Here is a 144179-nt window from a genome sequence, read left to right on the forward strand (position 1 = left end):
TTTAGATTGGATATAAGGAAGAAGTTCTTTACAGTGAGGGTGGTGAGGCACTGGAATGGGTTGCCCAAGGAAGTTGTGACTGCTCCATCCCTGGCGGTGTTCAAGGCCAGGTTGGACAGAGCCTTGGGTGACATGGTTTAGCGCTAGGTGTCCCTGCCCATGGCAGGGGGGTTGGAACTAGATGATCTTAAGGTCCTTTCCAACCTTAACTATTCTATGATTCTATGATTCTAATACTCACCTGGTTAGCCGGAAAGTTCATAATCACCAGAGGTAATATTCACAGTTCAGGAGATGGGGTCAATCAAGAGCTGGATGTGCATGTGTTATTTTCTACCTTCATGATAAAAAGTGACAACATTCAAAATACTTGATATCAGTATTTCAAACAGGAATCCTCTTAGTCAGAAGTCTTTGGCTTCACCCCACTGAGACCACCCTGGGATTTTTGGTCATAAATGTAATTTGAGAAATAATTCAGCACTCGATAGCAGCAACATTTATGCTGAGACTTACTGTAAAATACTCAATAACCAGCTCCAACCTGCCACTCAGATAATAGTCAGGGCAGTGCCAAGTCCCACATTAACATGGAGTGTAGTGCTACACAAAGGACTGAAATCAAAGAGATGAAAAATGCCAACACAATGAAGACAAACAAAAGCCATGACCACAGCAAAGCCAGACCTCGCAGCATTCAGTGTGTCTCCCGGGCTCCGGGAGAATGGCTACCTCAGGTCAGCCATGAGGTGAGAACATGGGGTCTAAAAGCTGGTAACAACTACAGCAGGCTGGCTTCAAAGCTAAAGTGTGAAGAGCTGGTCAGAGCAAATCCTAACAGCACTCTTTCCTATCAAGAACAATAATATCGAGAGGACACTCAACACCTTACATGGAGAAACAAATCCTTCACAGCGTGAAGCCATGGGAACACAACTTGATACTCAGGCAGCCTCCCCAGAGCACAGCCATTTGCTTCACACTGGCTGGGGTGTCGTGCTAAGAGCCCTTTACTACACATCAGCAACTGCCTCCTCAAGACTCCATCATGCCTGGTGGAAATCGGGGCTTCCTCTCGCGATGAGCTAGTTCATCTTCACTCATGGCCAAGCTGATGTGAGAATACTTCCTCAACCTGGGAATCCCTGAGCAGGAGACGTTCAGCAGTGATGGTGTATAAAGACAGGCAGGAGGTCAACATGCTGCCCGGCTTGCTTGGTGCCATCTTCACACAGTTGCCCTCACTCAGGGAAGCCGCATGAGGATGCCAGCGGCCATGGGGCCACTCTTTCCCTCAGAGAAAAGGCTCAGAAGGCTCTAACGTGGCAATGGGTAAGGGCTTCGTGCTGCCCCACATCCACAGCCACCTCAGAACATAGGCCACCCAGTCCCTCCGTGTGAAGTCCGGGTGGCAGGATGTCGGTAGCTTTCATTTCCTGGAGAGGGTTGGCTAATTGTCAAAATGGCTGTGAAGGGTGTGGGAGGATGGGTGCCGGCTGAGGCGAGAGGTGGCCTCGCAGCCCACCGCGCTCCTCGGGGTGCTCAGAGGCTTCCCACTACTTCCATTTCCTCGGCGATGGCCACGGGGTGGGGCGGCCATGCGGCGTCGAGGGGGCAGGAAGGTGGCCGGCAGGGCCACTCGACGCCGGCGGCTGGGAACCGGCCCCTCGCCCGCCTCTCCCCGTGGTGACCTTAGGCGGGCTGCACGGCCCTCCCCGCCGCGCGGCCGCTCCTTCCCCCCCCATTATTATTATTAGTATTGGTATTAACATCATTGTTGTTGTTGTTATCAAGTTTTTATTTATGTATTTTGGCCGCAGAGTTTGAAGCGTTCCCGGCTCGGAGCGGGGCGAGGGGTGGAAGGAGGCCGCCCTCCAGCCCCGTGACTTTCCCTGACGGAGGGCGCGGGGGGACCCGTCCCGGTCGTGTGTCCCCCCCCCCGGGGCGGGGAGGGTGGCGGGGGGGGAGCACCGGCCCCGCCACCGCGGGGGAGACGCGGCTCCCGGCGCTGTGCGCTCGAGCTGCTGCTGGTTACGCCAGCCCCGCCGCCTGCCTCTGCCTCTGCTCGCCTCTGATTCTGCGCACAGACAACCCCAAAGCCTGTCATTCTGCAAAACACAGTTTACTCAACAGAGAGAGCGAGTGGGGGAGCGGGAGAGGTGGAGAGAGGGAGACGGCGCAAAGGAACTCAGTCCCGCAACCCAGCATGGCTTCAGGGGACCTTTACGAGGTAGCAGGGGGCCAACAGGGCGCCGCGGGGGGGCGGGCGGCGGGCGGCGCGGAGGGCAGCCGTGCCGCGGCTGGGAGCCGCTCCGCCAAGCCCTCCTAGTTGCCGAAGAGCGGAGGAAATCGCCGAGGGAAGGGGCCGGGGTGGGGGGAAAAGGGCTGGCGTGTGAGCCATGGTGGGGGGAGGGAAGGATGGAGCGGCTCCCCTCCCTTCCTTCTGCTTCTCTCTTTTTCTTTCCCTCTACTTTCTATCGGGCTTGATCTTAGCAGGCCTTGTAAGCGAGAAGGAGGAAGGAGTGAAGGAGAGCGAGAGTTAGCGGTAGGATGGGGAGGCGATCGCAGTGTGATGAGCCCGGAGAGTGGAGAAAGTCCAGATAAAGTCATAGGTGCTCTGGACGTGCTGAATGTGCAGATTAGTGCGAAAAAATGGGCCTTAGCGCTGCCGGGAGGCGCAGGGATGGAGGCGGTTCTGCGCCCGCTGTGCAAAGTGCAGGAGCCGGCGCCAGGTTGCTTCACCTCCAGCCCGGGGGGCGGCGGCCGGGCCCCCAGCACCGCGCCGGGCGGCAAAGTTTGGCGGGGGCCCGCTGCGGCGCGGCCGGGCGGCCCGGGATGCGAGGTGGGACGGTTGCCGTCGCCATGCCGGCACTCCGCATCCCGGCGTGCGGTGCCCCACGGGGAGAGCGGCGGGGCATCGGGCGACGGCCGTCCGGGGTCCAGTCGGAGGGAGGGAGAGAAGAAGGAGCTGGCAGGCAGTCGCAAAACCCAGCCAAATTTTGACCTCGGGCACCCAGTTCTAATGCCCAAACTGAGAACAAGTCAAGCCATTCTTGCCGTGCCAGAAAAGAGGAAGGAGAAAGTAGAAATTAAAAATAAGACAGACTGGACACAGGTGTTTAAATATCCAGCTCCAGTAAGTGGAACCGGGGTGGAAGTCTACCATCTAAAAAGCCCAAAATATGACTGGATGTCCAACAGCTCTTGGTGTGGAAGCACTTCCTCAGGCTCCACGTTTTCTGCTGAAACAGCTGTTTGTGGTGTGGTCATCTGGAGCACACAGTTTGAGGGCTAGGACAGAAATGATCCCCTTCCAGTTGGAACCGCGTGACCATGATTAGGCACAACTCAACCATCAGGGTGTGCTTGGGTGTGGAACTGCTGCTGCAGTTGGTTGGACATGTTTGGACTTAGTCTCCATTTGATGATCTTGACGATCAGCTGTAGGGTCTTAAGTGCAAGAAGTGGAGGATCTGGCAGATTTCACATAGTGTTTGCTTTGTCATGGTCTTTCAAAGTCTTTAACAAAGGTCATAGTTAAGCGATGACATTGCTCTATTAGAACTGTATTTTGCTGTGTGGGAAACAAAGTTCCTCTGAAGCGAACAGTGCTTACACTCTCCTGTGTGGTGCCAAATTATCAGAAGTACATGATGATTTGAATGTGTCATTGACCTTTTCCCCACCATTTTGCAATATCTGTCATATTACTTTGCAATTTTAAGGATATTGCATGTCAGCTTGTCCTGGGTTCAGCAGTAGCAGTCATTTTTCTCCTTCTTAGTAGCTGGTGCAGTGCTGTTTTCGACTTTAGTGTGGGAACAGTGTTGATAACACACCGATGTTTTTAGTTGTTGCTAAGTAATGTTTACTCTGACCAAGGACTTTCTCAGTCTCATGCTTTGCCAGGGAGGAAGGGAAGCCAGGAGGAAGCAGAGACAGGACACCTGACCCAAACTAGCCAAAGGGGTATTCCATACCACAGCACGTCATGCCCGGTATATAAACTGGGAGGAGTTACCCGGAACTCTGGGAAGGCCCAGATTGCTGCTCAGGTTGGGCTGGATATCGGTCGGCAGGTGGTGAGCAATTGTATCCTCTCCCCTTGTTATTTCCCTTATCATTATTATTATTGGTGGTAGCAGTAGTGGTTTTGTATTATACCTTAGTTACTGGACTATTCTTATCTCAACCTGGGGGATTTACATTCTTTTGATTCTCCTCCCCATCCCTCCGGGACCAGGGGGAGAAAGAAGGGGGGGAGTGAATGAGTGGCTGTGTGGTTCTGAGTTACCAGCTGGGCTTAAACCAGGACACAGCTGTATTGCTGTTGTGACTCTGGAATAGCCAGTGGGAGCTCTGCGAAGAACAAGTTTGACCCAAAAAAGTTAACGATGCAGTTCTGTATTATGTATAGAGGATATTCGCTTGGTGTTGTCCAAGTTTTCTTTAGATGTTGAGATTAGTTCTAGAAAGAAGTAAAACTAGTACCTCTCAGGCTAATGGTAGCCATGCTGGTTTAGCTCCTACTCATCATTTAAAAATTCTGCTTTTTTATGATCTTTGTGTTATTTTAAGACAATGGATGTTTGGCAGTTGGATGTGGGCTGTGCACTGAGCGCACTACTGCATGGCATACAAGTGATGTTACTCAAGTAGTAACCTGGCATGTAGGGTTTCTGTGGGAGAGCATTCTTACGACCCAATTTGCAGTGAATTTTAGGCCCAGCCACTCTGCAGGCATTTGCATGAATGAATGTGAAGTTAGTGCTGTAGTTCAAAGCCTTCCTTTCTTTGTTACTCCATTTGAACTACTTTTGCTTATCATTGTATAATACAGAAGGATTGTATCCACCAGGACAGGTAAGTGGAAGAGGTATGGCTATTCATTTCTTGTTATGTGAGGTGTTTGGAATATGACCTTCTTGGCTGGTCATGGTGTAAAATCTAATCTACATGTTGGACTTGTGGGAAGTGGTATGTGCAGGGCTTTGCTTATCAATCTATCCACAGTTTGCATCTACGCTGTGACATTCTCGATGACAGAGAGCAGAAGAAATGTCTAGAAAGCTGAAGAGTTTGTATGTCTAATAGGTAGCATGTGTGTAGATGGTAGTAGCTTCATTTAAAAAATGACTCAGCTTTGCCTCCCTGCTTCTTCCCATCCCAGAAAACCAACTGCATCAAAGGGACTTGGTAGAAAGAAGCTCTTCCAGGTGGGTGTGATGTCCTGTCCCACACCAGTTAGCACATGAAATGAAGTGCGTTGTACCTTCAGAGCTGACACCTCCGTGCTTGCTTGGATACATCCCTCTTTTCTCTCCTCCTGAAGAAGTAAAACATGATGTGTTCAAGGCCAGGTTGGACAGAGCCTTGGACGACATGGTCTAGTGTGAGGTGTCCCTGCCGATGGCAGGGGGGTTGGAACTAGATGATCTTAAGGTCTTTTCCAACCCTAACCATTCTATGATTCTATGTGGATGGCAGGATGACCATTAAACAGTTCCAGGATTTTAGCTTGAAATAATTTGAGGCTGTTGGTGTAAATAAATAATTTGGGACTTATGGTGACATTCCAAAGGTATACTATACTCCTGATTCCCCTTTGACTCCATTAGTAATATCCAAGTCCTTCAAGGATTCTTACTGAACTTCTGCAATTAAGACAATAATTACCTCTGCAGTTTGGAATATTTAATACTGCAAAATTATTTTGTTAAAGCCAATCATGATCTAGGAGCCATGGTAAAGCACATTAAAAAGTACAGTGTGTATCACCTACACTAACTTCTCATATTTTGGTGGCACTCAAGAAACTTAAGTATAACATTTTAAGTTTTGGAAATAGATGTGCATATTTATCCTGTCAGTTCATTTATTTTCTACTGCTGTGTTATTTTAAAAGGCCTTTCAGCCTTTTAAACTTAAATTCAATTAATATCTTTATGTTGAAGCAAAATAAGATTACAGACTATAACCTCAGTGTTTGGTTTACTAAGTGCCTTTTTCTAGTTAGAAATGGCTTCTAATAATCTGAAAAACCTCCTATTATATTTCTTTTAGGGCTATGAAACAGATACCAATTTATTCTAGAAGCAAAAGAATGCCCATTGGGAATTCTATGTTTACTGGTAGTCAGTTCTAGATTTGTGTATTAGAACCAAGAAACTTTACATCCAAAGAGAGTTGTTTCCATTATGGGATAGAAGGTAGGTGTTAGTTTTGAAGCTTTATTTTTAAGCAATGGGTTTTTTTTCCTTTAACGGTAAGGAATGCTGTATATATTTTAGTGTAATTTTCAGGCTATATAAAATACTAGTTTGTCTTTGCTTGACTTCCATGTTCTTATGACTTCAAGCTTTTCTGAGTGGGTGAGAGAGTCATGGAATATCCCAGGGGTTTTTTGCTTTTTCGTATAAGAGGTAACCTCTTAAATATTAAAGAACTATGGTGCACATTCCTTAGAAATAACAAACTGAAAATAAAGGAGCGACAAAAGGGTATTCTCAGTGATCTTCAGGAAGGCAGCCCTGGTTTGCTTTATAATTCAAATACTGTTGGATGCATTGATAGGAAATCCTTGTTCATTTTGGTAACAAACAGAAAGGGTCATGTATTTACTCATAAATACCAAGTTTGTTGATTCACATTAAAGTTGTTATCAGTAATTTGAAGTAATATTTTGTATTTTCCATGTACAATTTTAGTTCTCACATTACCTGAACCTAAGAAGTTCTCTCACAAAGGCTCTGGTATTAAAAGTTATGAAATGGCTTTGGAAGGGAAAAAAAATCAATATGAATAGTGCATCTAACTTTATTTTTCCTAGCACAGAGCATCCCATTTACTCCAATAAAATTCCACTTTATTGATGAATATATGAATCAGTTATCAGTAACACAGAGGTGCTCATGAAACCGATGCTTTTCTTATTTAATATTTTGGAGGATTATATACAATGAACACAATTAGACATTCAGGGACGATGATGTTGAAATCTAAAGTCTTATTTTAACATTGTGTCAGATTACATTACACCACCTTAGGTAAGTGATCTAAAGATTATAGCTAAATCTCTGAAGGGGAATGTCACATGTATGTTTCTGGATCATAGTAATAAAATCAGTCTTTAAAACTCAGCAGTTTTTGCACTGAAGTGTTGCTCTGAGGAAAAGTGATGTTTTAAAAAGTGGCATCTTCTCACTGAAATGATACAATCCCATGGATAGAAGGCTTGTCCACCATAGTGAAAGGTTTCAATTAAATCTTAGTGTGTTTATGCAGCTGTGTAAGATTGAGCTGCAGTTTATTTTAGCTCATGTGATCCACTAGAAAGACAATGTATTTCCAGATGAGTTCCAACATCTCCCATTTGTACCTGCACTCAGGTACCAGCAAAGTCAAAACTTGAAGATAATAATGGCACTTTTGGGCCTGCTGAATCCCTGTTACGTGTGGAGACATGCAGATGGGAGAGAACATGACTGAGCTTTTGGATGCTAGGTTTGGTTTGCAGATGCAGAGTTCAGAAAAGAATTCCTGTTTCACAAAGGGAGGAAATGCAAGTTGTTGAGCATTGTGGCTTTCCATCTTGCATGTCTGTCAATGGAGTCACTCTTTTAGGAAAGATACATATTTACACCTGCTTATTTAACTGGAAAGCAGAAATCTATTTCTGAAGTATTTCACCCATGTATCTTCTCTAAGACAGAGGTGACTTGCAAGATGGTAAATGATATTATTTCTCAAGTTAAGTCAACCTCTATTGCTATAACAGTTCCATGGTGAAGGAACAAGACTGATTTCACAAGCAGAAAACAGTGACTTGAAGTAGGATCCGGGGAATATAGAACAGAGCCAAGCACCTACTCCTGTAGAACAGTAAGCTATGGACCAGGCTTGTTCCCACCCACTAAGCACCTGGTTATCTGTAATTAACACCTTATTTTTCTTTTAGTGGAAAAGCTTTACAAACAACTATTTTGAAGAATCAGCTATTTATCTATACATTGTCATTGATCTGTTATCAAAATCCATATTTAGTAGACAACTGTCCTTAAAATGTAGTAACCTGTGAGCAGTGTTACTCTCGGTAGAAATCTAGAAATCTTGTTGCCTGATGAAAGTTTTCAGGACTCTATTCCAAATTAGGTGTGATTTGCAGTGCAGACAGTATTCTTCAATCCTAAACTGGGCAATTATCTGGACAATAGGTTAAACTGAGGTATAAAGCCAATAACAAAGAGTCCCTTCTGCCCGGGTCTTGTAGTTCTCTAAAGAACCTGAGTTTCAAAAGCGTAATTGAATAACTGTGGCAATATTCATTATCTTACTAAGAAATTCCAGTGTTGAGGTGCATATGGAACATTACAATGCACATAATGACTATTTTGTTTACCTACAACGTCATTCTGTTACCACAATTCCAACTTCTTCATTACATTGTAAGGTGCTTGGCATATTTTGGGATACTGAAAACCAATTGATTTCTTATGCATGTTATGCATGTTACAATTCTTCTTCTGATGAAGCATTTTATCTGAATCAAGTGTAATTTATCTCAAAATACATGTCATAAGCATACTCCTGCTTGGAAGGGCTACTGGAAACATGCTCTGTACCACTCTAGAAAGCCTAAACATTTGCAGTGAAGACTCCCACCACCAAAGACACTGAACTGAACTTGCTTCCCTTTGTTGTCCAGGTTCAGTGTTCATACCTGTCTGAAGATTAAAATGACAAGAATTTTTGTAATGCTTTCTGAATGACAAATACAGTGCTTTACTTTGGGCTAGTGTCGTGGTTTAAGCCCAGCCGGTAACTCAGAACCACGCAGATGCTTGCTCACTCCCCTCCTTCTTCCCTCCCCCCCACTCCTGGAGGGATGGGGAGGAGAATCAAAAGAATGTAAATCCCACAGGTTGAGATAAGAACAGTCCAATAACTAAGGTACCATGCAAAAGTACTATTACTGCCACTAAGAATAATAATGATAAGGGATATAGCAAGGGGAGAGAAAATGAAACTAAAAGGGGAAAAGGAAAAGAAAACAATAAACACAAGTGATGCACAATACAATGGCTCACCACCCACTGACCAATACCCAGCCTGACCTGAGCAGCAATCTGGCCTTCCGGGTAACTCCCCCCAGTTTATATACTGGGCATGACGTGCTGTGGTATGGAATACTCCTTTGGCTAGTTTGGGTCAGGTGTCCTGTCTCTGCTTCCTCCTGGCTTCTTGTGCCCTTCCTCACTGGCAGAGCATGAGACTGTAAAGTCCTTGATTGGGGTAAGCATTACTTAGCAACAACTAAAAGCATCAGTGTGTTATCAGCATTGTTCTCAAACTGAAGTTGAAAACATAGCACTACACCAGCTACTAGGAAGGAGAAAAATAACTGCTACAGCTGAACCCAGGACAGCTGGTCTTGGATTCAAAATTAAAATCCAGCAATAAACTCATTGTTTAGTAATTTGTTGTGGAAGTTAAAATATTTAGAGACAGTTCAAATAATGTCAAAATTTAAATGTGGTCTAATACTGAAAGAAATTGTCTAATTTTTTTTTTTTTTTAATCAAAGGAGTAATTGTGATGGCCAGCTATGCTGTAAATAGCATTCCTTTGTCCATTCATTTGACTTTTAGCAGTATTACAGTTTCTTGGCTCTGTACATTTTCATCAGTGCAATCCCTTTTTGTTGTTCCTCCCTACCCATATATTTTTCAAACAATATCTGCAGCACATTTTATGACAGTGGCATCCTGACACTGGCCAAAAAAGATTAATTAAATAGCTAACCGTTCCCTGTTAAAACTATTAGAACAATATAATATATCAAATAATTAAAGTGAAATATTTGCAATGTAGGGCAACTAGTAGTGGGGTGTGTTAATGCTGGCTTGCTTTACATTCATGCAAATAAGAAAATTCTGGTTTTGACAAGAGGAAAATCATCCTTTTTGCCTGTTGAATAACAATGTCACACTGTTTATTATCAAAACTTTACACTGGTAATATTGCAAAGCTGAAGGGAAATCCACTTCAATCTGATTTTTTCTATTGCACAGAGAAAATGTAGATCCTGAAACTATTTCAATACTATCTCATTATGAGTCATAATATAAAATATTGTTGAAAATCTATTAGATCTCTAAAAGCTTTCACAAGAAGTTGATATGATTGACCTGTGTAGGAAAAAATTATTCTTCTTGTGGCTCACCAAAGAAGGGGAAATAGGTTGACTCTTGCAAAATTGTAAAGGGTAGCAGAATGATCAGTAGACTACAACAAAACACTAAAGCAAAACCAGCATTGAAAACATCTGTCAGAAAGACACTTTTCCTTGAAAACAGCAGTTGTCCTACTTGGGCTTTGCTAGATTTCTCACAAACGACCCACAAAACTTGCAGCCCATTCATTCAGAGGGGCAAAACAGGAACAATGAGGATATTTTCTTCCATCAGGCACTTCACTGCATTTATTTAGATTTTGTGGGGTTTATGTCAAATCATCTTAGAATAATGTAAGCACTTAAGTGTGCTCAGCACCCAATGGATTAAGAAGGGATACAAGGGACTACATACCACTGAGTCTGAGCTCCATTGCACACAATTTAGTAGCACCTGTAAATAGAAATAGAATCAGTAGATATATGTGAACATGTCTTGGTTTGGAGAAGAGTTAACATGAATTTTTAGAGGAAAGGCACATCTCACAGAACTCTTAAGTCAATATCTGTATGAGAATGGCTCTGGATAGTGTAAATGGATTTTCAAAAACCCTTCTCATAAGATCCCACAGGAGCAGCTGCTAATGAACCAAAACTGTGGTCCAGAAGGATTGGTCATCTCTTAGACTACCTGGTTCACAGAGAGGAAGGAATGAAGGGAGGCTGTGATAGAGTTTCCAAACATCAGTGCTGGGACCTGTGCTGTACAACAGCATCATCAATTATTTGAAAATAATTACACTTACTGCTGATAACTTCTGGATTATTGTTAGCATTGTCAAGAGAAAGGTTGACAGTGAAGAGCTAGATGACAGCAGCTGAAATTCAGTGTTTATAAATGCAAGCTAATGATCAAAGGAAAAATAATCCTGACTATACATGCATAACAATGAGCCCTGAAGAAGCCATTACTATTCAGGAGAGATTTTGGAATCACTGTGGAAAGTTTTTGGGTGTGTCCACATTAGTATTTTAATTTGGATCAGGTGCATGCTTTTGAAGTGAATCTCCCTGTGATCCCCATTTACCACACCTCTGCATCACAGAACTGTCTTGGAGAGCAGTGATCACACTCCCTTCAGATGAAACTAAACCAGAAAACGTTCCAGCTCCTAATGGGTGTCTGGTCCATGGGGCCCAACTACTGCTTATTGGAGGTAAACCTCAGGCAAACAGAATTTCACGTGTTATTAAAGAAGCAATTGAGAATGAAACAGAAGATAATCATCATCATGTCACTGGGGAACACTGTTGTGGTTCCACATCTGCAGTACTGCACCCACCTCAAGGAGAACACAGAACTAGAAGTAATGCAGAGAAGGGCCAACGGGATGTTGCACAGTATGGAATGGCTGTCAGTGAAAAGACACCTTAGGACAACATTCTGGCTGGCAGAAGTGATCAAGAGAGATATGAATGGTATGGAAAAGACAAATGGGGGATGATTAGTTAATTCAGTGATGAATGCTATTTCTCATTGCACAAGAAAAGGCATGCAGCAAATGAAATGATTACGCAAATGACTGAGACAAAGGAAGTACTTCTTCACAATATTGAAATCTTGGAACTTACTGCCATGGGATGTTGTGGAAGCCAGAACTGTATATGGTTTCAAAGAATGGTAAAATAGCTTCTTGGAGGATAGATCCCTTTAAGCATAAAAAAAAAAATCTTTCAGGTGCTAATCCCCAGAAGCCAGGAGGGTAGAGCAAGGGCAGCACTTACTCTACAGATGCCATTTCCTAAGCATCCAGTACTAATTTCTATTAGAATATACATGTTGAACTAAATGGACCTTCAGTCTGACCTCATATGACAGTTTTTAGTTTTGTACTTACTACAGGCATTAAACAAACATAGGTATTGACTAAGATGTTGATACGGTCTGCAGAGATCACAAAAATACTTGCCTTACAAGTTGTATTCTGGTATTCTGATTGCTAATCATTGGCAATTAGTATCCTTGCAACTAAAGGACAAATTAGAATAGTGGGTTCTGTTTCTGCCACAGAAAATGTCAGTGTTTTTTAGAGACCTCCCAGGCTAGACTTCTAACAGGATGTAACAGGTGGTAGAAGCAAACAGGAGAGGGAGGAAGTGATGAAGTAACATTGAATCAAACATGCATAATAAAAATGAAGTTTTGGCTCATCACTGTAGCTCTGGTTAATACGTGGGGTAAAGGTGATAAAGATAAACTAGAAAACATTTGAGTTAATGTATGGAACGAGGCAAATGATTGAGTCAATGTTATTAGAAAGTTATATTTATGCAATGTTTCTAATGAACAAAACCAGCTTTCTCCTACTTCTATAAGAAAAGCATTTCAGCATCTAAAAGAGTTTATCCACAACTTATCTGTATTTACATTTTTGGATGGTCTTCATAGGCTTCCTTAATGCTGTACAGGGTTGTTGATACATGGTTATCAATCTTTAAAGGCCTTACCTGAATGTGAATTAAAAAGACACTAACTTTTAACAAACACCTCAAGTTGCTTTTGTGGTGTTTGTTTTTCGAGAACTGGTAATTACTAATATTCTGAAAAATAAAGAGTCTCATTTCTAACTCACCAGCTCAACTTGTCAAATTCTCTCACACAGACAAAATTAATAGGTTTTTTTTTTGACATCACAGTCACTGCACTGAGCAGTGGTATTGTAAACTGTTCTCTGATGTCTCTACAAAGAAAAGAGCTTTGCTTATGTATGAGTCTTACTAAGAAGAAAGAGATTAAAAAATAAAGGGTGACATCACATAGCTTTTTTAAAAGACTATCTAAGATTTCCTTGGTTGTGCTAATGGACTTCCCTTTAAATGTTAAGCAGTTGAAATTTCCTCTAATAATATTTTTTTAAACCATTAAATCATTTCCTATTTTGGAGAAGGGACTGTTTTTCAAAATATAAAATCCCATTATCACATTAATACACCTGATGAATTTGTCTTTACGAACTGTTTTTAAGATAGGTTTCAGGTGCGTAAGCACAGGAAATAATCTGACAGGAAAGATGCTGGGGAACTGCTGCTTAAACGTAGATTGCATGGTATGGAATACCCCTTTGGCTAGTTCGGGCCAGGTGTCCTGTCTCTGCTTACTCCCGGCTTCTTGTGCCCTTCCTCACTGGCAGAGCATGAGACTGTAAAGTCCTTGATCGGAGTAAACATTACTTAGCAACAACTAAAACAGTGGTGTGTTATCAGCATTGTTCTCAAACCGAAGTCGAAAACACAGCACTGCACCAGCTACTAGGAAGGAGAAAAATAACTGCTACAGCTGAACCCAGGACAGTATCCACCCCTTATTCCATACCATTCACATCATGCTCAGATCCCACATTTTTCAATATAGCCGCCGACTTTTCCCATGGCTTTATTCTCTGCTGATGATCATGACAGCACATACCTACTTTTCAAAGCCCAGAATGGCGGAGATGGGCATATAGCTGATGGGCTATAAAAGTGTTATAGAGCAGGCAACAGCATATAATTGAGTTCATTGGATGTTTTCCCCCAAAATCAAATCCCCTTGAGGTACACACCGGACTTCCCCATCTTCCCGCATTACACACCAAGTATATCCAGGTTCCTGAGCAAAAGCAATCCCACGAGTGGGTTTGCCTTTACCTGAAGCAGGAATAACCCAGACTGTCTTCCCCAACAAATTCTTTATGTGCACCACAGGAACTTTATCCCCCTCTACAGTACGTAAAAGTTCTGAGTGGGCTGGGCCAGCCCTGTTGGCAGATCCCCTACTGTTGACCAACCAGGTGGCTTTTGGTAAATGTGTATCCCAATGTTTGAAAGTCCCACTACGCATTGCTCTCAGTGTAGTTTTCAACAGCCCATTGTACTGTTCGATTTTCCCAGAGGATGGTGCATGATAGGGGATGTGATATACCCAATCGATGCCATGCCCTTTAGCACAAATGTCTATAAGGTTGTTCCGGAAATGAGTCCCATTGTCTGACTCAATTCTCTCTGGGGTGCCGTGTCGCCACAAGACTTGTTTCTCAAGGCCCAGGCAGTGATGTGGGACACAGCGTATGTTTCCAGCCATCCGGTGGTTGCTTCCACCAATGTAAGCACATGGCGCTTGCCTTGGTGGGTCGTTGGGAGTGTGATATAGTCAGTCTGCCAGGCCTCCCCATACTTGTACTTTAGCCATTGTCCTCCATACCAGAGAGGCTTTAACCCCTTGGCTTGCTTAGTTGCAGCACATTTCACATTCATGAATAACCTGGGCAATAGTGTCCATTGTTAAGTCCACCCCTCGATCACGAGCCCATCTATATGTTGTGTCTCTGCCTTGAGGGCCTGAGGTGTCATGGGCCCACTGGGCTAAAAATAATTCACCCTTATGTCGCCAATCTAAATCCATCTGAGCCACTTCAATCTTAGCAGCTTCATCCATCTGTTGGTTGTTCTGATGTTCCTCAGTAGCCTGACTATTGGGTACATGAGCATCTACGTGGCGTACCTTCACCACCAGGTTCTGCACCCGGGCAGCAATATCTTGCCACATTGAGGCTGCCCAGATGGGTTTACCTCTGTGTTGCCAGTTACTCTGCTTCCATTGCTGCAACCACCCCCACAGGGCATTTGCCACCATCCATGAGTCAGTATAAAGTACTAACCATTTTTCTTGTTCAGCAATGTTGCTCAGGGCCCCATTTTAAATCATTCTTCTTCTGTGTCACATGATAGAGAGGGCTTACAATCAGACTGTAATTTGGGATGTGCATTCTCCAGAACCCCACAACACCTAAGAAAGCTGGTGTTTTTTTCTTGTTAGTCGGTGGAGACATTGCTGTTATCTTGTTGATCACATCTGTGGGGATCTGGCGACGTCCATCTTGCCATTTTATTCCCAAAATTGAATCTCCTGTGCAGGTCCCTTGACTTTACTGTTTTATGGCAAAACCAGCTTTCAGAAGGATTTGGATTATTTTCCTCCCTTTCTGAAAATCTTCTTCCACTGTATCGCCCCACACGATGATGTCATCAATGTATTGCAGGTGTTCTGGAGCTTGCCCCTGTTCCAGTGCAGTCTGGATCAGTCCATGGCAGATGGTAGGGCTGTGTTTCCACCCCTGGAGCAGTTGATTCCATGTGTACTGGATGCCCCTCCAAGTGAAAGCAAATTGTGGCCTGCACTCTGCTGCCAAAGGAATTGAGAAAAACGCATTGGCACTATCACCTCTGGCATCCCACTTGGCTGCCTTTGACTCCAGTTCATATTGAAGTTCTTGCATGTCCGGTACAGCAGCACTCAATGGTGGTCTGACTTCATTCAGGTCACCATAGTCTATTGTTAGTCTCCACTCTCCATTAGACTTTTGCACTAGCCATATGGGGCTATTAAAGGGTGAGTGGGTCCTGCTGATCACTCCTTGGCTCTCCAGTCTATGGATCAGCTTATGGATGGGAATCAGGGAGTCTCAGCTGGTGCGATATTGCCGCCGGTGCACTGCTGTGGTCACGATTGGCACTTGTTCTTCAACCTTCAGCAGCCCCACAACGGAAGGATCCTCTGAGAGAACAGGCAAGGTGGACAGCTGCTTCGTTTCCTCCATCTCTGAGGCAGCTATACCAAAAGCCCATCGGTACCCTTTTGGGTCTTTGAAGTACCCTCTCCTGAGATAGTCTATGCCAAGGATGCATAGAGCCTCTGGACTAGTCATGAAGGGTTGCTTTTGCCACTCCTTCCCAGTTAGGATGATTTCAGCCTCCAGTACAGTCAGCTCTTGGGATCCTCCTGTCACTCCAGAAATACAAATAGGTTTTACCCCTTGATAGCATGATCAGACAAGATCAGGCATTCTCAGGGTGGTATAGTCATGGGTAAAGCACATGCGTTATATGCGGCAACATGCTGATTTCCAGCAAAAGAAGCTGGCTGGTTTCAAGGGTACTCAAAGGATATTCAAAACATTTGGAATTCTCAAATGCTGCTGTAAATAGCCTGGTGGGGGAGCAGAGGGTGTGTCTCCTTCATAGGTTGACCCTCTGAAGGGAAAAAAAAAAAGATGTGTAATTATTAAAAATTCCCAATATATACCTCTCAAAGTATAGAGGCGATGGCCACACTGAGAACGCATGTCAGACCAGTTTCATGATTAATGATTCTATTGTATTATAAGTCATTACCATAAAGTACAGCGAAATGAGAACATTATCCCAGGCCCCAAAGCTGATAAACACTAAAACAGCAAATACTGGCTGTAAGGAAGGTGTGATGTGCTGAAACTCTGAGACCAAACGCAACAACTCCTGAGAGCAAAGAAATCAACATTGCGACTAGTGACTATTAATCTGAAACAGTAAATGCTTATCACAAATACCTTTAGACACACTCTGGTCAGATCTGTCATTATCTCAACCCTTCCTGCCCCATGTTGGGCACCACAAAGGACTGTCATGGTTTAAGCCCAGCCAGTAACTCAGAACCACGCAGCTGCTCACTCACTCCCCACCTTCTTCCCCCCCACCCCCCGTTCCTGGAGGGATGGGGAGGAGAATCGAAAGAATGTAAATCCCACGCATTGAGATAAGAACAGTCCAGTAAGTAAAGTATAATACAAAACCGCTACTACTACTACTACTAATAATAAGGGAAATAACAAGGGGAGAGAATATAAAACTAAAAGGGGAAAGGGAAAAAACCAAGAAACCCAAGTGATGCACAATACAATTGCTCACCACCCGCCGACCACCCAGCCTGACCCGAGCATCGATCTGGGCCTTCCGGGTGACTCCCCCTGTTTATATACTGAGCATGACGTGATGTGGTACGGAATACCCCTTTGGATAGTTTGGGTCAGATGTCCTGTCTCTGCTTCCTCTCGGCTTCTTGTGCCCTCCTCCCTGGCTGAATGAGACTGAAAAGTCTTTGATCAGGGTAAGCATTACTTAGCAACAAGTAAAACATTGGTGTGTTATCAGCATTGTTCTTAAACTGAAGTTGAAAACACAGCACTGCACCAGCTACTAAGAAGGAGAAAAATAACTGTTACAGCTGAACCCAGGACAATGATCTACTACGAAACTGCTACAAGCAGCAGCTATCAAATACTAAATGCAGATATACAGCAAATGTTAATCTTTTCTTTTTTCCTATTTTTATATTGCTCACTAGGCTTCAAAACAGATTTGCTTCATCAACATTTTCTTTTTGTACACTGCTGTACATAAAAATTATTTCAATGCACCTTTCCCTTTTTCAGCACCAGGTCTGAAATCACTTTACAGTGGGTGTTCTTTTCAGATATGGCATATAAACATGAAGAGAACAGCTGAGGTAGTGAGAAGGACTAAAACCAGAAACTCAGACTTTCAAGCCCCATCTAAGCATCTAGTTCTGCAGAGCACCTGTTACTATCTTAGCACAAACCTCCAGGATAGGTACAAAAACTACAGGTGTATTTTTATCAGCATGCTTCCTCTTTGTGGTAAATGTATGGTAACTTATCCCTTTTATCCCTGTCTTTAATTCCTTTGTATTGGATGAAGAGCAAATATAGAGCCGTTATCATGGAATATGTTTTATGTTCACACCTCAACTTAGCACATTCCTTGTTTTGCTTGTACCATAAATACTGAATGTTCATACAAACACTGAAAATACACTGAATAATTACTTCGTAATGTATCTCAGCATTAAAAAATATCCATTTAATGACTAAGAAAATCTTTTTAACCTCGTGATTGGCTGACCTTGATCCTCCAACCCATCTCTCCCTTGTACAGCTCAAAGAGTAGATTGTTCTTGCCATATGACCTGCAAGTCAACAAACCCTGATGGTATCAGGTCAAGGAAAGTAGGAAGTTCAGAGCTGCTTGTGGTAAACTCTCTTCCAGCTGCCTGGTAAATCTAAACTCAGTTTAATTGAGGTAGTTCATACACCCACTTCCACAGATTGCATAGAACTCAGTTTTCCAAATGGAGCTGCTTTTCCAAGTGGAAAAGAATTAATAAAGAAGTAGTAAATTTTTGGTAAATATTGAAGACAAACTTTATGTATCATAGAATCATACAATAATGTCAGTTGGAAGGGACTTTCAGAGATATCTGATCCAACCACTTGCTTAAAGCAGCACCAACTTAATTAGGTTACTCAGGGTCTTGTTCAGTCAAGTTCTGAGCATCCCCAAGGGTCAATATTCCACAACCTCTCTGGACATCTGTTCCAGCATTTGACTACATGTATAGTTTGTGCTAGGGATGACAGCAAGGACATCAGAAGATTATCATGGACTCACTAGAATTAGAAGACTAATTAGGTGTGAGATTCATAAGAGTATCTACCAACTTATTAGACATTTGTTAAAACTCCTTTTTGTAGTTTCATAAACCCTTTGCAAGTGGGATCTCAGTACTAGTAAATCTGACTCAGCAGTTTCTTATACTAAAGCATGAATTTAAGCTCCATTAATAAAGTATCTGGAAAACAGTATGGGTGTTGGAGCACCAATGTATGTTGGTTTCTGCACTAACCCTCAACTAATAACAAGCAGACAGCTGCAGCCTTCTACAGCTTCAGTTTGTGACTGGCATAGTGCCATGGGGAGAACATACACTAGCCTAATCCCAGTGACACAAATGTAGGGAATGAATCTCAGAAACCCTACATTTATAAAAATATTGTGCCCCATTCTATGGAGGCACATGGAACAAAGCCCATTGCCACATCATTGCTGTAAATGCATCCAGAAGCAGCTGAGGTATTAACACAACCGCCAAGTTAGGAATCTGACTAACAAATACATGGAAAATTTCCTTAGTAATATATTCACTACTTACAAATTCAATACTGCTTTGAGCACAGACATTTCTAAATGGTTCCTCAGCTTCATCAGAGTTCCAGTCTCACCCTGATGCTTGATCTGTCTGCATCATCTATCAACAGAAAGAGAAGATAGCCATCAGCACAGACACATGGCACGTGCCTCCCCAGTAACCCTCCGAGTGATCTGGCAGGAGTTTTGAGCAGGATAGCAGGATCTGTAGCTCTCTACCAGAGAACCCCTGGTGTTGTTCCTAGGACCTTCCTGAAAGGAGTAATGGATTCCAGTCTATAGCAACCCCTATGGCTGGAAGTACTGCCAACACTTGGCTGAAACCCTATCAGCAGGAATAATAACGATCTAAAGGAACTCCAGACTCATCAATTAACACTTCCTTAGCTTGTGTGAATTACCAAGGCTGAAAAAGGACTCACTGAGGTCAAGGATTGGTGACCATCTGTTGCCAAAGCCAGCTTTCAAGAGGACCTAGGGCCTGAGGACAGCAGAAGGGTAACCTGGGATTGTCTTCTCCATAGCACACCACTCCAATAGCAGCTCCCGGGGAACTCTGCCATAGCCAGAGGAGTTACATGGTAGCACATGGCCAGAGCCTGCCATGCAGTGTGGTGTAGTCAGTCTGACTCACTGCAGACATTTGTACAAGCACAGATGTCTTAGTGCCTTTCATCCGCACTGTAAGCAAACGTCCTCCTCACAGAGTCCATCTAATTGCTCCAAAACACAACCTTATGTTAAATCAATGAATATGCTTTTTATGCCTTTGCCACGCTTAGAGCACTGTCCCCTCTTTTTAAATGCAGATTTCTAACTAGCCGCACTCTCAGATGATTTAAAATGTATCAATCTGATGAACACTGACAGATTTCATAACTGCATTTACTACTCCCTGTAAAAATAGTTTGTTCCTTCCAGGCACCAGTAGTAAAACCAGTTGGTTTTACACTGGACATAATTCAGATCTTGAACAGAAATTAAATCTGCAGTGAAAACCAATGCAATAATTAAGGCCAGAACTTGGCTTACTGACCCTTTTCATCTGAATGCTATTTCTGAGGGGATAATGATGTATTATTCTTCCTTTTTGACAATTACTCCTTCACAGATAATTTTTGAAATTTTATGTGCCATTTTTCGGTGATGTTGCACTGGTATCCTGGATACTTGTAAAATTCTGTGCTCCTATCATGCCATTATAGTTGCCTAAAGCATGTTTCTTTTATTCCTTTTTTCTGCTCTACCTTTCTTTTTGGCTCCTTCCTGTATTCTGCCATCACATTAACTTCATTTGTGTAACTAAGAAAATGAAGATTTCTACTGAATTCTGAAAGAAACTTTTGTGTTTCATGACTTCTCTTATTATCCCACTACTTTACAAACTGCTACTTCAGCTTTTCACTCAAAGGATTGCCCCTCAACCTTCTATATTGTACAAAGTTATCCATTTTTAGCCCTTTCCTTCTAAAACCTATCCCTGCATGGTATTATTCACGAATTTGACTGTTACTACCTTTGCTATATGGATGCTCCAAACCAGTTGCCTCCTATTCTAGTTTGGATAGAAAGCATGAAATGGATATATGATTTATCCTTCTGACGTCCTTATCCCTGTCCAGCCATTAATGCAACACAGACAGAGTTCTTCATTTTCTTCTCCCTCCTGTCTCAGTGATGGGGAGAGATGACCATCCTCCTTCATGTTCAGGCCTTTAAGCTGGGAATTCTTTTTGACTTGCTGCTCTGTCAAACACGTATTATAGAATCATAGAATCATAGAATAGTTGGGGTTGGAAAGGACCTTAAGATCATCTAGTTCCAACCCCCCCCGCCATGGGGAGGGATGCCTCACGCTAGACCATGTTGCCCAAGGCTTTGTCCAACCTGGCCTTGAACACTGCCAGGGATGGAGAATTTACCACTTCTTTGGGCAACCCATTCCAGTGCCTCACCACCCTCACTGTAAAGAACTTCTTCCTTATATCTAACCTGAACTTCCCCTGTTTAAGTTTGAACCCAGCCCCCATATCATCCTTGCGGCCCTCCTCTGGACTTGTTCCAGCAGTTCCATGTCCTTTTTATGTTGAGGACACCAGAACTGTACACAATACTCCAAGTGAGGTCTCACGAGAGCAGAGTAGAGGGGCAGGATCACCTCCTTCTACCTATTGATCATTTCAAAAATACTTGTGTCTCCCTGTGTACAGCAGCTGGAAAACACATACTGTCATGGGAGATACTTTATACACCATACCCAAAAATTCCTATTCCCCATCCCATATCTTGGAGTAACTACCTACTACATGCTCTAATTGTCAATTTGTCCTGTTTTTCAACATAGAGCCTTAATTGTTACCAAGCTATCATTTCAATACGAGGCATGTTCCTTGACAATATCTGCAAAGCTATTACATTGTCCGCTTTCAAAGATCAGTGTAAAATTCACTTCAACAATTTTGGCAAGGAGAGTGTGTTGTACAATGGCCACTTAGACTGACCAGTATCACCTTGTAGACCCCTCAATATGCTGTACCCTCCTAGTGTCTCTCATCTTCACCCTGGCTTTGCAAAGCCAGCGAGCTGTACTCCTCAGTTGTCACACTGCATTGGTAAAACGTCTCTGAAAGGCTGAAGCTCATGCTCCCATTGAAATCCTAAATCCTCAGCACCTATGGAAACCACAGTGTGATGAACAGCTCCCGAGAACCTAGGCTTTCACTCCTTTGTGCCCAAGTTTACCACTTTGCTGCAAAAGGGCTAAGGAAATAGTTTTCTACCTACCACACAAGAACATGTGGTTTATTTTATGACAGTCATACCAGTAGCACTTTGTTGTGGTTTGAGCCCAGCCGGTAACTCAGAACCACATAGCCGCTCGCTCACTCCCCCTCTTCTTCTTCCCCCCGCTCCCGGAGGGATGGGGAGGAGAATCAGAAGAATGTAACTCCCATGGGTTGAGATAAGAGCAGTCCCGCAACTAAGGTATAATACAAAACCACTACTGCTACCACCAGTGATAATAATGATTAGTGAAATAACAAGGGGAGAGGATACAATTGCTCACCACCCGCCGACCGATATCCAGCCCGACCCGAGCAGTGATCTGGCCTTCCGGGTAACTCCTCCTGGTTTATATACTGGGCATGACGTGCTGTGGTATGGAATACCCCTTTGGCCAATTTGGGTCAGGTGTCCTGTCTCTGCTTCCTCCTGGCTTCCCCTCCTCCCTGGCAAAGCATGAGACTGAGAAAGTCCTTGGTCGGAATAAACATTACTTAGCAACAACTAAAAACATCGGTGTTATCAGCGTTGTTCCCAGGCTGAAAGTTAAAAAACACAGCACTGCACCAGCTACTAAGAAGGAGAAAAATGACTGCTATAGCTGAACCCAGGACCGTATCCACCCCTTATTCCATACCATTCACGTCATGCTCAGATCCCACCTCTCTCAACACACCATCACCCCTGTCCCATATATACACATATATATACACCCACACCCACACACAGAGAAAGATATCATTCCTTAGTCCATGGACCAATCCCTGTAAAATTGCTGAATTCATCCAGTCCATGATGTCAGGCTCCATCTCTTGTAATAGTCTTTCAGGGCAGGAGGGACGGTGTGTAGTGTTGGGTTGTTGCCTGGTGATGATACCGCCAAACTCCTCTGGTTTCCTCAAAATTCATTCTTTGTTGAGGTGATGATCGGAGGGAAGTCAGGGTCAATTGCTGGCAACCTGAAGATATCTAGCTGGTGGGCTATAAAAGTGTTATAGAGCAGGCAACAGATACAATTGAGTTCATTGGCTGTTTTCCCCCAAGATTAAATCCCCTTGAGGTACACATCGGACTTCCCCATCTTCCCCCATTACCCACCAAGTATATCCAGGTCCCTGAGCAAAAGCAACCCCACAAGTGGGTTTGCCTTTACCTGAAGCAGGAATAACCCAGACTGTTTTCCCCAACAAATTCTTTATGTGCACCACAGGAACTTTATCCCCCTCTACAGTACGTAAAAGTTCTGAGTGGGCTGGGCCAGCCCTGCTGGCAGATCCCCTACTGTTGACCAACCAGGTGGCTTTTGGTAAATGTGTATCCCAGTGTTTGAAAGTCCCACCACCCATTGCTCTCAGTGTAGTTTTTAACAGCCCATTGTACCGTTCGATTTTCCCAGAAGCTGGTGCATGGTAGGGGATGTGATAAACCCACTCAATGCCATTCTCTTCGGCCAAAGTGTCCATAAGGTTGTTCCAGAAATGAGTCCCATAGTCTGACTCAATTCTCTCTGGGGTGCCGTGTCGCCACAAGACTTGTTTCTCAAGGCCCAGGATAGTGTTCCAGGCAGTGGCATGGGGCACAGCGTATGTTTCCAGCCAGCTGGTGGTTGCTTCCACCATGGTAAGCACATAGCGCTTGCCTTGGCAGGTTGGTGGGAGTGTGATATAGTCAATCTGCCAGGCCTCCCCATACTTGTGTTTCAGCCATTGTCCTCCATACCAGAGAGGCTTTAACTGTTTGGCTTGCATAATTGCAGCACATGTTTCACATTCATGAATAACCTGGGCAATAGTGTCCATCGTTAAGTCCACCCCTCGATCACGAGCCCATCTATATGTTGCATCTCTGCCTTGATGGCCTGAGGTGTCATGGGCCCACCGGGCTAAAAATAATTCACCCTTATGTTGCCAATCCAAGTCCATCTGAGCCACTTCAATCTTAGCAGCTTTATCCACTTGCTGGTTATTCTGGTGTTCCTTAGTGGCCCGACTCTTGGGTACATGAGCATCTACGTGGCGTACCTTCACCACCAGGTTCTGCACCCGAGCAGCGATATCTTGCCACAATGCAGCAGCCCAGATGGGTTTACTTCTGCGTTGCCAGTTGCTCTGCTTCCATTGCTGCAACCACCCCCACAGGGCATTTGCCACCATCCCTGAGTCAGTATAGAGATAAAGTACTGGCCATTTTTCTTGTTCAGCAATGTCCGAGGCCAGCTGGATGACTTTCACCTCTGCAAACTGACTTGATTCACCCTGTCCTTCAGCAGTTTCTGCAACTTGTCCCAGGGGACTCCACACAACTGCCTTCCATCTCCGATGCTTTCCCACAATATGGCAGGACCCATCAGTAAACAAGGCATATTGCTTTTCACTCTCTGATAGTTCATTATATGGTGGGGCCTCTTCAGCACGCGTCACCTCTTCTGGTGACATCCCAAAATCTTTGTCCTCTGGCCAGTCCATGATGACTTCTAGAATTCCTGGACAACTGGGATTTCCTATTCGAGCTCGTTGTGTAATTAGTGAGGCCCACTTACTCCATGTAGCATCCGTTGCATGATGTGTAGAGGAGACCCTGCCTTTGAACATCCAGCCCAGCACAGGCAACCGGGGTGCCAGGAGGAGCTGTGCTTCAGTTCCAATCACTTCTGAGGCAGCTCGAACCCCTTCATAGGCTGCCAGTATCTCTTTTTCAGTGGGAGTATAGCTGGCCTCGGATCCTTTATATCCCTGACTCCAAAAGCCAAGGGGTCGACCTTGAGTCTCCCCTGGAACTTTCTGCCAGAGGCTCCAGGTAGGACCATTCTCCCCGGATGCAGTATAGAGCACATTTTTCACATCTGGCCCAGCCCGGACTGGTCCAAGGGCTACTGCATGAACTATTTCTCGTTTAATTCGTTCAAAGGCTTGTTATTGCTCAGGGCCCCATTGGAAATCATTCTTCTTCCGGGTCACATGATAGAGAGGGCTTCCAATCAGACTGTAATTTGGGATGTGCATTCTCCAGAACCCCACAACACCTAAGAAAGCTTGTGTTTCTTTCTTGTTAGTTGGTGGAGACATTGCTGTTATCTTGTTGATCACGTCTGTGGGGATCTGGCGGCGTCCATCTTGCCATTTTATTCCCAAAAATTGAATCTCCTGTGCAGGTCCCTTGACCTTATTCCGTTTTATGGCAAAACCGGCCTTCAGCAGGATTTGGATTATCTTCCTCCCTTTCTCAAAAACTTCTTCCACTTTATCACCCCACACGATGATGCCATTAATGTATTGCAGGTGTTCTGGAGCTTGCCCCTGTTCCAGTACAGTCTGGATCAGCCCATGGCAGATGGTAGGGCTGTGATTCCACCCCTGGGGCAGTCGGTTCCAAGTGTACTGGACGCCCCTCCAAGTGAAAGCAAACTGTGGCCTGCATTCTGCTGCCAAAGGGATTGAGAAAAATGCATTGGCAATGTCAATTGTGGCATCCCACTTGGCTGCCTTTGACTCCAGTTCCTATTGAAGTTCTAGCATGTCCGGTACGGCAGCACTCAATGGTGGTGTGACTTCATTCAGGCCACGATAGTCTACTGTTAATCTCCACTCTCCATTAGACTTTTGCACTAGCCATATGGGGCTATTAAAGGGTGAGCGGGTCCTGCTGATCACTCCTTGGCCCTCCAGTCTGCGGATCAGCTTATGGATGGGAATCAAGGAGTCTCGGTTGGTGCGATATTGCCGCCGGTGCACTGTTGTGGTCGCAATTGGCACTTGTTGTTCTTCGACCTTCAGCAACCCCACAACAGAAGGATCCTCTGAGAGACCGGGTAAGGTGGACAGCTGCTTAATTTCCTCTGTCTCCAAGGCAGCAGTACCAAAAGCCCATCTATACCCTTTTGGGTCTTTGAAGTACCCTCTCCTGAGATGATAGTCTATGCCAAGGATGCATGGAGCCCCTGGACCAGTCACAATGGGGTGCTTTTGCCACTTCCTCCCAGTCAGGCTGATTTCAGCTTCCAGCATAGTTAACGCTTGGGATCCTCCTGTCACTCCAGAAATATAAATGGGTTTCACCCCTTGATACCTTGATGGCATCAGAGTACACTGTGCACCGGTATCTACTAGAGCCTTATACTTCTGTGGGACTGATGTGCCAGGCCATCTGATCCACACAGTCCAGTAAACGCGATTATCCCTCTCCTCCACCTGGCTGGAGGCAGGGTCCCTCTAATAGTGATCATAAAATTCTCCACTTCTGTCTTTTAGAAAGGGATTAGTATTCCTTATCACAGGAGCTGGAGTAAAATCAGCTCTTTCACTCCATCTGGGAAACTGCTCACCAGAGACTGGAGCAGCAGCTTTCCTGGGAGGATCATCCTTGACCATTGTTCTCCTCTTCAGTTCACGCACCCTTTGCTCCAGAACTGAGGTAGGTTTTCCATCCCACTTTCTCATGTCTTCTCTGTGATCCCGCAGGTAAAACCATAGGGTGGCCCATGGCGTGTACCTCCTATATTTTCTTTCTCGAGCAGTAGGGCACCTTCTGTTAATAGCTGAGACATGGGTTGGTACGTGTGGGGAGCTGGATAGATCGGATAAATAGTCTCTCAATTGTTTGAACTCCTGGGACAGTTTTTCCACAGCTGAAATGATGGAAGGGGTGAGATTGTCTTCGAACTCTCGGAGTTGACGAATCAGGCAATCCACTGTTGGTGATATTCCGTCATTCCAGGTCATTGATGCCAATGTGTGGGCATATGATGATGGCGCACTCCGTGTAAGTTTCCGCCACATGGGTCGTGTACATTCGACTTCATCTGGATCTACGGATGTGTTCCTGGCATCCGGCCTCCGATAGATCATCTCTAGAATGGCTGATTCCCTCAGGGACTGGATGCCTTTCTCTATCGTGGTCCAGTTGGCTGAGCGATTCATAATATCGTCTTTGTAGGGAAACCTTTCCTTCACAGCTGCCAGGAGCCGCCTCCAAAGACTGAGGGCTTGCTTCTCTCTTGCAATCGCTTTGTCAATTCCTCCTTCCTTAGCAAGTGATCCCAGCTGCTTGGCTTCCCTACCTTCTAGTTCGTGACCGTCGGCCCCATTGTCCCAGCATCGGAGCAACCAGGTGACAATGTGCTCCCCTGGAAGACGGGTGAAATCTTTTTGCATATTCCGCAGCTCGGTTGAGGTCTGGGGTCGAGAAGTGACCTCTTCTTCTTCTTCCTCTTCCTCTGATCCACGTAGTAGTAACTCTTGTTCAGATGCTGTTCCGTGTAGTAATGGCATTGGGTCTTCATCTTTCTTTGCTTCGCGGGTTGCTCTTTGTGCCTCTCATTTACTTTTGCTTACAGGGGCAACAGACATTGTCACAAACTGGCCATTTGGTTTAGCTGCAGTGTTTGTCACTGTGGTTGGAGTGGCTGCAATGTCTGCCACTAGGATTGGAGTGGTTGCAATGTCTGTTGCTGGGGTTGGTGCAGCTGTTGTGCTTGGGAGTTGAATAACACCAACAGCTGCATTGTTTATTGCTGTCGGGGTTTGAGTAGCTACTGTGCTTGTCACTGGGGTTGGTGTGGCTGCAGTGCTTGGAGTAGCTGCATTGTCTGTTGCTGTCGGGGTTTGAGTAGCTGTTGTGCTTGTCACTGGGGTTGGTGTAGCTGCGGTGCTTGGAGTAGCCACATTGTTGCTGTCGGAATTTCAGTAGCTGCTGTGCTTGTCACTGTGGTTGGTGTAGCTGCTGTATTTGAAGTTGGAGTAGTTGCGTTGTTTGTTGTGGTCAGGGTTTGAGTAGCTGTTGTGCTTGTCACTGGGGTTGATGTAGCTGCTGTACTTGGAGTAGCTGTGTTGTCTGTTGTGGTCAGGGTCTGAGCAGCTGCTGTGCTTGTAGTTGGCATAGCTGCGTTGTCTGTTGCTTTGCCATCAGATCCAGAGACCTTTTTTTCCCTTTGAAGGTGCTGGATAGTGTTGAGCAGGGCTCTGTAGGCGTAGGCAAAGCCCCAGCACGTTGCAGCGAGTTGTCCCTCTCTGGTATAACCAGGATGACAGCACACCTCGTTTAAGTGTTTTACTAGTTTTTCCGGATGTTGCACTTGTTCAGTGGTGAAGTTCCAAAGCACTGGAGGGGCCCACTGGCCTAGATACTTGCCCATACTATCCCACACACCCTGCCACTCATAACTGTCCAGCCTCAGGGAAAATCTCTTGGTGGTCCTCCTATATCGTCGTCTAATCCTAGACCAGATTCGAACCTGATACTGCTCAACTTTCGAGATTAAACGAAATAGGATGTTCCCAGGATGGGATGGCTATGGGTAAAACACACTCCGTATGTTTTCCAACGTGCTGATCCCCAGCACAATCAGCAGGCAGGTTTCAAGGGTATTCAAAGGCCATCTAAAACCTTCAGAACTCTCAACTGCTGTTGCAAATAGGCTGGTGGGGGAACGGGGGGTGAAAGAGAATGCTTCCTTCGTAAGTTGACCCCCCGAGGGGAAAAAAAAAGATATGCAATTGCTAAAATATTTCATTATATACCTCCCAATGTATAGAGGTGATGGCCACGCTGGAAGCACAAACCAGACCAGTTTCATGATCAATGAGTCTATTGTATTACAAGTCATTACCATGAAGTACAGTGAAACAAGAACCTTAGCCCAGGCCCCCCAGCCGATAAAAACTAAAACAGCAAATAGTGGCTGTAAGTAAGGTACAACATGCTGAAACTCTGAGATCAAGCACAAGAAGTCTGAGAGCCAAATAATCACCATTGTGATGAGTAGTAACAATGAATGCTTATCACAAATATGATTAGACACACTCTGGTCAGATCTGTCGTTATCTCAACCCTTTGTGCCCCACGTTGGGCACCAGAAAGAACTGTCGTGGTTTGAGCCCAGCCAGTAACTCAGAACCACACAGCCGCTCGCTCACTCCCCCCCCCTTCTTCCTCCCCCCGCTCCCGGAGGGATGGGGAGGAGAATCGGAGGAATGTAACTCCCACGAGTTGAGATAAGAGCAGTCCCGCAACTAAGGTATAATACAAAACCACTACTGCTACCACCAATGATAATAATGATTAGTGAAATAACAAGGGGAGAGGATACAATTGCTCACCACCTGCCGACCAATACCCATCCCGACCCGAGCAGTGATCTGGCCTTCCGGGTAACTCCCCCGGTTTACATACTGGGCATGACGTGCTGTGGTATGTAATACTCCTTTGGCTAGTTTGGGTCAGGTGTCCTGTCTCTGCTTCCTCCCGGCTTCCCCTCCTCCCTGGCAAAGCATGAGACTGAGAAAGTCCTTGGTCGGAATAAACATTACTTAGCAACAACTAAAAACATCAGTGTTATCAGCGTTGTTCCCAGGCTGAAAGTTAAAAAACACAGCACTGCCCCAGCTACTAAGAAGGAGAAAAATGACTGCTATAGCTGAACCCAGGACACGCTTGTAAAGCAGTGAGTCACTGAGCAGTAGTACAGCGGGGTAGTTCAAATATTTATTTATACTGTATTATAGCTGAACCTTTGTGTTTTTTTAATGTGGAATCTTCACTTCTGGCTAAGCTTTGGGATGGATGTAAAAGTGTTGAACTAAAGTCCTGGCCTTGAGTTGAATCTGAATGAAGCCCATATGGTGGAGAAAAAGACTGCATGAACTGTTCAACAGAACACTAAATTAGCTAGAACTGAGCAAGGTAAAGGAGAACAAACTGCAAAGCAACATAAAAGAAAACAGCATTAATTTTTTTTAATGATTTCAGGTGCAGCTTTTATGTAAATTGCTGATTGCTTCCTGCATTTCTGGACTTGCTTTAATGTTGGTGAAAGAACCTTTAGTGATAGTCATCTTTCTGGTTTTTAACTACTGCTTACACATTTCCACATCTGTTTGGAAACATGAGTATTTTTAACAAATTCCAGGCAGTTTTACTGAAGGAACTGTGATATGTTCACATAAACACTGGTTTGCTTAGAAGTCTCTTCAAGTCCTGCTCATGATCCTATAAACTGCTTTTAAAACCTCATGGTTTAAATCCCAGGGATTCCTACTTGGATTTTACTTGCATCTAAGTAAATTGGAAATAACTCTACTGACTTGTAGTACTGTAAAGGAAGAATAGGCAGAATCACGTCCTTACTAGGTTGTGCTGAACTCTTCTCATAAACACACATTTCCCATACACATGCCTTCAGATGGTATAAAGCTGGAGAATCCCATTGAATTCAGCAGAGAAACATTTGAGGAAGCAGTCCACAGTGTTAGAAAGCTGAAAGCCATACATGTGTCCAAAACAGCCAGGTCTTTGTAGAGCTTAGCAAAATATTTTGTCTCCTTGAATTTAGATTTCTCATTCATCTTTTAGTCATCTGTGCTTATCACAGAGACTGTAGAAGAACAGTTCTGCTTAAAGCAAACTTCATCCATTTCTCAATGCTCTTAGATTAGCAGCATACACTAACTGTGTGTTTAAATCTCTCTTCTGATAGTAAATAAGAACAGCATTTATTTTTTACTTTGTTCATCTACAAACCAGGAAAATATCTGTTGTTTCTTATTTTAAAGTGTGCACTATAATGTACAAAAATTTAGCAGTATAGTACAAATTGCCAGCTGCACTTTAGTACTGAAATAAAAGTAAGCATTTATCATCAAATTCGAGTGTTGTTCTAGATAGCATTCTAACAAACAGGTTCATGCTGAAATAAATTGTGCTGGCAAGTTTGTAGAGGGTGTGTTCAGAACTGACCACTTTTTAATGTAAAGGACACCAAGAATTTGGTATGCCCTGCTTCTTGCTTTCCTTTTCTTAAGAAATATCAACACTGAAATACAACAATGAACTGATTCATTGTACAAAAGAAAATGGAGATATGATAAATGAAATGCATCATTATGCTTTAAAATAAGTAGGAACCCCAGTGTTCTTTGGATTTCCACATATGTTGTATGTGGTGATTAATGTTTGTAAGTAAGTGAAAGGGTTTTAAACTATTTACAGAGGGACAGACCTAAAGAGGTGTTCCCCACATTCCATAACAGTTCTTTGAAGAAACGGGTGCACACTTGTTGGACTGAAAAGGAAAAAAACCTGCTCTTCCTCCATATAAAGAACATTGTCAAGATTACATTAACCTACTGCTAAATAATATAATTTTTTTTGTGCACTTTTCTTGCACCTTTTAAAACTGCCTTGCTTTCCAAATGAAAACCTAAAATATTTTTTACAAAATCATTACATTTAAGACTGAACAGCTGTTTTCTGTGCAATCTATCAACAATAAGCCCAGGCAGAAATATGTTCTGTATCGTGAACATATCCAATATGAAAGGGTTTATATGATGTAATTGCCTACAGTGACAGGGACTACACGTGTTAACCAAGAAGTCCCTTCCTGATCCCTGTGTCATCTGTCAATTTTCTTTTTCCAGTCCTTTCCCAAGGGACAGTCTATACAAAAAGGCCAGTGCAAGATTCTTGTGTATGTTATTATTCCTGTTTGCTCCAAAAAACACAATGATGTGGCACTTCTACCACAGGTATTATTTACACACATCCACTGAAATATCCTAATAAAAGAAAGTGATATACATTACACCCTTAAATTTATAGTGGGAGAAGGAAATGGCTTTAACAGACTGGGGGATGCGAGCACTGTAAGTTCTGACCAGGAGAAAGCTGCCATAAATAAAACGAGAGGAGACAAAGGACACGAAAATGGGATCTGTTAGTAGAGTCAGCAACAGGGACAGATGGCATCAAGGGGGGAACCATAGCCCTTGTGTGGAACTGGAGATGTGGCACCAGGGCAGTTTGCAAAAAAGCCAGAAAAGAACAACTGAGATACCAGACCAGAATTTCCATTTCAATGAGACTGAGTTTCAGAGAAAGGTGGGACTTCCAAGAAAAAGGGTGTAAGGTCACAAGAGATAGGAGTCTCCATGGAGGCTGTGGTTGACTGTTTTTCTGCAGGCTATCAGCCTTCATTTGATCTAAACTGGTAATAAGGCAAGCTTCTTCTGCCAGAAGACCCCTTACACAAAGAGGAAATCATGTTGCATAAGGACGGAGCATGGCTTATCTTTCATATTCTTCAAAATACCTGGATGCCAGGAAAGGTAACAAACACAGTGTACTTACACAGGTGAAACGCTGGGTCTAGAAGAGTCTTAGGAATGTGAAAACACCACTTCCAGCAGTAATTTCTAATCTAATTGCTGCATCACTAGCGTAAAATACAACTAACTTGCAGTGTGCTTCTGGTTTTCTATATAAACCTGGACTATTGAATCACATAGCAGAAAGCCTCTGCAGTGCTGCTGTCTGTCAGGAGAGGAGGATCAAAGATGCAGGCTTACATCCAGGGAGCAGCAGGAGTTTTTACAGCATTTATTTGTTATGTTGTAAGTCTTCATATGTGTATTGGAGGACACGTATGCCTAATGCAGTGGTTTGCAACCATGATAATATGAGGCTGATGGGCTTTTTCCAGTGGAAATGCAGAACTCTCAGGATTTCCCTAGCAAATTTAACACCTCCTCTGATTCTAAGAAGTTTGTAGAAAATTAAAAAATTATATGCTTAAAAAGAGAAAAGAGGAGTACTGTGTGCAGTTCTGGTGTCCTCAACATAAGAAGGACATGGAGCTGTTGGAGCAAGTCCAGAGGAGGGCCACAAAGATGATAAGGGGGCTAGAGCACTTCCCCTACAAAGACAGGCTAAGAAAGTTGGGGCTTTTCAGCCTGGAGAAGAGAAGCTGCGTGGAGACCTCATAGCAGCTTTCCAGTATCTGAAGGGGACCTATAAAGCTTTAAACTAGATGTGTTGGGGGAGGGGAGCATTGATCCATCCCAACATTCCTGGTCAGTTGCCAGCACCTGTAATAAGTGCTTGGAGCGATGTAGAGATGTTCCAGCTGCCCCAGCCATTGAATCGGCTTCATTTGGAGCTCGGCTAAGGTGCCTCTATACAAACGCCCGTAGTATGGGGAACAAACAAGAGGAATTAGAGATGTGTGCAAGGCTACAGGAATATGATGTCATTGGTATCACAGAAACATGGTGGGATGGCTCCTATGACTGGAATGTCGGAATGGAAGCTTATAGGCTGTTTAGAAAAGACAGGCCAGGCAGACGGGGAGGGGGTGTTGCTATCTATGTCAGCGATAGGCTAGAGAGTATGGAACTCTGTCTGGGGACGGGTGATGAGGTAACAGAGTGTTTGTGGGTCAGGATCAAAGGGAAAACAGCAACAGGGGACATTACGGTGGGGATCTGTTACAGGCCGCCTGATCAAGAGGACTCTGTGGATGAAGCGCTCTACAGACAGATAGGAGCAGCCTCACGCTCGCAGGCCCTTGTCCTCATGGGGGACTTCAACTATCCTGACATCTGTTGGAGGGACGGTACGGCCCGGCACAAGCAATCCAGGAGGTTCCTCAATTGTGTGGAAGACAACTTCCTCTTTCAAGCAGTAGAGGAGCCGACGAGGAGAGGTGCCATGCTGGACCTTGTGCTCACCAACAGGGAGGGACTGGTTGGAAATGTGACACTCCAGGGCAGCCTTGGCTCTAGTGATCATGAGATGGTTGAGTTTGAGATCCTCAGGACGGTGAGAAGAGCGTGCAGCAAGCTCACTGCCCTGGACTTCAAGAAAGCAGACTTTGGCCTCTTCAGGAACCTCCTTAGTAAGGTTTCATGGGATACAGTCCTAGAGGGCAGGGGAGCCCAAGACTGCTGGTCGATATTCAAGGATCACCTGCTACGTGCTCAAGAGTGTTGCATCCCGACTAGAAGAAGTGCAGCAGGAGGGCCAGGAGACCTCCATGGATGGACAAGGAGCTGCTGAGGAAACTTAGAGGGAAAAAAGAAGCTTATAGAAGGTGGAAGCGAGGACAGGCCACCTGCGAAGAATACAGGAGCATTGCCCGAGAAGCTAGGGACCAGGTTAGGAAAGCTAAGGCCCAGCTAGAATTAAGTTTGGCAAGGGATGTAAAAGATAACAGGAAAGGATTCTATAGATACGTAGCAAATAAAAGACAGGCTAGGGACAGTGTAGGCCCTCTCCAGAAGCTATCAGGAGAACTGGCTACCATGGATTTGGAGAAGGCTGAGGTTCTTAATGACTTCTTTGCCTCAGTCTTCACCAGCAAATGCTCTGACCACACAACCCAAGTCTTGGAAAGCAAATGCAGGGACTGTGAGAACGAAGACCTTAGGCCCACTGTAGGAGAGGATCAGGTTCGAGACCATCTTAAGAACCTGAACGTGCACAAGTCTATGGGACCTGGTGAAATCCATCCACGGGTCCTGAAGGAGCTGGCGAATGAAGTTGCTAAGCCACTGTCCATCATATTCGAAAAATCCTGGCAGTCAGGTGAAGTTCCCGATGACTGGAAGAAGGGTAATATAACCCCCATTTTCAAGAAGGGGAAGGTGGAAGACCCGGGGAACTACAGACCAGTCAGCCTCACCTCTGTGCCTGGCAAAATCTTGGAACAGTTTCTCCTGGAAAACATGCTAAGGCACATGAAAAACAACGAGGTGGTTGGTGACAGCCAACATGGCTTCACTAAGGGGAAATCCTGCCTGACCAATTTGGTGGCCTTCTATGATGGAGCCACGGAACTGATGGACAGCGGCAGAGCAGTTGATGTCATCTACCTGGACTTGTGCAAAGCGTTCGACACTGTCCCGCACGACATCCTTGTCTCTAAATTGGAGAGACATCAATTTGATAGATGGACCACTCGGTGGATAAAAAACTGGCTCGATGGCCGCATGCAAAGAGTTGTGGTAAATGGCTCGATGTCCATTTGGAAACCTGTAACGAGTGGTGTCCCTCAGGGATCGGTGTTGGGACCAGTCCTGTTCAACATCTTTGTCAGCGACATGGACAGTGGGATTGAGTGGGCCCTCAGCAAGTTTTCCGACGACACCAAGCTGTGTGGTTCGGTTGATACGCTGGAGGGAAGGGATGCCATCCAGAGGGACCTTGACATGCTTGTGAGGTGGGCCAATGCCAACCTTATGAAGTTTAACCAAGCCAAGTGTAAGGTCCTACACCTGGGTCAGGCAATCCCAGGCACTGCTACAGGCTGGGCAGAGAAGAGATTCAGAGCAGCCCTGAGGAGAAGGACTTGGGGGTGTTGGTTGATGAGAAACTGAACATGAGCTGGCAGTGTGTGCTTGCAGCCCAGAAAGCCAACCGTATCCTGGGCTGCATCAAAAGAAGCGTGACCAGCGGGTCAAAGGAGGTGATCCTGCCCCTCTACTCTGCTCTCGTGAGACCTCACTTGGAGTACTGTGTACAGTTCTGGTGTCCTCAACATAAAAAGGACATGGAGCTGTTGGAGCGAGTCCAGAGGAGGGCCATGAGGATGATAAGAGGGCTGGAGCACCTCCCATATGAAGACAGGCTGAGAGAGTTGGGGCTGTTCAGCCTGGAGAAGAGAAGGCTGTGTGGTGACCTCATAGCAGCCTTCCAGTATCTGAAGGGGGTCTACAAGGATGCTGGGGAGGGACTCTTCCTTAGGGACTGTAGTGGTAGGACAAGGGGTAATGGGTTCAAACTTAAACAGGGGAAGTTTAGACTAGATATAAGGAAGAAGTTCTTTACAGTGAGGGTGGCGAAGCACTGGAATGGGTTGCCCAGGGAGGTTGTGGATGCTCCATCCCTGGCGGTGTTCAAGGCCAGGTTGGACAGAGCCTTGGACCACATGGTTTAGGGCAAGGTGTCCCTGCCCATGGCAGGGGGGTTGGAACTAGATGATCTTAAGGTCCTTTCCAACCCTTACGATTCTATGATTCTATGATTCTATAAGGATGCTGGAGAGGGACTCTTCATCAGGGACTGTAGTGGTAGGACAAGGGGTAATGGGTTTAAACTTAAACAGGGGAAGTTTAGATTAGATATAAGGAAGAAGTTCTTTACAGTGAGGGTGGTGAGGCACTGGAACAGGTTGTCCAAAGAAGTGGTAAATGCTCCATCCCTGGCAGTGTTCAAGGCCAGGTTGGACAAGGCCCTGGGCGACATGGTCTAGTGTGAGGCATCCCTGCCCATGGCATGGGGGTTGGAACTAGATGATTTTAAGGTCCTTTCCAACCCTAACTATTCTATGATTCTATGATTCTATGAATAAAAAGCAGTGTCTTCTTGACATTAAGAGGTTGTTCACTGAACTTCCTGGGAAGATGGCATTTGATGTCTTGCCTGCGAATAATTTAGATGAGGAATGTCTTTCATTTTTCTGACTACCTATCCCTTTTGCTTTCATTTTGACCTACCAGGTAACTCCACAAATTTACTACTGGGGGGGTTTCAACACACACTGGCACATTGATTGGATCTATTGTTTTTAAACTGTGGGTCAGAGTCTGGAGAGAGACCCAGCATCCGTTCCACTATTATTTTTCTAAAGTGAATGCTGACTGCTTCAGAAGATACGGTGCCATATTTTGTGTACATGTAGAACAAATGCTTCAATTACCAGATTTTGAGAAAGTAAATACAAATACAAGAGAAACACAAATAAGTTACAAATGCAGGCAAGCAAGAGATTTACAACTAATGAAATACATTCTTAAAGCAAAGTTAACAAAAAGAAGGAAGTTAGGGCACTAATGAATTTTTTTAAGACAAACATGTTGAATCAGATGGCCTTTATCTCTCTCAGAAATCTTGCTGCCTCTCTTGCCGCCTCTCTTGCCTTGGCACTTTCTTCAAATACCCTTCCAACACCCCGAGGCACAACATGGACAAAGACCTCCAATGAAAAAAACCACATAAAACAGTACAAGTCCTGTAATTTATAGTAATGAAAAGCAATTTTTCTAGTGTATGTCATGAAATTGGTCTGCTGCTCTGTACAGTGCACTGAGACCATCTGAGCATCATAGATTACAGTTTAAATTGTTTACACAGATGCATGGCAAGAAGAGGAGATTGTGGAAATCGCTAAATAGATACAGTCTTCCAAACCTTTCTGGAAGTTCACTATCTCCTGGAAGGTGTTTTTTGAGCTTAAGGATTTTTATTTATGCTCTTTAGAGCTGTGAACTGTGAGATGAGTATACTCCGCTCCGACTTTACAGTTATATCTGTAGAAATAATTCAATAGGACTTACCCTTTTTTAACTTAGCCTAGATTTGTTTTTTTTATAAATGGACAATAACGCTGCAATGTTAAATGAGTGACTTTGACTCTGAATCTTCTGTGAAGGAAGATGTGTGTGTGTTGTGCTCTGCATATATAAGCACAACACTAAGTTTTTGATGCTCTACATATTTGTACTGTAATCAGAGGATTTTTTTTCACATTTTTAGAATACAATTAAAAGGCTTTTATTACAACTTTCATCCCAGTTTGTGCAACTGTGCATAGAGCTAGGTTTAAGGCTAGTTGGAAGCTAAAAAATGTGTTGCAAATGCATTTGCACAGATGCCATGGTCTCGTTCTATTTGTTCTCTTTAAACATATTTATATGGTAACTTATCAGCATCTTAATTCATCTAGAATTAGCCAGGAGGGGCAGGGAGAGAGAGAGAATCCAGGCAAGTAATGGTATCTGTCAATCCTAGCACTCTTTTAACAATGATCCCCCTGCAAACTTTGTTTGTGGTCATTTCACTTTTATGAAATGTAACTACTTAGTTTTCCAAACCAAATATGGTGAATTCAAGGATTTGGCAAGCTGTAACTACCGAGGTCACTTTTGGGAAGATGTTATTCAGTTCTCATTAAAGACAGAACTGAGGGGGGAAATGGAAAGTCAGACACTGAAGCCATAGATGTTTTCTGCATATTCTCAGAACCGTATATTGCTTATTCTAGGGAGGGAATAAAGTATTATTTCTATTAATCACTAGCTGTCACAGATTTTTTCTCATTAAGAAAACTCATATGAATTTGTGTAACTTTAAGTAAATGTAGAAAGATTATTACTTTATATATACTACCTGTTAAAACAAATACACTCTTTAAAAAACAAAGCAGTGATGTTTATTATTACTGTGGACTGTGAATAGAAGGAAAATGGGACAGACAGTACCAGGTGTGGGTAGAACCCTGATATTTATGCCTACACCGAAGCATTTCACTGCATGCAGTGAAGGAGCACAGTGGCACTCTGAAGGGGATAAATATCAGTGAAGAACTTTAACCCTCGAGAAAGAAAAGGGACCATGTTGAGAGGTCAAGTATGTTTGATGCTACCCTCAAATGCATTCACTAATGAACAATGAGGCAGTAATGAGGACAAGGCAAATATCTACTCAGACTCTTTCTGCATCATTAGTCAAGCCAGTGGGTATGATGGTTGAACCAAAAAACTCAAGGAAAACAACTAATTTTGGATCAACCCACATTTTTTTTCATTTTCTGCCCAGCAAAACAATAAACTGAAAAGAGGGTTGACCAGAAACAAAACATTTTGTCTTCAGTTTATTTAGTCCCTCTTTATTTTAGTTTTGTTAGTTAAATTTGAAGTGAAACATTGATAGTTTTGTTCTGAAAATGCTGTAATAAAATGCTTAGTCTTTCCCAAATATATTTGCTTTCTGAATGCATTTCTGAAACCATTTATTAAATTTTACCCAATTTCATAAATACTTTTATTCTCCCTTATGATGTGTTGAACTGTTTAGTCACATTCTCCATTGCCAGTATTTTGTTTCCCAGGAACAAAGACCATTCATGTTTTCTCCTTTTTTTCTCTTAATTGAAATGCATAATGCCTCAGCACCAAAATACTTGAATGTTTTCCATATTAAAAAATGCTCTCCACAAAACCTCTTGCCTTCACTTTTCCTCCTTGTATTACAGCAATAATGTGAAAATGATAAATCAGTATAGTTAAAGATACGTGCATGAGCAAAAAAAAAAGTGAGGTTGAAGAGATGTTTTTTGTATGTGATTCTGAAAATGGCAAGGTATTTGTCCATCCTTTCTGAGGTTCTTCCTTCAGTGAGCAAGTGGAGGAATGCAACTGGTGTAATCCCTCGAAAGAAAGACAAATTACTTCGAGGTGACATCAACCCGACACAGAGATGGTGTTCCATCTCCAAACTCCTGATTTAAAAAAGGAGGGCAATGCATGTATTGTTGAGCTAGTATAGACAGAATATCACTAACCCAAATTCTCTACAGTAATGATAGCTATGGTCTACTGAGTTTAGCAGCAATTTAATTTTTTCCCCAGGACAAACATGTGTTTTACTCCTTGGTATAGTGAGCTGCAGTAATTAAAGTAACAAATCCACAGACAACCCACAGGCCACTACAGAGTTCCACAGTTTGATGTACAGTCTTTCTGGTTAGTCCCACATAGGAGGATGAGAAGTATTTTAAAGCCGGGGTCATTTGGACAGCTGCTCTCTATAAAGTCAACAAGATCATAGTAAGTCTATTAGTTGACAATTGAAAGCCACACATCCCAAATGAGGACAAAAAGCCAGTTCATTATTTTTTTGGTGAGGACTTTTCCCTCTTTTCAGACAAATGATCTCAAGCTTGCTTGGACTGAGCTTCAGTTAATTGTTTTGCCACACTGAGCAATTCTGAAAGGGACTGTGCTAAATTCAGAGTAAAAAGGATGCCTTGCTTTGCTTCTGCAGTGGTTCTATGCAGATATTTGACAAGACAGAGCACAGGAACGAGCTGCTTGGGATGTTGCAGTTGAGTGCCCTTGGAGATGCAGGAAAGCTGTCCACTATGACTCAGACACAGATATCTTAGCACAGTTCCCATGTAAATGAATTTAGATAGAAGTATAATGTTTAGTTGCTAATTACATTTAGACTCCTTTGGGGAACCCACCAAGATTTCTATGAATGTACGGTTCCAGCCAGTGAACAGACAGAATTAATCCATTGGTTTGCTCTAACAGGGGACCTAAAAAGAACAATTACACTGCTGTGATTGCCCTTCTTCAAGGTTAAATTCTCCATACACACTGTTGTTCTTCATGTGAGATGATTTTTCTTTGAAGAGCATCAAAGGCTATTACATTTGCTATCCACTTATTTATTTTTCTAAATTAACAATAGTGCTTTTGGTTAATGTTAATGATTTATTTTTCATTAGTGGCATCTTTATCCCTTATAAGCCACATATTAAAAAAAAAAAAGAATTTGAAAATAAACCTCAAAAAGTTTTCTCATCATAACCTGATTTTCCAGCAATGACTTTTCATGGCAGATGTTTATCTAACAAAAACTGTTTGTTCTAAAACCCCTCCATACCTTCCCTGTGTTACCTGTTCTCATGCTTATTCTTACTACCGTTAAAACATTTTTCCTAATGTCTTGATATGTTTCACTCGATGCAATTTAAACCCATGACTTGCTGTCCACTGATTGTACTTGGGTTTTCATATGCACTCTCTCTCTAGTTGAGATTTTGCCAGTGCTGAGATGGCACAAAGATTTATTCAGTTGTACGGGCTGTTTTCCACAGCAGCATGATACTGTTAATTCACATTCAGCTTGCAGTCCCAATATAGTCCCTTATCCCTTGTTGCAGAAATGTTCCTTAAACTGACATTTCTCTAGCATAGGTTCATGAAATTCATTACTTCTATAAAGAATCCTGCCTTTATGCCTTTTATTTGCCCTTTTTTTTTTTTAAATAGGTGCACTCACAAAATTTGTGGATTTACTCAAATATTGCACTCATAAAAAATGGGTATGGGGATGTTTATAGGGACATAATGCATGTGTGGATTCGGGAGAATGATCAGTAACTGGCAATATAGCAAAAGATGCTTGTTTTAGTTCTTTCAAAGAAGAGGTAGCTTAATAGTCTCATTTTACAACCAGATTTACAAGGAAATCATGCTTTCATAAATGATTTTCAGGCTCTCTCTTGTTTCTTCACATTGTGGCTATTGCAGGTTCCCAGATCAGGTTTGATCAGGTGTTTTATGTTTCTTCTTAATGTTTTCAGAAGGGGAAATGGCTTTGCTCTCTGCATTCCTCTCCTGTATTGCCAGGTCTGTTCATGGGAATTTCTGTTGAACAGAAACATGTAACACTGATTCCTAAACGTTGCATCAAGCAGTTTATACACCAAGTAGGTTCTCATCAGCAGTCAGCATGGTCTATATAGGATCCAATGGGAATGTAGTGTTAGGGAGCATCTTATGACAATAAGGTGAATTTAAATCTCTGAAATAGGTTGCTACATTTTGGCTACCCTGGGTGAGCTTTCCATGTCAGAGCCAGTTCATATTTTCAGCACTATATTTTCAGACAATCTCATGAACACTACTGCACCTTTGCAGTGTCAGGGAGGCCTTCCTAGCTGTAAATGAAGAACATCATTTCCATGTCCAAACTATTATATTCTTTCTAATATAATATTATTTTTATTTTTCTTTTAGGTAGAGAGGATTGTAGACAAAAGGAAGAACAAGAAGGGCAAATGGGAGTATCTCATCAGGTGGAAAGGCTATGGAAGCAATGAAGACACCTGGGAACCTGAACATCATCTACTACATTGTGAGGAATTTATCGATGAGTTCAATGGACTACATGTTACTAGAGAAAAGCGATCAAGATATGGAAAACAGGGCAGCACTCAAAAATTTTTACGGGAAAGCCGAGGGTCATCTCTTGAGAAAATATCACATAGACCTTCTGAAACTGGGAAGTCTAAAGGGTCAACACACAAAAGAAAGAGAATTAATCCATCTCTTCAAAAACAGAAAAGAGGATACACAGCAAAGCCAGCATCTGCTAATGACAGAGCTGCTAAAACTGTGACTTACCGAACTACTCCCAGTGGTTTACAAATTATGCCACTGAAAAAGCCACATAATGGTCTGCAGAATGGAGATGGCAGTCATGAAAAGGATTCTAGACATTTTGGGAATGGCTCACAACAGCAAAACATGGATTTAAATGATCATGAAGGAGAACAAAATTTGCCCAGCTTGTTGGAAGTTAATAACGATTCACCTGTTGCGAATGGAATTGGTATGTGATTTAAGCAACTACAGTCTTGGGGGTGGGGGGTGTTAATTGCAGCAAATGCAAATAGCCCACTCATGGAAAAATCATTGTCATGCTACACAAGTGGTATGGTGAGAAGCACATAAACAAGTTTCACACTCTTTCCCCATATATTACACCGTTTTTTATCAGTTGGCTTCTCTCCTTCTGTTTCTCACGGAGTCACATGAAGCAGTGTGGGCTTTGTTACATGCCTTTGCAGTAGAAAGTCCTTGTGGGGAAATGATGACGAGGCACGGAGTAGAAATGATGACTGAGGTATGTATAATACTGCAACTTGGTTTTGTGTATCACCAAGTAACAAATCACTTCTCAGTTATGTGTGCTCAGACACAATGGTCTCCAAAGATCAGGATTATTTTAGAAACAGAATTAATACCACTCTTGCTAAAGTATCCGGGTAAGTGTGGATGAGTAACATTCAAGTTCCTCAATATTAATGCTTGTCATATTCAAGAGTACTCAGAACTGCCGGGAGGTCCTTGTCTCTTACAGTGACTGGATATATCAGAAGTCACAAGACATATTTTGTGGGAAGGTACAAAAAGCCCTGAAGCGAATGAGAAGAAATACAAGAAATTTCTTTCTAATCCTCATGGTTGCTGATTGTCCTAGTTCTCAAGGAATTAAAGGTTTATGTTCTCTATAAATACTATTCAGCTTAATGCAACTGAGTAACTTCTCATTATCCATATGTGTCCAATTTTTATTATTTTTTTTAATCCTACCAAATTTAAAGCCTCCAGAAGTTAACACAATGAAACGCACATTTTATTTGATCAGGTTTTTGGGTTTGGGGGTTTGTTTGGGTTTTTTTGACCTTTGCTTTCATTGCATAAGCTCTTGTCCTAGATAAAGGGACAAAGTGGAAGATGTCCTGTCAGTCAGTAGGCAGCTCCAGCCTTTTTAGCCTACCTACCACATGGAGGTCGTTCCAGGTTCCTGGTAGTTTTCAGTATCCTTTTGTGCCTTTGGTGTGTGGAGGTTTTTTTAATACCTTTTAAAAACAGCAAGAGCTGTTCCAAATTATTTCCTACTGCTTACCAATACAGTAGCGATTTGACCTTTTGAGAATTTTTATTTCTGCTGTTGCACACTGCATAAAGGTTTTCATTGAGTGATACACAGTTGCTCTGAAGTTTTTTCCCTTGCTGGTTACATTTAATTTAGAACACAGCTATATGTATGATTCTTTTCATCATGCATTTAATCTGCTTTACTGTTACCAATTCACCTTTTCCTTATGACTCATTGAAGCTCTTCAAAATCTTTCCTAGTTTTTACTCTGCTTATTTTGTATTCCCTTCAAATTTTCCTCTCATATATCTCTTCCCAATTCATTAATATGTACATTGAATAAACTAATCCTTCTGCAGGTCCTTGGGGCAGCCAACTACTAATCATTTGACATGATGAAAAGTAAGCATTTGTTCCAACTATTTATTTTTATTAGCCACTTTCTATAGCCCATGATAGCACTCATTTCCTTAACAGCTTCTTGTGAATTGCCCTGCCAAAAACTTTTCAAAAGTCAACATAAATTATATGACCCCACTTTCCATTTTCCACCCTACTGGCAACCTAGCAAATGCTACTTGATTTGGGAAGTAGAACTGGCCTTGCCTAGTCTTACTGGTTGCATCCTGTAACTACTGGGATCTTTCAATCCAGACATCAAATATCTTGTTAAAGACTCCCACACTAGCAAAATGTGTGGTCAGCTTTAAATGCATAAGTAGTCCTGATGATGTCTATGACAGTTAAATTTGAGAGTGCAGGCTTTTGTATTTTGATGAGTTTGAGCTCATACAAGACTGCTTAAATAGCTACCTGCTTCTTTAAAAAGACTTGCATATCTAATTACAGATGTGTATAAGGTTATTTTTCTTTGCTTTCTTACTGTTTCTAATGAAGATTTTTTTAATAATTTGTTTTGTGTTATTCATTGTGGAAGTTCTGATATGAAATGCATCTTTAAAATGCATTAACTGCCATATTTTAGAACCTTTTTTGTTGTTGTTGTTATTGTAATGAAGGACTAGAGGGCCACAAAGAACTGTAAGGTCAAATGAGCCTTTCATTTATCCCCAGAAGAGCTCATGAATGGCATCCACCAGCCCTTGTTTGAATAATCTCTGTAAGAGAGCTCTATTTCAGTAGAAAGCTGCTTTGCCTAAGCAGCCAGGTGTTCTGCCATGCACAGAAGGCTCCTGGCCTAACAGCTGATGTGTGCAACTCCTTTAAAACATTTCTTTATGATGTTTTTTTCATTCTCCAAATCCATCACATCTGTTCTGTATTTTGCTGTCCTTTCTCCCTTGCATTCTGACCTCCCTGTAGGCAAAAGCAAGAGATCTGTAAATCCCTACCTGGTTCTCATCTGAAAAACCTGTACTCAGCAGCACTCCCAAGGTCAGAAGTCCCTCTAGTCCTGCTTTGTGATACCCAGCACATGCATAGTGGGGAAAACTACAAAGAGGAAAGATGAGACTACCAAAGGAAGAGCAGACAGAAACTGGTGAAGAAGGGTCAAAATAAAAATAATAGCTTCTTTTCTAATATTGCCCTAAGAACTTAAGAGAAGTCACATTTCCTGATACAGGATTTTGCATCATTTGAAATGTCAAATCGAAGACGCTTGCACTACTCTTCAACAAGTCCAATAATTTACTGAACTCCCTGAGCACAGAAGATGCCACTGTGATTCTGCCACGTGTCCTGTTAGTATTGCAAACTCATTTTCATCAGGATAGATGGCACACTAGAACTGGTCTGAAATTTTATAAATGACGAGTGAAGAAAGTTTCAGAGGAAAATGCCAATTTGTTGAATAACAGAAGGTTTGTTGCAAACATCTTGAGTTTCAAAACTTTCTCCAAATCTCAGCCAAGGTCCCAAGGCTTTGTCCCTTGAGAGCGGGAGCAGTGTGGCAGTCTGCTTGGCAGGACTCCTACGTCTAGCTCTGAGGCAGCCAGCTATGCCACAGGTTTCAGACAGTCTGCACAGAGTCTGGAAGTCATAGAATCATAGAATAGTAAGGGTTGGAAAGGACCTTAAGATCATCTAGTTCCAACCCCCCTGCCATGGGCAGGGACACCTTGCACTAAACCATGTGGTCCAAGGCTCTGTCCAACCTGGCCTTGAACACCGCCAGGGATGGAGCATTCACAACCTCCCTGGGCAACCCATTCCAGTGCTTCACCACCCTCACTGTAAAGAACTTCTTCCTTATATCTAATCTAAACTTCCCCTGTTTAAGTTTGAACCCATTACCCCTTGTCCTACCACTACAGTCCCTAAGGAAGAGTCCCTCCCCAGCATCCTTATAGACCCCCTTCAGATACTGGAAGGCTGCTACGAGGTCTCCACGCAGCCTTCTCTTCTCCAGGCTGAACAGCCCCAACTCTCTCAGCCTGTCTTCATACGGGAGGTGCTCCAGCCCTCTTATCATCCTCATGGCCCTCCTATCATCCTCATGGCCCTCCTCTGGACTCGCTCCAACAGCTCCATGTCCTTTTGATGTTGAGGACACCAGAAATGTATGCAGTACTCCAAGTGAGGTCTCATGAGAGCAGAGTAGAGGGGCAGGATCACCTCCTTCGACCTGCTGGTCACACTTCTTTTGATGCAGCCCAGGATACGGTTGGCTTTCTGGGCTGCAAGCACACACTGCCGGCTCATGTTCAGTTTCTCATCAACCAACACCCCCAAGTCCTTCTCCTCAGGGCTGCTCTGAATCTCTTCTCTGCCCAACCTGTAGCAGTGCCTGGGATTGCCCCGACCCAGGTGTAGGACCTTACACTTGGCTTGGTTAAACTTCATAAGGTTGGCATCGGCCCACCTCACAAGTGTGCCAAGGTCCCTCTGGATGGCATCCCTTCCCTCCAGCGTATCAACCGAACCACACAGCTCGGTGTCGTCGGCAAACTTGCTGAGGGCGCACTCAATCCCACTGTCCATGTTGCCGACAAAGATGTTGAACAGGACCGGTCCCAACACCGATCCCTGAGGGACACCACTCATTACAGGTTTCCAAATGGACATCGAGCCATTTACCACAACTCTTTGCATGCGGCCATCAAGCCAGTTTTTTATCCACCGAGTGGTCCATCTATCAAATTGATGTCTCTCCAATTTAGAGACAAGGATGTCATGCAGGACAGTGTCGAACGCTTTGCACAAGTCCAGGTAGATGATGTCAACTGCTCTGCCGCTGTCCATCAGTTCCGTGGCTCCATCATAGAAGGCCACCAAATTGGTCAGGCAGGATTTCCCCTTAGTGAAGCCATGTTGGCTGTCACCAACCACCTCGTTGTCTTTCATGTGCCTTAGCATGTTTTCCAGGAGAAACTGCTCCAAGATTTTGCCAGGCACAGAGGTGAGGCTGACTGGTCTGTAGTTCCCTGCGTCTTCCGCCTTCCCCTTTTTGAAAATGGGGGTTATATTACCCTTCTTCCAGTCATCGGGAACTTCACCTGACTGCCATGATTTTTCAAATATGATGCACAGTGGATTAGCAACTTCATTCGCCAGCTCCTTCAGGACCTGTGGATGGATTTCATCAGGTCCCATGGACTTGTGCACATTCAGGTTCTTAAGATGGTCTCGAACCTGATCCTCTCCTACAGTGGGCCTAAGGTCTTCATTCTCACAGTCCCTGCATCTGCTTTCCAAGACTTTCGTGGTGTGGTCAGAGCATTTGCTAGTGAAGACTGAGGCAAAGATGTCATTAAGAACCTCAGCCTTCTCCAAATCCAGGGTAGCCAGTTCTCTCAATAGCTTCCGGAGAGGGCCCACGTTGTCCCTAGTCTGTCTTTTGTTTGTGACATACCTATAGAAGCCTTTCCTGTTATCTTTCGCATCCCTTGCCAGTTTTAATTCTAGCTGGGCCTTAGCTTTCCTAACCTGGTCCCTAGCTTCCCGGACAATGTTCCTGTATTCTTCTATAGCATCGGAGATGGAAGGCAGCTGTATTCTTTCTGATTATATTTGTTGTCTTCTGTTATCCCATTTCTGTTTCTCCAGATATTGTAATTGAGAGTGATTTTTTTGTCAAGTTTCTTGCAGCATCAAAGAACATCCCCTTTTAATTCTTTCCTTTTTCTACATTGCTATGTATCTGTACCATCTGCTGAAGAATTTTTGCTTGTCATGTATCGCTAACCACTCTTTTTCTCCATTACAAAATCTTTGTAGTCTCATGGTGCCTTTAATTTAAATATTCTCAGTGAACTTAGTCACTGCTTTCTCTTGTTTTTTTAGCTTGTTCTGTTTTATTTATTCTGGAGCAATACTGGCAGTAAAAGAGAACCAAATATGCTTGCTTTCTCAGTTTGGATCAAAACTTATTGCTTTTAGATATCTTACAGATGCTCCCTTAGCTGGAAAAGTCTGAAATTATTAGTAAATTATCAACAGAACACTGCTTTTAAGTATGTACCGTATCAACCATTGCCCACAAGACAGAAAGGAGACAGAGAAAGGCTATTGGGAAGACTGAGGAATGCCAAGCTGTTTTACCAGGGAGAGTAAGGGAGCATGGTTTATTTCACCTAGAAAAATTAAAGCCCTAGCTCCATGATGGTTTTCATTCAGCATGAATGCATGCTGCTAACAAAAGGAACAGTCCAGCTTTCCTTCCCATGATAACCCGATTGTTATTCCCATCCCTTCCTCTGCACCGGTTATAGCACTCTTGAGGCTACAAGGTGGACCTGATCTGTTTGAAAATTAGCTATGGTTTTGCAGGGTGAGTTTCCAGCCAGAACAGTTCATCAGGTCTGTTCACAGTATGGCTGCTTACCCACATTCTGGTACCAGCACAAGCATCACTGTGTAGGGGGTGGCACAGAGACTGCTCCATTAATCTGACTGCAATGAGCACTGAGAAAAGATATATCTGAAAATAGCAGTAGCTTGAGGTGTCCTTTTCTAGTGGGTAGAAGCGGTGGAATGAGACGGGGAGATCCAAGTCCGCAAAAGCATCAAGTGATCTGAGGCTCATTGCAATCATTTCACCCCTTCCTCTCCTACTCTTTGTCTGCCTCAGCTGTTTTGACTATAAATTTCTAATGTCTTTTCTGCAATGCCCAGTATAATGGAGCTCCAGTCTCAGACTCGATCTGGAGTCTTCAGGCTCTTTCTAGTACCAACAGCAGCATCAGTAATATTGTTCCATGTTGTCCCCTTTGACAGTAGTGGAGTACTAGCGAAGATGCAGGGACAGGGCATTTCTATTCCAAAAGAGAATTTTTAATTGGATAGTGGTCATTTAAACTATAAAATTTAAATCTATGTTCTAATATTCATGTCATCTGCCCTTTAAAAATTCCTGGCTATTTGATACCAGAAGCTGGAACAGGTCAGCTTTGTCAGGAGTAAAGAACAGAACAAACAAAGGTGTTTCTTAAATACGGCATATTGTGGGCTCATATCTATTTAAACAACAAACAGATTTGGAGAACATGCTGGGTTTGGCTGGGATAGAGTTAATTTTCTTCATTGAAACTATTTCAATGAACAGAGTGACTTTAAACTCTGTTCCTCAATGACCTGCCTCTGATTTATTTTTCATGGCAATAGCGTGAAACATCTGTAATTAGAAAAAGAGCATTGCATAAAAATCTTGTAAAGATATTTTCAACACTCCAGCTCAGCATTGTTACCAATCATTATATATTGCCTATTACCAAGGAACTGTAAACGTAAGCAAAGTAATAGTTTACAGCTCATACACAGTGTAATTCAGAATAAACTCTTTTAAAATTGACGTGCTATTATTCTCATTCGTTTTTAAGGAGGGACTGTATCTTCCTTGTCATAGTTCCCTTTTTTCCATACTGCTGGGTACCTTCCAAAAATGGCATCAGCACTAATATTTTCTATGTACAAAGTCCACTATTAATGTCATATCCATTAGTCAAAAGTCAGTAACTACATTTGACTGCAAATGTAATGAGCAGAAGCTTGGGGTGAGAGCAGAAGCTTGGGGTGAGAGCAGAAGCTTGGGGTGAGAGCAGAGGATGGCCAACTGCTGCTTCTAACACTACCCACAAGGGTAAGTGGAAGAGAATGCCAGTTGTGTCAGCTTAGTAAGAACTCCCCTAACTTACTGATATGTAGAGATGTGCCACAACTGTGTATTCAGGTTGTCAATTGAAACTGATAATGACTTTTTGGTCACCATAAAAGGAAGAAGATGTACCTTTGAAAGATGGGATTTGGACTAAACCTGTCAAGTTTGTCCAAAGCTGATCGCCCCAAATTCATATGAAAGTCTATGATACAATTGCTTTTCAAAGCGATTTTTCAAAGCAGAACTGAATCCCATTAACAGTACCAGTCCTACATGCTATGCAGTTCATTGGATCTAGAGGTTGTCTGATGAGAGAACAAAAAGTACTGCATATTGGAATATAGTAAGAATGGCTTGAGGCCACATTTGATTAGCCAGGCACATTTTTGATTTATGAAATTTATCATGTAGAGGCTACTGTAAATACTGAGCTGTGTTTAAGCCAATAGAAAGTATCACTCAATTTTTTTGAAGATTGAGACATAATTGTGCTTTGATTCTTTCCATCTGAAAGGTTCTTCTCTGGCCAATAGAAGCTTGAATCTACACAGCACTGTGAAAAGGAAACTAGACGGGGAGAAAGATTATGTCTTCGATAAGAGACTAAGATACAGCGTGCGTCAAAATGAAAGTAACTGCCGGTTCAGGGACATTGTAGTCCGGAAAGAAGATGGTTTCACACATATTTTGCTGTCGAGTCAGACTTCAGATAACAATGCACTGACCCCAGAGGTAAGTATGTAGCCATAACAGCCAAAGAAAGCCATCCTAATGTGTGGGTTATCTTGGAAACATTGCACTTGAACTGGATTTTATGTATTTTTTCCCTAATTAATTATCTTAGAAAAGAAATACGGAGTTCAGATATATCTAACTTTTTCACACTTGGGATTCCAATCCAAAAGAATGCAAAGGAAATTAATTTTTAATTTACCTGTCTGAAACCAAAATCAGAAGAAAGGAATGGCAGAATCAGTATTTTCAGCATGGAGTTGTGTGAAGCAGTTTTTCTCATGTTGAAGTTATATATTTATGATATTTACTATCCTTGGGAGAAATCTGGTCTCTTTCATTTTATTAATTTAAATAGTGCTCCAGTTGTTGCAAATGGAGAATTTCAGGCTATATGCTGAGACAGTAATTCTAAGAGTGTCTATCTTGATCCCCAATTGCTTTTTTTCTGAATCACTTTATGAGCCCTTATTTGTGAAATCTTAACCAATTAGGGGCTCTATTTTCAGCTGAATTCATACAGTTGTACAACATATAAATGATATTAATGAATCCCCTTGTTCCAAACATTATACACTTAAGGTCAGACTTGGGCTTGTAGCTTAGAATCATAGAATCATAGAATCGTAAGGGTTGGAAAGGACCTTAAGATCATCTAGTTCCAACCCCCCTGCCATGGGCAGGGACACCTTGCCCTAAACCATGTGGCTCAAGGCTCTGTCCAACCTGGCCTTGAACACCGCCAGGGATGGAGCATCCACAACCTCCCTGGGCAACCCATTCCAGTGCTTCACCACCCTCACTGTAAAGAACTTCTTCCTTATATCTAATCTAAACATCCTCTGTTTAAGTTTGAACCCATTACCCCTTGTCCTACCACTACAGTCCCTAAGGAAGAGTCCCTCCCCAGCATCCTTGTAGACCCCCTTCAGATACTGGAAGGCTGCTATGAGGTCTCCACACAGCCTTCTCTTCTCCAGGCTGAACAGCCCCAACTTTCTCAGCCTGTCTTCATACGGGAGGTGCTCCAGCCCTCTTATCATCCTCGTGGCCCTCCTCTGGACTCGCTCCAACAGCTCCATGTCCTTTTTATGTTGAGGACACCAGAACTGTACGCAGTACTCCAAGTGGGGTCTCACAAGAGCAGAGTAGAGGGGCAGGATCACCTCCTTCGACCTGCTGGTCACGATTCTTTTGATGCAGCCCAGGATACGGTTGGCTTTCTGGGCTGCAAGCGCACACTGCTGGCTCATGTTAAGCTTCTCGTCAACCAACACCCCCAAGACCTTTTCTGCAGGGCTGCTCTGAATCTCTTCTCTGCCCAGCCTGTAGCAGTGCCTGGGGTTGCCCCCACCCAGGTGTAGGACCTTGCACTTGGCTTGGTTAAACTTCATAAGGTTGGCATCGGCCCACCTCACAAGCGTGTCAAGGTCCCTCTGGATGGCATCCCTTCCCTCCAGCGTATCAACCGAACCACACAGCTTGGTGTCCTCGGCAAACTTGCTGAGGGCGCACTCAATCCCACTGTCCATGTCACCGACAAAGATGTTGAACAGGACCGGTCCCAACACCGATCCCTGAGGGACACCACTCGTTACAGGTTTCCAACTGGACATCGAGCCATTTACCACAACTCTTTGCGTGCGGCCATCGAGCCAGTTTTTTATCCACCGAGTGGTCCATCTATCAAATTGATGTCTCTCCAATTTAGAGACAAGGATGTCATGTGGGACAGTGTCGAATGCTTTGCACAAGTCCAGGTAGATGACATCAACTGCTCTGCCGCTGTCCATCAGTTCCGTGGCTCCATCATAGAAGGCCACCAAATTGGTCAGGCAGGATTTCCCCTTAGTGAAGCCATGTTGGCTGTCACCAACCACCTCGTTGTCTTTCATGTGCCTTAGCATGTTTTCCAGGAGAAACTGTTCCAAGATTTTGCCAGGCACAGAGGTGAGGCTGACTGGTCTGTAGTTCCCTGGGTCTTCCACCTTCACCTTCTTGAAAATGGGGGTTATATTACCCTTCTTCCAGTCATCGGGAACTTCACCTGACTGCCAGGATTTTTCGGATATGATGGACAGTGGCTTAGCAACTTCATTCGCCAGCTCCTTCAGGACCCGTGGATGGATTTCATCAGGTCCCATGGACTTGTGCACGTTCAGGTTCTTAAGATGGTCTCGAACCTGATCCTCTCCTACAGTGGGCCTAAGGTCTTCGTTCTCACAGTCCCTGCATTTGCTTTCCAAGACTTGGGTTGTGTGGTCAGAGCATTTGCTGGTGAAGACTGAGGCAAAGAAGTCATTAAGAACCTCAGCCTTCTCCAAATCCATGGTAGCCAGTTCTCCTGATAGCTTCCAGAGAGGGCCTACATTGTCCCTAGCCTGTCTTTTATTTGCTACGTATCTATAGAATCCTTTCCTGTTATCTTTTACATCCCTTGCCAAACTTAATTCTAGCTGGGCCTTAGCTTTCCTAACCTGGTCCCTAGCTTCTCGGGCAATGCTCCTGTATTCTTCCCAGGCCGCCTGTCCTCGCTTCCACCTTCTATAAGCTTCTTTTTTCCCTCTAAGTTTCCTCAGCAGCTCCTTGTCCATCCATGGAGGTCTCCTGGCCCTCCTGCTGCACTTTCTTCTAGTCGGGATGCAACACTCTTGAGCACGTAGCAGGTGATCCTTGAATACCGACCAGCAGTCTTGGGCCCCCCTGCCCTCTAGGACTGTATCCCATGAAACCTTACTAAGGAGGTTCCTGAAGAGGCCAAAGTCTGCTTTCTTGAAGTCCAGGGCAGTGAGCTTGCTGCACGCTCTTCTCACCGTCCTGAGGATCTCAAACTCAACCATCTCATGATCACTAGAGCCAAGGCTGCCCCGGAGCATTACATTTCCAACCAGTCCCTCCCTGTTGGTGAGCACAAGGTCCAGCATGGCACCTCTCCTCGTCGGCTCCTCTACTGCTTGAAAGAGGAAGTTGTCTTCCACACAATTGAGGAACCTCCTGGATTGCTTCTGCTGGGCCGTACCGTCCCTCCAACAGATGTCAGGATGGTTGAAGTCCCCCATGAGGACCAGGGCCTGCGAGCGTGAGGCTGCTCCTATCTGTCTGTAGAGCGCTTCATCCACAGAGTCCTCTTGATCAGGTGGCCTGTAACAGGTCCCCACCGTAATGTCCCCTGTTGCTGTTTTCCCTTTGATCCTGACCCACAAACACTCTGTTACCTCATCACCCATCCCCAGACAGAGTTCCATACTCTCTAGCCTATCACTGACATAGATAGCAATGCCCCCTCCCCGTCTGCCTGGCCTGTCTTTTCTAAACAGCCTGTAACCTTCCATTCCGACACTCCAGTCATAGGAGCCATCCCACCATGTTTCTGTGATACCAATGACATCATATTCCCGTAGCCTTGCACACATCTCTAATTCCTCTTGTTTGTTCCCCATACTACGGGCATTTGTATAGAGGCACCTTAGCTGAGCTCCAAATGAAGCCGACTCAATGGCTGGGGCAGCTGGAACATCTCTACATGGCTCCAAGCACTTATTACAGGTGCTGGCAACTGACCAGGAGTGTTGGGATGGATCAATGCTCCCCTCCCCCAACACATCTAGTTTAAAGCTTTCCTGACCAGCCTGGCAAGCCTCCTACCAAAACAGCTCTTCCCCTTCTTTGTCAGACCAGCTCCACCAGCCTCCAGTAGATCTGGCCTCCCAAATGGAGCCCCATGTTCTAAATAGCCAAACCCCTGACTATGGCACCAGCTTTCTAACCATTTATTAACCTGCCAGACACGCCTAGCTTTTTTAAGGTCCTCCCCTTTGCCCTGGAGAATCGATGAAAAAACTATCTGAGCTCCAGAGCCCCTAACCACCTCTCCCAGGGCTCTGTAGTCCTTCTTAATGTCCTCCAGGCAACTGCTGTCTATATCTCTAGCACCCACATGGACCACTAGAAGGGGGTAATAGTCAGCAGGACTTACTAGAGCAGGCAGCCTCTCAGCAACATCCCTGATCCGAGCCCCCGGCAGGCAACACACCTCCCTTGAGACTGGATCAGGCCGGCAGATGAGCGCCTCTGTGCCTTTCAAAATAGAGTCCCCTACTACTATGACCCTCCTCTTTTTCCTGGAGGCACCAGTAGCGATCCTCTTTACTGGTGCATCAGCAGGGTGCTCATTAGGTGTGGTGGGTGCTTTCTCATTAGCCTCCTGCAGAACTGTGAAGCGGTTCTGGGTGGGGACATCAGATTTAGGAGGAAGCCCCTTGTTGTTAATTGTCTTCTTCCTCCTTTTTTTGTTCGTTTTTCTCGTGACTAATTCCCAGCTTCCTGGGTTGCTGCCCTCCTTCTTTCCTATATGAGCAATGCTGGACGTTTGCAGCCCCTGCGCAGTTTGAGCCTGGAGCAAGCAGCCCAGCTTCCTCTCAGCTTCCCTGGCATCTTTTAGCTCTCCAACAGCCTCCCGCAGCTCAGCCACCTGCTGCAGGAGGACCTCCACCAGAGCGCACCGAGTGCAGCCCTGTCCATCGCGCACCCCCGCCTCACGAGACCAGTCGAGGAACTTTCTACACTCCGAGGTCTGCGCCGCAGCCTCCCCTCTCATCGGCTCTGTCTGGGTGCCTACGCTGGCCACCGCCGGGGCAGAGCTCCCAGAGCGGGCCCTGCTCCTGAGGCGCGTGCTCACCATCCCGCTCGCTGCCCGCTCGCCCTGCCTGCGCGAACTGCCGTGCCACACCCTGTTCGCCGCGCTCCTGGTCGCTCGCGCTCCCTGGGATGGGTTTTACCCACTGAGGGCTGGTGCCGTCACTCCTGGCGCCGCCCCCTGTGAGTCAGCTGCTCGCGTCAGCTGAGCTGCCGGCTCCTGGGCAAGTCCTGTCGAGGACTTGAGGCTCCCTCGGTGGCTCTTGCCGCTCCGAACTGAGGCTCCGGGACGCTGTGCTTCCCCCCGCTCCGGTGTTAAAGGCGTCCTCTCTGGAGATACTCACCTCGGCAATTGATCGTTAGTGGTCGATGATGGCCCTTTTGAATCTGCCACCGTCACTCCTGGCGCCGCCCCCTGTGAGTCAGCTGCTCGCGTCAGCTGAGCTGCCGGCTCCTGGGCAAGTCCTGTCGAGGACTTGAGGCTCCCTCGGTGGCTCTTGCCGCTCCGAACTGAGGCTCCGGGACGCTGTGCTTCCCCCCGCTCCGGTGTTAAAGGCGTCCTCTCTGGAGATACTCATCTCGGCAATTGATCGTTAGTGGTCGATGATGGCCCTTTTGAATCTGCCACCGTCACTCCTGGCGCCGCCCCCTGTGAGTCAGCTGCTCGCGTGAGCTGAGCTGCCGGCTCCTGGGCAAGTCCTGTCGAGGACTTGAGGCTCCCTCGGTCGCTCTTGCCGCTCCGAACTGAGGCTCCGGGACGCTGTGCTTCCCCCCGCTCCGGTGTTAAAGGCGTCCTCTCTGGAGATACTCACCTCGAGCTTGTACTGCTCCAGTAGATATATGGGTTACTGGAAGGGCTGAGAAGCTTTTCCTTCCATTCCCTGTGATCCCATCATAGTGGGCAGCAATGCCCAGGTGTACCTTTCCCATGTCAGAACTAAAAGGGTGTCAATAAATGTCCTGGAGAGCAGAGAACATGCTTGAGCCCTGTTGCACATGGGCAGTAATGGACTGATTGAAAGGGGTTACTATAGATCAGAGAGGAAACAACAGGAGCTGCCTCCCAGCACCAGTTTTGCTTCTCTGAGCATTCTGCAGGCAAAGTTCCTCCACAGGCTGCCTGCAGTGTGGCAGAACTCTGCCTCTTCTGCCCTCCATACACGCCAATGCAGCTCTTCTTATACAGTAACTTCAAGATAACAGGATATGAAATATCAGTTTGAGAACCATCTGAGGGAAAAGTAGATTGTAGCTTTGAGGAATTATTTTATCCAATAAGAAACTGAATAACTTTGAAATTAATTACTTATAATGAGCTTCAGATAAAACCACTGGCAGGTATGATGAGCCCTAAATTTTACTCCCCTTCCCAAACGCACATCTATACACGGACATCAATGCACAGAATGAAACTAAATAGTTTTTAAACTCCTAGTTTTTAAACTGTATCATATTTAAAAGAACTATCTTGGTAACTAACACAGAACACCAAACACCTGCTTTTAATACTAATTCCTTAAAACGCATTAGATTGCATCAAATCCATCATTCCATCCATTTATTAATTACCACTAATTGACACCACAGGTAATTTAAATGAAGAGCTCAAGGGCCTGAAAAAGTATGACATCGAGGACTTGGTATGTTCAAGCTGAACAGACATACCCTTACGGTGCTGGCTGTGCTGTTCCACATCAGCAGTGTTCAAATGCTCTAACCAGTGAATTAATTCAGGCTCTTCAGGTCTGCCTAACTAATCCACTTCATTCCTTGGAAATTTTCAATATGCTGGGAAGCCACCTCTGTAGAAGAATAGATGATAAGCATGTAATAGTCCTTCTCTTGCATCACTGGCGTAGACTATTTCTAGAACCTTTATTGAAGCTTACTTGAAAACTAGGAAATACCTTTTACAAAACTGCATTACTGACCAGGATCTGGATGGCCAGGAATTAATCAATGTAAATAAGTTCTCCACATTGATAATGTCTGTTTAAAACTCATCTAGGCTGAGAGCAATTGAAAGCTCTTGCCCTCTGAAGGCTGCTTCCTGGCAAACATGAAACGACTTCTTTGGTGTGGATCCAGGCTGCCGCCTATGATCATTCACACCACAAAATCCAGCACCTCCAATATTGGCAATTCTACATCCTTGCTGGCAATTACAGCAAAAATCCAAGGAACTGAAAGGAGGAATATGTTGAATTCCTTGTCCCTGCACTTTGTCACCCATAGCCATAGGTGAGACAAACTGTCAGAGTATTTCAGGGACGTTTACAACATTTTCAGTTTTGAGGCCTCTTATCACTAGTGAACAGAAAGTACAAACACAAAACTCCTACAAAGTGAAGAAAGGGAGTTTCATTTTGTCAAAAGAAACACTAACTTCACATTCAGTAAATTATATTTGCCAAGTAGTAAATTATTCATTTACTCAGAGTAGGTCTACTTGGTGTGGTTAAAATAGTGGTGTGGTTATTCTCAGCCATCTATGTTAGGAAAAAAAGGTGTGCACTGACCACAATCATTATAAAATTAAACTTATACAAAATCACTCTCACCCCTAAACAGCCCTACTTGCCTTTGTGCTTTATCTTGCTCACCAAAAGGGAGGGACTGGTTGGAAATGTGACGCTCCAGGGCAGCCTTGGCTCTAGTGATCACGAGATGGTTGAGTTTGAGATCCGCAGGACAGTGAGAAGAGCATGCAGCAAGCTCACTGCCCTGGACTTAAGAAAGCAGACTTTGGCCTCTTCAGGAACCTCCTTAGTAAGGTTCAAAGGGATATAGTCCTAGAGGGCAGGGGGGCCCAAGACTGCTGGTCGATATTCAAGGATCACCTGCTACGTGCTCAAGAGTGTTGCATCCCGACTAGAAGAAAGTGCAGCAGGAGGGCCAGGAGACCTCCATGGATGGACAAGGAACTGCTGAGGAAACTTAGAGGGGAAAAAAGAAGCTTATAGAAGGTGGAAGCAAGGACAGGTGGCCTGGGAAGAATATAGGAGCATTGCCCGGGAAGCAAAGGCCCAGCTAGAATTAAGTTTGGCAAGGGATGCGAAAGATAACAGGAAAGCATTCTAGAGATATGTAGCAAATAAAAGACAGACTAGGGACAACGTGGTCCCTCTCCGGAAGCTATCGAGAGAACTGGCTACCATGGATTTGGAGAAGGCTGAGGTTCTTAATGACTTCTTTGCCTCAGTCTTCACCAGCAAATGCTCTGACCACACCACGAAAGTCTTGGAAAGCAAATGCAGGGACTGTGAGAATGAAGACCTTAGGCCCACTGTAGGAGAGGATCAGGTTCGAGACCATCTTAAGAACCTGAACGTGCACAAGTCTATGGGACCTGATGAAATCCATCCACAGGTCCTGAAGGAGCTGGTGAATGAAGTTGCTAAACCACTGTGCATCATATTTGAAAAATCCTGGCAGTCAGGTGAAGTTCCCGATGACTGGAAGAAGGGTAATATAACCCCCATTTTCAAGAAGGGGAAGGCGGAAGACCCAGGGAACTACAGACCAGTCAGCCTCACCTCTGTGCCTGGCAAAATCTTGGAGCAGTTTCTCCTGGAAAACATGCTAAGGCACATGAAAGACAACGAGGTGGTTGGTGACAGCCAACATGGCTTCACTAAGGGGAAATCCTGCCTGACCAATTTGGTGGCCTTCTATGATGGAGCCACGGAACTGATGGACAGCGGCAGAGCAGTTGACATCATCTACCTGGATTTGTGCAAAGCGTTCGATACTGTCCCACATGACATCCTTGTCTCTAAATTGGAGAGACATCAATTTGATAGATGGACCACTCGGCGGATAAAAAACTGGCTCGATGGCCGCACGCAAAGAGTTGTGGTCAACGGCTCAATGTCCAGTTGGAAACCTGTAACGAGTGGTGTCTCTCAGGGATCGGTGTTGGGACCGGTCCTGTTCAACATCTTTGTCAGCGACATGGACAGTGGGATTGAGTGCGCCCTCAGCAAGTTTGCCGACGACACCGAGCTGTGTGGTTCGGTTGATACGCTGGAGGGAAGGGATGCCATCCAGAGGGACCTTGACACGCTTGTGAGGTGGGCCAATGCCAACCTTATGAAGTTTAACCAAGCCAAGTGTAAGGTCCTACACCTGGGTCGGGGCAATCCCAGGTACTGCTACAGGCTGGGCAGAGAAGAGATTCAGAGCAGCCCTGCAGAGAAGGACTTGGGGGTGTTGGTTGATGAGAAACTGAACATGAGCTGGCAGTGTGTGCTTGCAGCCCAGAAAGCCAACCGTATCCTGGGCTGCATCAAAAGAAGCGTGACCAGCAGGTCAAAGGAGGTGATCCTGCCCCTCTACTCTGCTCTCGTGAGACCTCACTTGGAGTACTGCATACATTTCTGTTGTCCTCAACGTAAGAAGGACATGGAGCTGTTGGAGCGAGTCCAGAGGAGGGCCACGAGGATGATAAGGGGGCTGGAGCACCTCCCATATGAAGACAGGCTGAGAGAGTTGGGGCTGTTCAGCCTGGAGCAGAGAAGGCTGCGTGGAGACCTCATAGCAGCCTTCCATTATCTGAAGGGGGTCTATAAGGATGCTGGGGAGGGACTCTTCCTTAGGGACTGTAGTGGTAGGACAAGGGGTAATGGGTTCAAACTTAAACAGGGGAAGTTTAGATTAGATATAAGGAAGAAGTTCTTTACAGTGAGGGTGGTGAAGCACTGGAATGGGTTGCCCAGGGAGGTTGTGAATGCTCCATCCCTGGCGGTGTTCAAGGCCAGGTTGGACAGAGCCTTGGACCACATGGTTTAGTGCAAGGTGTCCCTGCCCATGGCAGGGGGGTTGGAACTAGATGATCTTAAGGTCCTTTCCAACCCTTACGATTCTATGATTCTATGATCTTGATCTTCAGATTAAATGTAATAGTTTTCTTCAACCATTGGCCTCTGGTATTTATGCCCATTTAATAAAAATAACAAAGAACTTATGCAAAAAACCCCCTGAATCTTCATCCTGTGTTTTTGGTAACCACATCACACCTGTGGGTTTGTGCAGGTGATTTTAGCATGAAATGTGCCCATGCTCCTTCCAGCCCATTTTACGCTGATTGAAGTTGGCTCAGTGCCACTCTGGTAATTGAGCTTTTTTCTACAGAAATGTTCAGGCCACTATAGAAATTCTTTCTTATGTTTTACAAGACCTTATAATACTTCCAAGCCAGTGTCATGAAACAGCACAGCTTGTTTTTATTTCAGTGGCTTAGGCTTGCTACTTTTAAAATTAATTTTCTAAATAGATATGGGAAGTATTTCATCATTATAAATTCCATTAGGGCATTTTCTCTCATGGGTTCTTTGCTACTTCTGAAGTTCTTTCTCCAATGATGATGTTGCTGTTTTAACTCTGCACATTTCAAGGATCCAAATTCTGTTTCAAACTTAAGATTAAATGGATACAGCCACTCTTTTTACTTTACACTATTAATAGAGCTAGGAATTAATATTCCCCTGAATTAAAAGCAAAACATACTCCAAACAGCTAATGTTTCCAGTGAAGACTGATATAACAACCTCAAATACACTTGATACTCAAATACAAAAGAATCAGGTTTCAAATTCCTAGCCATGAGAATTACAGGGTTTGAAGTTCTACCAGGTGCATTTTGGAGCACTGGTTTGCCTTCACTTCTCCTTACTTACAACTTTTCTTAACTTTAAATAAAATAAAATGAATTAAAAAAAAAAAAAAAGAGGCAGGTACAAGTTTACTGTTCTCTGTATTTTTGCTCTCATACAAAGACAACTTGTGGGTTTCAGCCAGTACTTCTGCCTGAAGCCAGCATTATAGGTTCCTACATCCTTCATTGATCCAACAGAAAGGACTCACAATCTGCACAGAGTCAGCAAGTAACAAAAGGTGTATTTATGTAAAAATGTGCAGGTGAGGAAGAGGTTCTAAGAACAACTGAATGACTTTAAAATTCTGGTTTACTATAATATTTATGGAATATTTACCTTTAAGAATATCAACAGGGAATCCTTAGAGATTCAGAGAAATTAAATGTTTAAAGCAGTATTCCTGTTCATATGAATAAGAGGCTCGTGTTCAAGAGACTTTGTGTAATCATGGTAATAAATTCTCAGCTCTGTGATTTCCCCAGAATGCAAGATTGAAAGCAAAGGGCACCAATTGCCTTTTAAAATTTCCTACATCCAGTAAAAGGCATTAAAATAAGCTCTTAGAAGTTTAATGAAGTTTTTAAACATTTTATGCTTATTTTGCAATATAAGGTGTCCTGTTAAGGAAAGAACCAGTTTATTTTCTTGACAGGATTAAAAAACTAAGCAACTTTTGAGAAAGTGATAATTTTATTATATATTTGGGTTTCAATAAAACAGTAGGTGAAGCATTAGGCCTGGTCTATATTTAAAATTCGATCGATTATCACAAGCTAAATAACTGGCCCACACTGGTTTGTAAATACTTCCTCAGAAATGTTAGTCAAATGTATTCAAATAGAAATACTGTCCCCACAACTGAAAATTAACTAAAAGACCATAAAGAGCTAATGAAAAAAACCCCATGGAATAGGAGAATAATGCTATAGAGCCTTGCAAATTTTAGATATGGTCCACTAGGAAAAGTAAAATTTTATTGGACAAATGCCATAGTTATACCAAAATGTGGGAAGGTTTAAAGACTATGGAAGAGAAAAAAGGAACATGGAATCTGACACATCATCCTGGGTTCAGCTGTAACAGTTATTTTTCTCCTTCTTAGTAGCTGGTGCAGTGCTGTGTTTTCGACTTTGGCCTGAGAACAACACTGATAACACACCGATGTTTTTAGTTGTTGCCAAGTAATGCTTACTCCAATCAAGGACTTTTCAGTCTCATGCTCTGCCAGGGAGGAGGGGCACAGGAAGCTGGGAGGAAGCAGAGGCAGGACACCTGACCCAAACTAGCCAAAGGGGTATTCCATACCACAGCACGTCATGCCCAGTATATAAACTGGGGGGAGTTACCCAAAAGGCCCAAATTGCTGCTCGGGTCAGGCTGGATATCGGTCGGCAGGTGTATTGTGCATCACTTGTGTTTATTGTTTTTTTCCTTTACCCTTTTAGTTTCATATTCTCTCCCCTTGTTATTTCCTTTGTCATTATTATTATTGGTGGTGGTAGTAGTAGTTTTGTATTATACTTTAGTTATTGGACTGTTCTTATCTCAACCCGTGGGATTTACATTCTTTCAATTCTCTCCATCCCCCTGGGAGCAGGGGGGGTGGGGGGGAGTGAATGAGTGGCTGCGTGGTTCTGAGTTACTGTATGGGCTTAAACCATGACACACGTAGTATCTCTATATTTGTAAACTGAATTCGCTACAGCATTAAATGGAAATTTGTGCTTAAAACTAGACTGCAGTTACATTTACTTTACAGTACTGCAGTTTAATACACAGTTCTACAACCCTACAGACAAACCATCTTTTTTGTCTTTATTTTATTATTAGTAGCTTTCCTATAATCATAGAAACATCTGTGGAGAAATACCCATACCCAGATAATGAGTGAGGAAAGCCATGATGCCAAGGCATTGGGAAACAACAGTGGACATCAGGTTGGCTAGAACCAGGCTGAATGACAAGATGATCAGGTGGATTTTGGACTACACCAGCAAAGGACTGGGCATAGAACAAGGGAGCCAGGATTGACTTTGCTGGCATTGGTGTATTCCAATGAGTTTCTGAGCACCTTTTGATTATAAAGCTAATGACAAACTTACAGTTTTAAAAGAAATAATAATTTTTGGAGCCTGAAAACACTGACACATTATGGTTTCCTGGTTTTTGATATTGTTTTCTTTTGCTATAAACTAGTGGAGCAGTGGAACTAAATTTCCACTCCTGCTCAAATGTACTATCCAAAATACTGTTGAAGCCTACCCATTTTCCACCATATCTGATAAATCAATTCATAATAACAGGCTTTTAATATCACCCTCTCCAAAACATTTAACAGTGATAGCAGAATATTGGGTTTTCCTACAAGTAGTGTCAGCTCTGCTCAAAAGTTTGGTATACTTTCAGATGGCTTTAGCCATCCAAATCAATGAGGGGCAAGATAAAAAAGAGACAGGTTTGGAATGGTAACGATGTGTTTGAAGGATAGCAGTGGTAACATCAAAGAGATGGTACATGCACAAATATCACTGGAGGAAGGGGAATGGTAAAGAAACTTGCTGAATGATAAACAACACTCATATATAAAATGTTTGACTGGTATTCCCTGATATTATTTATACATCCTCCCTAAGAAAGAGCAGATTTTGAGAACATTTAAAATAAACTGAGGACAATCTTGCATTCACATGGAACTAGGAATATCAAAATACATGTTGTTTTGTATTCTAACATCTACCACCTTCTAAAGTTTGTTTTTTAACTTTGAACAGAGATTTTAGGGGGGTTTTCTCTGTTTCCCCTTTACAAAATGTGCAGTTTTGCTATGCTTTTACCAGGTGAGGGCTGATACAGCCTCTGAGATTCTGGGAATACACAGTACTTGTAAAATTGCTGATGACATTTTCATACCTGCACAAGAATTTCAAATACACTTCCAAATTCTGCTGCTTTTAATCACTTCCACCCACTGTCACATACTCAGTATTACAGGTGTTCTGAAGTTCAATTATAAAAGTGAAGCATCGGAAAGTTCACCACCTGCTTTCTCCTGTCCTGATTTCAGCAGCCAGTAGCAATCATTTTTATGCAAACACATATGGAAAGCAGGCATTACACTGCAGGGTTTGAACATACTGGTTCAAGCTTGGTCTCACAAGCTACAGGATTCCTAATAAAAGGCTACCTAGAACTGTATAAGCAGAACTTCTGTGTTTAGGGACATTTCTTAAATAAGGCACTTCAGCGATCTAAAGAATTTTTGGAAACAGAAAGTAGTGAAAAAAAGTACAAGCTCAAAATCTTGGGTTTCTCTCACATGGAAACCATATCTAATTTCCCAACCACATTCTGTTATCTTTTACCTAAATTTACACTAACAGCAAATCTTGCAGTACAAAGGAGAAAAATTTGACTCAACAGGACCCTGCCTATAGGAAATACTTTGACACATGAGTATGTTTAAGCACAGGAAGTGTCACACTTGATGAACTCATGGCCCTTGAATGAGGAGCAAATCACTAAAGGGAAGAGTGGAAGCTGAAATGGCTCAAATCAATGACAACTGACAAACCATGCTGAATGGTGACCAAACAGGAAGTTACCATCAGAAGTTCATGAAATAATATTTCCTTCTAAAAATCATTAGGAAAACAATTCTCTGCTCACATGAAAGGCCATTTTCTTACAATACCAGCAGCTCAGTTCTATATAGATTTTGATTAGGTTTGATTTATGGTGCAGTTAATAGCTTTGATCCAGTTGTAAATCAGTCAAAATGTCTCTTGAGTGGCTTTTTTTGCTCTAACTTTTGTAGACTTTAACAATATCATTGAACACAGAAAAATGAATAATATATTTGTCATGTTGATGTGTGTGATGTCCTCTTGTCCTGCTTTGCTCGGGTTGAAGTCATATAAACCAAAATAGTTGAGGAACTGAAAACTGGGGTTTATAGGTTTTGCTTACAGCCTGTTGAGGCTAATAGGCTATTGTTACTGAGGATACAGTGATGTACACTGAATACACCCGATGAAAATAAAAATGTGATATTTGAAATTATCAAATTGCAACCAGATAGCATAAGCTGGCTAGAATTTCCCATAGAAAAAGCTAAGAACAGCCAAGTCCTAAAAACTCTTTGAATTAGTAAGCATCAACAAAGCACTTCTAAATATAAAATATTTTGTAAACTCTCAGTGTTCTCATTCTAAGTCTATTAAAATTAGATAAATATATATATAATTGATGTATTAATAGTGCTCAAAAGTTAAGTCAAGTCTCTCAAAATCAATAAGGTTTGTAAAACTAGGGAAATGATATTACAATGGCATGCATGTTGAATTGTTTACTTTTCTTTATCCACAGATCATGAAGGAAGTTCGGAGAGCATTGTGCAATGCATCAGCTGATGACAGTAAACTCTTACTTCTCAGTGCAGTGGGAAGTGTGTTCTGTAGTGGCCTAGATTACTCATATTTAATTGGCAGGTTATCCAATGACAGAAGAAAGGAAAGCACTAGGATTGCAGAAGCTATAAGGTGACCTAAGCTTACCTATGATCTCTAAATTATGAAATGCAGTGTGTGATTATGAAGATATTTATCAGGTCCAAAAAATGTTGTATATTTAAGTGTTGGTTGCATTCTAATTATAGTCCTACAAATTTGTTTAGAAAGAAGAACCTTGGACCTTTCCTTTTTAGAAAACAATGCACATTCATTCCAGTGGTGATATCCACAGGGATTTCTTTTATTCAGTTTCTCTGTATTTATTATTTGAAATCATTCCTCCAAATTCAAATCCAACTTTGTTGTTTATCCAAATTAGTTATTGCTTCATGTTCTAAAGTGGTTCCTGAAAGGCAGATACTTTACTTGTTTTGATGTTCATCATTGTAATGAATTTCAGTATAAACAAGAATCCATGGCTTACTCATATCCTGTTGAAATAGCAGTCTGCCACTGTATTTCAGAACCTTAATTAGAAGGGTCTTCACTCTTTTTCTTAAACTTAAATAACTTAATATATATGTAAATGTAGTTTTATTTTCATAAGTAAAATGTGACTTTCCATATATATATATATCTCACATTACCTTAATAGAAATGCAGGGTTTATGACATGCAGGCTACAAATCAATTTGCACAATACATCACCAAATATTTCCATTATCCACAAGGTATTCTTTATACATATTTGGCAGATCTTCCAGTATAAATCAACATCACTCCACTAAAGCCAATGGTATTTCACCAGTCTGTACCAGGAGAGGGTTTGGTCCATATTTTTTCCCCCACTTCCTACAAATAAATATTACTCTTCTGAGAGCAACAATTTTATGCAACAGTTCTATGAAGGAATATTAAAGAATTTGTTTTACAACAGATCTATCTTTTGCATATGTTAATATAACATAAGATCGGATTTAGTTATTACATGACGTATTAACCACGAATTATCTTGGTTACAACTACTGCAGATCAGTTTGGATTTAGTTTAATACTTTTGAAATTCTCAAAGTAGTAATTATTTTGACAGAATTTAAAATGTACTTCTTAAATATAACAAATGTTGACATGTTTTTAAGACCCTAGCTATGCTTGAATATCATCTAGTGATACTTAAAAAAAATAAAAACCTCTTGAAGGGCACATCCTAAATTTTTATTTTTTTTGTGTGTGTGAGGGATTTTTATAATGTGAAACCAAAATAAGTGAGGAAAGAAAATCACTATTCTTGTTTGAAAACACAGACATACTTGCACTGCATTAGAAGACACAAATTTAATATTATTCATAGGTATTGTTATATATCTATACATTTATCCACGCACATTTAACATACAGGTATACTTATCAATTCAACTTATAAATGAGTATAGACCAGGCTGTGACACTCAGTTTTTCTATCCTTGGACTCACAAAACACTCTGGAAATACTGGTACAATGTACTGCTCCTTGTCAAGAACATCGAATTCAGGACCACTGAAAATAGATATTTATTGTACTTCTGGAAACAATACACTATGTTTTCCATTTAGCACTCTCTGTGCTTTGTGCAAAAAAAGGACTCAACTCATGGAAAATATACTGTAATAAGAGTAGAAAAAAAAATGTATGCTTTGCTTTTTCAGTGGTTAGGATGTCCTCAAACACATTAACAGATCTCTGCCTCCACTGCTGTACATCAAGTTAGACTTGCATCAAAATGAAATTAAAATCTTGGTTACTGTATGTTTCCACTTTCTGAAGTATGGATTTCATATAGTGATCACAGGTCAAAAATGAAGTTTAAATTACCCATCAAGTTTCATCTTATATGAATGATTTATTCACTTCGCCCCTGTCCTCATCCACTGCCTTTGGAGCTTGCGTGTGGCCCTGTAGCTCCTCTCCAGGTACTGAACATAGATCCATCAGCCTGAGCTGCCACCATCCAGACATGTGTCTGGCATTGCACTCTGGGAGCAGGGAAGAGGCAGGCAGACAGACTGCACTTCAGCTGTATGTATGTGACCTACAGAACCCAGCAGGAGAAAGCCCCACTGGAAGACGTTCCCAGCATCAGTCTCACATCATCAGTCAGGCATCGTTATGTGACCCAATACATAAAATTCTGGGTGTGCTCAAAAGAAAAAAAAGAAGGATGACTTCACTCGCTCAACTTCTTTATAGCCTTTGACATACTTATGAGCCCTGGCCTGCAGCATCCCAAAGTGTATTTGATGGTCAACTTCCCAGATATCCTCTAGCAAAACCAAAAGCCTTCCGCATGTGACACTTTTTCCTGTCTTTGAGCTTCTGGCTCTCCTGTGGAACAACAGTTACAATTTTAAGTCCTCTTCAAAGACTGCCTTCAAATGAAACAAGGGTCTTCTAGCCCAGAAACTACAGATGTGAACATACAGTTCGGAGATGTAGAAACATACCAGATTCTGGGTACAAAGACAATTCACTGAAACAGATAACGTACCAAACAGGGAACACAGATAAGTGGAGTGCTGGACACTGCAGCTTCTGTAGACCAAATGCAGGCATTTGTTCCCCTCATAAGCTCCCAATATCATAGCCTTCCACTCCATCCTACAGGTGGCATGTTCCACACCCATCCATGGTACCATCCTCTGCGCTCCCATCCTTCCCTCATGACAGAGGCTCATCGTATCTTCTCAATGTTCTGTTCCACTCCCCATCTCCAGATCCTCCCTTCCTTGCTCACTCATATGAAGATTTCACATTTCCTTCAACCCTTCCCCTCCACTAATGTGTTCTGCTTTGTTCTTCCTCCCCATCATCTGCTTCCTCTGCACATTCCTAATCGCTTTTCCATATTCACTTCCAGTCTCATATATCAACACATCCTTCCTGCTTTACTCCACAACACTGTTTTCCTTATTTTGCTCTCTTTGTCTTGCCACTTGATCTGTTTTACTACTCACAGTGTGAAGAAAGCTGCATCAAATCCCATGAGGATCTATTTTCCCATGGTCAAAAATCAACACCTTACTAGATAGCCTGAAAAACAGAACTCATTCATTGAATGTGTAATCCTGGCTCACCTCAGACTCTTTGTTTTCATTTAAAATATAGGCAATGCCCTTGCACTTCAGTTCCATAAAACACTTCTCTTTGGTATCTTTTCCATTTTTTACCAGATTGGCACTCTAATCTGCCGGGCACAGCCCCTGCTCTCAGATACAGAAGTCTGGGTCTTTTTGACCTCAGTGGCAGAGCCACAACCGATCTGTCATGGTTTAAGCCCAGCCAGTAACCCAGAACCATGCAGCCGCTCGATCACTCCCCCACCTTCTTCTCCCCCCGCTCCTGGAGGGATGGGGAGAAGAATTGAAAGAATGTAAATCCAGCGGGTTGAGATAAGAACAGTCCAATAACTAAAGTATAATACAAAACTGCTACTACTACCACCAATAATAATAATGACAAGGGAAATAACAAGGGGAGAGAATATGAAACTAAAAGGGTAAAGGAAAATAACAATAAACACAAGTGATGCACAATACAATGGCTCACCACCTGCCAACCAATACCCAGCCCAACCCGAGCAGCAATCTGGGCCTTCCGGGTAACTCCCCCCCAGTTTATATACTGGGCATGATGTGCTGTGGTATGGAATACCCCTTTGGCTAGTTTGGGTCAGGTGTCCTGCCTCTGCTTCCTCCCAGCTTCCTGTGCCCCTCCTCCCTGGCAGAGCATGAGACTGAAAAGTCCTTGATTGGAGTAAGCATTACTTGGCAACAACTAAAAACATCGGTGTGTTATTAGCGTTGTTCTCAGGCTAAAGTCAAAAACACAGCACTATACCAGCTACTAAGAAGGAGAAAAATAACCGTTACAGCTGAACCCAGGACACCATCAAAGGGCACGTTTGACAAAATGTTCTTTCCTCAAATCTGTCAGCAAAGATGCACTCTGGATCTAATAAATATCCAGTGCAGGAACAGACTCTCCTCTTTTGTTTTGAATTTGATTTATACATGTCTCTTTTCTAAAGTAATTGAGCATCTCGTTTCCCTCCATATACCTGCTGTGCACTGAGCTGCTGGAGCCCATAATTTGCCTACAATTACACTCATGCTTTTTCCTAATTGGGGTATAGGCTGTTACATTCAACAGATGTCTTTACACTGTTGCTTGTAGGTAGCTTATTTTAAATATCTCCTCATTGCACAGAATTTAGCATGTTCTAGTTCATTCATCCAGATGAATCCGATCACATTTACTTCCCCATTATTTCCCATCACTTCGCATGTGCTGTTGTGCAGTCAAGGGCATCTACTTTGTTATGTCTTTGCTGAAGACATTTGCAGTGAAGACCCAACAGATCACTTGGCTAATTCTTTCCCTGTTCAGACATTTCTCTCTCTCTCTGACTCCCCTTTGTGGGTCTTGTTCTTTCTGCTGGTGTGCCAGAAACATTTACTATCTCCTAATCCATGGATGGGACTTGCAGTAACCTCTGACATAGGGTCTTAAGAGAACTTAGAAAAAAATGAATATTCATCAATCCACCTATGAGGTTTCTGTCTTTCACACTATAATATGTTCATCAAGTTAGCAAAACCAGATCATCAGAATCCATACTAGCCATTGTGGAGCAAACCGAGAAGCACTATGTGTACAAACTCATGAATTACTATTCCGGAAGTAAAACTAAAACTGAGCAAACCATACTGCAAAAAGTCAGTGCATTCTAATTAATCAATTCACATACAGCATATACAGAACTATTTAATACCCCAGATACTCAAAAGATTAAATAACTAAATATAAGCAAACTTTTCCATGTGCAAACTAGAAAGTATCTTGCAATTCTGACCTCATAAAACCGGGCCATGGCATTTATTGTTTTCATCTGTGGTTCTAATTTGTTTTCAGATTAAGTACTTTAAGCTTGTGTATTTATCTGAGTGTTACTTCTGTATTCAAGGTCTTTCTTTTATTTTTTATTTTAGGGATTTTGTAAAAGCTTTTATTCAGTTTAAGAAGCCCATTGTGGTTGCTATCAATGGCCCTGCTCTTGGGTTAGGAGCTTCTATTTTACCACTATGTGATATCGTTTGGGCAAGTGAGAAGGCATGGTTTCAGACACCATATGCAACAATCCGACTCACTCCAGCTGGTTGCTCATCATATACATTCCCACAAATTCTGGGGGTTGCACTGGTAAGGTTTTCCACCTCAGTTTGCTGAAGAACCTTTCTTAAATCCGTGCTTTTCTCTCTCTCTTTAAAAGGTAAAACAGAAAACAACTGTTTCTCTTAATTGTCATGAATTGAAATGAAATCTCTAGAAAGTTCATTTAATCCCTACCAATTTCTTATCACAAATGACCTCAGAATTCAGTATATTACACATGCTGTACTCGAGAAGGATTGAACACAGGTTGAAAAAGCAAAGATTGTCAAGATCATGGTAGAAAAGGGAAGAAATGCATTAGCGGAGTAGTGTTACAGAGTCCTTGTCTGTACTGTGGTAGGATTGTGCAGTAACAGACCAAGATACTGCCCTCTGCTCTCTAAAGACAATCCATAGTAATTCCAGTAAGGTTGCTTAGTTTTTACCAGTATAACAAAGCAGAATTTGTCTCACAGAGTATTTTATACTAGGATCCATGACTCTTGGCACAGTAGCACTGACAGTTACTCTTGTAAAATCAGCAATACAGATTCATCATGCATGCCAGCACATTTCTCTTAAATGAAATCCATGCTGTGCTCTGGCCACCTGCACAATCCTTAAATAGCTACTGAAACTCCTTTTAAAGTATTTTGCAGTATGGAAAGATACAGGACACCATTTGTAAATTTAATCCTGAAAACAGCAGGCAAGTATGGAAAAAATTTTAAGAGAATGATAACACACAATCACAAGTAATCTTTTGATTTCACAGGCCAATGAAATGTTGTTCTGTGGGAGAAAGCTGACAGCACAGGAAGCCTGCAGCAGAGGACTAGTGTCCCAAGTATTTTGGCCAACAACATTTAGTCAAGAAGTGATGCTACGAGTGAAAGAAATGGCATCCTGCAGTGCAGTGGTAAGAAACCAAACTCCTTTGTGATTAAACTACATTTCACAGAGGTAAGGTGTGCTCCAAAGGCTCATCACATTGTGAGTCCTCAGTTTCCACAACCATACCTGTGAAAGAAAGCTAATAACAGACAATCTGGATAGGGATCAGTGAGCTTGTGGAGTTTCTCATTTTTCAGGGTCAGGAAGGGTTATTTCCTTTCCCCATCTTCACATTTATTCAATATGAGTGGAGCCTCCTTGCCCCAGATTTTGAAAGGGGATTGTAGCATAGGTTTTTTTCATGAAGGTGGAAGAGACTGAAACTATACAGCTGGACTGGGAAATCTCTGTAGGGCCAGTAAGAAAATATATTTGCCTTTCACATTGTCCTGGCCTACTACATTTCAATCGAATCTGCCTTCTTTTCTGCACCTGCATAGTTCCTGATTCTGCAAAATGTGCAAAAGAAGGCATCAGAAGGGTAGGATAGTGCCAGCTAAGCTCTGCTGTGAAGGAGAGGTGAGATCTAGACACAGAGGGATTTGAACACAGTCTGGTCACAGTGTATTATAACTTTCCTTTTGTTTACATAAAAGTTGAAAGAAAATCCTTTCCTATTTTTACTTCCTAAGGTTTTTTCCCTTCAGGCAAATATACTCCTATTCTGGGCACATCCTTGTTAAAAAAAAAAAAAAAATGCAGTGAAGAAAGTGATACCGGCTGCAATAAAACTGCACTAGCTGAAGCACACACTGTTGCCATTTCTTGCTATACTTCTTATGCCTGAAACTGTTAGCATCCCTCCATTTCATTTAAGAGATCTGTTGTAAAAGAGAAGGTAGAGACACAGGAGATTTTTAATTAAATGAAGTGTAGATTAGATCTTCTGAAAAGACATTCAGAATGAAACTCTCTGGAAATGTAGCATAAGCTTATTTGATCATGCTAGTATGATGTATTTTATATGAGTTGGGAAAACCTCTGGGCCTCACTGTGAATTATTCCTTCCTTCACTGTTCCTGGCTGTTAATGGAATTTTCTCGAGACCTGTTAGAAAGACTGGTGCTGACTTGTGGACAAAGATGAGAGTTAAAAGTGTCAGATACAAGGTTTACTCTCTAAATGCAAATCAGGCTGAAGTCACAAAAGCAACGAATATGATGAGATCATCCGAGTTCATAAACAGACCAAAAAGAACACACAGGCCCCAGGGATTTGCAATTAACACCGTCTACTTGAGTTAAAGAGAAATATTACTTTGGAATAGCAGTGTTGTAACCTAAACCAGATAAGAACTGGGCTTAGCATGTAGGTGTTGACAAAGCTGAGTGGAGAGTGTGCGTCTCTCTTACCACAGACATTAGTTTACATTAAATCTTCTACCCTCAAAAAAACAGCAATATATGGATTATTAATGGTTTTGTTTGACTAGTTGGGTTCCTTGTGAGGTACATACACGTTACGTATTTAAAAAAGAATTTTAAAGGCTGCAATCTGTGTTTAAAAATGGATCTAGGAAATAAAAGGTATTTGCAGTAAAGGCCCTTTCCTATTCATCTCTGTTTTGATAAGGAAATGATGCAGGAGGGAAAATTGTTAAAGATGATGGACATCCGCACTGGGGTTTCCAACCTCTGTAACCTTAAAGACTACCTTCCAGAAAGCAGGTAGTCAGTATATCATGCCTCACACATTTTCATTTCAAGGGGTAACATTTTCATCAGGAGGGAGTTCAGCTCCGTCTAGTGCTTCATGGCTTCAATAAATTAAGGTACTTCGGAATCCTTCATTCCTTTTAAAAATTTTGGCACTACCACATAAACTTCAGAAGCCCTTAATTCTTAAAGATGCTGACTATCAGCAAGTGGAATTATGGCTGTAAATCAAATCTAGTTTCTGTGCCCAAAGGAGTTATTTAAATTGTAAAACAGAGTCAGTAGTGTAAAAATTCTGTTCATGCCATTATCCGTAATATTTTTTTCAGATGCAAAATGAGATACTGTTATTTTGGCTTTAGGTACTGGAAGAGTCCAAATGTCTCATGCGGAGCTTCCTGAAATCTGGACTTGAAGATGTGAATGAGAAAGAGTGTCAGATGTTAAAACAGCTGTGGAGTTCTTCCAAAGGACTGGATTCATTATTCAGCTACTTGCAAGACAGAATATATGAAGTCTGATGTCTTGGCCTAAATTAAAGAGAAAATGTTCCACTTGTGAACAGAGTCAAACATTGCCTGTGTTTGAAAAGCAGAGGCAATGCATCAATGAGGAATTTCTGACAGTGTATCCTAATACATATGGTTGTGTCGATTTCCTTGTGAGCTATACAGCTGCTTGTATCTGGTCTGATTTTGTGTAACCGAGATGTAGGCAGGCTTGTTCAGTGCACATAATCTCTAGAGAGGGCTTCATCTTTCACATTGCTCATCCCGATAAAAGTATACATTCCATGTGCTGAGAAGCACCACTGAGGCCCAATAAGGCACACCATCTGAAGGGGGCCTACAAGGATGCTGGAGAGGAGCTCTTCATCAGGGACTGTAGTGATAGGACAAGGGGTAATGGCTTCAAACTAAAACAGGGGAAGTTTAGATTAGATATAAGGAAGAAGTTCTTTACTGTGAGGGTGGTGAGGCACTGGAACAGGTTGCCCAAAGAAGTGGTAAATGCTCCATCCCTGGCAGTGTCCAAGGCCAGGTTGGACAGAGCCTTGGGCAACATGATCTAGCGTGAGGCATCCCTGCCCATGGCATGGGGGTTGGAACTAGATGATCTTAAGATCCTTTCCAACCCTAACTATTCTATGATTCTATGATTCTATGATTTGTTTTGTCTGTCCTTCTTAACTTATTCTTGCTGTTGCCACACATCTGGGCTGACACAGAGGGCTCAATCTAAAAACTGGGTCAGCACAATATTTTGTAGACCAAAACACCATGCTTTTTAGAAATATTTTAATTTTTTTTCTAAGTTCTAACAGTGTAATGAAAAAATCTGATAATTGAAATGTATAATATGTAGCTAATTTTACAAAAACTGCTAGGATTTTTTTCTTTGTTGAATTTATTTAACTTATTTATTTTGTGTTCATGTTCATGTTCAGCTGTTTATTGATCACAGATCTTATTTTCATACTACCCTTGACTGAATTAATGGCATCATATGAGAATGCAAACACATTTTTAGCAGCAAATTGCGTAGTAAAATTAAGAATATATAGAAAACACACAGAATGCTGTGGGCAGTAAAAGAAACAGCCACGTGCATGCTCCTGTGTGTTATATTGAACAAAAAAATGTATGGAATAGATTCATTTGTCAGGGGTAAGGGGAAAAAAAGTAGATTCTGAAACAGTGAGTCCCCCTTAAGTCTCTCTTCACTTTCTGCCTTCTTGAGGAGCATTTACGGGCTTGCCAAGAAGATGCTTTATTTAAGTTTACTATATTCCTGTTAGCTGGATATCAGTAACAGGGTGAGTGGTGCCGTTATGTGGCATCATACTGTTTTTCAGGTTTAAACATCCCCTTTTGGTCTGAAGTCTAAAAGCAACTCCTTATGAACCTTAGTCTAGTTGCCTGATTCCTCAGGTGTGAGAGAATTTCTGCTCTGGAGGCCTTTGGGCGTAGGCCAACAGTTTATACAAGGTGCTAGGTATTGAACTAAGTGGAGGGAGCGGTTTTGTTTTGCTTTTCCCAGCTCTCCACATCTGGCCACCCCACCATCTGGTACAAGAACTTAAGGCTATCCATAAAAGCAATCCACAACAAATGACAAAAATCCAATCTGCTATTTTAGAATGTGATCCTAGTACTTTTCAGTGATACTGACTGACTCCTGAACACTGGATCTCTCCTTTCTTGCTAGTGAAGCAATTAATATGGAACTAACACAAGCATGCTCTGTGGCTTCCCCTGCAATTGCAGTGTGCCCCAACCAGCACCTCTTGAAACAGAAGCTTTGCACGTTTGTTTGCTTTGTGATTTGTGCACTTGCTCTCCATCCTTCAGCTCAGTGACTTGTTTATGGTTTAAACCTCTGCAAATGAAGCTGCTAGATTTTCTCCCTCCTGGTATTTCCATGAAGAGTTTCAACAAAGCCTTTGTAAAGTTAACAAACAGGTGATTACAATACACAGTAGCCTTCAACACATTAATATAATATTCTTTTTCCTCAAATAATTAGAAGTGCTGTTTCTATAGCCTAACTGTACCACTGAATTTTAAGGAAATCTGTACCTTAAAGGCAGAAGTTCTCATGGAAATTCTTTATTAAAAAGACAAAATCTGGCTTCTAATTGGCCTGTTTTAATGGTTTTCACAAAAAATTTATCAGAACAAGTAACTTATTTTTAAATGTCTGAAACAGAGCTCTTTCAATAACTATATGAAGTGATGGATGCACCACTTGTTTTATACTAATACTTGCTTATTTCCGCAACCTGCCAGCAAGGCCACATAGCGCAGAGACATGGCTGGATCAAGGCCATGGGACCCCCTGCTCTGCCACTGTGTGCATATGAGTCACCTGGATGGCATTAAATGAGAGGGGTTACTCAAATGAAAACCACTCATGAGGAGTAAGCGTTTGCATGGTCAGGCCTCCGGCATATGACTTCAGAAAAAGAAAAGGAAAAAAAAAGCAATGGAAAGTACCATGATTCCTCAATTTCCTTTATTTCATTTATTCCCGTCCAGAGAGCCATAACTCCTAGTCATGTGTTAATAAGATATTAGGAAGCTTATTTCAATACTATGCTTGGGGTTTGTAGATAAATATAGAGAAATTGCTCAGCAATGTGAAGGTATGCTTTCCAGGTGAGATTTTCAAAGAATCATAAGTTGTTAGAACTTTAAACTGCATCATTTCATCTGAATTTTCAGATATCTGTATCTTAGCATTTTTTATGACAAAGGAATGGTTGAAATACATTTGCTATAATTATTTTTCCATTAAAGCAAGTGCTAACCATAGTTATTTTTAATTATTCATATCTATACAGTTACAATCTAGTTTTCATGGAATCTATTTTCCCTTCCAAAAAGAGTAATAACAATGTCAAAAGCTTCTTTTCCAGTATTTAAAGATCAGAAATCAATTTTCTCTTGTGTTTCTGTCCTGACTAGGTATTCAGATATCTATATGTAATGTACATATTAGTCTGGGTACCTTTACTAATATTCACAGTATTTAAGATTATAAATGCAATTTGTTAAGTAGGTTATTTTATTCTTGTGTAAATTGTTTTGTACAATCTTTAAAAATCTACAGTTTTGCATTTGTAGATATTAAAGGTAAGCAATTTATTTTGTGTTGTCCCGCATGTATTTTTGCTGTAGGTAAGTGTTGCTTAGTTTACTATTTCAGTACATTTCTGTTTAAACGAATAAGCTTACAAACTGTAATACAGTATATATTTTCAGAATATAAACTTTTATATTTCTGTGGTAGGTTAGGGTATGCATTTTAGGCAATCTTTTTCACTACTATTAACTGTTCTTTTAATCTCTAATATAATGGGTTTGTGCCAATAGTTTTTCATTAGAATAAAATGCTCTTTTAACGGTAGGGATAAACAGAAAATTTTGGTTGGGATTTGTTTTATTTTGTTTTGTTTTGGCTTTTTTTATTATTTTGCCAGCCTTTACAGTTTTAAATGTAATTTATAAATGTATTGCATTTGTGAATAAGCCTTACCATTAGGTACAAGAAATCCTTAAAGCTACATAATTGCTTGTGTAGTGCTAAGGACTTCCCCACGTAATTGCTGTAAGAAAGTTAGCAAATCAGAGTACAGGGCCTTAATTTTTTCTTGTGAAAAGGGTAATACGGGTTGTTTCTTTTGAACAACATAGGTAGACTTGTCAGCATGGGCTTTGTTATATAAAAACTGTGCATTTGTGCTCCCAACCACAGTAGTTTATCTCAAGCTTTGTGTGGCTGGGTCTATAAAGTTAAATCTGGCTAAAGCCAGCACTCTTTAGGAGACACTAAAGAAGTTTACATAAGACACTTACAGACAATCTTATAGTACATTTGGGTACTCGGTATCCTAGATGTGTTAACTGTGTCTGCCCAATTAACCATATGTTTTAAGCCATATTAAATCTCTACTGCTACTTTAAATACTACACTGAAAGTCATTCACTAGCTTGCTTACTCACAGACAGGATTTCAATTTTTAGTGAATAAAAATATTATGCCTTCCATAAAAACAAAGGACCAAAGAATTGCATTATTCTAACAAAGTATTAGTTCCTTTGCCAGTGAATTAGTTTGACATTTGTACTGAAGATCAGTCTCTTTCTGCTACAAACACTGCATTCTCATCCATGTCAAGCATAAGAGGAAAAGATGTATCCACTGACTTACTGGGAAAGAAGTGACGTTCATCTAGGATGGCATGTCTATTGGTAAGGCTTATTACCAAACCTCTGAGATGATGAAGCAAAGAACCAAAAATTCACAAATTATGTCAAGTAAATTTATTTTCAGAACTTGCACAAAGAATTAATTGTAGAACTTTGCAAATTAGGCCCTTAAGTTATTTTGTCAAAATGCCATAGAACAGACTAAACCAGTTTCTAATATTTGTAATGATGAGTACATATTATAATATAATAAGGGTACAGGCACCCCTATGTCACAGTGTTGTAAATATTCTCTGAAACTGGTACAGTACTGAGGGACTTGTATCTTCTGATATATCAAATACTGACTGTCTAGATCAAATTGTACACAATTTATTTGTTGATGGTCCTGTAACTAGTGTATGGACACATTTCTGGGTGCCTTAGAAGTTGTATTTTTCATGTGTGTTAATATGCAGTATTTATACATTGTGAGAAGCTGCTTTGAATAAAAACAGTGAAACTTCATTTCAGTGCAGCGATCTTCAGTTTTACAGAGTCAGAATGAATGTGATAAGTAGTAGCCACAGACCCTTGTATTATATATGATAAAGCTATTCATGTACTCTAGCCTTTCCAAAGGAAGCAGGTGTACAGCAGGCTTTTTAAAAGAGAAATAAAACTTAAAGCCTTTTTTTTTTAATGGCAAAACCTGGGGCACTAAAAGACTGCATAAGAACTGTCCGAAATCATCCATCATGATCCATCTTCTTTATTATTTCATTATCAAATCCAAGAAAACCAACAAGAACTGTCTTATAAATACACTTCTAGGACACCTTCTCCACCATTATCACTTCAAATATTTGATATCTGCACATCACCAACTACTGCATACAGTATTTCGGCTACACATGAGGGAATTTGATATTGAAGTGGTATTTTCCAGGGAGGCCAAGATACAGCCCAGAACCCCCTTGGTGCGGTGTGAAGCTGAGTTACCCTGTGGTCCTCCTGCATGGTTATAGACAGCAGTCCTTCCATGGGGTCTTTTGTATACAAGGTGATAGTTTGGCTGTAGCAATCACGATGCTGTTTCAAGTCATGTATCTCCCATGATTAGAAGATTAACTATAAAGTACTTCGCTAGGGGTAGAAAAGGAAGGATATTTTTAAAGGGAGTCAGTGTTACCCAAACCACCGTCATGGTTTGAGCCCAACCGGTAAATTAGAACCACGCAGCCGCTCGCTCACTCCCCCCCTTCTTCCTCCCTCCGCTCCTGGAGGGATGGGGAAGAGAATCAAAAGAATGTAACTCCCACAGGTTGAGATAAGAACAGTCCAGTAACTAAAGGTATAATATAAAACCACTATTGCTACCACCAATGATAATAATGATAAGGGAAATAACAAGGGGAGAAGGTACAATTGCTCACCACCCGCCAATTGATACCCAGCATGACCTGAGCAGCGATCTGGCCTTCCGGGTAACTCCCTCCGGTTTATATACTGGGCATGACATGCCGTGGTATGGAATACCCCTTTGGCCAGTTTGGGTCAGGTGTCCTGTCTCTGCTTCCTCCTGGCTTCCCCTCCTCCCTGGCAGAGCATGAGGCTGAGAAAGTCCTTGGTCAGAGTAAACATTACTTAGCAACAACTAAAAACGTCGGTGTTATCAGCGTTGTTCCCAGGCTGAAAGTCAAAAACACAGCACTGCACCAGCTACTAAGAAGGAGAAAAATGACTGATATAGCTGAACCCAGGACAGTATCCACCCCCTATTCCATACCATTCATGTCATGCTCAGACCCCACATTTTTCAATATACCATCACTTTTGTCTTTTATATATATATATACCCCCACACCCACACACAAAGAGAAAGATATCATTCCCTAGTCCATGGACCAATCCCTATAAAGTTGCTAAATATCCTCCAGTCCATGATGTCAGGCTTCATCTCTTGTTACAGTCTTTCAGGGCAGGAGAGATGGTGTGTAGTGTTGGGTTGTTGCCTGCTGATGACAACGCTGAACTTGTATGGTCACTGCTGAGCTTGTCTGCTTTCGTCAAAATGCATTGTTTGTTGGGGTGATGATCAGAGGGAAGTCAGGGTCAGTTGCTGGTGACCTGAAGATACCTAGTTGGTGGGCTATAAAAGTGTTATAAAGCAGGCAAGAGCATACAATTGAGTTCATTGGCTGTTTTTCCCCAAAATCAAATCCCCTTGAGGTACACATTGGACTTCCCCATCTTCCCGCATTACCCACCAAGTATATCCAGGTCCCTGAGCAAAAGCAACCCCACAAGTGGGTTTGCCTTTACCTGAAGCAGGAATAACCCAGACTGTCTTCCCCAACAAATTCTTTATGTGCACCACAGGAACTTTATCCCCCTCTACAGGACGTAAAAGTTCTGATTGGGCTGGGCCAGCCCTGTTGGCAGATCCCCTAGTGTTGACCAACCAGGTGGCTTTTGGTAAATGTGTATCCCAGTGTTTGAAAGTCCCACCACCCATTGCTCTCAGTGTGGTTTTTAACAGCCCACTGTACCATTTGATTTTCCCAGAGGCTGGTAGGGGATGTGATATACTCACTCAATGCCATGCTCTTTGGCCCAAGTGTCTATGAGGTTGTTCCGGAAATGAGTCCCATTGTCTGACTCAATTCTCTCTGGGGTGCCATTTCGCCACAAGACTTGTTTCTCAAGGCCCAGGATAGTGTTCCGGGCAGTGGCGTGGGGCACAGCGTATGTTTCCAGCCAGCCAGTGGTTGCTTCCACCATGGTATGCACATAGCACTTGCCTTGGCGGGTTGGTGGGAGTGTGATATAGTGAATCTCCCAGGCCTCCCCATATTTGTACTTCAGCCATCGTCCTCTATACCAGAGAGGCTTTAACCACTTGGCTTGCTTAATTGCAGCATGTTTCACATTCGTGAATAACCTGGGCAACAGTGTCTATTGTTAAGTCCACCCCTCAATCACGAGCCCATCTATATGTTGCATCTCTGCCTTGATGGCCTGAGGTGTCATGGGCCCACTGGGCTAAAAATAATTCACCCTTATGTTGCCAATCTAAGTCCATCTGAGCCACTGCAATCTTAGCAGCTTTACCCACCTGTTGGTTGCTCTGGTGTTCCTCAGTGGCCTGACTCTTGGGTACATGAGCATCTACGTGGCATACCTTCACCACCAGGTTCTGCACCTGGGCAGAGATATCTTGCCACAATGCAGCAGCCCAGATGGGTTTACTTCTGCGTTGCCAGTTGCTCTGCTTCCATTGCTACAACCACCCCCACAGGGCATTTGCCACCATCCATGAGTCAGTATAAAGTACTGGCCATTTTTCTCATTCAGCAATGTCCAAGGCCAGCTGGATGGCTTTCACCTCTGCAAACTGACTCAATTCACCCTCTCCTTCAGCACTTTCTGCAACTTGTCACAGGGGACTCCACACAGCTGCCTTCCATCTCTGATGCTTTCCAACAATAGGGCAGGACCCATCAGTAAACAAGGCATATTGCTTTTCACTGTCTGACAGTTCATTATATGGTGGGGCCTCTTCAGCACGCATCACCTCCTCTTCTGATGACATCCCAAAATCTTTGTCCTCTGGCCAGTCCATGATGACTTCTAGAATTCCTGGATGACTCGGATTTCCTATTCGAGGTCGTTGCGTGATTACTGCGGCCCACTTACTTACTCCATGTAGCATCGGTTGCATGATATGTAGAGGAGAACCTGCCTTTGAACATCCAGCCCAGCATGGACTACCTGGGTGCCAGGAGGAGCTGTGCTTCACTGCCAATATCTTTTGAAGTAGCTCGAACCCCTTCATAGGCTGCCAGTATCTCTTTTTCAGTGGGAGTATAGCTGGCCTCGGATCCTTTATATCCCCAACTCCAAGAGCCAAGGGGTCAACCTCGAGTCTCCCCTGGAGCTTTCTGCCAGAGGCTCCAGGTAGGACCATTCTCCCCGGCTGCAGTATAGAGCACATTTTTCACATCTGGCCCTGTCCGGACTGGTCCAAGGGCTACTGCATGAACTCTCTCTCGTTTAATTCGTTCAATGGCTTCTTGTTGCTCAGGGCCCCATTTGAAATCATTCTTCTTCCGGGTCACGTGGTAGAGAGGGCTTACAATCAGACTGTAATTTGGGATGTGCATTCTCCAGAACCCCACAACACCTAAGAAAGCTTGTGTTTCTTTCTTGTTAGTTGGTGGAGACATTGCTGTTATCTTGTTGATCACGTCTGTGGGGATCTGGCGGCATCCATCTTGCCATTTTATTCCCCAAAATTGAATCTCCTGTGCAGGTCCCTTGACCTTGCTCCATTTTATGGCAAAACCGGCCTTCAGCAGGATTTGGATTGTCTTCCTCCCTTTCTCAAAAACATCTTCCACTTTATCACCCCACACGATGATGCCATTAATGTATTGCAGGTGTTCTGGAGCTTGCCCCTGTTCCAGTACAGTCAGGATCAGCCCATGGCAGATGGTAGGGCTGTGATTCCACCCCTGGGGCAGTCGGTTCCAAGTGTACTGGACGCCCCTCCAAGTGAAAGCAAACTGTGGCCTGCATTCTGCTGCCAAAGGGATTGAGAAAAATGCATTGGCAATATCAGTTGTGGCATCCCACTTGGCTGCCTTTGACTCCAGTTCATATTGAAGTTCTAGCATGTCCGGTACGGCAGCACTCAATGGTGGTGTGACTTCATTCAGGCCACGATAGTCTACTGTTAATCTCCACTCTCCATTAGACTTTTGCACTGGCCATATGGGGCTATTAAAGGGTGAGCGGGTCCTGCTGATCACCCCTTGGCTCTCCAGTCTATGGATCAGCTTATGGATGGGAATCAAGGAGTCTCGGCTGGTGCGATATTGCCACCAGTGCACTGTTGTGGTCGCAATTGGCACTTGTTGTTCTTCGACCTTCAGCAACCCCACAACAGAAGGATCCTCTGAGGGACCGGGCAAGGTGGACAGCTGCTTAATTTCCTCTGTCTCCAAGGCAGCGATATCAAAAGCCCATTGGTACCCTTTTGGGTCTTTGAAGTACCCTCTCCTGAGATAGTCTATGCCAAGGATGCATGGAGCCCCTGGACCAGTCATAATGGGGTGCTTTTGCCACTTCCTCCCAGTCAGGCTGATTTCAGCCTCCAGTACAGTCAACTCTTGGGATCCTCCTGTCACTCCAGAAATATAAATGGGTTCCACCCCTTGATACTTTGATGGCATCAGGGTATGCTGTGCAACAGTATCTACTAGAGCCTTGTACTCCTGTGGGACTGATGTGCCAGGCCATCTGATCCACACAGTCTGGTAAACCCGATTGTCCCTCTCTTCCACCTGGCTGGAGGCAGGGCCCTTCTAATAGTGATCATAAGATTGTCCACTTATGTCTTGTAGAAAGGGATTAGTATTCCTTATCACAGGAGCTGGAGTAAAATCAGCTCTTTCACTCCATCTGGGAAACTGCTCACCAGAGACTGGAGGAGCACCTCTCATGGGAGGATCATCCTTGACCGTTGTTCTCCTCTTCAGTTCACGCACCCATTGCTCCATAACTGAGGTAGGTTTTCCATCCCACTTTCTCATATCTTCTCTGTTATCCCGCAGGTAAAACCATAGGGTGGCCCGTGGTGTCTACCTCCTATATTTTCTCTCTTGAGCAGTAGGGTATCTTCTGTTACTTAGAGTTTCTATAACGAAAAATTATTTAAACACTAAGCAGCAATCTTGACTTGTTAGGTTTAAGTTATTTACTATCATCTAGAAGTAAGTTATTCACAGTCATCCAGAAATGTGTTTATGATGTGTCTGTAAATAAGTGCTACAATTTCTATTACTCCAAAAAGATCAGCGTTTTCATACTGCTGTCCTTCCAGCCTTCTGGTTAGAGATTACACATGCTGCCTACGAGGCTCTAGGGCATTCACATTCGACAAGAGGTTCATTAAATGGATAAATGCGTTCACAGAAAACTTTTCCCATGCCTAGTTATTCAAAATCTACATTACTTTATCCTCTCACTTGTTTATTTTGTATGCAGCTGCAGCAAATTTTTTTGTCAGAGACTCAGACTTTGGCAATCAATTCCCTCCAAGTCAACTTTTTGCCCATTATCATAAAATCATAGAATCATAGAATACTTAGGGTTGGAAAGGACCTTAAGATCATCTAGTTCCAACCCCCTTGCCATGGGCAGGGACACCTCACACTAGACCACGTCTAGTGAACATTGGACATTGCTGAACGAGAAAAATGGCCAGTACTTTATACTGACTCATGGATGGTGGCAAATGCCCTGTGGGGGTGGTTGCAGCAACGGAAGCAGAGCAACTGGCAACACAGAGGTAAACCCATCTGGGCTGCTGCACTATGGCAAGATATCTCTGCCCAGGTGCAGAACCTGGTGGTGAAGGTACGACACGTAGATGCTCATGTACCCAAGAGTCGGGCCACTGAGGAACACCAGAGCAACCAACAGGTGGGTAAAGGTGCTAAGATTGCAGTGGCTCAGATGGACTTAGATTGGCAACATAAGGGTGAATTATTTTTAGCCCAGTGGGCCCATGACACCTAAGGCCATCAAGGCAGAGATGCGGCATATAGATGGGCTATTAAAAACTACTCTGAGAGCAATGGGCAGTGGGCCTTTCAAACACTGGGATACACATTTACCGAAAGCCACCTGGTTGGTCAACACTGGGAGATCTGCCAACAGGGCTGGCCCAGCCCAATCAGAACTTTTACCTACTGTAGAGGGGAATAAAGTTCCTGTGGTGCACATAAAGAATTTGTTGGGGAAGACAGTCTGGGTTATTCCTGCTTCAGGTAAAGGCAAACCCACTTGTGGGGTTGCTTTTGCTCAGGGACCTGGATATACTTGGTGGGTAATGCGGGAAGATGGGGAAGTCCAATGTGTACCTCAAGGGGATTTGATTTTGGGGAAAAACAGCCAATGAACTCAATTGTATGCTCTTGCCTGCTTTATAACACTTTTATAGCCCACCAACTAGGTATCTTCAGGTCACCAGCAACTGACCCTGACTTCCCTCTGATCATCACCCCAACAAACAATGCATTTTGACGAAAGCAGACGAGCTCAGCAGTGACCAGACAAGTTCGGCAGTGTCATCAGCAGGCAACAATCCAGCACTACACACTGTCCCTCCTGCCCTGAAAGACTGTTACAAGAGATGGAGCCTGACATCATGGACTGGATGAATTCAGCAACTTTATAGGGATTGGTCTATGGACTAAGGAATGATATCTCTCTCTTTGTGTGTGGGTGTGGGTGTGTATACATATATATATGTATATATGAGACAAAAGCGATTGTATATTGAAAAATGTGGGATCTGAGCATGACGTGAATGGTATGGAATAAGGGGTGGATACTGTCCTGGGTTCAGCTATAGCAGTCATTTTTTCTCCTTCTTAGTAGCTGGTGCAGTGCTGTGTTTTTGACTTTCAGCCTGGGAACAACGCTGATAACACCGACGTTTTTAGTTGTTGCTAAGTAATGTTTACTCTGACCAAGGACTTTCTCAGTCTCATGCTCTGCCAGGGAGGAGGGGAAGCCAGGAGGAAGCAGAGACAGGACACCTGACCCAAACTAGCCAAAGGGGTATTCCATACCACGGCACGTCATGCCCAGTATATAAACTGGGGGGAGTTACCCGGAAGGCCCAGATTGCTGCTTGGGTCGGGCTGGGTATCAGTCAGCATGTGGTGAGCAATTGTATCCTCTCCCTTTGTTATTTCCCTTATCATTATTATTATTAGTGGCAGCAGTAATAGTTTTGTATTATAACTTAGTTGCTGGACTGTTCTTATCTCAACCTGTGGGAGTTACATTCTTTTGATTCTCCTCCCCATCCCTCCGGGAGCGGGGGGAGGAAGAAAGGGGGGAGTGAGCGAGCGGCTGCGTGATTCCGAGTTACTGGCTGGGCTTAAACTACGATAGACAGTCATATTCTTAACATGTGTAACCACCATGTTTAAAAACATTTCTTTAAAATAAGCCTTCATATCACCTTACAAACCAGATGTAGGATGAGATACTGGATTTGCAGAGGCTTGGATTTTTTTTGCCTGTGTATTACTTGCATATGCTCTACAAAAATCACAGTTTGGGGTTTTTTTAATTAAAGCAGCTGGCCATATTATAAGCATGAAAATAGCTTTTCAGAACAGGGGGAAGATCTTGTTCGTTTGACAAGAACAGTACATTTTTTAGAGATTCAAATCTTGGCACTAGAAAAATAGGTCATCTTCACCTGATATAAAAAGAATTATAACCAGCCAAGAGCAAAACACCAAATCCATATGCTTGGGGTGAGTTTTTCACCTTGTAAGTCAATTAATGCTCTAAAATGTTCTCATTTCTATTCTGCAAGACCTCCCAGTTTTCACTGTGTAAAACCTGTCCTTTGAACATGAAGGAAGATGACATTTATATTATGGGACTATGATATGCAGTGGGTTAATGTTCTACTTTGTGAACAGATTACCAAGAAAGAACCTTCCCTTGTTGTAAAAGCCACTTTTTACCTTTGGATTCAGAAAGCTGATTTCACCATGTCACTGAGTCATCAAGGAGACTGCTGAGCAGCAGCACCAGCCAAGAAATAAAGATTAGATTGCATCTGCTGCTCACTTCTGCACCTTGCTTTTGCTCAAACCCGTGTATACTTACTGACCACGCTCTCTTGAGAACTCCCCTTGTACAACATGCCCAGTGTTTTGTTTTCCAGATGTTGTGCTGATTCACAAAGCGACAATGCTGAAGCAGAACAGGAACCTCATTCCCACCCTCCCAGACAAGTGCCCTGACTAGTAAATCACAGGATATTCTTGCTCTCTCTCACTGGCCTACATTTAACTGCTCTTTGCAAAGCAGAACAGTTTCAATGGAAGGCACTGAGAAAGCTCTCCTTCACTTCTGACTATCTTGTTCATCATTTGGGATATACTTTTGGATGTTGCAGGAGGTGGATTCAAAACCATTAAGTAGATGAGAGCATTACAGCTACACCTCCCACATTCCATATTCTGGAAAAAAAGTAACTCTTCATTGGCTGCCTTATATTTTTCTAGAGTTTTCCTGCTTGGTTATGGATCTTCTGCTCTAAACAGACCTTAAGATTCAGGCTTTGCAGTGGTGACCAATACAAGATCTAAATCAACTATGTGTAGATTTACTCCACAGGCTCAGCTCTTCAAGTTTTACAGAAGGAACCTTTGATTTGAGAGATTCTTGCAAGACAGGCCCCTAGAATCCAGTTCATTTTCTGCAGAATTCTATGCTATATTTTTAGGAGAATTATGTCTTCCTTTGATAGGAGAGGACTCGTTTTACTGATTGCTAGCTGAAGCAAACCACCAAGTTGAACTTTAACTAAACAAAACCATACTGTCCTGGGTTCAGCTATAGCAGTCATTTTTCTCCTTCTTAGTAGCTGGTGCAGTGCTGTGTTTTTTAACTTTCAGCCTGGGAACAACACTGATAACACTGATGTTTTTAGTCGTTGCTAAGTAATGTTTATTCCAACCAAGGACTTTCTCAGTCTCATGCTTTGCCAGGGAGGAGGGGAAGCCGGGAGGAAGCAGAGACAGGACACCTGACCCAAACTAGCCAAAGGGGTATTCCATATCACAGCATGTCATGCCCAGTATATAAACCGGGGGGAGTTGCCTGGAAGGCCCAGATCACTGCTCGGGTTGGGCTGGGTATCGGTCGGCGGGTGGTGAGCAATTGTATCCTCTCCCCTTGTTATTTCACTAATCATTATTATCATTGGTGGTAGCAGTAGTGGTTTTGTATTATACCTTAGTTGCGGGACTGCTCTTATCTCAACCCGTGGGAGTTACATTCTTCTGATTCTCCTCCCCATCCCTCTGGGAGCGGGGAAAGGAAGAAGGGGGGGAGTGAGCGAGCGGCTGTGTGGTTCTGAGTTACCGGCTGGGCTCAAACCACGACAGTTCTTTTTGGCGCCCAACGTGGGGCTCGAAAGGTTGAGATAACAACAGATCTGACCAGAGTGTGTTTAATCATATTTGTGATAAGCATTCATTGTTACTACTCGTCACAATGGTGATTATTTGGCTCTCAGACTTGTTGCGCTTGATCTCAGAGTTTCAGCATGTTGTACCTTACTTACAGCCACTATTTGCTGTTTTAGTGTTTATCGGCTGGGGGGCCTGGGCTAAGGTTCTTGTTTCACTGTACTTCATGGTAATGACTTGTAATACAATAGACTCATTGATCATGAAACTGGTCTGGTTCGTGCTTCCAGCGTGGCCATCACCTCTATACACTGGGAGGTATATAATGAAATATTTTAGCAATTGCATATCTTTTTTTTTCTCCTCGGGGGGTAAACTTACGAAGGAAGCATTCTCTTTCACCCCCCGCTCCCCCACCAGCCTATTTGCAACAGCAGTTGAGAGTTCTGAAGGTTTTAGATGGCCTTTGAATACCCTTGAAACCTGCCTGCTGATTGTGCTGGGGATCAGCATGTTGGCAAACATACGGAGTGTGTTTTAAGCACGGCCATCCCGTCGTAGGAACATCCTATTTCATTTAATCTCAAAAATTCAGCAGTATCAGGTTCGAATCTGGTCTAGGATTAGACGACGATATAGGAGGACCACCAGGAGATTTTCCCTGAGGCTGGACAGTCATGAGTGGCAGGGTGTGTGGGATAGTATGGGCAAGTATCTAGGCCAGTGGGCCCCTCCAGTGCTTTGGAACTTCACCCTTGAACAAGTGCAACATCCAGAAAAACTAGTAAAACACTTAAACGAGGTGTGCTGTTGTCCTGGTTATACCAGAGAGGGACAAATCATGGCAACGTGCTGGGGCTTGGCCTACGCCTACAGAGCCCTGCTCAACACTATCCAGCACCTTCAAAGGGAAAAAAATGTCTCTGGATCTGATGGCAAAGCAACAGACAACGCAGCTATGCCAACTACAAGCACACCAGCTACTCAAACCCTGACCACAACAGACAACACAGCTACTCCAAGTACAGCAGCTACACCAACCCCAGTGACAAGCACAACAGCTACTCAAACCCTGACCACAACAGACAACGCAACTACTCCAACTTCAAATACAGCAGCTACACCAACCCCAGTGACAAGCACAACAGCTACTCAAATTCCGACAGCAACAGACAATGTGGCTACTCCAAGCACCGCAGCCACACCAACCTCAGAGACAAGCACAGTAGCTACTCAAACCCCGACAGCAACAGACAATATGGCTACTTCAAGCACCGCAGCTACACCAACCCCAGTGACAAGTACAGTACCTACTCAAACCCCAACAGCAACAGACAATGCAGCTGTTGGTGTTACTCAACTCCCAAGCACAACAGCTGCCCCAACCCCAGCAACAGACATTGCAACCACTCCAATCCTAGTGGCAGGCACTGCAGCCACTTCAACCACAGTGACAAACACTGCAGCTAAACCAAATGGCCAGTTTGTGACAATGTCTGTTGCCCCTGTAAGCAAAAGCAGACGAGAGGCACAAAGAGCAACCAGCGAAGTGAAGAAAGATGAAGACCCAATGCCATTACTACACAGAACAGCATCTGAACAAGAGTTACTACTACGTGGATCAGAGGAAGAGGAAGAAGAAGAAGAGGTCACTTCTCGACCCCGGACCTCAACTGAACTGCGGAATATGCGAAAAGATTTCACCCGTCTTCCAGGGGAGCATATTGTCACCTGGTTGCTCTGATGCTGGGACAATGGGGCCGACGGTCACGAACTAGAAGGTAGGGAAGCCAAGCAGCTGGGATCACTTGCTAAGGAAGGAGGAATTGAGAAAGCGATTGCAAGAGAGAAGCGAGCCCTCAGCCTTTGGAGGCGGCTCCTGGCAGCTGTGAAGGAAAGGTTTCCCTACAAAGACGATATTACGAGTCACTCAGCCAAATGGACCACGATAGAGAAAGGAATCCAATCCCTGAGGGAATCAGCCATTATAGAGATGATTTATCGTGGGCCGGATGCCAGGAACACATCCGTAGATCCAGATGAAGTCGAATGTACATGACCCATGTGGCGGAAACTTACACGGAGTGCACCATCATCATATGCCCACACATTGGCATCAATGACCTGGAATGACGGAATATCACCAACAGTGGATTGCCTGATTCGTCAACTCCGAGAGTTCGAAGACAATCTCACCCCTTCCATCATTTCAGCTGTGGAAAAACTGTCCCAGGAGTTCAAACAATTGAGAGACGATTTATCCGATCTATCCAGCTCCCCACGCATACCAACCCATGTCTCAGCTATTAACAGAAGGCGCCCTACTGCTCGAGAAAGAAAATATAGGAGGTACACGCCACGGGCCACCCTATGGTTTTACCTGCGGGATCACGGAGAAGACATGAGAAAGTGGGATGGAAAACCTACTTCAGCTCTGGAACAACGGGTGCGTGAATTGAAGAGGAGAACAATGGTCAAGGATGATCCTCCCAGGAAAGCTGCTGCTCCAGTCTCTGGAGAGCAGTTTCCCAGATGGAGTGAAAGAGCTGATTTTACTCCAGCTCCTGTGATAAGGAATACTAATCCCTTTCTACAAGACAGAAGTGGAGAATTTTATGATCACTATTAGAGGGGCCCTGCCTCCAGCCAGGTGGAGGAGAGGGATAATCGGGTTTACTGGACTGTGTGGATCAGATGGCCTGGCACATCAGTCCCACAGGAGTACAAGGCTCTAGTAGATACCGTTGCACAGCATACCCTGATGCCATCAAAGTATCAAGGGGTAGAACCCATTTATATTTCTGGAGTGACAGGAGGATCCCAAGAGTTGACTGTACTGGAGGCTGAAATCAGCCTGACTGGGAGGAAGTGGCAAAAGCACCCCATTGTGACTGGTCCAGGGGCTCCATGCATCCTTGGCATAGACTATCATCTCAGGAGAGGGTACTTCAAAGACCCAAAAGGGTATAGATGGGCTTTTGGTATCGCTGCCCTGGAGACAGAGGAAATTAAGCAGCTGTCCACTTTACCCGGTCTCTCAGAGGATCCTTCTGTTGTGGGGTTGCTGAAGGTCAAAGAACAACAAGTGCCAATTGCGACCACAACAGTGCACCGGCGGCAATATCGCACCAACCGAGACTCCTTGATTCCCATCCATAAGCTGATCCGCAGACTGGAGAGCCAAGGAGTGATCAGCAGGACCCGCTCACCCTTTAATAGCCCCATATGGCCAGTGCAAAAGTCTAATGGAGAGTGGAGACTAACAGTAGACTATCGTGGCCTGAACGAAGTCACACCACCATTGAGTGCTGCCGTACCGGACATGCTAGAACTTCAATATGAACTGGAGTCAAAGGCAGCCAAGTGGGATGCCACAACTGACATTGCCAATGCATTTTTCTCAATCCCTTTGGCAGCAGAATGCAGGCCACAGTTTGCTTTCACTTGGAGGGGCGTCCAGTACACTTGGAACCGACTGCCCCAGGGGTGGAAACACAGCCCTACCATCTGCCAGGGATTGATCCAGACTGCACTGGAACAGGGGCAAGCTCCAGAACGCCTGCAATACATTGATGACATCATCGCGTGGGATGATACAGCAGAAGAAGTTTTTGAGAAAGGGAGGAAGATAATCCAAATCCTGCTGAAGGCCGGTTTTGCCATAAAACGGAATAAGGTCAAGGGACCTGCACAGGAGATTCAATTTTGGGGAATAAAATGGCAAGATGGACGCCGCCAGATCCCCACAGACGTGATCAACAAGAAAACAGCAATGTCTCCACCAACTAACAAGAAAGAAACACAAGCTTTCTTAGGTGTTGTGGGGTTCTGGAGAATGCACATCCCAAATTACAGTCTGATTGTAAGCCCTCTCTACCACGTGACCCGGAAGAAGAATGATTTCAAATTGGGCCCTGAGCAACAACAAGCCTTTGAACAAATTAAACGAGAAATAGTTCATGCAGCAGCTCTTGGACGAGTCCGGGCCGGGCCGGATGTGAAAAATGTGCTCTATACCGCAGCTGGGGAGAATGGTCCTACCTGGAGCCTCTGGCAGAAAGCTCCAGGGGAGACTCGAGGTTGACCCCTTGGCTTTTGGAGACGGGGATATAAAGGATCCGAGGCCAGCTATACTCCCACTGAAAAAGAGATACTGGCAGCCTATGAAGGGGTTCGAGCTGCCTCAGAAGTGATCGGAACTGAAGCGCAGCTCCTCCTGGCACCCCGGTTGCCTGTGCTGGGCTGGATGTTCAAAGGCAGTGTCTCCTCTACACATCATGCGACTGATGCTACATGGAGTAAGTGGGCCGCACTAATCACACAATGAGCTCGAATAGGAAATCCCAGTCATCCAGGAATTCTAGAAGTCATCATGGACTGGCCAGAGGGCAAAGATTTTGGGATGTCACCAGAAGAGGAGGTGACGCGTGCTGAAGAGGCCCCACCATGTAATGAACTGTCAGACAGTGAAAAGCAATATGCCTTGTTTACTGATGGGTCCTGCTGTATTGTGGCAAAGCATCGGAGATGGAAGGCAGCTGTGTGGAGTCCCCTGTGACAAGTTGCAGAAACTGCTGAGGGAGAGGGTGAATGGAGTCAGTTTGCAGAGGTGAAAGCCATCCAGCTGGCCTTGGACATTGCTGAACGAGAAAAATGGCCAGTACTTTATCTCTAGACTGACTCATGGATGGTGGCAAATGCCCTGTGGGGGTGGTTGCAGCAATGGAAGCAGAGCAACTGGCAACGCAGAAGTAAACCCATCTGGGCTGCTGCACTGTGGCAAGATATCGCTGCTCGGGTGCAGAACCTGGTGGTGAAGGTAAGCCACGTAGATGCTCATGTACCCAAGAGTCGGGCCACTGAGGAACACCAGAGTAACCAGCAAGTGGATAAAGCTGCTAAGATTAAAGTGGCTCAGATGGACTTGGATTGGCAACAGAAGGGTGAATTATTTTTAGCCCAGCGGGCCCATGACACCTCAGGCCATCAAGGCAGAGATGCAACATGTAGATGGGCTCGTGATCGAGGGGTGGACTTAACGATGGACACTATTGCCCAAGTTATTCACGAATGTGAAACATGTGCTGCAATTAAGCAAGCCAAGTGGTTAAATCCTCTCTTATATGGAGGACGATGGCTGAAGTACAAGTATGGGGAGGCCTGGCAGATCGACTATATCACACTCCCACCAACCCACCAAGGCAAGCACCATGTGCTTACCATGGTGGAAGCAACCACCAGCTGGCTGGAAACATACGCTGTGTCCCACGCCACTGCCCGGAACACTATCCTGGGCCTTGAGAAACAAGTCTTGTGGCTACACGGCACCCCAGAGAGAATTGAGTCAGACAATGGGACTCATTTCCGGAACAACCTCATAGACACTTGGGCAAAGAGCATGGCATTGAGTGGGTATATCACATCCCCTACCATGCACCAGCCTCTGGGAAAATCGAATGGTACAATGGGCTGTTAAAAACTACACTGAGAGCAATGGGTGGTGGGACTTTCAAACACTGGGATACACATTTACCAAAAGCCACCTGGTTGGTCAACACTAGGGGATCTGCCAACAGGGCTGGCCCAGCCCAATCAGAACTTTTACGTACTGTAGAGGGGGATAAATTTCCTGTGGTGCACATAAAGGATTTGTTGGGGAAGACAGTCTTGTTATTCCTGCTTCAGGTAAAGGCAAACCCACTCGTGGGGTTGCTTTTGCTCAGGGACCTGGATATACTTGGTGGGTAATGCGGGAAGATGGGGAAGTCTGATGTGTACCTCAAGGGGATTTGATTTTGGGGGAAAATAGCCAATGAACTCAATTGTACGCTGTTGCCTGCCCTATAACACTATTATAGCCCACCAGCTAGATATCTTCAGGTCGCCAGCAATTGACCCTAACTTCCCTCCGATCATCACCTCAACAAAGAATGAATTTTGAGTAAACCAGACGAGCTCAGCAGTGACCAGACGAGTTTGGCGGTATCATCAGCGGGCAACAACCCAGCATTACATACCGTCCCTCCTGCCCTGAAAGACTATTACAAGAGATGGAGCCTGACATCATGGACTGGATGAGTTCAGCAATTTTACAGGGATTGGTCCATGAACTAGGGAATGATATCTTTCTCTGTGTGTGGGTGTGGGTGTATATATATGTGTATATATGGGACAGGGGTGATGGTGTGTTGAGAGATGTGGGATCTGAGCATGACATGAATGGTATGGAATAAGGGGTGGATACTGTCCTGGGTTCAGCTATAGCAGTCATTTTTCTCCTTCTTAGTAGCTGGTGCAGTGCTGTGTTTTTTAACTTTCAGCCTGGGAACAACGCTGATAACACCGATGTTTTTAGTTGTTGCTAAGTAATGTTTATTCCCACCAAGGACTTTCTCAGTCTCATGCTTTGCCAGGGAGGAGGGGAAGCCGGGAGGAAGCAGAGACAGGACACCTGACCCAAACTAGCCAAAGGGGTATTCCATACCACAGCACGTCATGCCCAGTATATAAACCGGGGGGAGTTACCTAGAAGGCCCAGATCACTGCTCGGGTCGGGCTGGGTATCGGTCGGCAGGTGGTGAGCAATTGTATCCTCTCCCCTTGTTATTTCACTAATCATTATTATCACTGGTGGTAGCAGTAGTGGTTTTGTATTATACCTTAGTTGCGGGACTGCTCTTATCTCAACCCGTGGGAGTTACATTCTTCCGATTCTCCTCCCCATCCCTCCGGGAGCGGGGGGAGGAAGGGAGGGAGTGAGCGAGCGGCTGTGTGGTTCTGAGTTACTGGCTGGGTTCAAACCACGACACATACATATGTCAAGAAGGAACAAGACAATGGGTAAAGAACATTCTTTGCCTATCCAGCTCATTGAACTGAGAACCATTCCTCACAAAGTCAGAAGAGAAGCCAACCTAAGACCATAAAAGGAAGAGGAGAGTTCAACCAAAGGTCAACAAAGATACGACCACCAAGGGTCCCAGAGACCCTTGGAACCCTCACTCAAAATAAACTGCACATCTTCTAGTGGGTAATAACCTGTCCTGGGTTCAGCGCGGGGGGAGGAAGAAGTGGGGGAGTGAGCAAGTGGCTGCGTGGTTCCGAGTTACCGTCTGGGCTAAAACCATGACATAACCTATGTTAATTTGTTCTGGGAAGAAATTATAATATGTATAAGATTTCATCTCATACATATACATTAAAATTCCCAGAATACTTATAAGCAAGAAACCTGTAAGAATCGGCATGCACATTAGGCAGAGCTATCCCCCGTGCACCAGGCGCCGTAATAAATAAAGCCTGCTTCTTAATGCTACATTAGTATTAGGAGTTTTATTCTCCCTACTTTCAGTGACACCTTTATTTCATGTGGTATTATATATCCCCTGCTTAGCTACAAAGCAGGATGTTACATGCTGTTAATTTAAATTCAGGGAACCTTCCTAGAGTGATTAGTAAATAACACTAAGTCATGTAATTAAAACAAAACCAAAACAGTAGGAGCATTATGATATTACAATGTCACTACAAACTGATGAAAGGATCATGATATTATGTATAGACACACAGTCAGCGTCAGACCTTTCCCCTTCTCTTATTCTGTCCCAGTCTTTGGTGTTGGTGGCACTCAGAGACATGTTTTAGTAGTGGACTTGGCAGTGCCAGGTTAATGGTTGGACTTGGTGACCTTAAAGGCTGCTGCCCCAACATTAGTATATTTTTCAGTAGTTTTCTATGTTTGTTTAGATCTTTTTTTTTTTTTTTTTTTTTTTAAATTAAGCAGCCCAAATCCTTCTGAAGGCCAGTTTTACCATAAAACAGAGCAAGGACAAGGGACCTGCACAGGTTAGCACAGGGCTGCAAGGCCCAGCTAGCTCAGTCAGTAGAACATGGGACTCTTAATCTCAGGGTTGTGGGTTCATGCCCCACGCTGGGCACCAAAAAGAGCTGTTGTGGTTTATGCCCAGCCAGTAACTCAGAACCACGCAGCCACTTGCTCACTCTCCCCTCCCCTTCTTCCCCCCCCAGCTCCTGGACAGATGGGGAGGAGAATCAAAAGAATGTAAATCCCCCAGGTTGAGATAAGAACAGTCCAGTAACTAAGGTATAATACAAAACCACTACTACCACCACCAACAATAATAATGTTAGGGGAAATAACAAGGGGAAAGAGTTTATATAAGGGGCATGATGTGCTGTGGTATGGAATACCCCTTTGGCTAGTTTAGGTCAGGTGTCCTGTCTCTGCTTCCTCCTGCCTTCCCATGCCCCTCCTCACTGGAAGAGCATGAGAGACTGAAAAGTCCTCGATCAGAGTAAGCATTACTTAGCAACAACCAAAAACTTCAGTGTGTTATCAGCATTGTTCTCAGACTGAAGTTGAAAACATAGCACTGCACCAGCTACTAAGAAGGAGAAAAATAACTGTTACAGCTGAACCCAGGACAATGAGGTTGAAAATGGGGCTTTACTACAAGAAAAGAGGATGGCTGAGTGCATTTCTTTATAAAGGTAATTGGGGGAAATAAAATGTTTCTCTAAAATTCAAGATGTGGGATGATTTGATGTATCTATGGATTTGTTGTCAGCCCGCATGGTGAAAGGTATTAGAGAAGAGAGCTTTTAGTGATTTGAAGGGAAGCAGGAACTAGCATATACATGAGGGACAGAGTAATGCACTGATTAATTTACATAGTATTTTGAAGTCTGTAAACAACAGTTGTTAAAATAACTGCAGACGTGAGGATACTGTGAATTGAGTGTTCTCAGAGTGCACAATGACATTAGCAAGCAAACAAGCAGTTAGTGAGTATCATATGATTGATTTTTTTAGTTCATTATGAACAACATTTGATTAAAAAAATATAAAGATACTTCCATTGTGTCTGATTGCAAGACAAATTAATTAGGGACTGCAAGCCAAAGAGTCTGTTTTATCTCAAGATAAGGGTTGCTTACTCATCTCTAGTCAACAGCCCCTTTTAAATATACTGGAAGTAATTTTAAAACCCCAAGGAAGAATAGAATTTAAATGTTTGTGATGGTGGAAGACTGAGAGGTTTTCATACATGACCAGTCATTTACCGGAAAGATAGCAGATGCTCTATTGCATTGTTTAATCATATTTATGAGAAATTTATTTTTTCCCCAAATTAAACTCCAGCCAATACAGCTGAACTCAGACACATCACAGCAGATGATAGAATTTGCTCTCTGGTCTTTGCAATGTAAATTTGTTGCAATCTACTATTTACTTTTCTTTTGGTCATACATGCATTTCTGCATGAATTGGTACATTCAAATCATTCAAATGAATCAGTTCGTACCTCAAATTAAGAATGAATTAAGATGAATCAGCCAGCTTATAGAGAGAAAACAAGTAGGTTAAGCTGGTAGGTTTAGCTATACAAATCAAGGTTCAATTCTCTGCTCCAGCAAAACATGTGGTGTGACATATGAACTGTGTTTGGTCTCAATCTGCTAAGATATTTAGTTACTTTTCACTGAAATCCCCTAAACCAGGTTGTGTCAATGAAGCACCTTACTCCACCATCAGTTTCCCCTATGTTCTATACACATGCACCACTCCACGCTTGTGTTGTGTCTTTTTCTGAGGTACTGAAAAATAAACATCACACAGACTAACCATTCATCCACATGAGATAAACTCAAATTTCCAGCTCCGCAGTTAAGTAAATGCAAAATAAAGTGACTAAAAAACTAGTCACTGAACAAGTATATTAGTAAATAAATAATACATATTGCACAAATGGTGTTGACAGATCTCTTTTTGGAAAGGGCATAACTCCATAGGGAGTGAGACCAGTGATAAAACATGGGCTAATTTTCATAGGTCAGGATTAGAGCCTTGGACTTCCTACTAAGAACCTAGACATTTTAACTGCACTGGACCAGACCCTCAGCAGATATCAGTCTTGTAATCTCTAAAGGAAATCTACCAAGGATACATAGAAAGAAAAATCAAAAACAAAAAGAAGTCCCAAAAGTTCTTTACTGTAAAGTTGGATACTATTTGTGGATGGTGGGTGAACCTCAGCATTTAGATCCAATATAAGGCAGATAAATAGCTGCAAGGGAGTACATATTTTCATCTGGGCACAACTCCAATCTTATATTAATAAACTATTTTATTATTTTTTTTGTAAACAGAATCAACATCCTGTTTAAAAGTGATTCTCAGAAGAGCAGGATATTAGAAAATATTAGTATTAAATTAATCAAACTTCTGTTCATTAAATATTGTTAATGGATAAATTTCTTTTTGTTTTTTCAATGTATACACACATGTACATTGAAAACATTACCCTAAACATATGAACTATGTGCTCATTTGAGATATACAAAAGCTACATGTTTCCTTCTTATTAATGATGATTCCAGGAACACTAAATGACTGCAATTTCTACTTTCAGGGATTATGAATTTAAGATATTATATAACTTCTCAGGTTGAATTGTACTGAATAAGTTTATTTTTCCTCTTTAGTATTTCTCAATGATATTGGATGTGCCTCTATAAGCAAGGAGGAAAAAAAGCATACGGGGAAGCAGAGATTTAGTAAAAGATTTTATTTTATTGTTGGCATACCAAGTCCCATTTCCCTGTCCTTGTCAAGAAAATTCAGAGAATCAAATAACATCAGTTTCATCTCTGAAGGCATTCTAGACCTTGGCTTGCATTTTTACATAGCTAATGAATTTCTAAGCTCTGTACAGTTTTTCTTTTGCAGAAGGATAAAAACAGTTCCCAGTTTAGAAGAAATGCATCCAAGATGGAGAAAGGCCTTCCTTGGGAAAGAGCAGCAAAAGCAGGGACAAGCAGGGAGGCCACAAGAGTGAAAGGGGGTGAAGTTTTGGGGAACAAAATGTCCAGAGATCAGTAGTGTGGTTTGGCTTGCGACCCTGATGAATATTAAAAACACTAAGAAATTATTATATGGTCTGAATGTAGATAAGAAATGTGGACAGAAGAGAGGAAAAGAAAGATTTTGCAGTCTTTCTCAAAATCTAAAATCATACAAAATCATCTTCTAAGATGAGAAAAAAAACTGCTGTAAAGAGTTTATAAAACAGCCTTACTGTGCAAGTCTAAATTTAACTATAGCATTCATTACCTAACACGCTTTAAAATACATCACACCTGGGGAAGGTTACTTTTAGAAGAAATTACTTACTCCATCTAGACTGTCATTCTAAACCTCCAAACTTTGCTTCCTTGCTGGATCAAGCTATTTTAACTTTTGAAATGAAGAGTTTCAGGTTTTTTGGTGTGACCTATAAGGGAAGTTACACTTGAGAAGAATACACCTGAAAATATCAACTGCATAAACCAAACACTGAGTATCTTGAGAATTACTTGCAAGACTGAAGCTCTGTTTTATTTACTGAGCCTTTTCCCTTTTGTGTTTGCAAATTCATGAACAGTAACTTTTTATGAGGTCTACTGGAATCCCAGTGTGAGAGTTCACAGTGATGCCTTTGAAGCAATAAGCAAACATTTTTAACCATCACTATGATAGATTAGCTGTGAACTTCCCAACTACTGCCCTACAGCTGAGATCACTGCTAACTGTCCCTAACTCTGGATTCCACAAGCTGGTGAGTGGGAGAAAGATACGACAGTTCATTCAATTACGCATTCATCCCAACATATGCTTGGTCTTTTATTACAACATACATAATTCACATGGGGAAAGAAAGTAAAGCTATTAACAGTCTGTCTTCAACATTTCTACCCTTCCAATAACATATTTCAACAACTTCAAATTATCCCTCTTCTCTCTGTTGCCTTTGAAAGGTTCAGGTGTTCATACCTTCAAAACCGCAGATATGTCTTAAAAACTGGGCACATGAATCTCCAAGTTTCAGTTTACAGCTCCCAGCTTATACAAATGTTATGGTTTAATGTGGCAGAAATGTCAGCAAATTAAAACACAAGGATTACAGATGCTGAACTGTACTTGCACATTTTGTAAGTGGACAAGTAAAGGCAATGTGTTCCAGAAAAGGGAAACACAAACTACAGACTGACTGTTGAATACACTGTGAATGAAACCACAGATCATGGACAAGGCTCTCTTCTATTGTGCTCTACCTTTCATAAGTGTTTAAAAATAAACACTAAATAGTTCTTGCTTAATGCACCTTAAATGTGCCTTTGGGATGCTCTGTTGAAATATTAACTTCCATTAAAATATCATTATTTTCTATCATTACATCTGTCAGCATAATTGCCAAAGGATATTTGTATAGAAAAATTCTCTGTGTTGCTAAGTAAGGCTTCAATACAGCTCTTCTGTATTTTTTTTTCTACAGTCACAACCTACAGTAAAACTCTGAATGGGTAGAGAATTTACCATTAAATAATAAAATTATAGGATGCCTGGTTATTCTTATGTACTGAAGAAAGTAGAGGGATATAAATGTAGTCAAGCTTAAACTAAACTGTCTTATTTTATACACATATGCAGAGTCAACATGGTAGCATGTTTTATGTACAAGATTATGTACAATCACTCTGACTTGGCAGTGAAGACTGGATCTTTCACATCTTGAAATAAAAATCAAACTGGTTTTCCACACTAAGGGAAGAGCACACTTATTTAGCACTTAACTGTTCTTGTTGCAGGGCCAGCCGCTAGAACGAGGTATGATCTCACAGAGCAAGCCTGTCTATTAAAGTTTTTATCACAAAAAGTGGTAAGAGGCTACACAGAGTTACTGATTCCATTTAGGAACAGTACTCAGCCTGATTATTTGCTTTATACTTTAAGTCAACAAATCATTACACACGAAGCCTAACAAAGCCTCTCTCACAAAACATGCTTGGGTATGGCACAGCGGCGGGTCAGCTATAGCTGTGCTACAGAAATACCCCTGGCCCTGCAGCCCCAGTGAGGTAAAGCCTAGCACAGAAATGCTGTTTTCAATTGATTATGTCTTTGACAGACTTGAAACTTTCATGCCAGTAGTCTGTCTAGAGAAGAACAGCAGATAAATAGGGAAGAGAACTAAAACACATTTTGCAGGATAAGACTTTGCAGGGGGAAGGGAAAGGAGAGAAGTCGGGAGCTGCTATGCAAGGTGCCAGCAGAACTAGTATTCAGGGAAACATCCCATTCATTATGTAGGATCACGTGGCCCTGGATTACGTATTTCCATATTATTCTTTTCCACACTCCCTATTGCTCAGGATGGGTACATGCTGGGCTTGTTTTGTTTAGAGAAAAAGGCTTCCATGTTATTGCTGAAGTTCACAAGCACATTTGAAACAAAATGGCAAGCAGTGGGAAGAGAAAGGCAAGCAAAAAGAAGACAGTCTCATGTTAGGACACCTGACTACTACATAGTGGAATGGGATTTCATCCCCATCTCTGCTTTACTTTCTCATAGTTGGAAAACATTTTGAATCAAACTTGTTCCACAGTTTCAGAGCTTCAGACTGGAGAACCTTGGCTATGATGTTTGAATACTGACTTGCTGCAATGGAAGCAGTTCCCTGATCAGTGTAAAGCACCACATGGTGGTTGGAAAAAGGTAACAACTCATGTGCTAGGTGTCTCAATTTAGGCAATCAGCATTAGCATAAACTGTCATTTTGTCATGGTTTAGGCCCAGCCAGTAACTCAGAACCACGCAGCCACTTGCTCACTCCCCCCTCCCCTTCTTCCCCCCCCAGCTCCTGGACAGATGGGGAGGAGAATCAAAAGAATGTAAATCCCCCAGGTTGAGATAAGAACAGTCCAGTAACTAAGGTATAATACAAAACCACTACTACCACCACCAATAATAATAATGTTAGGGGAAATAACAAGGGGAGAGAATATAAAACTAAAAGGGGAAAGGAAAAAAAACCCAATAAACACAAGTGATGCACAATACAATTGCTCACCACACGCCAACCGATACCCAGCCTGACCCGAGCAGCAATCTGGCCTTTCCGGGTAACTCCCCCCAGTTTATATACTGGGCATGACGTGCTGTGGTATGGAATACCCCTTTGGCTAGTTTGGGTCAGGTGTCCTGTCTCTGCTTCCTCCTGCCTTCCCATGCCCCTCCTCACTGGAAGAGCATGAGAGACTGAAAAGTCCTTGATCAGAGTAAGCATTACTTAGCAACAACCAAAAACTTCAGTGTGTTATCAGCATTGTTCTCAGGCTAAAGTCGAAACACAGCACTGCACCAGCTACTAAGAAGGAGAAAAATAACTGTTACAGCTGAACCCAGGACACATTTATTTTCTTTTGCTACAGTTTATCACCTTTAAAATGGGGATAGTGCTCACATCTCAGACTGTTTTGAAAAAAACTGATGATTACAGAACAAACATATTATACAAGAAAGTCTCTGAAGGAATGAATCTTGTCTACATGGTTGAGTGTGAATGTTGTGCATAAAATTAGAAAAGAGCAAAACATCAAGTTGCTGGCCATTTTAATGTACAGGAAATTTCACTCTTGAAATTACTACCTTTTTAGCAAATCTGACAATGTGCTTTCAGCAATTTGCATAAAGCATTTCCAGAAGGGATACCATGCTCAATATTAAACTCAGCTGACATATAAACCTACAATAAACTGGAAACCAGCAAAGTTTCAGCTTTTTGATGGAGGCATGCACATACTGATATTCAGTTATTTTCTGAGCACAGCAAAATGGGCTGCAGAATATTTTACATAGCAGATCTTCCTCAATGACACCACTTTTTTTAACAGAGCTTATTTCACTATTCCTCTCACTCCGCTACATGTGCAGTAAGAATTACAGATGAATTCTTGCTGTTACAGAGAAGAAATTAACCATGAAGTAACACTAAAACTCCAACTGTAACTTGCTCTTTTTGAACTCTGTCTAAAAATACTTTAGAAAACATACACTACCAGATAAGCATGTATTTATTACTGAAAGGCCCAGCTTCCTTACTACAGTCTTTGTACATGGGTATTACCAGCATCTGCAAGAACAGTTTTCACTACTGCTGAAAGGAGGAGGAGGGACAATGTAGAACAGAAAAAGTATGTGCACTGCTTCTTACATTAAAAAACAGCTGTGAATGCATGCATTCATGTGCAAGGATTACTGTTGCAAAACCCATAACCACAGATAAAATTAAACAGATTTTTTTTTTTTTAGCCTCTGTAGTCCTCATGTAATGTAAGATTTTTACTTTCTCTTTCTAACATGCCCTAAAGCTTCCTGTATTCTGATCTCATGGTCTTTTTGGCAGTACTTAGAATGAACCCAAAGCCTCTTGTTACAGTCAGTTGCACTTCATCAGATCTAGTAGGAGGCTCAGATGATATACTGAGAAAAATCTAAGCTGTTTGTAGCATTTACAAGATCAGAAATGCAACTCAGTTTACATATTTCACTTATTTCATTCTATACTTCTTACTTCAGACTTTGAGAGGTGGGGTAGATGACTGACATTACAGAAGATTGTGGATTTGAGAGTAACCGCAGTACTTTATCATAACATTTTTATATAACAAAAGCCAAAGCACATCATATTAAAAAAAAAAGTTAACCCAATTTCTTGTTTCTTACTGATCTGTAAGAAACAATACTAGATTTTTACCAGTCTGTATCATCTGCCAAAACCAGCACTAATCTATCCAAGCACAGTGACACTCAATATCCTCAAACAGGTGTGAGTGAACACAGCGGGAAGCTGAGATCACATCAATTTCTCAAAGTAGGTTTCTCCATTTTAAAACCAATACATGATCCCAGCTAAGACTTCTGTCATTTTCACAGCACAAACAGAGCATGAAGCTCCAATGCAGTACTTAGATTGGATATTTCTCCTCTTACAAAGTGCTCAAATCAAATTCTTCTGGTTGGATTTTTTTTTTTTTATGTAGATGTTTTCAAGTTGTTTAGTTTATCATGGCTGCAAGAAAGACATAAATATTCATGGCATCAAATATTGTAAAGAATATTATCCAGAACATGATCAAGTTGGACATTATATACCATATACCACATACCATGACCTACTAACATCACTGGAGCTGCAATAGTTTACATCCATGGAGAATCTTGCTCATTATATACTTGTACTGAAATATTTTTTCCCTTGGTCATGATACGAATATCAATTCTAGGATGCTTTCATTTTGAAGGTCTTCTAGTGTGCACTACACTGCAGAAGGTACCGAACCCTATGAAAAACAAAGCAGCCAGATGAAATGGCATCACTAATTTCATAACATGCAGCTGATTTTCATCACAATTCAATAATGATTCTAATCTCCCATCATAAAATATACCAGCTCTCCGAAAGGCTAAATAACCAACATCAGCTGCTATGATCTGCACAAAAGACTCTGCTTTATTAAAGATACTTGCTTCCATAATTTTTAATACATCAGTTTCTGCTGTACTAGATAATAATTTATCCAAGTTTTAATTTCCAAGCTTTGTGCTGTTGACATTTTACAGTATTTTCTGAAAAAGAAAAACAAGATCAAAACAATGACAACAAAGAGGATGATGAAGATGACCCAAGAAAATGTTTCTGTCAATTTTTCACCTGCCTTAAGTGTGTTTTACGTTGTGTGTACTGAATGCTTGTAATGACAGTTTTCAAAGTAAGAATTTTCACCACAGATTTGCTACTGGTTTGCCTTCTAACAGGATCAAGAATTCGAAGTTTAAGTAGTACATGCTATATACCCACAGGCCATGCCACATATAGGAACATGCTTCAATTATCACTCTTTAAGGACATTACTCCCAATGTTTAAAAATGGAACAGGATTGCTATGCATGGAAGTGTCACAGGGCTGACAGTGTACCCAGACAGCTGTCCAACAACTGCCACTCTGGTGTGGAGGCAAGCGGCAGCTTCACTTCTGCTTGAATGGTTCAGCTCTGTGGAGAGACTTAGCACTCATTCATACCCAGGTTTCCTCCAAACCTCAGGTGGCAGAACTGGAGAAAAGCTTTCTTATAATTTGAATTCATCTTTTCTGTTAAAACAATGCCATGGATTCAATGCCTGATTAAGAATTAAGGACACTGGATTGGCAAAACAAAACACAGCTTCTGCCACCAGCTCTTCTCTGCTTTATCTTGCTGCAGATTCTCAGTGGCCTTGATCAAGAGATAGGAACAGAAGGAAGATGGGCCTATTAATTCCTGAAGAAATCAGTCATTCAAATAATAGGAAAAAAGAAGATAAAGAGCAATACATTCTCAAAATTTTCTTGCAACTATGAAGATCTCTGCCAATCTTTTAGCTGACAGTGTGTTCCTGTCTATTTTCCTAAGACATAGCAAAACTTCCTTGTGCTCTGTATTCCAATAAACTAAAATACTGTATCAGCAAAATAGGAAAGGATAAGAAATAATAAGAGATAATAAGAAATTAACATGTAGAGCTTTCAGCACCAAATGGATATCTAAGGGGTTTGTGTGTAGCCATCTATTTTACTAGATTCTTAGTTCAGCTCTGCAGAGAGAAGAAATTAAGAGTGTAGGTAAACACCCACCTGGCAAATAGCTGTGTTGGTGGAAAAGGTTTATCCCCAGATGTTCATCATCAGCTCAGCTGCAGAGGTTACTGCTCCCAGTTGCTCACTTTAACTGACACCAGACAGATTGCTAAAAGTTTAGACATATAAAAACAGCAGCAGCAATTTTGAGGCAATGTATATTTCAGCAGACAGCACATCAGTCGGTTTGGTTTATAGAACCTAAGAAATGATGTTTTAGCTTTTACTTTTGCTTCTGTCAGTGTAGAAAAGATGTAGTTTCTCTGCTTTGGAGTATAATAGATAGATAATACTGTAATGTTCAAAATTGTACTTACTGCATATGCATATAATAACTACAGCAAAAAAAAACAAACAGTGTGAGAGTACATGTAACAGCATTTTTTAATGTGCAATGTCTAATTTATGGAAACAAAACAACAAAAAAAAAGGTAGAACTGACATGTATTTCAGAGAAGGTAATTCAAAAACACTATAATATTAACCTAAAAGCTAATTACACCTTAGCGATAGCAACTGCGTTTCTTCAACACAATGGCAACAAGCTCAGACCAAGACTTTCAGAGCTCTTCAATCTCCTCCTGCCCACTGCGTGGATCACAATCTCACCAAGTGGCATTGGTCTTTTTCACAGAACTAACAATTTTTGATGCACTCTGGGTAAATCTTGCAGTGACGAATTTAACCTGTTCACTAAAACTGCTCTGCACAGAACACTCCAAGATTATCTTTTTCTACACAAGATAAAGCCTGAGCAATCATCTTTGTAAGAGTCCACAATAGCAAAAACATCAGGTGTAACATAAGCTGTACTGATGTGAACTAAGAAGGGATGGCTGATCACCCACACTGAGACAGCATGTGGAGGTGAATCCTCAGTATAGCCCATCCCTGTCAGCCCCTCGTATAGCATGGTGATTTAGACTAGCAAATAAAGCACTATATGAGGTCTGGCATGCAGTGTGGTCTATGCACTGCAAGACAGTCCTTTCCCTCCCTCCACCTGGAGTCCAAGCTTTTCTCATTCCAGCGTGAAAATTAATCTTTTCCTTTGGGACTGCATACCCAAAATAGATTAACTCTGTGTCCTAACTCCTGGTATACCATTCCAGAAACATTATTTCATTCCCACTCTGAAAGTTGGCTAGCTAGTAAGATGCTGTAAGTACCAAAATATTACTATTAAGCCAGAAATACATTATTCAGCCAGTCCAACAATACCTTGAAAGAACATGTACAAGTAGCAGTACAGCAGGATCAATAACATCCAGAAGACAAAAGGGGAACAGATCCCTGCTTGAGCTAACTGACAATCAACAAAGACGAGATACAACACGTATCCCTGGCAGCCAAGGCACTTCATAAATACAGTGCCCTGGAAGACCATATTCTTTGACCTTGATGGAAGTAACCCCTTTAAACAACACTCACTACCCCCAAAAATCCCTACTGTAGACAGTCTCACAAATTATTGACCTTATTCCATCTGATTGAAAAATGATAATACTCATTGTTTTACATGCTTCCTTTTTCCTCTGCCTTCTCTACTTTATTGTAAGCTCATCAGGGAAAAGCTTGGGGTTTTTAATGCTGCAATGATAAGTACTAAACCAAATATGGCTTTGAGCACTATTTTACTTTCAAAACAATAAAGGTCTACTTCACCCAAACATTATTTGCTTGGTCAAGAAAAAAGTGCTGTCTAGAATCTCCTCCTTTTCTGCTGCTTTGCTGTAAGATTACTAAACCTTTCACTGAGTTTATCACTAAAACATGTATTTGATGAAAAGAGGACCCCTAATAAGGCTTCCTTAAGATGCTACTCTTTCCTGCACTTTCTCTTACTTTGCTGACTCCTAATATCCTTCTCTGTATGTGCATGCTTATGTGTGCATGTGTGCATTTCCTCCTGTAATGGATGGGAACCTAGCTGAGAGTTGATTCCTTCTCATGACTGAGAGACATAATGAAATATGTTTTTCATCAAAGTGTATTCGGTATATATGTTTATGTTCATTGTGACTGTTTGTGGGAAAGAGACGGGAAAACATAGGTGTGAAGCTGTTCTATGACCTTCATACTTGGCTGCACTGGGGCACCTGGCCAACACTCTCGACACAGACAACAGTGAGATCATGAGAAACTGCACAGGCCCACAAGTAAACAATTAGAGACCTGGCATAAAGCCGGTTGTTTTTCTAAGGGTATAAAAGTGGGACCCTCTTGTGGCCAAATCCAAAGCCTCACCTAAGGGTGGACGCGCTGTGTAGAAATTTTCCCAATTACCTGAGACTCCTGGTATCGGCTGCAATGGGGCTTCCCAGCTGGAGGTGTGGGCCTGGATGATGATTCAGTGGTAATTGGTGATGTATGTATTCTTAATCTCTGTTCTCTCTATGCAGTAATGATTTGATGCATTGCTAATTTTCCTCTGTACCTTACTCTCTCTACATAGATCTCCAATTTGCTTCATTCTACTTATTTACCTGATTTGCATTAGTGCATTTATTTGCTTTAGTGTGCTTGTTTAATAAACTGTGTATATTATACAGCTAGTGCATGGTCATTTTGTGGCATACCCTGCCTGTCAGCAGAACAATTTGGTGTAGTCCGCAGGACACAAAACAAAATGGCATTTTTTTAAGATAAAGAAAAAGGTTCCTAAGATGGTGGACCTGGATATCCCCGGCTGGGAACAATTACCTTATCGTAACATAGCTGCTGAACGGTCATGTTATGGTTTATGTGAGAATTGGGACTCCTGTTTGAATGAGGCAGAACGTCCTGATACAGTTAAATGTTTGGAAAAAGTTTCAGTAGAAAAAGGGGAGGAATTGATTGCTCTGGGGAGACAAGGGTGGATTCTGCTGGCTGCATACCAAAAGCAGCGTCAGCAGAGAGCAAATGCAGAAGGAGAAGATTGATTTGGAGAAACAAGTTCGTGAATTGCAGGGAAAAATAGTTATGGTTAACTGATAAATTGGACACATCAAACAGTAGCAGAAAAAGTGTCTGTTCAGGTCACCCGATATAAATATCAAAAGCAAAGGGGTTGAGTAAACCAGAAAAAAGTGCACGCAGTGATCACGGAGGCAGGAAGGAATTGGGACCCTGAGAAATGGGATGGAGAGGTGTGGGATTCAACAGATTTGGATAGTAGTTCAGAGGGTGAGGTGTTCATTGAAGCAAAGACAATATTATGAAGGAAATTGGAACACAACCCTCTAGGTCATCCGGTTAGGCGGGACGTGATAGAAGATTTCACTCAGCACAAAATTAATGACATTATGGACAGGTTGAAACAAAAGCCTGGAGAATCTTTGCTTTCTTGGGCCATCAGGTTGCATGATTTAAGGGCTTCGGGAGTTAAATTGGATCCAGACGATGTTAAGAAATTTGTAATGTTAAGCTCTGACTCATTTGTTCAGGACACTTTCCGAGGCACCGAGGATGAGACTAATTTGTTAGCAGTGGTAGTGGAAGGCTGTAACAGGAAATACCCCACTGAAGGGGAATGGCCCGGTGCAGATTAACTTTGGTATACTTTACAGGATTGTGTTCAGTGTGTTAAGGAGGAGGGAATGAAGACTGCTGTTTTTGTCAGAGATGCAGAAGCTATGCTGCAGGTTCCACTATCACTTTCAATTCAGAACAGGATTATTAGGACTGCACCACATGTGTATAAAGGTATCATGATGACTTTATTGATAAATTAAACAGGACACCACACAGGAGAAGTCATAGAAAAAATCCAGCAGTTAGGAGATTTGGGGGAATGGGGCCCCATCCAAAACACGAGAGGCAATAACAGGAGGGGCGAGGTGAAAGAGAATCGACTCTCGGAAAGATATGTTTGCTGCCTTGCTGGAAGATGGGATGGCCCGAGATAAGATTGACAGGATTTCCACCAATGAAATGTGGAGACTGTACAAGCAACGTGTTGCATAAATCTGTGAAAAGGTTAAACAAATCAAGCTCAAAGTTGACGACATGATGGAGCAATTTGACCTGCTCCCCACTTCGAGCCTCAATGGGATGGTACACTTACCAATTGAGGGCCCCCCATTGGTGAGTTGACAGTTCTGGGGGATGAAAAGAGATGGGATCAATATGCCGATCTTTATCTGTGGCCAGATGTTAAAATGTTAAAACAATTGAGAGAATTAAAAACAGACTGAGATGAGGGCCATGCTCCAGCACAAGGATGGGCAAGGACAGATCATCGTCCTCACACAGAGCTGCAATTTATTGGAAAAATAGATCTTGTCAAACAGTTAAGGCCCTCATTGATAGTGGAGTGGAGGCCTCTTTAATTTATGGTAATCCTAAAAAATTTAAAGGGCAAAAGGTTTTGATTAGCTTTCCTGACCTGGTCCCTAGCTTCCCAGACAACTACCCAGGCCACCTGTCCTCACTTCCACCTTTTATAAGCTGCTTTTTTTCCCTCTACGTTTCCTCAGCAGCTCCTTATCCACCCATGGAGGCCTCCTGCCTCTCCTGCCACATTTCCTTCTAGTCAGGATGCAACACTCCTGAGCTTGTAGCAGGTGATCCTTGAATATCAACCAGCAGTCTTGGGCCCCCTGCCCTTTAGGGCTTTATCCCATGGAAACTTACTAAGCAGGTTCCTGAGGAGGCCAAAGTCTGCTCTCTTGAAGTCCAGGGCAGTGAGCTTGCTTTGTGCCCTTCTCACTGTCCTGAGGATCTCAAACTCGACCATCTCATGATCCCTTCAGCCAAGGCTGCCCTGGAGCATCACATTTCCAACCAGTCCGTCCCTGTTGGTGAGCACAAGGTCCAGCATGGCACCTCTCCTTGTCATCTCCTCTATTACTTGCAAGAGGAAGTTGTCTTCTACACAATCAAGGAACCTCCTGGATTGCTTGTGCTGGGCTGTACTGTCCCCTCAACAGATATCAGGATGGTTGAAATCCCCCATGAGGACAAGGGCCTGTGAGCATGAGGCTGCTCCTATCTGTCTGTAGAGCGCTTCATCCACAGAGTCCTCCTGATTGGGTGGTCTGTAACAGATCCCCACAGTAATGTCCCCCATTGCCATTCTCCCTTTGACTCTGACCCACAAGCTCTCTGTTGACTCATCACCTGTCCCCAGACAGAGTTCCATACTTTCCAGCCTATCACTGACATAAATAGCAACTCCCCCTCCCCGTCTGCCTGGCCTGTCTTTCCTAAAGAGCCTATAAGCTTCCATTCCAACACTCCAGTCATAGGAGCCATCCCACCATGTTTCTGTGATGCCAATGATATCATAACCCCATAGCCATGTACACATCTCTAATTCCTCTTGTTTCTTCCCCATACTACGGGCATTTGTATAGAGGCATCTGAGCCAAGCTCCAAATGAAGCCAACTCATTGGCTGGAGTGGCTGGAGTAGCTCTACATCACTCCAAGCATTTATTACAGGTGCTGGCAACTGACCAGGAGTGTTAGGATGGATCGATGCCTCCTCCCCCAACACATCTAGTTTAAAGCTGCCTTGACCAGCCTGACAAGTCTCCTACCAAAGGAGCTCTTCCCCTTCTTTGTCAGACCAGCTCCACCAGCCTCCAGTAGACCTGGCCTCCCAAATTGAGTCCCATGTTCTAAGTAACCAAACCTCTGACTATGGCACCACTGTTCTAACCATTTATTAACCTGCCAGATCTGCTTGGCCTTTACAAGGTCCTCCCTTTTGACCTGGAGGATCGATGAAAAAACTATCTGAGCTCCAGAGCCCCTAACCACCTCTCCCAGGGCTCTGTAGGCCTTCCTAATGTTCTCTAGGCTACTGCTATCTATATTGCTAGCACCCACATGGACCACTAGAAGGGGGTAATAGTCAGCAGGACTTAATAGACCAGGAAGCCTCTCAGCAACATCCCTGATCCGAGCCCGTGGTAGGCAACACACCTCCCTCAAGACTGGGACAGGCCAACAGAAGGGTGCCTCTGTGCCTTTTAAAGTAGAGTCACCTACTACTGACCTGCTGCTTTTTCCTGGAGGCACTAGCAGTGTCGTGGTTTGAGCACAGCCGGTAACTCAGAACCACACAGCCGCTCGCTCACTCCCCCCCTTCTTCCTCCCCCTGTTCCCAGAGGGATGGGGAGGAGAATTGGAAGAATGTAACTCCCACGGGTTGAGATAAGAGCAGTCCCGCAACTAAGGTGTAATACAAAACCACTACTGCTACCACCAGTGATAATAATGATTAGTGAAATAACAAGGGGAGAGGATACAATTGCTCACCACCAGCCGACCGATACCAAGCCCAACCCGAGCAGTAATCTGGGCCTTCCAGGTAACTCCCCCCGGTTTATATACTGGGCATGACGTGCTGTGGTATGGAATACCCCTTTGGCTAGTTTGGGTCAGGTGTCCTGTCTCTGCTTCCTCCCGGCTTCCCCTCCTCCTTGGCAAAGCATGAGACTGAGAAAGTCCTTGGTTGGAATAAACATTACTTAGCAACAACTAAAAACATCGGTGTGTTATCAGCATTGTTCCCAGGCTGAAAGTTAAAAAACACAGCACTGCACCAGCTACTAAGAAGGAGAAAAATGACTGCTATAGCTGAACCCAGGACAGTATCCACCCCTTATTCCATACCATTCATGTCATGCTCAGATCCCACATCTCTCAACACACCATCGCCCCTGTCCCATATATACACATATATATACACCCACACCCACACACAGAGAAAGATATCATTCCCTAGTCCATGGACCAATCCCTGTAAAATTGCTGAACTCATCCAGTCCATGATGTCAGGCTCCATCGCTTGTAATAGGCTTTCAGGGCAGGAGGGACAGTATGTAGTGTTGGGTTGTTCCCTGCTGACGTTACTGCCAACCTCGTCTGGTCACTGCTGAGCTCGTCTGGTTTCCTCAAAATTCATTCTTTGTTGAGGTGATGATCGGAGGGAAGTCAGGGTCAGTTGCTGGTGACCTGAAGATATCTAGCTGGTGGGCTATAAAAGTGTTATAGAGCAGGCAACAATGTACAATTGAGTTCATTGGCTGTTTTCCCCCAAAATCAAATCCCCTTGAGGTACACATCAGACTTCCCCATCTTCCCGCATTACCCACCAAGTATATCCAGGTCCCTGAGCAAAAGCAACCCCACGAGTGAGTGTGCCTTTACCTGAAGCAGGAATAACCCAGACTGTCTTCCCCAACAAATTCTTTATGTGCACCACAGGAACTTTATCCCCCTCTACAGGACGTAAAAGTTCTGATTGGGCTGGGCCAGCCCTGTTGGCAGATCCCCTAGTGTTGACCAACCAGGTGGCTTTTGGTAAATGTGTATCCCAGGGTTTGAAAGTCCCACCACCCATTGCTCTCAGTGTGGTTCTTAACAGCCCATTGTACCGTTCAATTTTCCCAGAGGCTGGTGCATGGTAGGTGATGTGATATATCCACTCAATGCCATGCTCTTTGGCCCAAGTGTCTATGAGGTTGTTCCGGAAATGAGTCCCATTGTCTGACTCAATTCTCTCTGGGGTGCCGTGTCGCCACAAAACTTCTTTCTCAAGGCCCAGGATAGTGTTCTGGGCAGTGGCGTGGGACACAGTGTATGTTTCCAGCCAGCCGGTGGTTGCTTCCACCATGGTAAGCACATAGCGCTTGCCTTGGCAGGTCGGTGGGAGTGTGATATAGTCAATCTGCCAGGACTTCCCATACTTGTACTTCAGCCATTGTCCTCCATACCAGAGAGGCTTTAACCACTTGGCTTGCTTAATTGCAGCACATGTTTCACATTCGTGAATAACCTGGGCAATAGTGTCCATTGTTAAGTCCACCCCTCAGTCAGGAGCCCATCTATATGTTGCCTCTCTGCCTTGATGGCCTGAGGTGTCATGGGCCCACTGGGCTAAAATAATTCACCCTTATGTTGCCAATCTAGGTCCATCTGAGCCACTTCAATCTTAGCAGCTTGATCCACTTGCTGGTTGTTCTGGTGTTCCTCAGTGGCCTGACTCTTGGGTACATGAGCATCTACGTGGCGTACCTTCACCACCAGGTTCTGCACCCGAGCAGCGATATCTCTCCACAATGCAGCAGCCCAGATGGGTTTACTTCTGCATTGCCAGTTGCTCTGCTTCCATTGCTGCAACCACCCCCACAGGGCATTTGCCACCATCCATGAGTCAGTATAAAGTACTGGCCATTTTTCTCGTTCAGCAATGTCCAAGGCCAGCTGGATGGCTTTCACCTCTGCAAACTGACTCCATTCACCCTCTCCCTCAGCAGTTTCAGCAACTTGTCACAGGGGTCTCCACACAGCTGCCTTCCATCTCCGATGCTTTCCCACAATACAGCAGGACCCATCAGTAAAAAAGGCATATTGCTTTTCACTGTCTGACAGTTCATTATATGGTGGGGCCTCTTCAGCACGCGTCACCTCCTCTTCTGGTGACATCCCAAAATCTTTGCCCTCTGGCCAGTCCATGATGATTTCTAGAATTCCTGGACGACTGGGATTTCCTATTCGAGCTCGTTGTGTAATTAGTGCAGCCCACTTACTCCATGTAGCATCAGTTGCATGATGTGTAGAGGAGACCCTGCCTTTGAACATCCAGCCCAGCACAGGCAACCGGGGTGCCAGGAGGAGCTGCGCATCAGTTCCGATCACTTCTGAGGCAGCTCGAACCCCTTCATAGGCTGCCAGTATCTCTTTTTCAGTGGGAGTATAGCTGGCCTCGGATCCTTTATATCCCCGACTCTAAAAGCCAAGGGGTCGACCTCGAGTCTCCCCTGGAGCTTTCTGCCAGAGGCTCCAGGTAGGACCATTCTCCCCAGCTGCGGTATAGAGCACATTTTTAACATCTGGCCCGGCCCGGACTCGTCCAAGAGCTACTGCATGAACTATTTCTCGTTTAATTTGTTCAAAGGCTTGTTGTTGCTCAGGGCCCCATTTGAAATCATTCTTCTTCCGGGTCACGTGGTAGAGAGGGCTTACAATCAGACTGTAATTTGGGATGTGCATTCTCCAGAACCCCACAACACCTAAGAAAGCTTGTGTTTCTTTCTTGTTAGTTGGTGGAGACATTGCTGTTATCTTGTTGATCACGTCTGTGGGGATCTGGCTATGTCCATCTTGCCATTTTATTCCCCAAAATTGAATCTCCGGTGCAGGTCCCTTGACCTTATTCCCTTTTATGGCAAAACTGGCCTTCAGCAGGATTTGGATTATCTTCCTCCCTTTCTCAAAAACTTCTTCTGCTGTATCACCCCACGCGATGATGTCATCAATGTATTGCAGGTGTTCTGGAGCTTGCCCCTGTTCCAATGCAGTCTGGATCAATCCATGGCAGATGGTAGGGCTGTGTTTCCACCCCTGGGGCAGTCGGTTCCAAGTGTACTGGACGCCCCTCCAAGTGAAAGCAAACTGTGGCCTGCATTCTGCTGACAAAGGAATTGAGAAAAATGCATTGGCAATATCAATTGTGGCATCCCACTTGGCTGCCTTTGACTCCAGTTCATATTGAAGTTCTAGCATGTCCGGTACGGCAGCACTCAATGGTGGTGTGACTTCGTTCAGGCCACGATAGTCTACTGTTAGTCTCCACTCTCCATTAGACTTTTCGCTGGCCATATGGGGCTATTAAAGGGTGAGCGGGTCCTGCTGATCACTCCTTGGCTCTCCAGTCTACGGATCAGCTTATGGATGGGAATCAAGGAGTCTCGGTTGGTGCGATATTGCCGCCGGTGCACTGTTGTGGTCGCAATTGGCACTTGTTGTTCTTCGACCTTCAGCAACCCCACAACAGAAGGATCCTCTGAGAGAACAGGCAAGGTGGACAGCTGCTTAATTTTCTCTGTTTCCAGGGCAGCGATACCAAAAGCCCATCTATACCCTTTTGGGTCTTTGAAGTACCCTCTCCTGAGATGATAGTCTATGCCAAGGATGCATGGAGCCCCTGGACCAGTCACAATGGGGTGCTTTTGCCACTTCCTCCCAGTCAGGCTGATTTCAGCTTCCAGCATAGTTAACGCTTGGGATCCTCCTGTCACTCCATAAATATAAATGGGTTCCACCCCTTGATACCTTGATGGCATCAGGGTGCACTGTGCACCGTTATCTACTAGAGCCTTATACTTCTGTGGGACTGATGTGCCAGGCCATCTGATCCACACAGTCCAGTAAACCCGATTATCCCTCTCCTCCACCTGGCTGGAGGCAGGGCCCCTCTATTAACGATCATAAGATTCTCCATTTATGTCTTGTAGATAGGGATCAGTATTCCTTATCACAGGAGCTGGAGTAAAATCAGCTCTTCCACTCCATCTGGGAAACTGCTTACCAGGGACTGGAGCAGCAGCTTTCCTGGGAGGATCATCCTTGACCATTGTTCTCCTCTTCAGTTCATGCACCCGTTGCTCCAGAACTGAGGTAGATTTTCCATCCCACTTTCTCATGTCTTCTCCGTGATCCCGCAGGTAAAACCATAGGGTGGCCCGTGGCATGTACCTCCTATATTTTCTTTCTCGAGCAGTAGGGCGCCTTCTGTTAATAGCTGAGACATGGGTTGGTACACTTGGGGAGCTGGATAGATCGGATAAATTGTCTCTCAATTGTTTGAACTCCTGGGACAGTTTTTCCATAGCTGAAATGATGGAAGGGGTGAGATTGTCTTCGAACTCTCGGAGTTGACGAATCAGGCAATCCACTGTTGGTGATATTCCGTCATTCCAGGTCATTGATGCCAATGTGTGGGCATATGATGATGGTGCACTCCGTGTAAGTTTCCGCCACATGGGTTGTGTACATTCGACTTCATCTGGATCTACGGATGTGTTCCTGGCATCCGGCCTACGATAGATCATCTCTAGAATGGCTGATTCCCTCAGGGACTGGATGCCTTTCTCTATCGTGGTCCAGTTGGCTGAGCGATTCGTAATATAGTCTTTGTAGGGAAACCTTTCCTTCACAGCTGCCAGGAGCCGCCTCCAAAGACTGAGGGCTCGCTTCTCTCTTGCAATGGCTTTGTCAATTCCTCCTTCCCTAGCAAGTGAACCCAGCTGCTTGGCTTCCCTACCTTCTAGTTCGTGACCGTTGGCCCCATTGTCCCAGCACCGGAGCAACCAGTTGACAATGTGCTCCCCTGGAAGATGGGTGAAATCTTTTCGCATATTCCGCAGCTCGGTTGAGGTCCGGGGTCGAGAAGTGACTTCTTCTTCTTCTTCCTCTTCCTCTGATCCACGTAGTAGTAACTCTTGTTCAGGTGCTGTTCCATGTAGTAATGGCATTGGGTCTTCATCTTTCTTCGCTTCGCGGGTTGCTCTTTGTGCCTCTCGTTTGCTTTTGCTTACATGGGCAACAGACATTGTCACAAACTGGCCATTTGGTTTAGCTGCAGTGTTTGTCACTGTGGTTGGAGTGGCTGCAGTGTCTGCCACTAGGATTGGAGTGATTGCAATGTCTGTTGCTGGGGTTGGGGCAGCTGTTGTGCTTGGGAGTTGAGTAACACCAACAGCTGCATTGTCTGTTGCTGTTGGGGTTTGAGTAGCTACTGTGCTTGTCACTGGGGTTGGTGTGGCTGCGGTGCTTGGAGTAGCTGTGTTGTCTGTTGTGGTCAGGGTCTGAGTAGCTGCTGTGCTTGTAGTTGGCAGAGCTGCGTTGTCTGTTGCTTTGCCATCAGATCCAGAGACATTTTTTTTCCCTTTGAAGGTGCTGGATAGTGTTGAGCAGGGCTCTGTAGGCGTAGGACAAGCCCCAGCACGTTGCCATCATTTGTCCCTCTCTGGTATAAACAGAACGACAGCACACCTCGTTTAAGTGTTTTACTAGTTTTTCTGGATGTTGCACTTGTTCAGGGGTGAAGTTCCAAAGCACTGGAGGGGCCCACTGGCCTAGTTACTTGCCCATACTATCCCACACACCCTGCCACTCATGACTGTCCAGCCTCAGGGAAAACCTCTTGGTGGTCCTCCTATATCGTCGTCTAACCCTAGACCAGATTTGAACCCAATACTGCTTAACCTTCGAGATCAGACGAAATAGGATGTTCCTAGGACGGGATGGCCGTGGGTAAAACACACTCCATATGTGTGCCAACATGCTGATCCCCAGCACAATCAGCAGGCAGGTCTCAAGGGTATTCAAGGGCCATCCAAAACCTTCAGAACTCTCAACTGCTGTTGCACAAAGGCTGGTGGGGGAACGGGGGGTGAAAGAGAATGCCTCCTTCGTAGGTTGACCCCCCCCGAGGAGAAAAAGAAAGATATGCCATTGCTAAAATATTTCCTTATATACCTCCCAATGTACAGAGGTGATGGCCACGCTGGAAGCACAAACCAGACCAGTTTCAAGATCAATGAGTCTATTGTATCACAAGTCATTACCATGAAGTACAGTGAAACAAGAACCTTAGCCCAGGCCCCCCAGCCGTTAAACACTAAAACAGGAAATAATGGCTTTAAGTAAGGTACAACATGCTGAAACTCTGAGATCAAGCGCAACAACTCTGAGAGCCAAATAATCACCATTGTGACGAGTAGTAACAATGAATGCTTATCACAAATATGATTAGACACACTCTGGTCAGATCTGTCGTTATCTCAACCCTTCGTGCCCCACGTTGGGCGCCACAAAGAACTGTCGTGGTTTGAGCCCAGCCGGTAACTCAGAACCACACAGCCGCTTGCTCACTCCCACCTTCTTCCTCCCCGCGCTTCTGGAGGGATGGGGAGGAGAATCGGAAGAATGTAACTCCCACGGGTTGAGATAAGAGCAGTCCCACAACTAAGGTATAATACAAAACCACTACTGCTACCACCAGTGATAATAATGATTAGTGAAATAACAAGGGGAGAGGATACAATTGCTCACCACCTGCCGACCGATACCCAGCCCGACCCGAGCAGTAATCTGGGCCTTCCAGGTAACTCCCCCCGGTTTATATACTGGGCATGACGTGCTGTGATATGGAATACCCCTTTGGCTAGTTTGGGTCAGGTGTCCTGTCTCTGCTTCCTCCCGGCTTCCCCTCCTCCTTGGCAAAGCATGAGACTGAGAAAGTCCTTGGTCGGAATAAACATTACTTAGCAACAACTAAAAACATCGGTGTTATCAGCATTGTTCCCAGGCTGAAAGTTAAAAAACACAGCACTGCACCAGCTACTAAGAAGGAGAAAAATGACTGCTATAGCTGAACCCAGCTGAACCCTCTTTACCGGTAGATTATCTGGTTGTTCATTTGGTGCAATGGGCATTTTTTTGTTAGCGCCCTGCAGAATTGTGAAGCGGTTCTGGGCAGGGACATCAGATTTTGGAGGAAGCCTCTTGCGTTTAATTGTCCTCTTCCTCCTTTTTTTGTTGGTTTTTTTGTTTTTTGTTTTTTGTTTTTTTTTTGTTACTTGCTCCCAGCTTCCGGGATTAATGCCCCCCTTCTTTACTGTATGTGCTAGGGTGGACGCTTGTGGCCCCTGCACAGTTTGGGCCTGGAGCAAGCAGTCCAGCTCCCTCTCAGTTTCCCTGATACCTCTTAGCCTACTGTCAGTCTCCCGTAGCTCAGCCACCTGCTGCAGGAGACCTCCACCAGGTAGCACCGAGTGTAGCCCTGCCCATTTTGTACCCTCGCCTCAAGAGGCCAGCCAAGGCACTGTCTATACTCCAAGGTCTGCGCTGCAGCCTCCCCTCTCATCAGTTCTGTCTGGGTGCCGACGCTGGCCACCGCCAGGGCAGCCAGAGCAGAGCTCCCAGACTGGTCCCTGGCCCTGAAGTGAGTGCTCACCGTCCTTCTCGCCCTGTCTGTGCGAACTGCCGTGCAAACTGCTGTGCCACGCCCTGACTGCCTGCCCTGTTCTCCACGCTCCTGCTCACTCACGCTCCCTGGGGCGTGTTTTAACCACTTAGGGATGGTGCCGTCCTTCCTGGCGCTTCCCCCTATGAGTCAGCTGCTCGCATCAGCTGAGCTGCCAGCTCCTGGGCAAGTCCTGTCAAGGACTTGACATGCTTGAGAGGTGGGCCAATGCCAACCTCATGAAGTTCAACCAAGCCAAGTGCAAGGTCCTATATCTGGGTTGGGGGAATCCCAGGCACAGCTACAGGTTGGGCAGAGCAGCCCTGCAGAGGAGGACTTGGGGGTGTTGGTTGATGAGAAACTTAACATGAACCGGCAATATATGCTCACAGCCCAGAAAGCCAACCATATCCTGGGCTGCATCAAAAGAAGTGTGATGAGCAGGTCAAAGGAGGTGATCCTGCCCCTCTATTCTGCTCTCCTGAGACTTCACTTGGAGTACTGTGTGCAGTTCTGGTGTCCTCAAGTTGGGGCTGTTCAGCCTGGAGAAGAGAAGGATGTGTGGAGACCTCATAGCAGCCTTCCAGTATCTGAAGGGGGCCTATAAGGATGCTGGGGAGGGACTCTTCATTAGGGACTGTCGTGGTAGGACAAGGGGTAATGGCTTCAAACTTAAGCAGGGGAAGTTTAGATTAGATATAAGGAAGCAGTTCTTTACTGTGAGGGTGGTGAGGCACTGGAACAGGTTGCCCAAGGAAGTTGTGAATGCTCCATCCCTGGCAGTGTTCAAGGCCAGGTTGGATGGAATCTTTGGTGAAATGGTTTAGTGTGTGGTGTCCCTGCCTATGGCAGGGGGGTTGGAACTAGATGATCTTAAGGTCCTTTCCAACCCTAACTGTTCTATGATTCTATGATAACAGGACTAGGTGGCAAACAAATTGAAGTGGTACGGACAAAAATTGAGATGAAAATTGGCACTCTGCCTAAACCAACTTATTCAGTGATGATTGTTCCTGTCACTGAATATATAATTGGAATTGACATTTTAAAAGGATTGACTTTATGCTTACCTGATGGTAAGTATCAATTCAGAACCAGGACATATGTATCAGCTCAGCCAGTTTTAGTTGGGAAAGTTAAAATGCCTCTGATACAAATCCTATCTGCCACCAAGGTAATCACAATGAAACAATATTGTATACCATGAGGACACGAAGAGACTTCACAGGCTATTAAAGATTTATTAGATATGGGTGTATTAAAACCAACAACTACTGCCTTTACAATCCTATATGGCCTGTTAAGAAGAGTGATGGGACATGGCAAATGACAGTGGACTATAGGGAGCTTAACAAGTACACCCCACCACTAACAGCTGCAGTACCAGACACAGTTACTTTAATTAAAAAATACAATGGCACCCTGGAACTTGGTATGCAGGGATTGATACAGCTAATGCTTTCTTTACAATACCCATTGCTGAGGAACATTGGGATCAGTTCGCTTTTACTTGGCCAGGTAGGCAATATACGTTTACCTGCTTACCTCAAGGGTAGCTCCATAGTCCCACCCTCTGCCACCGAATTGTGGCGGAACACTTGGATGAGTTGTCATTGCCAAAGATGGTACAAATGATACATTATATTGATGACATAATGATTCAGGGAGAAACTGAGCAAGAAGTACAAGAACAATTAGAATTCATATTGCAGCATATGAAAATTAAAGGATGGGAAACTAATCCAGACAAAATTCAAGAACCTGCCCAAACTGTGAATTTTTTAGGAATTCAATGGCACTGTGGTCATTGGGAAATATTGCCCAGAGCTAAGCAGAAGATTTTAGATTTTGTTACCCCACAAAGCAAAGTGGAAGCTCAGCGATTTATTGGTTGGTTTGGCTTTTGGCGACAACGCATCCCTCATTTGGGGCAAATACTTGCTCCATTATATAAAGTAACATGAAAGAAATATGAATTTGAGTGGGGAAATGAGCAGCTAAACAAGCAATTCAACAGGCTCTGGACCTCTGGCCAATACAGGCCGGAGAGGTGGAATTGAATGTCTCTGTAAATGATAATTATGCCAACTGGAGTCTTTGGCAGAAGCAGGGTAGGAAGAAAGTGCCCTTAGGATTTTGGAACCAAAAATTACCTGAAGCTGGACAAAGATATACACCATTCGAGAAGCAGTTATTGGCATGTTACTGGGCCTTAGTGGAAATGGAACAAATGACAATCGGACATGATGTGGCACTAAGGCCTGAAATTCTGATAATGCAGTGGGTAAACAGTTCACCCAAGATGCACAGGATAGGTCATGCTCAGGAAGCTAGCATAATTAAATGGAAATGGTATATCCAAGACAGAGCTAAAGTAGGGATTGGGGGAGTGGCAGCGCTTCATGAGAAAGTTGCCAGAGCCCCTGCAAGTGAACCAGCAAATGTAGATCACCTGGATAGAAAAGAAGAATCACAGGTAAAATGGGGAAAACCCCTAGACCAATTGACAGGAGGAGAGAGGAAGCATGCCTGGTTTACTGATGGGTCAGCTAAATATATTAATGGGAAACATTTTTGGAAAGCCGTAGCCTATAACCCATCCCAGAATAAGTTCCAAGTCACTATGGGTGAAGGTAAAAGTAGCCAGTATGCCGAATTATATGCCATATATGTGGCAATTAAACAAGAAGAACTAGGACAATGTTGTATTTTTATGGATTCATGGTCAGGTGCCAATGGTTTAGCTACCTGGCTCCCAACTTGGGCCAAACATGACTGGAAAATTCATTCCAAAGAAGTATGGAGGAAGGAATTGTGGCAAGATATTTGGGCATTTGTCCAACAAACTCGAGTCATAGTGTTCCATGTAGATGCCCACTGTGGAGCTGACACCCTAGAACGATGGTATAATTCTGTTGCAGATGGACAAGCAAAAATCTCCCAAATCATGGTGGAAGACCCTCATCACAAACAACAGATGGGTTTGGCCAAATGGGCACACCAGAAATGCGGTTATCTTGGAGAGAAAGCCACTTACAGGTGGGCCCAGGACTGTGGAATTGTTATAATTTTTGATATCATTAAAACGGTGATAGCCCAGTGCCCCATCTGCCAACATACACAGCAAAGGACCATACTGCATATAGTACGAGGGCAACTGAATCGGGGAAAATTACCAAGGCAAATCTGGCAAATGGATTGTATAGGTCCTCTGCCGGCCCAATTACCTGAGACTCCTGGCATTGGCTGCAACAGGGCTTCCCAGCTGGAAGTGTGGGCCTGGATGATGATTCGGTGGTATTTGGTGATGTATTTCTTAATCTCTGTTCTCTCCATGCAGTAATGATTTGATGTATTGCTAATTTTCCTCTGTAATTTACTTATATATATCTCTCTCTGATTTGTTTTATTGTACTTATTTACTATATAGAGATATATACCCAATACACATTAGTGTGCTTGCTTGCTTTAGTGTGCTTATTCGCTTTAGTGTGCTTGTTTAATAAACTGTGCATGTTATACAGCTAGCATGTCATCGTTTTGTTGCATACCCTGCCTGTCAGCAGAACACCTCCTCTTCTCTTGAGTTCTTCAAAGCTGCTGGTGTTTACATGAGAGCAAGTACAGTGCTCATGATCAACACACAAAAGCAACTAAGGGAAACAAGAAAGACAATCTGACTTAGGCTCACTGTGAAATTGCATCGGTTCAGTGGTTCAGCTCAGCATCAGCCATTCTCAGTTGCTGGCCCTGTAATGGATGGGAACCTAGCTGAGAGTTGATTCCCTCTCATGACTGAGAGACATAACAAAGGATGCCACAGTGTATTTGGCAGAATATATATGTTTATGTTCATCATGATTGCTTGTCGGAAAGAGACGGGAAAACATAAGTGTGAAGCTGTTCTATGACCTTCATACTTGGCTGCACTGGGGCACCTGGCCAATGCTCTCAGAGTGGACAACGGTGAGATCATGAGAAACTGCATGGTCCCACGAGTAAACAATTAGAGACCTGGCATAAAGCCGGTTGTTTTTCTAAGGGTATAAAAGTGGGACCCTCTTGTGGCCAAATTCAAAGCCTCACCTATGGGTGGACGCGCTGTGTAGGAATTTTCCCAATTACCTGAGACTCCTGGCATCGGCTGCAACGGGGCTTCCCAGCTGGAAGTGTGGGCCTGGATGATGATTCGGTGGTATTTGGTGATGTATTTCTTCTTAATCTCTGTTCTTTCTATACAGTAATGGTTTAATGCATTGCTAACTTTCTTCGGTACTTATATACCTATATCTCTGATATGCTTTATTGTACTTATTCACTATATAGAGACATTTAATTCATATTAGTGTGTTTGCTTTAGTGTGCTTATTGGCTTTAGTGTGCTTGTTTATTAAACTCTGCATATTATACAGCTAGTGTGTGGTCACTTTGTGGCATACCCTGTCTGTCAGCAGAACAGGCCCCTGCCCGCAGCGAGAGTTGTGCTGTAGTTCTACAGAATGAATCGGTCCCTTCCCCCTCTGCAAGAAATCCCTCCCTGGCCTCCAGCTGCCAGATGGAAGTGACAGACAAGGGTCAGATCTTCCTTTGTTACCAACATGCATGTATTGATCTCTGTCCCCCCAAAGCACAGAACTCCAGCTCATCCTCCGCTCTCAGACCACAAGCTGGTTTAGGTCCTGGGGCAAACAAAACATTGAAGCCTCATAACTGAGACCACAGTGTACAATATTCCTTTTCTCTTTACTTCCCTAGCTGGTTTCTTACATTTACCAATGGATAACTGCACAGGAATCTTTATACCATGGCTGCGAGAGTCAGAGCAAGCTAAGAGGAGGGAAGATGTGAGATGATAAGGTGGCAATGCATTTCTTCATTTCTTTAGCTCTCTCAGGCCCTTTATTATTGCTGGGACATGACAACATTATCTTTCTTCATATCCTGGCTGGTCCTGACCTTATATTTTAACACCAAACCTCTCAAATTCTGCACTACTGTCCCAAAGAACAGACAACTATAGAGAATAGGAGAGAAGAGTGAGCTAAATGGTAGATAGGAGAAAAAAATATATCCTCATTCTGACCTGCTTTTCCTGCTTCTCCATGTTTATGGGCTACATTTTTGTTGGTGTGAATCAATACAGGCTACATCTGCTTACAGAGGGGTAGCATCACAAGCCTTGTAAACACCTGTGTCCCTAGATGTAATTTGCATCCTCCAACACGATGCCATTGCCACCATCTCCTCAGCCATGCTGCATGAGCACTGCCCCAAATGTTTTGGCCAAATCTGACAGGCTACAAGAAACAGCTGTAGAAGAGTTGTCTAATTTCACAGAAATAGGTGGCAGAGCAGCTCCACTGGCTGGACTGGAAGATGGCCACCTGTCCACAAACTACTGGAAACCACAGACAGACATCTTTGCCAGATACAGCTGAAGTCTGCACCCATCTCTACCTTCTAATCCTTATCTGCCAGGTCAGTAGCCTCCAGCAAAGGTGGATTATCACCATTAGGTAGAATGGCTTAGGGAGCATTTACACAGCTTCTGCTGCAATACAGAAACTTCTGGCAGAGATAAGTTTCTGGAGGCAGCAGACTCTCCCACTAGCTCAGCAAAATGAGCTTCAGTTTATGGACCAAGAACCTCTGAAGTACGTGAGATGATGCAAAAGCAGAAACACTGTAGTGTAGATGGAAGAATTCTACAGCTGCTCCTACCTATGTGACCAGGATGTGGGCAATGCAAAGTACAGGCAGAGGCAAGAAGCAACCCTCTTGGCCCTTCATCCCATCTCAATAAACATGTCCCAGTGAAAGCAACCTTTTTGATTTAGTGACATTCTACCTGTACTTTGCACAGGTACACACTGCTGGCCAACAAATTAACAAAGGCCTTTAACTGCAGCCTGAGAAAACACTGCTGGTGCCATTGAAACTGCCTCGTCACAAAAGCAGTCCCTGTGTCCCAAAACCTGTCTGAAGTACCTGAATCAGAAGCTATTTTTCTGATTGGATGAATTATAATGAGAAAGGGTATTTTCAGAACAGTTTTAGGTACAGATATGTGCTAACCACTGGTAGTAAGAAAAATCATAAAAACTTGGAAGAATGGGTACAGACTTTCCAGGCATGTAATATCCAGTTGTCTCTAAGAGGCAACAACAGCTACAGCCAGCAGTGAATGCTGGGAAGCCTCTGCTGTTGTTTCAAATATTGTCTTATTTTAATACAATCTTGCTTTTATTTTCACACAGAATCCAGCCTCTTTCCTGCACCGGTAATTTTATGCCTTCTAGAATGCAATACTGTAAGAAACACTCAACACTGTGATGAGCACAAGCCCTATTCCAAAGAACTGGTGATGACATGATATTGTCAGCACCAGTTTTAATACCCATTCAGCTAGGATGCTGATCAGAGCAGGGGACCTCCCCCACAGATGTACAGCAATAGAAGGTCTCTGTTGGCTCCAGTAACAGTACCGACATACGTATTAAAGGAGATTCAAAGAAAAAGTAAGCTATATTTCAGAAAAGTCTATGCAAATGGAAAATCAGGTACATTGTTATGAGTATCAGGCAGCCTTTTATATGTATGACAGAAGATGCTGGTGTGTCCAAGTTCCTCTCACTCCCAAGTTTTGTGTGTGTTCCATACAAGCAAGCCGCCTCCTTCTGGTCCCACTGTCTGCCACATGAATTCCCAGGAATCTGATGACACAGAGAAGTCTGTAGCTGGTTTTGGTGGTAAACTCCTTCCCTGAACATCCATATACAACACTCCATGCACATGCTCCTCAGCGCTGTGCACAGTGACACACCCCCCAAGGAGCATTCAATCTGAAAGCTGCATGGCAGAACAGTAGTGTAGCATGAGGTGAGACAGTGAATGTGGTTCCTGCCAGCATTCAGTAATGCACCAAGTTGAACCATTTGCTTCAGCAGCTTATAGACTCACCCTAGTTAAATTTATAATACTTAAGTGCACAAGGTTCTCTCCTTTTTAAGACTAGAAAATGAGGTTATTGTGGACAGCTCAGATATCTTGGTTCTGCAGATGAAGTGGATGCTTCTGTGGGGTTTGTGCTACCAATTAACTTTCCCAAGTAATGAGGTATGATCCCCCCAAGAAAGCCTGCTTCATCTGTGATGTACTCCCTGCAGAAATGTAGAAATCTAGCAGCTCAAGTTCAGATTCATTAGATTATTTTTAATTTTTTTTTTAATATTCTTTGAGAAGCTACAGGAATAAAAATTTGCCATGGGAGCCCTTCTATTGTTTTTCTCTCTGGGATGAATACTATATAATCAGTGAAGAGTGTTTTAGCACTAAGAAAGGTAACACTATTTTATAATCAGTGCCCAATAAAGCTATGTCTACTAAAAATGTTCATCCAATCTCAGTAGAAAACAATGAAGATAAATGACTGTTGTGAATTAGTTTAGGGCTGCTACTGTAAGATGTCTCAGTTTCTCACATATTATAGGTAATGAAATTTATTATTTACTCCAGCTTTTATTCACTGCCACTGTAATAAACAACTCCAACAATTTGGCAGCAATATAAATGGTTTCCTATCAACATGAATAGTGTCAGTCTGTGGATCTGTATGTTTTCACTTGAACTCAAGTAAATCAGAACAACTTAAACATGAATTATACTGATATAAGTTCAAGAATGAAGGAATCAGACCTAGACATTGATTCTGCATGCCCTTTGCTAATGAAACCAGCTCTGCTATTGTTTATACCCTAACTGAATGCTATCACAATCATTTGGATACAATAAACAGCTCTTGCAGATGGCTGACTGCTAAAGAGAGAAAAAAAAAGAGGTGTATAATGGCCACACTGAAAGGCTTTGATAACAACACATCAACTTTATAAACTTGTGTCCTGCAGCAATACAGGTGAACATTCAGCAGACCACAAGCAACAAAGGAAAATGTGGATGACTTCATTGGCCATTGTCTGCTGTGCCCTGATCTAACAGCATGATTCAAAATTAAAATCAAGGAAATTTGTCAACAAGCATTTCCTCAGCTCAGAAGAATCCGCAATTGTTGTGGCTTTTACTCTGCACCTATTTGGGAGTGTCAAACAGACCATGAATAAGGAGGATCCTGAGCAGACTGTCGCTGTATTATAGCAGCCAATTCCAAATCAATAAAACCAGTCCTTTGTGGCAGAGGCTTAGTCTGTATCAGTTTTATTTTATGCTAGGGACTGGAGCTGATATGTGCCATCAGACCCTAGGGTAGAAAGGAAAATAAGCAGTTTCATCTCCTCCTGCACCCAGACCTTCCAGGCTTGTTCAAAACACAGCAGAGCAGGCCCCTGTGAATCTAGCGGTCCTGAGAAGTGAAATTCAGAGTGCCTTTCTGTGGCTGTGTAAAGATGTTCTTCAGCAATGGGAGTTACATGGAGAACCAGGAACAGATTAGATGAATATTCATCATTCAAAAGTAGGATTAAGAAGTAAATGACGGTTTGAGGATGTAATTTATAAGACAGAATGACAGTCCCATACCATTTAAAGAGCGCCTTCTCAAACTGCTCCCGTACTTCACACCCACTTTTCCCCTTCCCTTAAATGTTAAAGAACTGAGGAATAGAATCATAGAATCATAAATACAGACCTAGTTTCCATTACCAATAAGGGCACTTCATACACATCTTTACCAGATTCACATTTTGCTTTATCAATGAATTCAATCATTTTTCAGTAATTAATGTATTGAAATGTTCTTTTTAAAAACTTCTCATTTTAATCTTATGAACTGCAACATACCCTAAGATCTTTATTCTAGTTCCATCCTTAAAAAAATCTGCTTTTTGGCATGTGTTCAAAGCATCAAGTGTTCCCATAAACTGCAAGTGCAAATATGTCTCATAAAATGCGTTGCGCACAGAGAATTGAGGAGCTATTTAAGAAAACACCACTGCACAGAGCAGTGACATGGATTACAGGGGAGATTTGTTTTATACATCAGTATTTAAAAACAGTTTCTTTCTGCCCAAACCACTATTTTTTCAGACGACTCTGCTGAGTTGTGTAACAGGAAAGTCTCTTTGTACTCCAATTTTTCTGGCTTTTAAGGGTCTCAGTTTAACAGAAAATTTAAGGATTAAAAAAAATAATAATAACAGAAGCAAAGATAGAAACCAAATTAAAGCATATGAAGTAACTCGAAGCACTCTACCCATGGCTGGTAATCCCCATTTTATAGACATGGGAAAAGATGGAAAGAAATTGAGTTAACCTGCCTAAATTCACATCCAAAGTCAACAGGACAGTCAAGCACAGAACCCTATTTCTACCTCCCAGCCCAAGCTACAGTTCTTAGAAATGGGGGAAAAAAATAGTCACAAAAAGCATAATCCTATAAAAGAGAGGGTAGGAGAGAACAGTCTCACTGAGGTAAATATTTGTTTGCGGAGATTACTGCCTGTCTCACCAATACCCTAGTGACCACCCTGTCTGCACCCATAATTAGGGCAAGCCCCTCTGTAACTGCATGAGGTCATGTTTTGTTTCAAGCAGCAGTAAATTACTATGCTTGTTATCACTCCTCTACAGAGATTCCCTCAAAAATTAGATTATCTCTAGGGCATCATTTCCTATTTTGTCATTTTCAGTATCACTCTCAGTATAGCAGGAAAGAAAGCCAAAAAAAAAAAAAACCAAACCAAAAAAAAACACCAACCTAAAACAAAAAACCAGCATTTAGGGTTTGTGAAACAATGATATTCATGTATTAGCAGGGGAAAAAGAGTGAAAGAAGCAGATCATCCTGAAACTGCCAATTTTCTATATCCTTTAAGGATTGGATCCAAGCTTATAATTTCAGTGAGCAATTATCTAAATAGAAACACTCTAATTGCACTAGGATTGTGTTTTCTCTGGAGTGTTATTTCTTTCAAGTATTCTGCTGTTTATTTATACTCAGCTAAATAAAAGGTACACTGAGCTACCCGGCGTTTTACGCTGCAGTAGGGATGTTACCATTGGTACACAGGAGATTGCTGGTATAGCACAGAAAACCCTCTAGGCTGTTCTAACTTACTAGAACATTCCAGTCTCTGTTTTATAAACTCACAGTTTAATAAAGAAAACAAAGCCATTCTTCCAGATGATTGTCAATGAACTGCTATGTTGCCTCTGGAATCACTGCCAGCTCAGGGAGAAGCTGGGAAAAAATTAGGCATGATGCACAACTACCCAAGGAAAGCAGCTTACCTGGCTTGGTACCCCGCATGTCTGGAAGCAGCAAATGTGTTAGGGGAAAGACTGTCATGGAAGCAAAACACAGCCACACACATTGTTCCTTCAGCAGGGATAGTAGTTTACACTGATCATTTCAACACACCTTGACGGCTGCTATAATCAATATTACAGATAGACTGTGAAAGAGAACAGCACTAAGACAAACAGCCAAGACAAGAAAGACCTAACACTTGCTTATTAAAGTTCTGTACCTAGGAAGAGCAGAAAGGTTACACGGGCTCTATCGTTATGCACCTTAAGCATCTTGGCGCAAGAAAAGTTCTGTCTGTCTTAAAGGTTTAAAAGCCTGTAAGATGTGCACACATTTGATGCGGAATGCAAAAACTCCCCTTCGCAGGGAATCGTGGTGATGGTCCAAAACCAGGTCTGACCACTCCCTCTCCAGAATTATAGTAAAATATGAGAAGGAAAAGCAGCAAGGGGAAACTCAAAGATGCATACTGCCTGAGAAACAACATGGAGCAAGTTAGTCTAGAAAGTTGTAGTGGTAACATCACGATGTGGTATGTAATTCTGTGGTGGTTTAAGACCAGCCGGTAACTCAGAACCATGCAGCTGCTCGCTCACTCCCCACCCCGGTTCTTCCTCCCCCCCACTCCCGGAGGGATGCAGAGGAGAATCAAAAGAATGTAACTCCTACGGGTTGAGATAAGAACAGCCCAGTAACTAAGGCATAATACTGTCGTGGTTTGAGCCCAGCCAGTAACTCAGAACCATGCAGCCGCTCGCTTACTCCCCCCCTTCCTCCCCCCGCTCCCAGAGGGATGGGGAGGAGAATCGAAAGAATCTAACTCCCACAGGTTGAGATAAGAGCAGTCCAGTAACTAAGGTATAATACAAAACTACTACTGCTACCACCAATAATAATAATGATAAGGGAAATAACAAGGGGAGAAGATACAATTGCTCACCACCCGCCGACCGACATCCAGCCCGACCCGAGCAGTGATCCTGGCCTTCCGGGTAACTCCCCCCAGTTTATATATACAGGGCATGACGTACCGTGGTATGGAATACCCCTTTGGCTAGTTTGGGTCAGGTGTCCTGTCTCTGCTTCCTCCCGGCTTCCCCTCCTCCCTGGCAAAGCATGAGACTGAGAAAGTCCTCGGTCAGAGTAAACATTACTTAGCAAGAACTAAAAACATCGGTGTTATCAGCATTGTTCCCAGGCTGAAAGTTAAAAAACACAGCACTGCACCAGCTACTAAGAAGGAGAAAAACGACTGCTATAGCTGAACCCAGGAGAGGTGCACATAAAGAATTTGTTGGGGAAGACAGCCTGGGTTATTCCTGCTTCAGGTAAAGGCAGCCCCACTTGTGGGGTTGCTTTTGCTCAGGGACCTGGATATACTTGGTGGGTAATGCGGGAAGATGGGGAAGTCCGATGTGTACCTCAAAGGGATTTAATTTTGGGGGAAAACAGCCAATCAACTCAATTGTATGCTGTTGCCTCCTCTAAAACATTTTATAGCCCATCAGCTAGATGCCTATCTCCACCACTCTGGGGTTTTAAGCAAAGATATGTGCTGTCATGATCATCACTGGAGAATAAAGTCATGGGAAAAGCCGGCAGCAGCAGCAGAACTGTCTTCAGGTCACCATTGACTGACCCTGACTTCCTTCCAATCATCATGCCAACAAAGAATGAACTTTGATGAAACCAGACGAGCTCAGCAGTGACCAGACAAGTTCAGCAGTGTCATCAGCAGACAACAATCCAGCACTACACACTGTCCCTCCTGCCCTGAAAGACTGTTACAAGAGATGGAGCCTGACATCATGGACTGGATGAATTCAGAAGCTTCATAGGGGTTGGTCCATGGATTAAGGAATGATATCTCATTCTTTGTGTGTGTATTTGTGTGTATGTATATGAGACAAAAGTGATGGTATATTGAGAAATGTGGGATCTGAGCATGACATGAATGGTATGGAATAAGGGGTGGATACTGTCCTGGGTTCAGCTATAGCAGTTATTTTTCTCCTTCTTAGTAGCTGGTGCAGTGCTGTGTTTTTTAACTTTCAGCCTGGGAACAACGCTGATAACACCGATGTTTTTAGTTGTTGCTAAGTAATGTTTATTCCAACCAAGGACTTTCTCAGTCTCATGCTTTGCCAAGGAGGAGGGGAAGCCGGGAGGAAGCAGAGACAGGACACCTGACCCAAACTAGCCAAAGGGGTATTCCATACCACAGCACGTCATGCCCAGTATATATAAACCTGGGGGAGTTACCTGGAAGGCCAGGATCACTGCTCGGGTCGGGCTGGGTATCGGTTGGCGGGTGGTGAGCAATTGTCTCCTCTCCCCTTGTTATTTCCCTTATCATTATTATCATTGGTGGTAGCAGTAGTGGTTTTGTATTATACCTTAGTTACCGGACTGCTCTTATCTCAACCCATGAGAGTTAAATTCTTTCAATTCTCCTCCCCATCCCTCCGGGAGCGGGGGGAGGAAGAAAGGTGGGGAGTAAGTGAGCGGCTGCATGGTTCTGAGTTACCGGCTGGGATCAAACCACAACAGCACCACAGGAACTTTATCCCCCTCTACAGTAGGTAAAAGTTCTGAGTGGGCTGGGCCAGCCCTGTTGGCAGATCCCTTAGTGTTCACCAATCAAGTGGCTTTTTGTAAATATGTATCCCAGTGTTTGAAAGTCCCACCACCCATTGCTCTCAGTGTAGTTCTTAACAGCCCATTGTACCGTTCAATTTTCCCAGAGGCTGGTGCATGGTAGGGGATGTGATATACCCACTCAATGCTCTTTGGCCCAAGTGTCTATAAGGCTGTTCCAGAAATGAGTCCCATTGTCTGACTCAATTCTCTCTGGGGTGCCGTGTCGCCACAAAACTTGTTTCTCAAGGACCAGGATAGTGTTCCGGGCAGCGGCGTGGGGCACCAGCATATGTTTCCAGCCATCCAGTGGTTGCTTCCACCATGGTAAGCACATAGCGCTTGCCTTGGCGGGTTGGTGGGAGTGTGCTATAGTCAATCTGCCAGGCCTCTCCATATTTGTACTTCAGCCATCATCCTCCATACCAGAGAGGCTTTAACCACTTGGCTTGCTTAATTGCAGCACATGCTTCACATTCGTGAATAACCTGGGCAATGGTGTCCACTGTTAAGCCCACTCCTTGATCACGAGCGCATCTATATGTTGTGTCTCTGCCTTGATGGCCTGAGGTGTCATGGGCCCATCGGGCTAAAAATAATTCACCTTTCTGTTGCCAATCTAAGTCCATCTGAGCCACCTCAATCTTAGCAGCTTGATCCACTTGGTTGTTCCGGTGTTCCTCAGTGGCCTGACTCTTGGGTACATGAGCATCTATGTGGCGTACCTTCACCACCAGGTTCTGCAGCCGGGCAGCGATATCTTGCTGCAGTGCAGCAGCCCAGATTGGTTTACCTCTGTGTTGCCAGTTAGTCTGCTTCCATTGCTGCAACCACCCCCACAGGGCATTTGCCACAATCCATGAGTCAGTATAAAGTACTGGCCATTTTTCTCATTCAGCAATGTCCAAGGCCAGCTGGATGGTTTTCACCTCTGCAAACTGACTGGATTCACCCTCTCCTTCAGCAGTTTCTGCAGCTTGTCCCAGGGGACTCCACACAGCTGCCTTCAATCTCCGATGCTTTCCCACAATACGGCAGGACCCATCAGTAAACAAGGATCCTCTGAGGGACCAGGCAAGGCAGACAGCTGCTTAATTTCCTCCGTCTCCAAGGCAGCTATACCAAAAGCCCATTGGTAACCTTTTGGGTCTTTGAAGTACCCTCTCCTGAGACACTCTATGCTAAGGATGCATGAAGCCTCTGGACCAGTCACAAGAGGGTGCTTTTGCCAGTCCTTCCCAGTTAGGCTGATTTCAGCCTCCAGTACAGTCAACTCTTGGGATCCTCCTGTCACTCCAGAAATATAAATGGGTTCCACCCCTTGATACCTTGATGGCATCAGGGTACACTGTGCACTGGCATCTACTAAAGCCTTGTACTCCTGTGGGACTGATGTGCCAGGCCATCTGATACACACAGTCCAGTAAACCCGATTGTCCCCCTCCTCCACCTGGCTGGAGGCCGGGCCCCTCTGACAGCGATCACAAGATTGTCCTCTTACGTCTTGTAGAAAGGGATTAGTATTCCTTATTACAGGAGCTGGAGTAAAATCAGCTCTTCCACTCCATCTGGGAAGCTGCTCACCAAAGACCAGAGCAGCAAATTTCTTGGGAGGATCATCCTTGACCCTTGTTCTCCAATTCACGCACCCGTTGCTCCAGAACTGAGGTAGGTTTTCCATCCCACTTTCTCATGTCTTCTCCAAGATACCGCAGGTAGAACCATAGGGTGACATACGGCGTGTACCTCTTGTATCTTCTCTCGAGCAGTAGGGAGCCTTCTGTTAATAGCTGAGACACCGGTTGGTATACTTGAGGAGCTGGATAAATCATCTCTCAATTGTTTGAAGTCCTGGGACAGATTTTCCACAGCTGAAATGATGGAAGGGGTGAGATTGTCTTCAAACCCTCGGAGCTGACGAGTCACTTCATCCACTGTTGGTGGTGCAATGTCATTCCAGGTAACTGATGCCAATAAGCAGGCATACGATGACGACGCATTCCGTGTAAGTTTCTACCACATAGAATCATAGAATAGTTAGGGTTGGAAAGGACCTTAAGATCATCTAATTCCAACCTTCCTGCCATGGGCAGGGACACCTCGCACTAAACCATGTCGCCCAAGGCTCTGTCCAACCCGGCCTTGAACACTGCCAGGGATGGAGCAGTCACAACTTCGTTGGGCAACCCATTCCAGCGCCTCACCACCCTCACTGTAAAGAACTTCTTCCTTATATCCAATCTAAACTTCCCCTGTTTAAGTTTGAAGCCATTACCCCTTGTCCTACCACTACAGTCCCTAGGGAAGAGTCCTTCCCCAGCATCCTTGTAGGCCCCCTTCAGGTACTGGAAGGCTGCTATGAGGTCTCCACACAGCCTTCTCTTCTCCAGGCTGAACAGCCCCAACTTTCTCAGCCTGTCTTCATACAGGAGGTGCTCCAGCCCTCTTATCATCCTCATGGCCCTCCTCTGGACTCGCTCCAACAGCTCCATGTCCTTTTGATGTTGAGGACACCAGAACTGTACACAATACTCCAAGTGAGGTCTCACAAGAGCAGAGTAGAGGGGCAGGATCACCTCCTTTGACCTGCTGGTCACGCTTCTTTTGATGCGGCCCAGGATAAGGTTGGCTTTCAGGGCTGCAAGCGCACACTGCCAGCTCATGTTAAGCTTCTCGTCAACCAACACCCCCAAGTCCTTCTCTGCAGGGCTGCTCTGAATCTCTTCTCTGCCCAGCCTGTAGCAGTGCCTGGGGTTGCCCCGACCCAGGTGTAGGACCTTGCACTTGGCTTGGTTAAACTTCATAAGGTTGGCATCGGCCCACCTCACAAGCGTGTCAAGGTCCCTCTGGATGGCATCCCTTCCCTCCAGCGTATCAACCGAACCACACAGCTTGGTGTCGTCGGCAAACTTGCTGAGGGCGCACTCAATCCCACTGTCCATGTCGCCGACAAAGATGTTGGACAGGTCCCAACACCGATCCCTGAGGGACACCACTTGTTACTGTTTTCCTACCGGACATCAAGCCGTTTACCACAACTCTTTGCATGCGGCCATCCAGCCAGTTCTTTATCCGCTGAGTGGTCCATCTATCAAATTGATGTCTCTCCAATTTAGAGACAAGGATGTCATGCGGGACAGTGTCGAATGCTTTGCACAAGTCCAGGTAGATTACACCAACTGCTCTGCCCCTGTCCATCAGTTCCATAGCCCCATCATAGAAGGCCACCAAATTGGTCAGGCAGGATTTCCCCTTAGTGAAGCCATGTTGGCTGTCACCAACCACCTCGTTGTCTTTCACGTGCCTTAGCATGCTTTCCAGGAGAAACTGCTCCAATATTTTGCCAGGCACAGAGGTGAGGCTGACTGGTCTGTAGTTCCCCAGGTCTTCCACCTTCCCCTTCTTGAAAATGGGGGTTATATTGCCCTTCTTCCAGTCATCGGGAACTTCACCTGACTGCCATGATTTTTCAAATATGATGGACAGTAGCTTAGCAGCTTCATTCGCCAGCTCCTTCAGGACCCGCGGATGGATTTCATCAGGTCCCATTGAATGTACACATGGGTCATGTACATTCGACTTCATCTGGATCTACGGATGCATTCCCGGCATCTGGCCTATGATAGATCATCTCTAGAATGGCCGATTCCCTCAGGGACTGGATGCCTCTCTCCATCGTGGTCCACTTCCCTGAACGACTCATAACATCGTCCTTGTAGGGAAACCTTTCCTTCACAGCTGCCAAGAGCTGCCTCCAAAGGCTGAGGGCTCATTTGTCTTTTGCAATCACCTTGTCAATTCCTCCTTCCCTAGCAAGTGATCCCAGCTGCTTGGCTTCCCTACCTTCTAGTTCGTGGCCATCGGCCCCAATGTCCCAGCATCAGAGCAACCAGGTGACCATGTGCTCCCCTGGAAGACGGGTGAAATCTTTTCACATATTCCACAGCTCGGTCAAGGTCTGGGGTTGAGAAGTCACGTCTTCTTCTTCCTCTTCCTCTGATTCATGTATTAAGAACTCATTTTCAGACGCTGTCCCCCGTAGTAAGTGCATTGTGTCTTGATCTTTCTTCACTGCACGGGTTGCTCTTTGTGCCTCTCGTTTGCTTTTCCCCTTGCTTACAGGGGCAACCAATATTGGCACGGATTGGTCATTTGGTTTAGCCGCAGTGTCTGTCACCGGGGTTGGTGTAGCTGTTGTGCTTGGGGGTTGAGTAGCTGCATTGTCTGTTGCTTTGCCATCAAATCCAGAGACATCTTTTTCCCTTTGAAGGTGCTGGATAGTGTTGAGCAGGGCTCTGTAGGCATAGGCCAAGCCCCAGCACTTTGCAACAAGTTGTCCCTCTTTGGTATTGCCAGAATGACAGCACACCTCCGTTAAGTGTTCTGCTATTTTTTCCAGGTTTTGCACTTGTTCAGGGGTGAAGTTCCAAAGCACTGGAGGGGCCCACTGACCCCGGAGGGATAGGGAGGAGAACTGAAAGAATGTAACTCCCACGGGTTGAGATAAGAACAGTCCACTAACTAAGGTATAATATAAACCCACTACTACTACCACCAGTAATAACAATAAGGGGAATAACAAGGGGAGAGAATACAATTGCTCACCACCTGCAGACCAATACCCAGCCCGACCTGAGCAGTGACCTGGCCCTTCCGGGTAACTCCCCCCAGTTTATATACTGGGCATGATGTGCTGTGGTATGGAATACCCCTTTGGCCAGTTTGGGTCAGGTGTCCTGTCTCTGCTTCCTCCTGGCTTCCCCTCCTCCCTGGCAGAGCATGAGACTGAGAAAGTCCTTGGTTGGAGTAAACATTACTTAGCAACAACTAAAAACATCGGTGTTATCAGCACTGTTCCCAGACTAAAGTCGAAAACACAGCACTGCACCAGCTACTAAGAAGGAGAAAAAGGACTGCTACTGCTTAACCCAGGACAAATTCTTACAGGGTCAGGCAACAGAGGAAGTTTCCTATGGCACATATTTGTATCGAAAGCTACTTAATGTCTTAATTTGTGTTTATTTGGGTTTATACACAGTAATGGAGATACAGAAAAGGGGGGAAGGCCCAAAACTAAGAGAGTTTAGAAAAGGATAAAATTCAGGACAGTGCATGAAAATTATACAGTTTCAGGGGCATTAAGTATCAAGTCAGGAATAATTCCCTAGAAACATCACTGCTTTTTCCAAATTCCAATCTAGAGTAACTGCTTTACATTAACAGAAAAGAAACAGTGAATAGCATGTTCCTCCTCTTCTTAATGTGCCATCATTAATGGAGACCTTGATAGGAGCAATAAGTGAACAGGATGTTTATCTGCTTTCATTTCATTTCTGTTTAGAATAAATTCTGCAATTCAGTTTAACCATTTTCAAACTGGACAACAGCTTTTGGAATCATGGGCCAGTTTTCATTTCAAACCAAAAAAGCCTGACAAATAAGATTTTGTGTACAAGCCTGATTTTTGTACTAAATTTTACCATGCAAAAGATGCAGAGAGCACCCCTTGATGAGCCACAGGCATCTGTGACACAGGTCCCAACAATAAAACACAAAAATATGCCAACTAGTAACTAAAACCATAACAGCCAATAAATTCCAATCCCTGACAGGGACTTAAAAACATACATTTCAGAAATACACCTACTTAAAGCTAATTTTCTGTGCTGCTGTGAACATTACCAGCAGAGAAACAGTATCTACTTGCCTGTCCTTTAATAATGAGGAAGATGACTGGGAGGAAAATAAACATAATTTCTTGTCTAAAGCCATCACTCAAATTGATGGAGCAACTGGATTTTTCCACAGCTGAATTCAAGGAGACATATACCTGTTAATTTTATTGCTTTCTCTACTTATCCAGTTGAAGTGAGAACCTTTAGAGTCTGGGACATCCAACACCAGAACAGACAAGTCCTACTTACGCATATGCAAAACATGAAACAGTGGCAAAAAAGGGCCTGCAGAAACAGACCGGATTCAGAACTACTCCTGAGGGAAAAATCCTACTTAACCAACTGGAAATTTTTCTGGCACAGTGGCTTCTTAACCTTTATGACCATGCTTCACTTAAGAAATATTATTGCCTCACAACATTACAAAATTTTCACACATAAAATGTTCTAAGGCTGGTGCATTTTAATGACTAAGCATTCGGAACAAGAGGAACAAATAAGTCTTTGCTGCCTTCTCCCTCAAGTTTACTCCCTTAGAGCCACGTGTTCAAGAATACATAATCTCCATGTGGAAGTGGAAATCCACTATATGAATTAGATATTTTTTCTCCTCAAAAGGGTATAAAGATAAGGAAAAGAGCAAGGGAATGCCATTCAGATTATAGAGGGTCCTGGACAGCAGAGAACTCAAGAATCCCAGACCAGTCTTCAGCTCTTCAGCTGAAAGGGCAAGAATGTGCCAGTGAAGAACTTGGTGTTTAGAACATCGCACCCAGATTTTGGGGGTCTGCCTTTTGCAAGTCCTGCCTGTTCACCATTGGTTTTATTCTTGCTCTGAAGGAGTTCCAAATCAGTATTCAAAACCAAAGCTTTCACGGCATTTTAATGACCTTGGGAACCCCAGTCCTTTGAAGAAAAACAGGTTCTCTACATGTGCTCAGAGGTTCATGCATGTCTGTCTTCACATAGTGTTCATGTTTTATTATTTTGATACAGATATCAAGATATTCAGTGGTGGAAAGAAAGCTTTTTCTGAAATGTTAATTCATATCTTGTTCTGTCTTCCACAAAATGAATTTTTCACCACCTAGTTTGCAAAATGTGATTACACAATTGCTCTTTCAAATTACAACAATCATTCATATTTTCAGAACCTGAGTCTATTCAGAAACACCAGATTTAGAATTGAAAACCTGGAGGATACACAATAAAGCAGTACCTTAAATTCTAAACATAGATGGTAGTAAACCATAACCTTCTAGCAATATTTTTTCATCATTTATTCTCAGCATACAGCAAAGACAAAGGACAACTTGTATTTGATCATAAAGTATTTATTATTTATTCCCTATTAAATTCAATTATGTTGCTAGCACTGCCAGTAAGTCTTTCTCTGGTAGATTCATTCGGTTAGCCACTCTGTCTTTCAGCAGAGCAAGGATTTTAGGACTGTGTTATCTGTCAACCGAATCTGTGAATTTGATGTGTTCCGGGATCAACTTGCAGTTGGTTACTAAGCGGTTTGTTAATATACTATCAAAATGATTGGAATGATAGTAACCTGTCATAGATATAATACTGCCAAGTTACCTACTTTCAAGATAAGTTTATGCTTCTTGACCTACTAGTTTCATTGAATACAAGTTAGAAGTTTTCTGGGTAGGATGGGAAATAATTTTTGAGATTCCTAATTTTAAGACAAAATATGAAGAAGCTTTCTCTCTGCAGTTAATTTGGTATTTTAATTTTTACAAAACAATTCAAGGAAGAGGCAGTATCTTGAAGGCTCTCAGTTTCCAAGATACTTAATGAACAACCTCTGGATTCTGAAGCCACAGTTTGTATCTCAAGCTTACATTCTGCTTCATCTTTGCTTCGTTATCTCCATCTCAGTGGAGGACAGTCACATACTGTTTTCTGTGCTATTACTGGTTGCAGTAGTATTGTATTTCTATTTATTATTAGCACAGTATTCTCTCACCACACATTCTTTTCTAGCTGCTTCAATGCTGCTGACTTTCTTAAATATATTCTTTGAACTGTGCTCCCAATTTCCTGTGAATAAGATTCTCTCTTATTTGCAGCCGTCTCCTAAGATATTCTTCTTTCTCATACATATTCAAATATCAAATAGAAGTTGTATTTCTCCTGTATCTTATTAATTTTTGGATACTAATAAAAAAAAAATCAAGACTTTTAAAGCAAAAACTGAAGCAGTCATATTCCTCACATATACCAGAAACAGTGGATCAGTTGCCTTCCTGGTGGAATTTCCCCCAGTTTAATTTGATAATGGTGGCTAATACAACCCAACAGATAGGCACTGGCCCCTTTTCACAGGTAACAAAACCAATCTATTCTGTTCGTGTCCAAGAAACAGACAACCTCAAACAGTTATACCAATGTAAGAAATTATTCATGCTCTGTGTTTATCAATACTCCCTCTGCTTATGGACAGATAATTTCAATCCCATCCAGTGCACTAGCTACCTTAATGAATTGATGATACTGGGATGCAAACTGTTTTCACTACTTTTTTCATTATCAGTCATGACCTTTCATCCACAGCAGGCAGAATGTATGTGTGCAAAAGCAAGCAGTGTATTCCCATTTTACTGTCACGTTTTATGATCTAGAGCAATAGTAGTTTTCCTTTCAATTCAAAGAAAATATTTGAAGCCATCACTGCCTCCATGAACTGTTCTTCTCTAACATAAATGAAGGGAATGATCATGCTGTCTCTGAATTCGATGTTTTCCATATTACTTTTCTCCTGTCTTAAACCAGTCTCTAAGTGAAGATGTTTAATGGCAAATGCAGATGTAAGCTATATGAAGTTGGCACTTAAGGCTCTAGAAACAAGCAAAGCACAAGGTTTGAAAATTTTACCAGTTTGGAACTGTTTGCAAAGTTTATGAAAAGCAGGCCAAAAAGCGATACTGATATTAAATACACAGAAATAATTGAAAGGCTATACTAAATGTATGCATCATGTAGCACAAAGCCAAGAAGTATCAAATGGGTTTTCATTAAACAAGGGGGTGGGGGGGAACTTCAGGAAAAACAGAACAATGGTGTAATGTAGCATATTTGTACTTGGGTCAGATCCAGCTGATTGCTTTGGAAAGGATTCTGCTCAGAAAAAGGTGAATGGAGGAAGGAAGATCAGGAAGGAGGCACATGTTTGTCATTAAGAAAAATAATCTGAGAGAATGCAGTGAGTAGTGAATGTGTTATGTTGCAGTAAACACTCCACATATTTGAAAAAATACTATAGCAGCATCTTCATTCCATTGATTGTTATTAAGTAGAAGGCAAACAAATGCTCCTTTGCAGAAACGGGGTTTGGAGCTCTGCCAGGAATGATCACATCTAACACACATTATTTATGACTGTATAAAGTGCAAGAATATTAGTCTTGCTATGAATAGCTGGAGGATGTCTGTTATAAGACATGAAATGGTCATAACTTGTTAAAGGTAAAGAAGGTTAAAAATGGGAATTTCTTCACTCAGAAAGTTGTGAGCACAGAGCAGTCTCCACCTCAGGTCTACAGAAAGGCATTTTCTAGCTTCTGCTAAAACAGCCATCATAGGCATCACTGATGGCCTTTTTAATTCAAGACCTAACATTGTCTTCTCCTTGTCATCTCCTACAAACCCCCATCAATGTATTTGACATCACAAGTTACCCATCTCTCACTAAAACTTCAGTTTGGGACACAGTTGTGTACCCAGTGGGCTTCTCCCCTGCCTTTCTTCTCAGAGCTACATCCAGTAGTCTCCTCTTCCTCCTCTTCCCTCCATACCCTGTGGACATTATCCAAGGGGCTCTTCTCACCCTACCACTTTTTCACATTTTCTATTTTTACCCTTCTGTTGACCTCATTCACTCATGTGGTCTCTCCTCAAGCAGGGACTGACAACCCTCAAATATTCCTCTTTTGTGGATCTCCACCCTGCCACTTTTCTCTCCTCTCACAGATACTGCAATACTAAATATAATAGAATTACACATTTATCCCACCTAACCTCATTGCAACCATTGTCTTTCTCTCCAAAAGGAATCTTTTACCCAACTACAGGTGAAGGTTTTGAGACAGAACAGCCATAAGATAGGTATTTTTTTCTTTTATTTATACCTCACTTATTTTTCATTTTTTATAATTTATTCTGATATTTAAAAATGCATATTAAAGAAGGGGGAAAAAAGCTCTCTGAGAAGGAGAAATTCTCTTCGGAGCTGTATTCAAATAAGGAGATGAAACAGGACACAAAGAAACAATAGCTTTTTTGTCGTTGTTCTGAAGACACCTGAAATTTCATGAGATACAGAGCTATTTGTATATGGAATCTAATCATATAAAGTGTTCTGTACAGCTGCCACTGAATGTTGTGAAGCAGCATGGGTTACAGGGTTTGTTGCTTGGTTTTTTTCTTAAATTCTGGTTTTACATTATTTTTGCCTCTTTAAAGCAGCTCCCCATCTTCCTAAACAACAGCTGTTTCCAGCCATCAGACTTTGCTGCCTCCATTATAACAACCAACCACGCCTGGCTAACTACCTACTCAATCTAGTTATTCAGTTTCCAGCTCAGCGCAGTATATCTGGCATCATGTATCATACATATCCTGCAAAAATTTCTCTCAAGCATAATCATGGCTCTTAAAACTCAAACTTTGCCACACAATTATAAGGTCTCCACATTACCAGAACTACATTGCCTCCTCCTCCGCCCCCACCCAACTCGTCATCAGTCTCTAGCATGACTCAACCCAGTTGAAAAGCAGCAGGTTTACAAGTCATTTCATTTCTTTCAAGCAAGATACATCATATGGAGGAAATAAATAAAATGTTTTACAGAAGTTATTTTCAGCGCTTGGTCCCCAGTGGATAAGAGGGTCTGTCTGGTTTCATAAGCTGCTTCTAACTGGGATTTTTTCTGCATTAGTTTTGGCTTATCCAGACTGATAAACTATTTTACAGCCCGCTCTATGATGGCTGCAGAATCATGCCCAGTAGCACGTCCTTCTACCTCTCTGAACTGACAAACATATTTTGGAACTATTCCTGTTGTTACAATTACTGCCTTATCTCCAAGACTGCGGGCAGGGTAAAAACTGCCTTTGCACAAATGCATTTTTCCTAAGGTCCTTATCGTGGTTTAAGCCCAGCCGGTAACTCAGAACCATGCAGCTGCTCGCTCACTCCCCACCTTCTTCCTTCCCCCGCTCCCAGAGGGATGAGGAGGAGAATCGAAAGAATGCAAATCCCACAGGTTGAGATAAGAACAGTCCAGTAACTAAGGTATAATACAAAACCACTACTACTACCACCAACGATAATAATGATAAGGGAAATAACAAGGGGAGAGAATACAATTGCTCACCACCCGCCGACTGATACCCAGCCCGACCTGAGCAGCGATCTGGGCCTTTCAGGTAACTCCCCCCAGTTTATATACTGGGCATGACATGCCGTGGTATGGAATACCCCTTTGGCTAGTTTGGGTCAGGTGTCCTGTCTCTGCTTCCTCCCGGCTTCCTGTGCCCCTCATCACTGGCAGAGCATGAGACTGAGAAAGTCCTTGATCGGAGTAAACATTACTTAGCAACAACTAAAACATCGGTGTGTTATCAGCATTGTTCTCAGACTAAAGTTGAAAACACGGCACTGCACCACTTACTAAGAAGGAGAAAAATGACTGCTACACCTGAACCCAGGACAGTCCTGTGCTGAGCATCACCCTTTACTTCCCCAACCCCCAGATTTCTGCTAGACTCTGAGGTTTTCAACACATCTTTAAAAATTTCACTTCCAAATAGTAGGCGGCTTATTGGCTATCCATGAGATGTTTAAGTATATCCTCTTCTTTGTCTCCCTCTTGCTGGCCTATTAGTGTGGTGAGATGTGTTAATATTTGTACGAAAGGGGGAAACCAGAAAATGACTGTCATGTATCATCCTGAGGAAAATTAAGTTAAAGTATCTTATTTTCAGTAGTCATGAGGGATTGAAACCAGAAGCAAACATTTATCTGGATGTTGCAGAAACTGATACATCATTATGATTGCAGCTTCTTCCCCCCCAAGAGTTCCATGGTGTTAAAATTTTGAGGATGAATTATGCCAAGTTTTGAGTATCCCCTGCTAGCTGCTACTTCAAGGCCAGGTTGGACAGAGTCTTGGGTGACATGGCTTAGTGTATGGTGTCCCTGCCCATGGCAGGGGGGTTGGAACTAGATGATCTTAAGGTCCTTTCCAACCCTAACCATTCTATGATTCTATGATTCTATCAAATTACTGGAACTGATAGCTGTCAGCACTGTGCAGAATGAAGAGCCCTCTTGGAAAAGCATCCCCAAACCTATAAAAATAACTGCAAAAGAATCAAATGGGGCAGGTGTGAAAAAAGAACACTGAGGGCTAATGGAGGAGAGATGGTTCATTGAACTGAAAGGGGCCAGGTAGTAGCTGAAATTTCAGTATTATAAATGGGGCACTGAACTAAAAATAGGAGTTCTATTTTTACTTAATGTTCCTCACTGCTGGCTGCTGACCTAGAGAAAGAGGACTCAGAAAGGAGAATTAAACAATTCCCCACAACCATGCAAAGCAAAACCACTAGCCTGGCTCCAGTGCCTGTTTGTAAACCAAGAAGAATACACTTTTTTAAACCAATTTCAAAAGATGCCTAATTGAAAGAACTCCCTAATGTTGCTGTGAAAAGAATGTAATAGAGTACAACAATTTCTGCAGAAAACCAACTGCAGTTACAAATTCCCTGTCTACATACTTGCTTATAACAGAAAATGGCTAGTGCATCTGATCTGATTCCTTCATGCACTTAACATGTATGCAACTGTTGTCCTATGCTGTAAGCAGCCTCTGCTCAACAGTAATAATATGTTATCATTCCAGCACTTGGTTTCAAGTCCAAATTGAGGGGCCTGGCATAGGCTTGGAGGAAAACGCTGTGTCAACCTGCCACCTGCCAACTGTCTCAGGACAGCATCTTGTGTCCTTCCCTTTCCTAAGGACCAATTATTTTACACTTAAACTGAGAATCCTAATTTATCTATGGTAAAATGGCAGCTTGTATGGCCAGCTGCTAAGGTGGTGTTCATACTTTGCTTAATTTAAAAAAAAAAGAAAAAAAAGGAAAAAAAATTAAACTAGCACAAGCCTAAACCACCAAATTTGGATTTAGTTTCAAGCCCACGCATCTAATCCTCAGGACAAAAAAGACTTGAAACCATGGTTTTGGTTCTGCTTACAAAGATCATAGAATCATAGAATAGTTAGGGTTGGAAAGGACCTTAAGATCATATAGTTCCAACCCCCCTGCCATGGGCAGAGACACCTCACACTAAACCATGTCGCCCAAGGCTCCGTCCAACCTGGCCTCGAACACCGCCAGGGATGGAGCAGTCACAACTTCCTTGGGCAACCCATTCCAGTGCCTCACCACCCTCACAGTAAAGAACTGCTTCCTTATATCTAATCTAAACTTCCCCTGTTTAAGTTTGAACCCATTACCCCTCGTCCTA

General features: G+C 43.4%; 1 protein-coding gene across 1 annotated transcript; it reads left to right on the forward strand.

Annotated features, from left to right (window-relative positions):
• The first annotated feature begins 2168 nt into the window (after positions 1–2168).
• LOC115619166 (chromodomain Y-like protein 2) lies at positions 2169–72611 on the forward strand. The gene is made up of 7 exons (XM_030511213.1): positions 2169–2230; positions 41176–41770; positions 49396–49613; positions 64271–64443; positions 69379–69589; positions 70317–70460; positions 72453–72611. Exons 1-7 carry the CDS (start codon positions 2207–2209, stop codon positions 72609–72611), a joined length of 1524 nt encoding a protein of 507 aa, XP_030367073.1. The 5' UTR covers positions 2169–2206.
• Positions 72612–144179: the final 71568 nt, after the last annotated feature.

This window comes from Strigops habroptila, chromosome W, assembly GCF_004027225.2.
Source record: "Strigops habroptila isolate Jane chromosome W, bStrHab1.2.pri, whole genome shotgun sequence".
In the NCBI taxonomy this organism is placed as follows: Eukaryota; Metazoa; Chordata; class Aves; order Psittaciformes; family Psittacidae; genus Strigops; species Strigops habroptila.

Excerpts from the sequence above, each read along its gene's own strand:
- LOC115619166 (XM_030511213.1), top strand. The coding sequence starts at position 2,207 with ATGGCTTCAGGGGACCTTTACGAG. Across the intron at positions 41,771-49,395 it reads ACCTGTTGCGAATGGAATTG|GTTCTTCTCTGGCCAATAGA; the intron begins GTATGTGATTTA and ends TCCATCTGAAAG. Across the intron at positions 69,590-70,316 it reads AAATTCTGGGGGTTGCACTG|GCCAATGAAATGTTGTTCTG; the intron begins GTAAGGTTTTCC and ends TTGATTTCACAG.